Source organism: Petaurus breviceps, unplaced genomic scaffold (genome assembly GCF_028583685.1).
Source record: "Petaurus breviceps papuanus isolate PSGF00001 unplaced genomic scaffold, PetGlider_PUasm1.0 90165, whole genome shotgun sequence".
Taxonomy (NCBI): domain Eukaryota; kingdom Metazoa; phylum Chordata; class Mammalia; order Diprotodontia; family Petauridae; genus Petaurus; species Petaurus breviceps.
In genome coordinates, this window is record NW_027187189.1 from 331,473 (window position 1) to 457,430 (window position 125,958).

Here is a 125,958-nt window from a genome sequence, read left to right on the forward strand (position 1 = left end):
AATGATGCAAGAAAATCATGAAAAGCAACTCAACAGCCTGCTAAAGGAGACACAAAAATACACTGAAGAAAATGACACCATAAAAAATAAACTAACTCAAATGGCAAAAGAGGCTCAAAAAGCTGGTGGGAGAAGAATGCCTTAAAAAGTCAAATTTGCCAGATGGAAAAGGAATTTCAAAAACTCACTGAAGAGAATCCTTCAAAATAAGATTGGAGCAATTGGAAGCTAATGACTTTGTGAGAAATCAAGATACTATAAAACAGATCTAAACAAATGAAAAAAAAATAGAAGACAATGTGAAATATCTCATTGGAAAAACCACTGACCTGGAAAATAGATCCAGGAGAGATAATTAAAAAATTATTGGACTACCTGAAAGCCATGGTCAAAAAAAGAGTCTAGATGCCATCTTTCAAGAAATTATCAAGCAAAATTGTGCTGATATTCTAGAACCAGAGGGCAAAATAGAAATTGAAAGAATTCACCAATTGCCTCTCTAAAGAGATCCCAAAAAGAAAACTAGGAATATTATAGCTAAATTCCGGAGTTCCCAGGTCAAGGAGAAAATACTGCAGTCAGGAAGAAACAATTTGAGTATTGTGGAAACACAATCAGGATAACACAAGACCTAGCAGCTTTTACATTAAGGAATTGAAGGGCTTGGAATGTGATATTCTAGAGGTCAAAGGAGCTAGGACTAAAACCAAGAATCACCTACCCAGCAAAACTGAGTATAATGGTACAGGGAAAAATACGGTCATTTAATGAAATAGAGGATTTTCAAGCATTTTTTTTTCTTTTTGGAGGGGGAAGGCAGGGCAGTTGGGGTTAAGTGACTTGCCCAAGGTCACACAGCTAGTTTGTGTGTGTGTGTGTGTATGTGTGTGTGTGTCTGAGGCCAAATTTGAACTCAGGTCCTCCTGACTCCAGGGCTGGTGCTCTATTCACTGTACCACCTAGCCTCCCCTTTTAAATTATTTTTTTAACCCCGTTTTATTTTAGTTTTTGCTTTTTGGAGGGCAGTTGTGGTCAAGTGACTTGCCCAAGGTCACACGGCTAGTTTTTGTGTGTGTGTGTTAAGTGTCTGAGGCCAAATTTGAACTCAGGTCCTCCTGACTCCAGGGCCAGTGCTCTATTCACTGCGCCACCTAGCAGCCCTGGATTTCAAGCATTCTTGATGAAAAAAACCAGAGCTGAACAGAAAATTTGACTTTCAAATTCAAGAAGCAAGAGAAGCATGAGAAGGTAAAATGGAAAAAGAAATCAAAAGAACTTATTAAGGTTGAACTATTTACATTCCTACATGGAAAAATCATAATTGTAACTCATAAGATTGTTCTCAGTATGAGGATAGTTGAAGGGATTATATGTGTATATATGTATACATACATATATATGTATTTATAGGAGGGTGTATGTGTATGTAAATATATATGTGAGTGTGGGCATATATATGTTCATGTATACATAGACAGAGGGCACAGGATGAGTTTAATATGAAGGGATGGTATCTAAAAAATAAAATTAAGAGGTGAGAGAGGAATTTATTGGGAGAAGGAGAAAGGAGGAGATAGATTAGGGTAAATTATCTCATATAAAAGAAGCAAGAGAAAATTGTTACAATTAAGGGAAAGAACAGGAAGGTGAAAGGAAATGGAACAATTCTCATTTAATTTGGCTTAAGGAGGGAATAACATACACATTTAATTGGGTATCTTATCCTACAGGAAAATAGGGGGGTAGGGGATAGGAGGTGAGATGATAAGAAGGGAGGGCAGATTGGGGAAGAGGGTAGTTGGAAGCAAACATTTTTGAAAAGGGATAGGGTCAAAGGAGAAAATGGAATATGTCGGGGGTGGGATAAGATCGAGGGAAATATAGTTGGTCTTTCACAATATGACAACTATGGAAATGATTTGGGTAACTGCACATGTACAAACTATATTGAATTACTTGTCTTCCCAGTGGGGGCTGGTGAGGAGGGAGGAAGGGAAAAATCTGGAACTCAAAGTTTTAAAAAACAAATATTTAAAAAAAAAAAAAAGAAGATAAGGCAGGGTAGGGAGGTAGGGGAGCTGGGGAGAGAGAAGGTCCCTCCTAGGAGAGAGATTTCTTTGAAGATGTCAGGTAAATGCTTGTCATCAGACTTGTCCTCAGCTAGAGGCTTAGTCATTTTGCTCCAACAGAACCCTAGTATTCTAAATGCTTCGCGTGTTCTTTTATGGTGAGCCATAAATCTTTTAATTTGTAACAATTGAAGGTGCCACATTGAGACCAAAACCTTTCATCCGCAGAATTTCTAGCTGTTTTATACCAAATATCACATAACCTAATTGCTTGTTTTTTTTGTCATTTCAGGTTCAACTGGGAGCTCCCCTTTATCCCAGGCTTCAAGGAGTTTTTCTAAAGGAGTTCCTTTTGGCACAGTATTTTTTTTAATACTGTTTTTAGTTCCCATTATTCTAGAAAAGTTTTCTTAGATTTGGTTGAAGAAAAATTTATATAAAATACACACACAGAAACACAGATAAACAGACACAGGACTGACTGACTGATGGACTATCCCATGAGTCCCAACTGAAACAGTGATTAATAAAATGTAAATGACAAGTCAGACACCCAGACATTAAACATCAGTGATGAAGCTTCAAAAAGAAATTAATTGTGCCCATGCAGGACAATTTAGGACTTTTATATCTTTAGACTGATTCTGCTTCTATGTACTTTTGGTCATCCCCTTTTTTTGCCTGGGGAGCGTCTCTGCTCCCTCAACCTTAAAAGGTTAAATGTTTAAATACTTATGTACTCCTCCCAGCTTATGCCAAGAGTCCCCCTTGAAAAAACAATTTTTTTTTCTTTTCTCTTTTTTTTTGGAGGGAAATTGGGGTTAAGTGACTTGCCCAAGGTCACAGGGTTAGTTTTTGTGTTAAGTGTCTGAGGCCATATTTGAACTTAGGTCCTCCTGACTCCATGTTGGTGCTCTATTCACTGCGCTGCCCAGCCTCCCCTCTTTTTTTTTTTCTTGAAGAGGAAGTAGGAGAGGTGCTTTTTTTTTTGAGCGGGGAAGACAAGGCAATTGGGGTTGTTAAGTGACTTGCCCATGATCACACAGCTAGTAAATGTGTCAAATATCTGAGGTCACATTTGAACTCAGGTCCTCCTGACTCCAGGGCTGGTTCTCTGTTCACTGCGCCACCTAGCTGACTTAAAGAAATTCTTTAGAAAGAGAATTCCTGACACTCTCTCTTCGTCCCAGCTAGTTTCCCTCATCTTTTTGTGTTGTTGCCTTTTTCTTCTTTCTTTCCTCAGTCTCTACCTTTTTCAATCTTGCTCTTCTCTTTAAGGAACCTGCCTATTATCCTAAATCCCCACCTGCCCCCACCACGTTTTGGGAGTTTTACAAAAAGTGTTTTTTTCTCTTCGGCAGCCTAGGCTGCCTCTGGTATTTCTGCTATAGGTAACCACATCCGTATTCTAAAATTACACCTAAAAAGAGGAGACATTTTGCCTGACTCTTTCGGCTGTTTTCTCATGGTGAAATTTCTGACCAGGCATGCAACTCTCCAGAGATCCTTGGAGAAGTGCTTTATAGAGAGCAGTTTGTCTTCAACACTGAGCCACCTTGGGAAGCTAGCTAATGATGGATTCCATCTCCCAACTTGTCGATGGAAGTCTCCATCTACTTCAGAAATACAAGACCCATGTTCGTCCAGCTTGGTGTCAAGTGGGCCGTTGCTGCCAGAATTATTTTGTGATTATTTGAGAGATGTATCAGTTTCTTTTGAAGTACAATAAAGCCTTTGTAGCAGTTTGTTGTGTATTCTAAGGACCCAAATGTAAGGCTTAATGGCTCATTTCCTTGTTTTTCCTGGTTTATGACTTTCAGCTTTGTGGAATATGGCTGAGATTTACTGAAGATGCAAACCACTCTGTTGGCTTGTTCGATGAAGGAACACATCTTGGAAATGTTATTGGTAACTATGTCTATGAACATATCCTAACAGGAAAAAAATGTATTTATTGTTGGAGATGTTGGAAAAAATTGTGAAGAAACATAGTCAGTGGCAGAATGTTGTGGCTCAAATAAAGTCATTCTACACAGTAAAATGCAATTTGGCTCCAGCTGTTCTAGAGATTTTAGCAACTCTTGGAGCTTGGATTTGGAACTTGGAACTTGGATTTGCATGTTCCAGCAAAAATGAAATGGCATTGGTGTAAGAGTTGGGTGTTTCTCCTGAAAACATCATTGATACAAGCCTATGTAAGCAATTTTTCACAGATAAAGTGTGCAGCAAAAACTGGAGTTAACATCACATCATGTGACAATGAAATAGAAGAAAATTGTACATAATCATCCAAATGCTAAGCTTTTACTACACATCACAACAGAAGATATTGGTGGAAATGAAGAGTAACATAAAGTTTGGCCCCACATTGAAGAATTGTAGGCATCTCTTGTAATGTGTAGGAATCTCTTGGAAATTTGAACTTAACATCCAAATAGATGGTTTTAAGTTTCACGTTTCCAGCTTTTGCAAAGAACCTCAAGTGTATATTGCATGCTTTATCTAACGCCCTATGTGTGTTTGCCATGGCTGGAGAATTTGGCTTTAAGATGACCATACTGGATATTGGCAGAGGGTTCATAGGTTAGTAAATTTCAGTTACAAGAGGTTAATCATGCTATCAACCCATTGTTGGCCCTTTACTTTCTTGAACATTTGGTATTACGGTAATTTCAGAACCTGGAAGCAACTATGTATCTTATTTGTTCACTTTAGCAAGTTAATATCATTGAAAAGAAAGTTGTTGAAAATGATGTTTCCTCTAGAATAGGAAAAACCCAGGGCAACTCACCAGCCTTTGTGTATTACATGAATGATGGTATTTGTTTATGGTTCTTTTGCAAGTAAATTGTCTGATAACTTGAATACCATTCCAGAGGTTCACAGGAAATACAAGAAAGATGCGCCTCCATTTACAAGCAGCCTTTGGGATCCATCCTGTGATGAACTTGATCAAATTGTGGAAAACTGGCTTCTTCCTAAGCTAAATGTGGAAGATTGGCTGATCTTTAATAATATGGAAGCAGACACTCTCCATGAGCCATCTGCTTTTAATGATTTTCAGAGGCCAACTAATTATTACATGATGTCATTCAGTGATTGGTATGAGATGCAAAATGTTGGAATTACTTCAGACACAATGATGAACTTCTTTGTGCCCTCTTGCATTCAGCTGAGCCAAGACGACAACAGTTTTTCCACTGAAGCTTAAAACAGGCATTAATGCTTCCTTTTAGACCTGAAGCTGCAAGTTAAACTTCTCTGGTTCACATTCCAATGTGGAAGAAAAATTGAACAATATTAACTATTCACTCTCCAAAACTTGAAAGAAATTAGTAATAATAGCTAATTGGGACCAGGCAAAGCCAACTTACAACTAAAATTCTTTGGGGGTGAGGTGGGGGAATTAGATAATATGTACAAATTTAAACTTGCCAGTTTTCCAACTCCTAAGCATTTAAAACAAAATATTCAACAAATGACTTAGGGGGGTGGAAACTCATCATCTGGGTTCTCCATTATAAACTGTTTATACATAAGTACACAGCTTTTATATTAAGGATTCCTGTTAGAAAGTCTTATAAAATTACTGTATTTTCCCCCAGATATGTCAGATGTCAATGGAAAACCAGTGTGACTTCATTGAGATATGTTTGATGTATTTAGAGTATGTAAATTTGTGTTTTGAACTGTAGTTTAATAAATATAAAATTGCATCATAGTATTTGTTGTATTTGACCTGATGTAACTGGTGTATAATTGCAATAAAATTTTGCGTAGATTTTGCTGTTTTTATCAGGCTAAAACTTTGGGAAAGGGGCTAGTAAAAGCAAAAATAGCTTAGAAAATGTATGTGTAGATGACTGTTTTGAAAGTTATTTTTCTTTAGTCCATTATTTATTAGTTTGGCAGTACTTTAACTTTAACTTTTTTCAGTTATTTAAGTTTTCAATAATTTACATAAAATAAGTTTGAGAAATCATTGTGAATTTCAGATTCTTTATTGGAAAGGTGACGTAGTTTGGAATGTTTATTAAACATAGTGTGTTTCCTTAACAATTCTAACACCAAAAATGTTAAAACTGCAAGCCCAATAGCAATAAATAGACATCTATATAGAGACATAATGCATGTAGCACCTTAGACATACAATTACAAATTTATTGTCTGAAATGGCAATTTATGCTAAATAACAGAGTGTGTGGGGGGGAATAAATTGTAAATAGTTATGCATATCAGTAAAAATAAGGGCTCCATCCATCTTCAAAAACCTTGATGCTCTTTTGTAATGGATATTTAATTTTTTTTAATTCAAGAAAGCACACTATTAAGTTTTTCGACTGCAGTAATAATTAGGAAAAAAAATTTAAGCTGTCCCCTTAATTCTTTGTTACTTTGAGTTGTTAGCATTATTCTTTTAATTCTTGTACTAATTTGGTTGGGGTTTTTGTTTGTTTATCTTAGTCTGACAGTACTAAACCAGGATTTGCAATGTTCACTGCTAATGCTATTAATAATTGTAGTTTTCAGAATTGAAATAGTAATGAAACAAGGATCTTTGTTCCTAACTTAGCTTTTGTGCAGGTGTGGAATTTCTGCTTCCCAAGTGGAAATATAACTTCACATTGGTGCCAACTGACAGAAAATCCTAACCTGTATTTATGAGTTAGGAATAAAATACAAAACTGTTTTTTACACATGTGCTTCAAAGCAGAAAGGAATTGATCATGATTCTCTCAAAAAATTCCACCTTTGAAACCAATAGGGTGCAATCTTTGCTTGATACTTTGTGATTTAATGAATGCCTGTTTGAATTTAATATTGGGGCTGCTAAAATTTAGGATCCTAGCATGGTGGTGCGTCACCTTAATTGTATTTGTGGGGGTGGCCAAGGCTAAATGTAGGGTTTTATGCAAAATTCAAAATTCTAAACTTATACAACAGTTTCCTTGGAACTCAGAAAGTTGGAGGAATTGCTTACCTGCCTCCTTTACATGTCATGCTTATTTGTAGCCCAGGAATGCCAAAAATTGGCAACTTAAAGCTTATTGATCATTTAGGATAGCTTCCAGATTTCACAGCATATCAATTTTGCTGCAAAGTCTGTAGAAGATTTGTTTTATCTGAAAATGAAAATAGCTCAGAGCTATAAGTAGCACCTTTATAAATGATATGGTAGTAACTTCAGATGTCTGTATTGTATTTGAAAACTGTTTGCCATAAAAATTAAAGTTCCGAATCAATGTATTTCAATTTGATATGCTAAAAAGTACTGAATTATTGTTACTACTATCCTTTCTGGTTACAATATTGTAATATCAATCCAGAATTTAACTAAATATAAAGTCTATGAATTTTATAGAGTAAATTGAATTGTAAAGGTAAAAAATGGTCCTTCAAAAATTCCTTTTAAAATCCCCTAGGGGAATCTCTTGGGTTATTATATTGAGAATTATTGTCAAACTGTCACACTGAACACAAATAGCACCCCCAAGACAGACAAAAGCAGCAACTTTCCCCAGTAGAGTGGTTATCTTCAGTTTGGAAGAAGAATGAACCCCCAAACTGTAGAACTAAGGGAAAAGTCTATGTTGCAGTTCTCCATGGAGAAGCCCCTGCTCTTTCCTCAGGTGATAAGATTTCACCTAGAACACTCAAGAGGGAAATTGGGGTTCCCTAAAGAGATTGTTTTCAGGAATCAGCCTCTTTCTCCTGATCCCAGATAAGCCCCCAAAACTGTGGTGCAAGAAATTAATAAAGATAGAGTAGACTGAGGTTTCAAAATTTCTGAGCTTTATCTATTTGTCCTGAAATCTATTAACAAAAGGAGGGAGAGGAAAAGGGAGAGGGAGAAGGAGAGATAGAGAGAATATATTATGCTTCAGCTGAAATAAAAAAGGCAGGGGTAGCAATCTGGATCTCAAAGCAAAAGCAAAAATAGATCTAATTAAAAGAGATAAGGAAGGAAACCATACCTTACTAAAAGGTATCATAAATAAAACTGTGTATACCCTTTGACCCACCAATGCCAATTCTAGGTCTATATCCCAAAGAGATCATAAAAATGGGAAAAGAACCCACATGTGCAAAAATGTTTATAGTAACTATTTCTGTGGTGGCAAAGAACTAGAAATTGAGGGGATGTCCATCAATTGGGGAATGGCTGAACAAATTGTGGTATATGAATGTAATGAAATACTATTGTGCTCTAAAAAATGATGGGCAGGTAGACTTCAGAAAAACCTGGAAAGACCTATATGAACTGATGCTCAGTGAAATGAGCAGAACCAGGAGAACATTGTATACAGTAACAGTCACATTGTGCAATGACTAACCTTGATAGACTTAGGTCTTCTCAGCAATGCAAGGATCTAAGACAACTCCAAAAGACTCAGGATGGAAAATGCTATCCACGTCCAGAGAAAGAACTTGGAAGTCTGAATGCAGATGAAAGCATACTACTTGCTGTACTTTTCTTTTGTTGTTTTGTTTTGTTTCTTCTTTCTCATGGTTCCTCCCATTAGTTCTAATTCTTCTTTACATCATGATTAATGTGAAGATATGCTTAATATAAATGTATAAGTAGAGCCTTTATCAGATTGCACACCATCTTGGGAAGGGGGAGGAGAAAATTTGAAACTCAAAATCTTATGGAAGTGAATGTTGAAAACAAACAAAAATAAATAATATTATACATGCACATATACATGTGTATGTATATGTGTGTATATACATATACACATATATATGTATACACACACACAGACACCCTTCCTCATCACCTTACCCCCACCCAGGTCTTCCTGACTCCAGGCCCAGCACTCTATCTACTAAGCCACCTAGATGCCCACTTTTGGGAAGTAGCCTGGTGTGATTTAGATAACACGTTTCAGATGCCTTAGAGGAACATGGAAGACAGAAAGATGCATGAAAAGAAACTAAATAGTAGCCAGTGTTTATATAGCACCTTAGGGCTTTGTAAGTATTACTTCATTTTATCCTTACAACAATCTTGGGAGGTAGGTGATCTTATTATCCCATTTTACAGATGAGGGAACTGAGGTTGAAAGGGGTTAAATGACTTGCCCAGAGTCACACAGCTAGTAAGTGCCTGAGGCCAGATTTGAACTTAAGTTTTCTTGATTCCAGGTCCAGTGCTGCCTCTGAAAAGAGAAACATAAGAGAATAGAAGCATTCTTCTGAATTATAATAATCAGTTGGGACACTGATGTGAGCCAAAGAGACACTACTCAAGGCTGAGAGAAGGAAATAAGAAAGCCATTGTGTAGAGGGTAGGATTTGGTGTGATAAAGGACTAAGTTTAAAAAGGTACTCTTGCCTGGAGGAGTGAGAGAACTGGAATACTTTGATCTTTTCTCAATGCATGTTGGAGTTGAGTCATTTCAGTTGTGTCTGACTGTCCATGATCCCATTTGGAGTTTTCTTGACAAAAATGCTGGAGTGGTTTGCTATTGTCCTTTCCCAGTTCATTTTACAGATGAGGAAACTGAGGCAAACAGGGTTAAGTGATTTTGTCTAGGTGTCCAAGGACAGATTTGAACTCAGGACCTCCTGACTCCAGGGCTGGTGGCTCTATCCATTTTGACACCTAGTTGCCCTTTCTCAATGTATGGTCCAGTTGTCTGAAAGCAAATTTTGGGAAGAATAAATGTCAAAGCCAGTGTCAGTGGAAGGAAGAGTAGGTGGTGGGCATGGTTAAGGTGGAATGAAGACTGGAAAGATAAGAAGGAGTACAGAAAGGACTTGTGTTGGGATCTATAGAGAATCAAGCCCTGTGCCCATCCCTTGGCTGATTGTCTTATTTTAACTTTACCTTCAAAAGTTCCTTTTATTTTCCTTAGAATGTTTGGCAAGGCTCATGCTGACTGGACTTTAGCCTTGATGATACTAATCTGATAGGTTTGTGATCAACGATTTTGTGTTCATCCTTGGTTGCTCAAGCAGTGAATATAACTGGAAAGAGATACTGCATAATCATTAAAGCCTAGCTATGCCACTTACAACTTGTTCCACGGTTACACAGCTGCGTTCTCTTGGCCTCAGTTTCCTCTTAAGACTGAATGTTGAATGGTATAGTCTTTAAAGTCCCTTCAGGCTCTTTCTATGAGCCCTTCCTTCCTTTTTTTCTATATCTTTTAAAGTCTAAAACTTTTGGAGAATTCTTCAAGCAACTATAATCAGAAATGACTTAACAACAAAAATCAGCCTCCATTTTTACCTATTTACATTTTTTTTCTTCCAAAAGATCATTTGTGTTTTTATTATCAGAATAGCTTTCTTTTTTCTTCCTTTCTCCTCCTTCTCCAATATCCCATCTTTCAGTTGTCTTCCCTTTTAAAATTTCAGGCAGTGGGATCCTATCTATTCTATCTCTGAACTTTCTGAAACCAGCTTTCCTAAGGTCTTGGAAACAAAACTGGCTTTGTACCAAGCTTGCCGGCTTAGTCCTCTTAAATGCTAAGGTGAAAAAAATCACTTTCTCCCCATATAAACATGTATAGTCAAGCAAAACAAATTTCCACATTGGTCATAACAAAAATGTATCCTAATCTGTACTTTGTACCTGTTATTCCTTTGAATCCTTTGAAACCTGCTCTCCCCAAACCCAGAGAAGCTGTTAGACTTTGTTTCTTCATCTCTATCACAAACCACCTATTTTGGTCCGTTTCCTTTACTAGCCGATATAACCACCAGAGGGCACTCTCATCTCGATAATCTCAGCCTTCCTGCCATGAAGAGTAGAATGTCTTTTGGAAGAGAATACGGGATACTTAAAATGTGTTAGTCATCCTCAGGTTAGAGAAAATAGCAGGAGGAAGGAAGGTCAAGTAGCCCCATGAAGTCCTGCAGGCCTCTGGCACCCCAAGTCCCAGCCCTACACCAGTCCCTGGCTCAGGACTGATGGGGAGGATGAAGGAGGCTGACTGCAAAAGAATGTATCCTGCGTTGTCCCTGGCCCTGTTTCCTAGACTCTAGTTATAGCTACTAGCTCTTGCCCTGACCCAGCCCTTATATCTCATCTTCTCCTGTCTTCTCAGAGTCTTTCCATAGATTATTTTCCATAAATTCTTCCTTTATATTCCCAGAGTTTAGCACAGTGCCTAGAATATAGTAAACCATAAATACTAGATGACTTGACAACTTTGTGTTGGATCCATTCTTTTTTTCATATTTTTCTGCTCCAAGAAACCTCCCTAAACTGCCGCTTCCTGTTCTGCTTTCCCATTCTCCCTATCCAGTTACTCTGTGGAGCTGGATCCTCTGTCCTTGTCTCAATCTCTGTGTGTGTATCTGCCCCTTAAGAAGCACTGAAGCTGGAAGGGGACAAAGAGTCCAGTTTGTTCAGTCAACTCCTACCTAGACAGGAATCCCTTAGAAAAACATTTCCGGGGGTGGCTAGGTGGCAAAGTGAATAGAGCACTGGCCCTGGAGTCAGGAGGATCTGAGTTCAAATCGGGCTTCAGACATTTAACACAAAATTAGCCGCCTGACGTTGGGCAAGTCACTTAACCCCAATTGCTCTACCTTCCCCCCTCCAACAAGCAAAAAAGAAAAGAAAAGAAAAGAAAAACATTTCTGACGTTAATGTTTGTCATCTAGCCTCTGCTGGGAGATCTGTGAGGATGGAGAACTCAGCAACCTTAAGTGGAAACCGGTTCCACTTTTGGATAGGAAGTTTTTTCTGACATCGAGAGCAAATTCGCCTTTTTGTGATTTCCACTCACGGAAGTCTTGCTTCTGCCCTCTGGAACCAAGTAGAATATGCCCTCTTCCACAAACAAAACTCCCATGACTTGAAGACAACTACCAAGTCCTTCCTAAATCCTTTTCCCCAATCAAGCTGGTGGTTCCCCAGACCAGGGACTATAACATCTAATATCCCCACCCGGTACAGTACTGCCTAAAAGAGACGCCCGATGCAAATGTTGGACACAGCTTTTGGTTGTCCAAGGGTTAAGGCCTTGCTGTCTCCGCCCCCTTTTTCCAGCCGGCGGGAGTATGAATAGCGGGACTCGCTCTCCTCTCCTCTCCAAGTCTCTCCGGAAGCTCCCCTGGTCTCTCCCTAGCCCTCTCACACTGGTTCATCTCCCGGCTCTCCGAGGTGCTTGGGGACCCGCCCCTTTCTCCTCTCACTCAGTGCCCTTCTCCCTCCGGGGTGTCATTAAGGATGATGGAGGGCTGCCTGGGAGAGGAATCTGTTCAGATGTGGGAGCTCAATCGGAGGTTGGAGGCCTATTTGTCCCGGGTCAAGTCTCTGGAGGAACAGAACGAGAGGCTTCGGCTGGAGATTGGGAGCCTCCGGGAGTTACCTGGCGAACCATCCTGGAGAAGCCAGGCTGAGGAGGAGCTGAGTGCTCTGCGGGCCCTGCTGGACCAGCGCTGGAGCGAGAAGCATGCTGCCGAAGTGGCCCGGGACAATCTTCTGGAGGAGGTAGAAGGGGTGGCAAGCCGATGCCAGCAGCAGCGTTTAGCCCGGGAGCGCGCTAAGGAGCAGGTGGCCGAGAGCCGCCGGGTGCTGGAGGCCGAGAAGTGGGCGGGGGTATGTCTGGGGAACCAGGCATCCGAGCTGGAGAAGGAGCTCGAGGCCCTGGTGGCGGCACATGAGCAGGAGAGGGCGGGAATGAGCGCCCAGGCAGCCCGCTCCGCCCTGTGCCTGGAGACCTTTCGCAGGGCTCCCGATAATGCCCCTGCCCCCGACGTGCAGGACCTAGCCCGCACGTTCGGGGAGGCGTGGAGGGGGGCAGTGGAAGGCTACCAGGCCCGCGTTGCCTGCATGGAGGCATCTCTGGGACAGGCCCGGGAGAGGCTGGGACAGGCAATGCAAGGGACCCGAGAGGGACAAAGAGAGGTACAGCGGCTGGACGTAGAGAGAGCAGCTCTCCAGGGCCGTCGAGAGATGCTGGAGCAGAGGCTGGAAGGACAGTGGCAGAAGCAACAGGAGTCAGGGGAGAAGTTCCAGGTGAGAGCGAGTCCCCTGCCCCTCTGCTCCTCTCTTCTAACCCCTGGTTCCTCTTTCCCAGCTCCTGCCCATTGATCGCTCCCGGTGTTCCCTTGTCCTTGCCTCTCTTGCTCAGTGTCTCCCAGCCTTGGCATCTCTTCCCTTAGATAGTGTTGTTGAAGAAGTTCTGTTGGAATCTGCTTTGGTTGTAAGAGATGGATCTTTCTAGGCTCTCCAAAGTGGAGAGTATGAAAGGAAAGGGGAGTTGGACCTGCCCAAAGGAGGGGAACCATAGCAAAGTACATGTTCCTCTGTCATTGGAGACATCCCCAATGCCAGAGAGGGATCACATTCTATATATAGGACACCTAGAACCCCCAACTCCAACACTCCAAGATGTATGTTCTTTGGGGTATCCCAAAGTTTTCCTCAAGGATTTCCTGGCACAGGATGAAGAGAATTAGTTGGCGATTTTGAGAGAGAGACAGAGACAGAGACAGGCACACAGAGACAGAGAGAGATGGAAACAGAGACAGAGGGAGAGACAGAGAGACAGAGTGAGAGAGAGAGACAGACACAGAGAGGCACACAGAGAGAGAGACAGAAACAGAAAAACAGAGGCAGAGACAGAAACGGACACAGAGAGACAGTCAGAGAGACAGAGACAGACGGGGGTGGGGTGGGAGAGAGAGAGAGAGAGAGAGAGAGGAGAGTGTGCATGTGTCAGAGTTCTTATATTTCCAAACTGTTTTATAGGAGTATCAACACTTTATTCCCCAACCTCCACATACCTATATCCCCTGGGACCTTCTGTCCTTGGTCCACAGCAACTTTCAACTGTTCCCTACTCAATCAGCTTTGAGACAACAAAAAATTCCCAATGAGTTTAACAGGGCCCAGAGAAGGGGTCAGGGGACCCAGACATCCAAATTTCCAGCTCCTTTCTGCCTCATTCTGATGCTCCCAGGGGAAAGCTCTACATTCCAGAGGAGCAGGGACAGCTGTCTCTGCTCTTGCACACAGCTGTGACTGACAGCTGTGAAAACAACCTCCCAGTTTGGACCTGAATGGGGAGTGGAGGGCCAGGGTCTTAGAGGAGAAGGACTGGCTGCTCCCTCTCCCCTCCCCCCTTCTCATCTGAGGAAGGAGGATTTCAGGAAACATATGGAGAGGGGCAGAGAGGGGAGAGGGCCCTTAAGCTTGGAATGAAAGGGAAGGACACAAAATTGGGTGTGGAGAGGGTGAAAAATAGAAGGGTAGGGAATTGCTCAAGTTCTCAGGTAGTGGTTTCCCCCTTTCTCTTTTGTTTCTCCTTTTCTATTTCTGTTTTAATTTTCTCCTCTCTTCTCCTTATCTATTATATGCTTTGGAGTTAAATGTTGGAGGGCTGAGCATCTTCACAGAGCTGAGCCATGTGATACAAACCCTTTGAGAACATTGTTGAAGAATCCTTCCCCAACCCCCACCCCCAAAAGAGAGAGGATGTGGTTCTTGCCTCTGGGACTCCAAAGGGAAATTTTCCTGGGGAAAGGCATATGTAAGGGTCATCTCCCCAGAGCACTGAATAAGAGGGAATACACTGCTGTTGGGACAGGAGGGATGGGAAGGTCTTCCTATCGTTTAAGAAGAATGGAAGGGCGATGCTGATTTTTTCTGTTCTTTGTTTTGCAGCTGGCTGTGGAGGCCCTGGAGCAGGAGAAACAGGATCTCCACAACCAGATTGCTCAGGTCCTAGAAGATCGACAACAGCTGATGCACCTGAAAATGTCCCTTAGCCTAGAAGTGGCCACATACAGGTGAGGACCTCTTCCCAGAACCCTTCTTCCCCAGGACACCATGGTTCAGAAAACAGGAATCCTTGTATTAGGAGTCAGAACACCTGGGTTCAACTCCCAGACCTTCCATTAACATACCATGTGATCTTAGATAAGTCCCTTCCCTTCCTCTGAGTCTCAGTATGGTTGTATGCAGGACAAAGGTTTTGAACTACAAATCTAAGGTGCCTTCTTTCTTTTACAGCCCCTTTTCAGCTCCAGGGATTGAAATACTACATCAGTTCTCCCCATAAGTTCTACATCTCTCTTCCCACACATCCCTTCACACCCTTATTCCATCAGGCCTAGGTTCCAGATGAGTTCCATACAGAGAGGCACAGAACTGAGGTCTAGGATGTTTGTCTTCTAGTGCCCACTGCCTAGTTTTCATTAAGCCTGTCTCCTTATTTCTATGCAGCAAGGTGGGAGGAGGCTATTGCCCTTGGTTTAACAATCTCATCTTTCTTCTGATCTGTCCTAAGCCCCCAGGAAAGTTTTGAATCCTGGGCTAGGTCTGGAAGGCACAAGGACACAATGTTAGATGGGGAGAGACAGAAGAGGGGCAGGGAGAGGAGAGAAGGAACATGAGAGGGATCAGAAGGTATGGAGGTGGGGGTGGTCAGGATCTAGAAGAAAGAAGGTTGGGGAGGAGTGGAACATTGTCGGAAAGATGGAGGTTAGACAGAAGGAAGGACTTCTTCATGGTCAGGGGGTGGGGAAGAGAAATGTCAATGGCTTCTGCCTCCTTGGAGACAGGGAGAAAAGGCATATAACAATGTTTATTTAATTGACTTGCATTGTCTTCCCTTTTTCCATTGGTGTTTGGGGGAGGGAGGTAGGAAGCATGCTCCACCCAGAGATGGGGGATGGACATGATTCCTATTCTTTAAAGGGACCTGAGATCCAGAGTGCTTGGAGATCCCAAGACAAGGGCCTTGACCCCCAGTCAAACTGCTGAGAGGAAAGAGGAGAGGAGGCCCTGAGGAATTATAACTTGGGTTCTTTGTAGGGGTGTGGGGCAAAAGGGTTTAGAATTCTGAATTCATTTACTATTGTCTGAGCACAGCTCCCCTTCATTCTACATGGCGAGATGGGGGAGCTCATCCCATGGGAACGGCTTGAGAATTCCTGCTTCCCCAAGGAAGCCCCCCTTCCCAGACCCTCCAGATGGCTGTCAGGACAATGGCAGCTTATTAGCATGAGAATAGTGCCCCCCAGCCCCCACAGGGAGAGGATGAGGTCATGGGCATGAGGGAATAGATTCCAGAGTGGGAGAGACACACAGTCTCCAAAGCAACGTGTGTATGCATGTGTGATTGTGCTGTGTAACTTTGTGTCTATGTGGCTGTGTGACTTTGCATGATGGTATAACTGTGTGGAAGTACCCTAGTGAGTGATTGCCACATTTGTGTATCTGTGGGACTATAACTTTTGTCCATGGATATGTTTGTGTCTGGATCTTTCATTTTGTGAATGAACCTATCATGTTGCGGCAGGGGGAAGGACACAAACAGTCATTTTTCCACGCTGGATTGGTTTAATTAATCAGGCAATCAGAGTGACCCAGGACCTCTTCCTTTGTTTCTAGGACCCTCCTGGAGGCTGAGAGTTCCCGGCTGCATACATCAAATATAGACTCAAAAGCCACTGTCATCTTCCCTGGTAAGAGGATAGTGTCTCTGGCTGTCACTCAATCTATCCCCTTGCCTTGCCCCTCCACCCATTTAGGGAAGGCTCCTTCACTCCCCTGACACCCTTCCCTAACCCTTATTCCTCTTGCTGGCACATGGTGAGCTTTGTTTTGCCCATCTTAGACTTCTTATCCTAATAGACACCCAAACTTGAGAATAAATTCCACTCCAAAGGGATCCCCCTCAATCAAGGGAAGATATCTGAGTCCAGATCTTGATGATGGAAAGGGATTCAGGAATGTGGTGGTGGGGAAATATAGGGGGAGAAGTTCAGCAGGAATGTTGTAGATAAGGGGATGTTCCCCCCAAGTTCGTATATTGACTCTACTCCTGTCCCCTCTTTTTAGACCCCAAGGTGGAATTGTGTACTGCTGTGACACCTGAGGTTCGACGTCCAGGACTCCGGCCTCCTGTCCTGAGCCCTACACCCCTTCCCATGGTGGATACACCTAGGACCCCAATGCCTACGTTTCTGAAGAGTCAAGGATTCATCCCAACCCAGACACCTACCTTGGCCAGCACCCCCATCCCACACATTTCCCAAGCTCACCACTCAGGTACTAGGAGGGAAGTCCAAGCCCAGGTGGCACCCTCCTACCTTCTCCAGGGGCCATCTTTTGATGGACCCAAACCAAAGGATAGTGAGCACCTGGTTGCTCCAAAGATCCCATGGTCCAAAGCCAAGGTAGGCATTGGAGTGTGCAGTAGCCTGGGGTCTGAAGAACCAGGGGTTGAAAAACAACAGGTCCCCAGCTTTCCCTGTCCAGATGAGCTAATGGAACAAGTTGAGGATGGAAAAATTGTCTTAGCAACTTACTCTGGTGTTGACCCCATGAAGGCAAAAGATGGGGAAGAAGAGAAAGAGGAGCTCAGTGGCTTCAGTAGTCCCCAGCCCCCAGCTCCAGAACCTAGTAAATACCAAAAGAAGGAGGAAAAAGAAATCCAGGGGTTGGCAGAGAAGGTAGAAGAAGCTAAAGAGACAATCACAGAGAATTTGGAAGGAGAGGCATGGCAAAAAGGAGGGGCCCTAGACAGGGAGGAGATCCAGGAGACCCTGATCCTGCCAGGTGAGATCCAGAAAATACCCAAGATTTCAGAGGAGAAGTTTCAGGAGACACTTGGGATTATGGGTGGAGAGATCAAGGAGATTGTGAATCTACCAGGTCAGGAGACCCAGGAGAGCCAGAAGCTGCCAAGTGAGGAATTACAGGAGACCCAGATTCATCAAGGTGAGGTGATCCAGGAGACCCAGAAGCTTCTAAGTGAGGAATTCCAGGAGGCCCATATTCTTCCAGGTGAGCTAATCCAGGAGACCCAGAAGCTGCCAAGTGAGGAATTCCAGGAGGCCCATATTCTTCCAGGTGAGGTGATCCAGGAGACCAAGAAGCTGCCAAGTGAGGAATTCCAGGAGGCCCAGATTCTTCCAGGTGAGGTGATCCAGGGGACCCAGAAGCTGCCAAGTGAGGAATTCCATGAGGCCCATATTCTTCCAGGTGAGGTGATCCAGGAGACCAAGAAGCTGCCAAGTGAGGAATTCCAGGAGGCCCAGATTCTTCCAGATGAAGAAATCCAGGAGGATCTGCCATGTGATGAGAACCAAAAGATACTGAGTTTTCCAGGAGAGGAGAACCAAGAGATACTGAAGTCTCCAGAAAAAGAGACACTGAGGTCTCTAGGAGAGGAGAATGAAAAGATATTGAGCTCTCCAAAAGAAGGAAACATGGAGAGAGAAGAGAACCAGGACTCACTGGGTTCTCCAGAAGAGAACAAACAGGAGACAGTGACTTCTCTGGAAGAAGGAGTACTGGAGAGGAAGGAGAATCAGGAGATTCCAGAAGACATCCAGGAGATAGTGAGCTCTCCAGAAGACCTGGAAAGGGAGGACAACCAGGAGGTGCTAGGAGCTTCAGAAGAAGAAAACCAGGAAATATTGAAAACTCTGGAAGAGGACATTCAGGAAATGCTGTGTTTTTCAGAAGAAGGAAACCATGAGAGAGTGGACATGAGAGAAATATTGGCTTTGCCAGAAAAGGAAATGAAGGAGACATTAAGATCTCTGGATGAGAGTAACTTGGAGATGGAGGAAAACCAGGAGATTCCAGAAGAGGGGAAAGGAGACTTGGAGAGGAAGGAGAACCAGGAAACATTGCAGTCTCTGGAAGTAGAAAGTCTAGATCTTCAAAAACCAGAGGATATGACTTGGATGAGTCAAGAGCACTCCAGTGGGGTAGGTGAAAAAGACCCATGTGAGATTGGAAAGGATTATGAGGAAACTGAAAAGCTGAAACCAGGAGAACAAAGTGGCTTTGGAGGGAACTGGGAGGTTGTAGAGGAGACAAGATTGAAGCATGATGGCTCTGCTGAGTCCTGGCTTGCTGGAGAGGAGGAGCTGGGGAACCAGGAATCTGAAGTGCAAAAATTTCCAACAAAGGAAACAATTGAGGAGGGGATGACCAAGGGCCCCCAGGTAAAGTTCAGGGAGGTAGAGTCACTGGAACTTGGAGCGATAACAGAGCATATGTCAAAGGCCGATGGAGCCTCCAGGGAGAGTGACGGAGTAGCCCCAGGGGATAATGGATCCATTGTGGGACTAGAGTCATCAGAGGGAGAAGAGGTAAGAAATCAAGAACATCTGGAAAGGGAGGAATCAGAATCTGAGAGCTGGGAAGAGGGGCCATCTGAGCCACACTACAAGGAAGTGATTTTAGAGACTTCAGTGGAGCAGTTGGAGAGACAGACTGGAAAGGATATGCAGGAAACAGATGAACTGAACCAGCAGTCCAACAAACTGCTTATGGAGAATGGAAGTCATCCCCATTCAGAGGCCCCAGAGATATTGGAAGAACCAGAGCAGGGGAAGTCTTTCGGAGTGGGGAAGGACCCCAGACCCCCTTCAGAAACTTTCTCTGCAGAAACCACAATCGACAACATTGCTGATGACAAATGTATGATCCCTGAGTCTCATCTCATGAGCCAGGGAGGACCCCAAGAAGAAACAAAACAAGAGATAGGGGCCTCAGAAGATCTCCAGAATCCCCAAGTTGAGGGAGAATCAGAGCAAATGCCAGAGCCCTCCAGCTCACTTCCCAAAGACCCTCTGGTGTCCTCTTTTAGGGCTGAGAGCAACCAAGAGTTATGGGGAAGCTGGGAAACAGAGGAGGGAACACCGACCAGTGAGGATCTGGTTGGGGAAACAGGGAAGGTTAATGTCCAAGACAGCTCAGCAGTCTTTCAAGAGGAGGTGGAGGAGAGTGAGGAGGATGACCTGAGTGAGACCCTCCCAGACTCCACACCCTTGGGCCTTTACTCTAGGGATCCAGACTCACCCAGCTGGGGGATTATTGGAAAGGGACATCCCTCTCCTCAGGAGGAGCAGAATGACACCTGGGCCCCCCCTCTCAGGCATCCTGAGGCCAGTAAGGCTCAGCCTTGTGAGGAAGAGGAGGATGAGGAGGGGGCTCCTGACTCTGAAGTGTCTGAAGAGTTTGAGGATCTTGCTGCTGATGCTTCCCTCTTTCCTGGGGGACCTGGGGGATTAGTGGACACTGTGGGGCATGAGTCAGAATTGGTGCCAGGCCCTCCTACCTGGGATCGGGATGGAGAGTCTGATGGGTTCGCTGATGAAGAAGAAAGTGCAGAGGAGGAAGAGGATGGTGACAATGATGATGATGATGATGATGATGATGATGACAGCGATGGGAAAGGTGAAGGGATTAGGCACTGGAAGCTGGGTCCATCTTTGGGAAGTCCAGTGAGCTACCATCAAGAAGAAGAACCCAAGGAAGAATGGGACAGAAATGCCAGTGCCCCCTCAGATGCTGGAGACAAAGAGGGAGCAGAGAATCCCTCTTCTCCAGTTCTGGGGGTTGAGACTGAGATGGAACCCTCTGGCAGACCAAAGTCCCTAGACAGTGACATACAATCTGATTCAGAAGAAGAGCATTCTCCAATAGCTGAAGATAGGGGGCACTCAGACCCAGAGGAGGAGCTGGAGACTCCCCTACCACAAAATCAAGACCTTTTAGGAATGAGTGACCTGACCCCCTTGGATAAGGAGCACCAAGCCTCAGATGGCGACCTGACAGAGATACCTGGCAGAGTGAACGACAGTGTCAGGAAGTCTGGGGCTAGTCTCAATGGTGGGGGTCCCAGCCTGGACCAACCAGATGACATCAGGGGAGAAATACTGAATGGGCTGGGGAAACTTGAGGAAGCAGGCAAGGGAAAGCTATGGGACCTGGAGAGGGAGGGAGGCGAAGGGAAAGTCCTTGGGGAGGAACTCTCCTCCCATACCCAGTGGAGTGGAGGTCCTCTCATCCTGGAGCAGAGACCATTCCTGAAGTTCACTCAGAGCAAGGAAGAGGACAGAGATTCTTGGTCCTCAGGGGATGAGTAGAAACGGGTCTCTTTTCTCTCTTCTAGCTCTGGAGAGGGGACAAGGGACAGAGGAAGTGGTAACCCCCCCACCCAATTCCCCTCAAACTTGGAAGTCTTAGTCTTGACATGACTCATGACCTAACTTCAGTGTTTGGACCCCTAGGGTCAGGAGGTGGGTTGGAGAAAAAGGGTTTCCTCAGAATGGATGTTCTGGAAAAAGCATTTCAGTCCCTTTCTCCCTCTCTTGGAAAAGTGGTATAGGAGTACTTTCTTCCATCTCCTCTCTGAGATTTAGACCAGATCTTGGTCACCACAGACCTCCCTGGGTCACTCACTGCGGTCATCCCCTCACTACCCCCCAAAATTCTCTTTCCCAAAGAAGGGAGATGAGGGGCATTCCCTACTTTGAGTGCAGTAGGAGTGGAAGAGTCATGGGGGCAAAGTTAGGGGACAGAGTTCTAACTTTTTTGAGCTGTTAGTGACAGTGATCGAGGCTCCGCCTCTATCCAATCTGGCAGTGGGCGGTGGGGGATGTCCCTTTGTTACTAACCCAGTACAAGAGAGGAGGGACCACCAAGCATTCTAATATGCCCAGCCTGAATCCTTAGCCTCTCTACCCCCATGGTATCTAGGTTGGTTTTGTGAATAAAGTGATCACAACCACCACCACTCCCATCATTGTGTCCTGACTTTTCTGTTCCTCCTTCCCCCCACAATTTCTACCCTGGGCTGGATTGTTGGTGTTACTTAGAGGCCGGCTGAAAGGACTGGGGACTAATTTAAAGGAGGGGGACAACCGTCCAGGGGGATAAGAAAAGCGTCCAGTTGGGCTGGGGGTGAGGCTAGTCCAGGGGGTCCCCCAGGCAGAGGAAGATTAATTTTTTGGTCAAAGGCATGTGGTTCCTGGGTCCCCAGGTTTGAGGGTCCCATAAAAGCCATTTCGTGTTAGATTGCCTTATGGAAAATGAAAGGGAATGCAGTATAGTGGACAGAGTTCTGGGTCTCAGTTTTCCCAGCTATAAAATAAAGAGGTTGGAATAGATGATCTCTAAGACCCTTTCCAGTTCCAATCCGGAACAATCCGGATCACGGACAGTGTAAGTCCTCAGTGGAAGGGGGCCCTTATGATTTTGTTTTCACCAGACCTTATCTGTTTTAAACCTACCCCCAAGCTCTCAGTTTCATGGGAAGACAGGATGGAAACACAGTTGGTTGTAGCTCTAAATACCCATAAGAAGAAGTTAAGGGAGGCAGGGGCTGTATGTATAGTCCAGGAAAACTTCCTAGAATTGGGGAGTGTGAAGCTGGGAGAAGGGGTAGAAGCTGGAGATAGGAAATGGAGAGTGGACTACATAGGCTAGGGAATGTAGGGGTGTGGGGTTTTAGCAGGAGAAAGGGCAGAGTAGATTGGAGCAGAGAATTTAATGTGGAAGGTCTGGCGAGAGTGACCTGAGGATGGTGGGTATCTCAGACCAGACAATCAGACATGAGAGGCCAGTGGGTCGAAGTGGGGCGCCAGTGACATCAGCTTCCTTGATGAGGGGCACCAAGAAGGGCACCAAAATAATCATCATCTCTTCCCACTGCTGCCCAATTATAGTGATTAGACTAAAGAGCCAAGGCAAAAGAGTTTACCCCCTTCCTATCTCCCCACAGGCTCACTCCGGCCCAGCCCAGATAATAAGCCCCCAGCTCTGAAATACAAACAGTTGTCTCAGCCAGACCTCCAACATCCTCTGTACCCAGCCAAGGTCAGGGAGGGGTGACAGAGGAAACTTTTCGTAGAGGCAGCCCTTGGATCAGGAAAGTTCCCTAGATTTAGTCAGAAGACCTAGGTCCCAGTCTCGGTTCTGCCACTTATTGGTGGCATTAAACTCCCTCACTCTCGAAGCTTCAGCTTCCTCATCTGTAAAATGAGGATGATGCATATACCACCCAGGACTGTAGGGAGGAAAGTTTAGGTAACTTTGAGCTAGTATAATTAAAGGGGGGAAGCAGTGAACCTGGATTCTTGTTCTAGTCCCTCACTAGCTGGTAAAGTGTTACTTGGTCTTTCTGGGCCTCAGTTTCTTCAACTGTTAAGTGGGGATTTGAATCTTCACTCTGCTACAACTTGTGTGAATCTGGACAAGACGCTTCCTTGTTCTGGACCTCAAGATTTCCTCCTCTGGAAACTGTGGGGGTTGGAGCTGATGATCCCCAAGTTTTAAAACATCTGTATTATGAAAGGAGGGGTCAAGCTCTGGAGAGAAAGTACCAGAGAGCAGGGTTTGAGGAGGGGAGATCTCTAGGTTTTAGGGGAAGGACAAGGTTGTAGTTATGGCAGGAGGGAGGTAAGTTTTCATAGTGTGAGGATGCCTGATACTGCAGGAGTTGGGCCAGAGGTTAGAAAGCAAGAACTTCCTAGCCAGCAATGTTGTAACCAGCCCATGGTTTTGTAGAAAGAATGCTCAGTTTGGAGTCAGAGGGATTAGGTTTGGGTCTCAGCTCCCTCACTTATAATCTGTGTGACTTGGAACACTTCATAACCTTTCTGGGCTCAGTTTCCTTGACAAGGGGGTTGGACTAGATGACCTTTTTGATTCATTTCAACTCTAAGTTTCATGATCTTGTTTGAGACTTCAGGAAGAAGCCCTTGTGCTGGGGTGGGGCCTACTAGGAGATAGACAGGAACAGAAGCTTCCGGGATAAGGAAGGGTCCAAGAGACCTTGAAATCACAGTCCCCAAATAGAAGCAGTTTCTCAGCTTTGCCCAGGGCACCCTGGGATAGGAAGACCTTGGGCATGGGGGTGGGGGTGGGGGTGGATGCCTTTAAATATCTCTCAGCTGTGGGGATGGTGTGTGGAAGGAGGGGGTGGGGAGGGTGGGTGACAGCCCCATGCTCTGCAAACACTGAATAAATCTGTTCTATTCAGAGATGTCCCTGAGAGAGACACACACACCCTTCTTAGGGAGATCTGAGGTCTGGCTAGGAGTCATAGGTTATTGTTCCTGGGGGCCTTCCCTGGTGAAATCATTCTCTTCCAATCCAGTCTCACCAAAGTCTTAGTCCCTCAGGGGAGAAGCCTTCCCTTCCTTTCCTCCCTGCTTCCCTAACTGGCTTCTGAGAACAGCAAGAACAATCTTCTCCAGGGTTTGGAAATTGGGGGGGGGGCAGAGGGAAAGGGGAAGGAGGAGAAATGGGGGAATTTGGAGATTTATCTCTGTTTCTATACACTACAGTCTCTTTTTATTCCCTGTGAAAGCATTTGTTAGGCGTGCAGGGCATCATGACAGGAGCTGGGGTATTTACATAGATAATCAAGAAGCATGTAGTCCCTGTTCTTCTGGATTTTAAAGTGTCTTTCCCTTTATACCTCTATTTTGGTATTCTGCATATATTCTGACTTTATGCTTCAACCCCTTTATTTCTTTTTTTTGAGGGGGGAAGGCAAGGCAATTGGGGTAAAGTGACTTGCCCAAGGTCACACAGATAATAAATTCATCAAATATCTGAGGTTGAATTTGAACTCAGATCCTCCTGACTCCAGGGTCAATGCTCTATTCATTGCCTGAACAATTCCTTTTTTTTTTTTGCTTTTTGGAGGGCAGTTGGGGTTAAGTAACTTGCCCAGGTCACATGGCTAGTTGTGTGTGTGTGTGTGTGTGTGTGTGTGTGTGTGTGTGTGTGTGTGTGTGTTAAGTGTCTGAGGCTGGATCTGAACTCAGGTCCTTCTGACTCCGGGGCCGGCACTCTACTTACTGTGCCACCTAGCTGCCCCCCCTTTATTTCTTATCATTTTGTTTCCCACTTGATCTTAGTCTTTATCTCTTTCTCTCTCTCTCTCACCCTCTTGAAGTCTCTTTCTGTCTATCTCAATCTCTTCTTCTCTGCTCTCTTCATGATCTCATCCTCTACCAAGGGTTCAATTATCATCTCTATAGACATCATCCAAAAATCTTTGTATCTAGCCCTAATCCCCACCACTGACCTTCAGCTCAGAATCTCCAGCTCTCCTTAGACATCATTTGTATGTCCCACCAGCAATTTAGACTCCACAGATTCAAAACTGGAGTCATCATTGCACCACCTAAACCTATTCCCCCTTCCCCCAGCTTCCCAATTTCTATCTTTTATTTATTGTTGAGTAGTTTTTCAGTAACGTCTGATTCTCCGTGACCCCATTTGGGATTTTCTTTGCAAAGATACTGAGGTGGTTTGCCATTTACTTCTCCAGATCATTTTACAGATGAGGAAATTGAGGCAAACAAGGTTAAGTGACCTGCCTAGGGTCCCATAGCTAGTAAGAGTCTGAGGCTAGATTTGAACTCAAAAAGATAAGGCTTCCTGACTCCAGGACAGGTACTTTATGCACTATGCTACTTAGCTGCTTTGAAATTCTCCTTCTAAGTTCACCCAGGCTAAAACTTTGGTTGTCTTGGACTTTTCATTTTCCCATATATTCCCACATCTAATTGATTGTCTAGACTCTAGGATTTTTTGGTTTTACCTACACCATATACTATATTCACCCCCTTCTCTCCACCCAAGTTCAGGTCTTCATCGCCTCTCACCTGGGCTATTGTGATAGCTTCCTAATTGGTCTCCCTGCCTCCATTCTTTGCTGCCTTTCAGCCCTTTTTTTGAACAGCTGCCAAAAATAAGTCCATCTGTCCCCCCCACAAGTCTTCATTTTTATCCTATTGCTTAGAGGATAAAACATTAATTCCTTCATCTGACTTTTAATGCCTTCCACAATCTGACTCCAACCTAATCTTTCCAGCCTTGTTCCACATTACTCTACATTCCAGCCAGACTAAACCAGCTGTTCCCCCTTTTCATATTGGCATTTTCCACCTCCATGCATTAGGCTTTCCCCATTCCTGGAATTCATTGCTTCTACATCTCTGCCTGTTAAAATCCTTCTCTTTTTTCCAAGGCCCAGGTCAGGTATCACCTTTTTTTTTCTTCAAGTATCCCTAGATCTTCCCTCCTTCCTCTGATTTTCCTAGAACACTTGTATAGCTCTTTCCTTTGCTGCTGCCATACTCTAACTCGTGTTATGCTAATATAGTACTATCATAACCCAGTGGCTGATGGGGCCCTGACACTGACCAAAAAGACAGCATTGGGGGTGGCCAGGTGGCACAGTGAATAGAGCACTAGCCCTGGAGTCATGAGGACCTGAGTTCAAATCTGACCTCAGACACTTAACACTTACTAGCCATGTGACCTTGGGCAAGTCACTTAACCCCAATTGCCCTGCCTCCCCCCCTCAAAAAAAAAAAAGCAAAAACATAACAAACAAACAAACAAACAAAAAAACAACAAGAAGATGACATCCAGGCCTGTCAGCCACTGAGCAAGGGACCTGAGGTCAGAGACTATGATGTTCAGGACTTAATAAGCATTTGTTGAATTGAATTGTCCCTCCTTGTCTTAGGCCCTGTATCTTTCTCTCTGTCTCTACCATTTTGCTTTCTATCTCTCTATCTCTGCCTTTCTATGTCTTCTTTCTCTTGTGGGGCCCCTGGGATCCAGGGTTCTAGCCTCTCCCCTTAAACCAGCCCCAGGCTTTGGGAGTGCCCCTTCCTTTTCTACAATATAACAAGGTCCCTTCTGATCACACCCCATCTGCCAGGCCTTTGGGCATCCGGGCAGAGCTGCATCAGCTCCCTCCTCAAAGACAGAGGCACCCTGTGCGTAGTACCTCCCCCCATCTCCCCCTCTCCCCCCCCCCCGGCCTCTCCTGGTACTAGTGGGTTGGGGACAAGGGTATCGGGACAATGCAGCCCAACTGTCTTTTGCTGTGCCCATGTATCTGTATCTGAGGGAAGACAGCTGCTCATATCCCCTTCAAGAGAAACCAGGGTTTCCTGGGTTGATCCTCTCAAATCATGGGAGGGATGGTGATTAGAATAGGGAGGACTGTCTACCAATTCTTTTTGTTTGTTTGTTTGTTTTTTGAAGTGGGGAAAGCAGGTCAATTGGGGTTAAGTGACTTGCCCAAGGTCACATGGCTAGTAAGTGTTAAGTGTCTGAGGTCAGATTTGAACTCAGGTCCTCCTGACTCCAGGGCCAGTACTCTATTCCCTGTGCTACCTGTCTACCAATTCTTACTAAACTTTGAGTTCCGTGAAAATATTGTCTTTTCCCATTCATATTTCTTATTACACTGTATAGGATTGGTGCTCAGTAAATGTTTGTTGAAGAAATGAATGCATGAGAGAATAAATGAGTGAATGAATGAGACCTTCTCTGTCTATGACATAAGTTACAGCAAATGTGGTATAGGAAAAAGAGCACTGACCTTAGAGTCATAAGACTTGAGTTCGAGTGCTGACCTGATGTTTTCTAGCTATGTGACCTTTGACAAGTCACTCTTGTCTCTGGATTTCAGTATCCCCCTCTGGAAAATGAGAGACTTTCATCAGAAGCAGGGGTTTTTAACTTTTTTGTGTATGTCCTGGACTCCTTGGGCTATCTGGTGAAGCCTACAGGCCCCATTCCAGAATAAGGTTTTGAAATGCATAAAATGGAAACAAAGGATTACACAAAGGAAAGCAATTTTATTGAAATACAGTTATCAAAAAAATTTTAAAACCAAGTTCATGAACTTAAACTTATTTCAATTAAAAAAACCAGGTTCACAAATTAAGAACACCTTCAAAAATGTCTTAGCCTTCTATTAACTCTAAATACTTCTATTTATGATCAATAAATAAGTACTTATTAAACAATTACTTTGGGGGGGTCAGCAAGGTGGTGCAGTGAATAGAGCACCAGCCCTGGAGTCAGGAGGACCTGAGTTCAAATCCACCCTCAGTCACTTAACATTTACTAGCCCTGTGACCTTGGGTAAGTCACTTAACCCCAATTGCCCTGCCTTCCCCCCTCCAAAAAGCAAAAAACAAAACAACAAACCAATTACTATGAACTAGACACAGAGCTGTGTCTGAGCCTTAGTTTTCTCCTTTGCAAAATTGGGATTAAATAATACTTCTACTGCCTAACTCACAGGGCTGTTATTGAAAAGAGCTGGATCACAGAGTCACAGGACATCAGAATTAAAAGGGCCATCAGGTGGTCAGAGAACCATCCTTAATATTCAACAAGTGGTCACCTAGACTTGTCTTGAAAACCTCATTCAGAACCTCCTTCAGGCAGCCCATGACACTTTGAGATGGCTCTAATTGTAAGGAAGTTTTTTCCATAAAGCAAGTCTAAATGTACTTCTCTGATGCTTCCTGACTTAATGCTCCTATTCAGCTTGTACGAGGACCAATTCTGATTATTATTATGATGTTTAGGCATGCATTGTAGGGGAAAGAGCCACTGAAATGGGGGGAGAGGGGAGATGAGATGTTGGCAACAGGATGGATGCATGATTGGAGTTCTGAGTCTTTCTTGAGAGGTGAAAGAGAGGGGGGAGACAGAGAAACAGAGAGATAGACGGAGAGAGACAGAGAGAAAGACAGACAGAGGCAAAGAAAGAGAGAGATACACACAGAGACAGAGGCAGAGAGACAGAGAGAGAGACAGAGAGAGAGAGAGAGAAAGAGAGAGAGAGAGAGAGAGAGAGAGAGAGAGAGAGAGAGAGAGAGAGAGAGAAGGAGGGAGGGAGGGAGAGAGAGAGAGGGAAGGAGGGAGGGAGGGAGAGAGAGAGAGGGAAGGAGGGAGGGAGAGAGAGGGGGGGGAGGATTGGGGAGGCAGGGCAGAGTCTTTAAAGTGAGAAAGGATGCTGATTAGACAATAGTTAAGACTTTGTGTGATGAGACCCTGGAAAAGGGAGAGTAGAATAGTCCAAGGGCAAGTGAGTCGATATTCTCAGAGCTTCTTCCAGGACAGATTTAGCCTCTCAGGGTGGGGGGAGACCAAGGCGGGGGATTTCCTTATAAGGCTCAGCAAGCAGAGGCGCCAGAGGGTGAGGTCAGGGCCCTGAAGCTTTTGTGAGACATCTCTTCCCCCCCCCCCCAAACTAGCTCAGAGGAAACAAAAGCTTTGGTGACCTGGGTTCCAGCCAAGGAAAAGGGAATTTGGCCTCTTAAAGGGGCCACCCCAGCTGTCCAGCTTCTGCTTGGCTGGCCTCTAGCCCCTTTGTCTGGAGAGGGAGGGTCCCCTCCATAGCTGGTCCCTCCTAGGGAGGTCCTTTCTGCAGTCTAACCCTAAGCCCTCCCCCTGAAGTTTCTTGTTCTGCTTGATGTAGAAATGGAACTTAGCCCCCTCTCTTCCCACTCAGCTTCCTCCCCATGAAAAAAGACTCCCCCTTCCCCCTCCCTTTTCGGAGCCTCCCTGTTTTCTTTTCTTCTCTCTGGACCCTAACAGGCCCTTCTCCCCTGCCTTGCCCTGCTGCGGCTCTGCAGGCCACTCCCTGGGGAACCAACTGTTGCTCTCCTTGTGGCCCCCCACCCCGGCCCGGCCCGGCCCCTGCTGTCATCTTTCTTTGTCAGCCCCCAGAAGGGAAGTATGTGATTTAATTACAGCTGGAATGTATCCCCTCCCCCCCACGCACATGCTCCCCAGCCCTAAGGAGCCGCCCAAAGAAAAGGCTAGAAACCAGAGCCACCAAGTGCTGTGGACTGTGGGCCAAGACTTCTGAGTGGTCTCCGGACTCTGTTTCCCATTTGCGTTGTTCCTCTCTGAAGGGAGGATGACTCCATCCGCTCAAGGTTTCACAGCAGAGAGGGGTTGTTGTTGTCGAGTTGTGTTTGACTCTTTGACACCCCATTTGGGGTTTTCTTGGCAGAGATACTGGAATGATTTGCCATTTCCTTCTCCAGCTCATTTTACAGATGAGGAAACCAAGGTAAACAGGGTCTTGCCCAGAGTCACATAGGTAGTAAATCTAGTCTGAGGCTGGATTTGAACTCAGGTCTTCCTGACTCCAGGACCCTGTGCTCTATACACTGCAGCACTTGCTGCCCTTTAGAGGGGAGGGCTGCAATAGAAGGAGGGATCATTAGCACCCTCATTGTCCTACATCACACTTTGAGACTCAATAATATAAATCCTGTTACCCATTTAACAGATGAGGAAACTGAAACTTGGAGAGAAGGGGCTCTGAGCTCCACAACTTATTAACTGTGTGACCTTGGACAAGTCATTTCTCTCTGGATCTCAGTGTCCTTAAAGTGGATGTTTGTGGATGACTTCTAAGGGTCCTTCCAGCTCTAAATCCTTTGACTTGCTAAGGAGCATATAGCTAGTACATGAGAGTCAGGATTTCAATCCACTTTGCTCTTGACTCCAAGTCTCCAATCATTCTGTCCTCTCATTGCATCATTCTGAGGTTAGGTTGCAGGAGGCCATGACCCCACCAAGTGGGAAGGATGGAAGGATATCGTGATGCAGAATAAGCTGGGAAACTCTGGAGAAGAAAAACAGATCCCTTGGGGCTGAAATGTAGGTTAGTGAAAAGACCTAGATGCTCTCAGACTAAATTATGCATTAGCAGTAGCTAAATGTTTAACAACCAGCTCTCCAAAAAAAAAAGTATACATGATACACTTATAAGTTTAATCTGCATTAGTTACATTTCTCTATCACTTTTTAAAGTCTAGACAATCAACAAAACTATAAGCCAAGCTCTGATTTATAGCACTTGCTGATTTCTAAGGTATAAATACTCACACCAGAAATTTAACACTCAGCTTCCAAAGCCGGTCAGAGCTGTCGCCAACACATTCCTGCCAATAGCGTCTGAGTTGGAAGGGACCTTGGAAATTATTTAGCCAATAAAAAAGAAAGCTGAGGTCTACAAAGCTTAAGTGGTTTGCTCAAAGTCATTCACGTGAAAAGAAGGGTTCAGATTTAAATTTAGTTCCTCTGATTCCAAACTGGGTACTTTCCAATATGCCAAACTTTTTCTTATATGAGTCCCATGGAATGAAGGTCCCAGGGCACTGGCTACTACTAGGTTAAATGACTCTCTTTCTGGGAAGATTGGAAGATAGGTAGTGTAGTGTATACAAAAGAATAGTGGATGGGAAGTTAGAGAATGTAGATTTGATTCTGTGGTTCTGCTTTGTTATTGTTTAATCAATTAGGCAGGCTCTCCTCTTCGTGATCTCATTTGGATGGATGGGATTTTTCTTGGCAGAGATACTGGAATGGTTTGCCATTTCCTTCTCCAGCTCATTTTGCAGATGAGGGAACTGAGGCAAACAAGATTAAGTGACTTGCCCAGGGTCACACAACTAGGAAGTGTCTGGGTCCAGACTTGAACTCAGATTGTCCCAACTCCAGGTCCAGTTCCCAGTCTGCTGCTCTTTTTGCCTAGTCACAGAGACTTGATCTCTTCCCCTGGGAGGCCAAGCTCCCTCCTTCCCTCCATGCAGATGAATTCCATTTCTTCCTGCCTCCATATGATCCTCCTTCAGAACCTCTTCGTTCCAGACTCTGCCTCTTCTCACTCCAGTCTTCCCCTCAGAGGTCCCAGCCCCCTCCTCCATTCCTCAGCTGGGCCCATACTCCTCTCCTATGACTCAGCCTTGGCTCCAGAAATAAACCCAGACAAATGCCAGCCAGGCCTCTCTCGAGGAACCCCCTCCCCTCCCACCTTCCCCATCATCTCTCTCTATTTCACCATACTCCCCATTCCCCTCCCAGATGCTGGAAGCCAAGCCTTTGTGGTTATAGAGGGAGCTCCTTGGGAGGTGCCCCCGGGAGGACTTTTATAGGGAATTTTTATATAGGGATGTACACTAGACCCCAGGGCTCCTTGGACCTGTTGTCCCATTTGACCTCCTGCGGCTAGCCCTGTGTATGGCAGGGATTGGAGGGAAGGGCTTTAGGAGGCGGAGAATGGGGAAACAAAGCCTCCGATCTCAGCCTTCTCTTTCTCCTTCCTACTGCTCTTCTGCTCGCCTTCCTCCACGCCTCATTCCTCTTCCCCCTCCCCCTTCTCTTCCAGATAACTTCCATTCTCAATGAATCATGAAACGGTGGACTTTTCAAGAGCTAGAATAGACATCTCTTCCATACTCCTTTGTACTTTTCTCTGTCTCTGTCTCCTGTTTTCTTCTCTCCCTCTCTCTTTCTCCTTCCTTCTGTCTTTCTCTCTCCTTTAGCCTAGATCCTCCCTGAGAGGTTGAGTGGAGAAATGGAAAGTACCAGATTTAGAATCAGAAAATCTGGGTTCCATTTTCAACTCCACCATGAACTTGCTTGCATTACCTTGGGAAAGTCATTTGCTCTCTCTGAGTTTTGGTTTCCTGATCTATCAAATGATGGATTTGAATTTTAACGACAAGGTTCCTTCTAGTTCTGAAATGCTATATGATTCTTTTCCTTTCTCAAAAAATTCAGCCCAACATTTTTTATTTATAGACAAGTTCCCATGAAACGTTTCTTCACACCTCTCCCTCTCTCCCCTCCACTTCTCTCTTTCAATACTCTCTCCCCATTTGAACTCAGTCCTTACTCTCACCTACCCCTATGGCAATGCTCTTAGGCTGCTGCTGTAGCAGACAGTATGAAGGTTAGACCCCAGAAATGACTCTCCACCCATGGAGTGAATAGTGTCTTGAATGAGAACTGAAGAGTTAGCTTGTGGCTGGTTGCTACACTGGGGAGCCCTCTCCACCCCCATTGGCTCTGAGAGGCTGAGCATTTTTGGAAGTCTTTGGGAGGGTGGTGGTGACCTATAGGGCTGTGTCACACTGCTGGGGGCTGGACAAAGGGGCCCATTCTCTTCCCTACTGGGGGCAGACCCACAGACATCTCAGCATATCAGACAAAGGCTCCAGTGAGGGGAGAGGGAAATTCACTCTTCTGCATACAAAGAGCAGGAGATAAGGGGTGGGCAGTGGGGAGAGTAACAGCCACTGGGACAAATTAGGGAGAGGATGGGTGGGAGAGCATCTCCCGAACCCTTCATCTCCCCGGACACTCCCTTCCTGCCAAATCCATCTCTTAGTTTTGGATCCCTTGCTCTCTCTGCCTTTTCATCTCTCACAGGCTTTCATCCCCCTGTCTCCTGTTTCCCTCCTCTGTTCTGCAGATCTTATGAAAACAGAAACAAAAACGCGTATTTATACACAACCTTAAAACATTTACTAAGTGCCCTTCTCACAACCATTTTGACATAGGTAGTACAAATATCACCACTTTATAGATGACAAAACTGAGGCTTAGGGAAGTATAGGACTTATTCAAGGTCACACAGCTAGGAAACAGAAGAGTAAGGATTTTGAACTCAATTCTTTGACCTCTATATCTATTTCTCTTTCCACTACATGAAGGATTCTTAAGCTGGTATCCCTGAACTTGCTTTAAAAATATTTTGGTAACTATATTTTGATATAATTGGTCTCCTTTGTAACCCAATGTATTTAAAAACATTATTCTGAGAGGGGGTTCATAGACTTCACCGCACTCCCAAAGGAGATCTGAAAGGTTGAGTGCTCCTGTCCTACAACCTAACGATTCACCAAATGGACTTGCCTTCCTGTTAGCCAACTTCGTCGAACCCTGTTCTCCGACATGAGAAGTGATCATTCGCTACTATTTATGGAACACTCACCACTGCAGGGGAAGATTGTAAAAGAGCAGACATAGGGATAGATGGAGGGCCAGACACAGGGGTGGCCTTGGGGAGACCCAGCAATGTCAGTAATTTGTCCCTCAGCTCTGCCCCTGCCCGAGGGCAGATGACAGGCAGCCCCAAATATTTGGACACCCATAATGCCTTCTCCCCATCACCACCCCAAACAGCTGATGTCCATGAATACACCGCCCAAGAATAAATGCTAGATTTAGTCCGGAGCTGGTGGGCTTGCAGTTGTAAAGATGTCTGTCACCCAGCTGCCTATGTATTTCCTACTTAAAGCTTCTCAGGGGTTTCTGATCTTGCACTGCACCAGGAGTAGTCTTCTGATCAGGCTATAAGTCTTTAACCTTTTATGGAGATTAAGTCTAATCTCCATACATTCTGGTTCAGTGTGGCCCCTCTTATAAAGTCCAGGAACAATTTTCCTCTTCTCCCTTCTTGAGATATAGCAAGGGGTAGGTTAAATGGCATTGAGTGGGGACAGCTAGGTGGCACAGTGGATAGAGCACCAGCCCAAGAGTCAGGAGGACCTGAGTTCAAATCTGGCTTCAGATACTTCACACTTACTAGCCGTGTGACCTTGGGCAAGTCACTTAACCCCAATTGCCCTGGAGGGGGAGAAGCCCCTCTAAAAATAAAAATTAAAACAAAGATAATACAAATAAAGCTTTCTTTGTGATTCTGGGCAAGTCACTTACCCCCAATTACCCCCCAAACAAACAAACAAATAAATAAAAGGCATTGAATGAAGTCAGAAACCTTGGACTTGAACCCTACTTTCTGCTCTTTAGCTGCATAACTCTGAACAAGCCCCTTGCCCTTTCTCAGCCTCAGGCTCATTTGTAAAATGAAAGGGCTGGATCTCCAACATCCCCCTCAACTCTAGATCCTATGGAGGTTTGGGGTTCTCTCTCAGGGAATAGGAGATGATGACAACCCGTCTGTATATACATATATATTATACTTGGCCCCAACTGGACCTATGATCCATCATGGCCCCCTCTATCCATAGAGATTTTAACCTTCACACCTTCTCACATAGATTCTTATTCACGTCCATTAATTCTCCATAGAATTTACAATCCATAGAGAATAAGAAATTATTCACATATTTCCAGATTTACATTATAACCACTGGGAGGTTGCTTTGTCATACCTCAATCTCAATAAATACGTACCCGTCTCCTTTTCTAAACAGATGTACTACTACTAATAATTAACAATTATATAGAGCTGTAGGTTTACAAAGCATTTTATAAATACCCTCTCATTTGATTCGTACAACAACCCTGGTCAGTAGGTGCTATTATTACCCCCATTTTACAGATGAGGAAACTGAGTAAGACAGGTTAAGTGACTTGCTCAGGGTCATGCCAGCTAGTAAGTATCTGAGTCAGGATTGGAACTCAGTCCTTCCTGACTACAGGTCTGGTGCTTTATACACCTAGCTTTCTAGGTATTTGATGACACCTTTGATGGCACTTCTGTCATGCCAGTCCTTGTTGGTAACTTGACCTCTGTCATACCTCTCCCCACTGCCCTTTGGATCACCAGCAGTTTGAAATCTTCTGAGATACTGGTGCTTCCTATCTAGCAGGAGTTGGAAATGCTTCTGGACTATTCAATATGGAAGTCTTCATAGAGTAAACTGGTATTTGGAAGTGGGGGGATTGGATTAGATGACTTCTTAAGATGTCTTCTACTTGTAAGAGTCTATAAGAGCCCCACCTGGGGCAGCTAGGTGTCACAGTGGATAAAGCACCAGCCCAGGAATCAGGAGGACCTGAGTTCAAATCTGACCTTAGATACTTTCTAGCTGTGTGACCCTGGGCAAGTCACTTAACCCAGATTGCCTAAAAAGAAAGAAAGAAAGAAAAGAACCTGAGACACCATTGCTGCTACATAGCCACCTTCTCTGGCTCCTATTTCCCAGTCCCTCTTTGTTGTATTCCAGCATCTATGCTGTGCAGCCAATAAAGGGTTAATGCCCCATCTGTCCTCTAAGATAGGAGTTTGGGGTACTTTGTAACAGAGATCAGGTTTCTATGCATGGAACTGAGTCACCATCCAGGCCAAGCTCCCTGCTTCCCTAGGAAACCCAGACAAAGCCTAGAGGAAGCTCCCGATTTCCCAATCATACCTAAGGACTGTTTCCCCATTCCGAACTCTCTGCAGGTGGCCAGTCTCCCCTCCCCAGGGCCAAACTGGAATCTTTGCCCTACAGAGACCTGATCAGCCTTTATTAAACACACACTAGGTACACTGTGCCACGCTAACCTGGGGGTGGGGCAGGAATAGGGCTACAACCAGCTTATCAAAATTCTTCCTGACCCCTGTGCTTTCTTCCTTCTCCCCCTTTTGCCTCAAGCTTATACTCTTGTACATAGACATCATTCCTTTTGCCAGGAAAGTGGTCATCCCTGGAAAGTGAGACCGAAATAGAGGTGAAGACAAAGAGGTACAGATATAGATGGAGACAGAGACATATGGAAACAGACACAGAGATAAGTGGAAATAAAGTTAATCAGGCTGAAAAATTGAGAGATCAAGACGTCTTAGGAGAATGAAGAGCTCAGAGAACTCTCAAACCCCTTCTTCCCCTTGGGAGCCCTGGATGCCTCCCCCTAACTTCACCTCAACTTTCTCTTCTCTGGACCCAGAAGTTCTTGGCATTTCCTCATAGTCATAGACTCCTTTGGCAAACTGGTGAAGTCCATGACCACCTTCTCAGAATGTTTTTAAATGCACAAAAATAAAATACATAGTATTTTTTATGTTTTTGGGTTTTTTTTGGAGAGGGGAAGGCAAGGCAATTGGAGTTGAGTGACTTGCCCAAGATCACACAGCTAAAAAGTGTATCAAGTATCTGAGGCTAGATTTGAATTCAGGTCCTCCTGACTTCAGGGTCAGTGCTCTGTTCACTGGACTAATATATAGTTATTTCATAGGAAACTAATCATTGTGAAATATAATTATCAAAATATTTTAAAAACCAAGTTCACAGACCCCAGGTTAAGAATCTCTGGGCAAAAGGCTCTCTGAGAGGTAACAGAACAGGGACCTCCTGAATCCTGTTAATGCAGGATTAACTTGGTGTCCATGGTGCTAAGATCGTCCCTCTCCTCGTGGCCTTCTTAGGAGATAGCTCCCCTACCCTTTATGAGCTCTGCAGGAGTCTCCATGGCTACCAGAGAGGGAAGAGGAGAGAGACCTCAGAGGGACCCCTGAGCTTTGGGCTGCAAATGCGGGAGGAATGTGCAGGCTGCTGAGGGAGCAGCTGAGATTCCAGGGTCAGCATCTCCAGAGATCCCAGCTGACTGAGATTTGGTTTCTCTGTGTATGTGTGTGTGTGTGTGTGTGTGTGTGTGTGTGTGTGTGTCCACACATGTATGGATCAAACCCTGGAGATTAGCGGCCCTGCTGGGTCAATCCCCCACCAACCTCTATCCCTCTTTGCAGCCAGTTTCAGAGCTCAGGGAAGAAAGCATACCCTACCCTGCCCCTGGATCACCCAGTCATTCCTGTACCCCCTCCCACCCCATCATCTGTCACTGTCTCTCAGTTTCTCAGCCTGATTAACTTTGCTTCCACCTATCTCTTTCTATGTCTCAGTTTCCATATGTCTCTGTCCCTTTCCATATCTGTGCCTCTTTGTCTTCACCTCTATTTTGGTCTCACTTTCCAGGGATGACCATTTTCCTGGCAAAAGGAATGAGGTCTATGCATGAGTGTGGATGTATGCGTGTGTTTTTCTGCATGCGTATGGTGGATATTAGGGGCAGCAGGGTGGTGCAAGGGATAGAGCATGAGGCTTGGGTTCAAATGTGACCTCACACTTACTTGCCATATGACCTTGGTCAACTCACTTAACCTTTATTTGCCTCAGTTCCTCATCTACAAAATGGGGACACCCTGGAGAAGGAATGGCAAACCACTCTAGTATCTGCCAAAAAAAAAAGATGGTGAAGAGTCAGACAGGGCTGAAACAACTAAATAGCATGTACATATGTGCGTGTGTGTGTATATATGTATGTATAATTTATTATGTGTGCTGTGGTGGATCTGTATTTATCTGCGTATCTAATGCAAGTGAGATGTAACGTGGAGTCATAAGCTCATACACAATCACTCTCACTCCGGATCTTGGGATGACCTCACCAGTTTAGCCTTCGCTGAATCACAGCCCTTTAGTCAGTTCTTGCCGGACAGGAAGTGTCAGCTCATATGGTCCCCTCCATCCCCCACATCCTCCCCTTCCCCTGGCCAAAGCCTCCTACTCCTCAGCTAAAGGGCTTGAAACTGACCCTAGAGAAAATACATCCGGGCCCACAGCACCCTCTGTTGGTCACTTTGAAGTATACAGCCCACCAATGTCCAGAACAGGTCCCTGACTCCTGGGATCAACTTCATCCTTGCCCCAGCCTCTGTACAAGACAATCTCTCCTAAAGCTCAGATGCAGCAGGGGTGGAGGTGAATATTTGTCTCTTAATCCCAACCCCATTCTTTTTTTTTTGCTTTTTTTTTTTTCTGGAGGGTGGAGGGCAGGGCAATTGGGGTTAAGTGACTTCCCCAAGGTCACAGGGTTAGTAAGTGTTAAGTGCCTAAGGCCAGATTTGAACTCATGTCCTCCTGACTCCAGGGCCAGTGCTCTATTCACTGTGCTACCTAGCCTCCCCCTAACCCCATTCTTGATTATCTGCCACCTCTGATGGCAGAAGCTCCCCTTATAGCTAACTTCCGTTCTTCCTGCTGCAGGACCAAGCTCCTTCCAGAGGCTCAGAGTTAAGAGACACAATTACTTCAAACATTTTTTTTCCATTCCTCAGGTTCCAACCTCTCTCCCCTCTCTACCACCCCGGGTTTCTCATGACTCCCTTGAGTTGGAGCCTATAGGAGGTGATTCAGGCCTTCAGGATTCTTTCATGTTCCTCCACTCAACTCCTTCTACAATATAGTAGAAAGAAGCAAAGGAGTTGGAAACAGATAAGCAAGGTTTAAATACTGACTGCCTCTACTACTTCCTGACTGTGTAGACTTTGGGCAACTTATTTCACCTTTCTAGAACTCAGCTTCCCCATCTGTAAAATGGGAACAATAACATTTGATCTACCCATCTCATAGTATTACTCTGAAGATTAAACTAGATAATGAAGATAAGGCCCTGTGTAAAAACCATAAAGCCTTATACAAGGCAGTAGTAGTAATAGTAGTAGTAGTATTAGAACTGGTACTAGTATAACAGCTAGGTGTTTCAGCAGATAGAGTGCCCAGAACTGGAGTCAGGAAGACCTGAGTTCAAATCTGGCCTCAGATACTTACTAGCTGTGTGACTCACCCTGTTTGCTTCAGTCTCCTCATCTATAAAATGAGCTGGAGAAGGAAATGGCAAATCACTCCAGTATCTCTGCCAAGAAAACCCCAAATGAAGTCATGAAGAATCACATACAACAACACTTTGCCCAATGACTTGATAAATCACTGGGAAAATGAAGTCTCTATTGACATTGCTACTATAGATTAAACCAGAAGGAGTATTTATAAGGGAGTTGTGGCTCGATGGAAGCACAGCCCGCCAATTCTTTCAAAGAGGCCAACAATGGAATTAGTGGGATTTTTCCATCCTGTACCTAAGTGAAAGTATCATTTCGTAAGACGCTCAGTCCCCTCATTTGGAAATAATCATGATAAAGAATTGCATAAGGACCACTGTGAAAATAATTGCAGTTTATATACTAACATATCTATTGCAGAGGATGCTCTAAGATCCTCCAACAGACTTAAGAGATAAGTAAGTTTGATGCTCAGCCATTTTCATGTGAAGGTAGACATAAGGGAGGGAAATAAAACATTAACATGGCAGGGTCATTTCGAGAGCAGCTTTCTGCTTGTATTATTCAGAACACCAACTAATGAGATCAAAGATAACAATCAAAAGGGTAAAGACTCTGCATGCCAACCTGTTCTTCTTTTCTGAAGAAGTTCTGAAAATGGGAGGCAGACAAAAATAGAGACATTGGGTTTATCACCATTTCTTAGCGAGATTTAATCAGTGTAAAACATTTACCTCAATGAGATTAAAACAGCTTAGAAACTACCTTAGCCAACAAATATGATCTCCTTTCTCTGCAGAGAGACATGAAGGCAACACAGATTTAGAATAAGTTGGAGCTATTTGCAAAACATATCAGAGACTGATGGCAGTAGAATTTTGAGCAATGACGACTTAGAAAACAGCACAAAAAAATCCAACAAAAAAAAACCGGTACTTGGAGAAAATGAGGCTTCAATAAACTAGTTGTGAGATTCATTTAGGCCAGAAGAGCACTTATAAATATAAAGTTGTACAACAAATAGTAGCAAAATGAAACAGATTTGCCACCATCTATTTTCATTATCAATAATAATAGAACTAGCTAACACATCTAAAATCTAATACCTTAGCAAGTGAAATACTAGATGAAAAGACAGAAATGGTTCTTAGAAAGATGAATTTGGAAACATCGTGAAAGAATGGAAAAAATAATGGATGGTATTTTTTTTAGTTCATTAGAAAGACATCAGCAACTACCAATCCATAAGCATACCTTTATTATCTCTTCAAAATCTCCGTGAGAATCATTAACATATATTATCAAGGATATTATTGATGCAAATATGAGAAAGAGATTGATAGGCTTCATACAATTGACTAAGAGGTGCAGAGACTACAAAATATGATATATATTCATTGTTGATTACAAAAAAGTATTGGACTCAATGGAGCAAAACACAGTCTTATCCATCATCCATCAGGGTTATCCTAGATTATCCTTGATAAAGACAATAACAGAGAGAACTTTGTCCAATAATCCTCTTATTCTTAATATGGACTAAGATATACAACAGGGAGATGTATGCTCACTGCAAGTTTTGGTCCCTGTCCTGGAGGATGTCTAGAACACAGGCCAAATGAAAGAGGGATTCTTTATAGATGGTGAGGTCTCTCAGATGCTTCTCATTTGAGGATGACATTCTGCTGATTGTGCCAAGCCTCGATTCACAGTTACAACAAAGAGGTCAGTCTAGCAAATCACACAGATGAAGAATGCCCAGCTCGTGGCATGAAACTGGATAGGTGACCCACTGAGTTAATCCAATGATACCTATATTTTGGCGGATAGGCACTGGTGGATGGACAATGGCCTGGGCCCAGAATTGAGGGCAAAGAGGAGAGTGGAATGGGAAATTCCATTACAGTTTAGAATAATGTGATGTGTTTGTAATGATTTCAAGCTGTTCCCTGACACAAAAACCCATTTTTCTCTGTACTTATATTCTCTCTTCTCTTGAGCTATGAATCATAGAATAGTATAATCTCTAAAGAATCAGAATGGTTGGTGATGGAAAAGACAATGGAGAGACTCATGGTGGGGAGAAACAGCTCACATCATGTTACCAATTATGATTGTAAAGGAAATTATCAAGGGTGAGGTATCCAGGGCATCGGATAGATAGCTCAGGTGTTGTTCTGGTACCCGCAGATTGCTCCAAGGCCTAGAGGAAGGCCTTTAGCACGTAGGGTACATTCTCTATGAAGAATTTATGGGACAACAGGGATAAGTATTAAATGAGGAATGATTTGTACACACTTAAGTGAGATAGAGAATCCATGAAAATATCATCATCATCATCATTAGTTAATTACTCTTATTCTACAACAGCCACCACCAGGCTTGGCCTTTGTCACTCTTTAACAATCTGGGGTCTGCTCAATCCCCAGCTATTCCTCTGCCACTTTAAAAACAAAAGTCAATTTTTCCCTAAGTGGCAATAGCTAGGTGACAGAATGGGCAGACTGTGAGACTGAGAGTCATGAAGACCTGAGTTCAAGTCTTGACTCAGATACAAGTCACTAAACCTCTTTGTACTTGAGTTTCCTCATCTGTGGAATGGGAATTAAAATGGTGCCTACTTCATAGGGTTGTTCTAAGGATCAAAGGAGGTGAAATATCTTAGGCAAACTTTAAAGTGCTATATTAAGGCTGGCTATCATTATTATTATTAGTCTATTATTAGAAATTCCCTTTCCCCTTTTGTCCTCACCCCCAAACACATGCCCTGATATCAATCTCAATGTCAAATAGTTTTATTGCCTGTTTTCCTTTTGAGGGCACTTAGACCAATACCCCTATGCCAGGAACCCATCTATCCCCATGGATCCCACTTTATACATAGATGTGTCTTGTCCTTTAAGAGTAAGGGAGGACCAGGCCTCCATAGGCACAGCATCCCCTATGGAAGTGAAGAGGAGGGTCTGGGGAGGGGAGTTGACAGAGGCACTTGGAGACTGACAGCTGTAATTAGAGAAGCTGAGCCCTAGCAGAAGCAGGGAGGTCCCAGTGGCCTTGCAGTGGGAAGGACCCAGGATTGGCACCTTTCACTAAGCAGTCCGACAGGGACAATGAGGTTACTTCTGGTCCCCCAAGGCTTCTGGTCAGTTCTTGCTGGTCCCTATTCATGATGTTACTCCCTGCACTAAGGCCATCCTGGTTACAATGTCGAATCCCCAACACCAAGCAAGGAGCTGCCTATCAGGGTAGAGGTGCTGAGTGGGATGAGGGAAAGGGAAGATCAATGAGCCCATGTTCAAGGCCCTGCCCCGACAGGAGAAAGGGAGGGAGGGAGGAGGAGAGAAGGTGGAGCCTGGGTGTCCTGGGGCCTGTTACAGGGGTCAGCAGTGTCCACCTGTTGCCCGGCAGCCTCCAGCCCTCCTAACTGCCTGTCGCTCCTTCAGGGCTGTCCTCCGGAGCTGAGCTCGAGCCTGAGGGGGAGACACACATTTTTGCTGGGATCTTTTCCCCAGCCTTCCTCCCCACCCTTGGCCCTCACAGCTTGACTCTAAAGGTCAGAGATCCCTAGATTCCTAGAGGTTGGAGGGACCTCAGAAGCTCTCTAAGTTATTGCCCCATGCGCCTGCCTGCCCAGGAATCTATTCTGCCACATGATGACAAACAGTCACACAAGGCCTCAAGTAATGAGGAATCTATGACCTTGTCTTTGCTATTATTACTGTTCTGTAGCAGCTCTTCATGTACTTGGAAATAACCATGACATCCTCCATCAGTCTCTTCTTATCCAAGCAAAATAGCCCCAATTGATCCCCTTGTGGTAAGGTGTTTCATTATCTATGACCCTCAATCTCTGACCCTTATATATAACCTTTACTTGGCTTCTCTGGCCCAGCTGGATACCCTATTCCCTCCCAAATCCCTCTAGACTCAAGTACTCACAGGTCGTTTAGGCACACAGGAAATCTGAGGGGGCTCCCACTGGCCATCCTCAAGGCACCGGATCATGGGAGAGTTACGCTGGGCCAGTCCTTCCCGGCAGTGATAGCGAAGGACATCATCCACTTCATAGCGGGACCTTGGCCGGCCAAAGACCAAGGCCAAGGGCAGCTCTGGGGGTGGTCCACAGGACACTAGGAGGAGGAGGAGATTGTGAGAGGCAGTGAGGGAGGGAGAGGCCTAGCTGGGACTAGTGGTGCCTCCCACAGCCACAACAGGGACAGCAGGAAAATCACCCAGACACATACCCTAGGCCTTTTGGCTCCAAGGGGAGTGGAGCCCAAATAACACTGATTGACAGCCAACTTTCCTTCATTTCCCTTCCTGGGTCAGGGTTGCCAGCTCAGTATAACCAGTGGCCCAACCAGTATAACCAGCATCTCTAGTCATCGTGGTGAGTATTTTACAGCTACCTACTTGGCAATCGATCATTCTACTGTCCCCAGCTCCACCCCCTCACCCCAGGATCCTCAAGCTCTTACCCATCTCCAGTCCGTCCCACCCCCCTCAGTATCTTTCAATGCTCCACTCCTCTCCCCCAGTGTCTCCCAGTTCCCTGCCCATCTTTCTTAGTGCCTCCTAGCCCCTTGACCCTCTGGCCCATGGTTTCTCTCTTCTCTCCCCATTCCACTCCCTCTGGTCTCTCCTCACCCAGCCCCATCTTGCAGGTGTAAGATAGGTGGTAGTTGCAGGGAACATCACTCCACTGTCCCTGGTCATGCCAGACCATGACCACACAGTTTTCTCCAGATAGGAAGTAGCTGTCTGGCTGCCCTGGGTTCCAGTTCTCATAAAGCTAAGGAAAGGAAAAAAGGAGGAAGACATCTGTGGGACACTGAAGAAGGCATTAGATCATGGGAGGGAAAAGCTGAGGGAAGAGGGGCAGGAGCTGGGGGACATTTAGAAATAAGGGCAAGGGTTTGGAAGTCCTGGGAGAGGGCATGAGCTGGGGGACATGAAAGTGAGAAGAGCTGGGAAAATGCTAAGAGAAAAAAACAGGGCTTGGGGCAATGGGGGAGAAGGTGGTATCGGGGAAGACATTAGGAGAGAGGGACAGGGGCTTTGGGGGTATGGAAGGAAAAAGTTAGGACGGGGGTGGGAAGGAGAAGGGGGAACAAGAGGGACTTGAAGGAGACACTAAGGAAAGAAAAGGCTGAGAAGAAACCAGTATATGTATGTGAAGCCTTGGTTCTCTCTCACCAAGGGAACTCCATCTGACCACAGGAAATCTCCCTCAATGGTTCTGTCATTCAGTCCAATCCATTGGTATTCTCTGTATCGATCTAAGAGGAGGCAGGGATAGAGATTTTAAGAATGAAGCCTACAATGTAACTATAGACCAGAAGAGGGCACTATTTCCCCGTTAGATCAGCATTTACTGCTACATAAAGTTCTTTCTGAAATCTAGTCTCAAGCCTTCCTGCTGCCCTCCTTTCATTCTTCCTTCTGTGTCAGTGGGACCAAGCCAAAGCAAAAGGGGAAATGATATTTCTTGAAGTTTGGAAACCAGGGATGCAGAATGAGGTTATAGAACTATCCAGAGCATGAAAGAAAAGGTTTAAACAAAGTCAGAAGTTCTGCAGGATGAACTGGAGTATCAGAGGAAGACAAGGAAGACTAGATGACAGGAGAGGCCAGAGGATCCACAGTCAATAAATTTGGGGGGCCGAATCTCTAACGTCCCTTTCCCAGCTCAAAATCTATTCTTATGAGCTGCTTTCCTATGGCTCAGAAGATGTAGTATCTCTTTCCTTTCTTATAATCTTCTAAGCTACAGGAAAACTGGACATATAATCATAGGTTTAGAGGATAGAAGGCATTAGAGAGTCAACCCCTTCATTTTGCAGATTGGGAAAATAAAGCACTAAGAGGTTGTAATCTGGTCAGCCATACTGGTAGTAGATGGCAGAATTGGGGTTTGAACTAGGTCCTCTAAAAATTCAGTTTTCTTTCCACTGTATACAACACCATATCTTAACCCAAAACACCCATTTTTTCATCCTGGTAGCCTGTTCCCCAAGAGGAAAGAGAAGGAAATATATTTATATAGTGAGGGATGAAGAACACGGTAATAGCATAGGTATCCTGGATCTGGGCTTTTTCTCTTCTTCTAGAATGTAGCATTAGAGAGAACAAGGCTTAGAGAAGAGGAAGCAAACTCTGACAAACAAACGGGGGAGGGGGTGAGGAGGGAGGGGAAGAAGTACAAATATGTATGAACAATAGAAAACTGAGAGTTCCTGATTCACCTGGAGAAAGAGAATGGGAGGGGAATTGGAAGACCATCAGGGAGTGATCTGATGAGGTAACCAGAAAAACATGGTCAATTATTCAAACTATGGATCAGAACAATCAGGTTCTAAGTTGCAGGGCTAAAAATGAAACCAGGTCCTGTGATTAAATTCTGAGCACTTTCTACCATACCAACGTGCTATTACTTCTATATGCTAATATTGGTATATTTTCATGACCACGATGTGAGACAGGAGAACATTAGTTAAGAATCACAACTCATATACTTACTGGTTGTGTGAACACAGGCAACCCACTGAAAGCTCTATATAAATGTCAGGGTTTTTTTGCCACCAAAATTTTGACCACCAGGAGTAGGTGTATTTTGGTTTGTTTCAACATGATAAATATCTCTAAGGCTGACCCCCGGAACTATGACACAATATTGTGGCCAGGCTCAGTGTATATAAGGGCGCAGCAATCTTGGTCCAGCCCGGCCGATGGGGCTTCAGGAAGGACCATATGTCCGTTTTCAGCACCTTGGAAAGCAAAGGGGACTTACACAACCACAGACACACAAGTGCTTGTTTAATGCATTAATATCACCAGTGGCTCCCCAAAGCCCAACCAGGGCCGCCTCATCCCTGCCCACAGGGGCCCAACTTACTGTTGATGAAATTCTGCTCCTCAGGTGTGCTGATGCTGGTTAAATGGGCTCCATGAAGCCGGCACTGAGTTTCAGCTTCTTCCCAGCTCCTCCTAGTTGAAAAATGTTTGTAGCAAGAGCCCTGGAAAGCATCCCAGCCAGAGCTGCAGGATCGGAGTCCTGAGGCAGAAAGGGGAGTGAGGTCAGATGGACGGAAAGGGGGTGGAGGGGCACCTCTTGTCTCTACTGGGGGCTATTGCTGCTGGCCAGGAGGCTCAGTTTAACTACCATCTCCTCCACAAAAGCTTTCCTTATTTTCTTGGGAGGTATAAAAGCATTCTCAGAACTCAAGCTCCTTCCCTTTCTCAGGAGGAAAGGGGAGAGAGATAGAGAAGTAGGTGAGGTTATCTAAGGCATGGTAGTAGGAGTGGGAAAAGTAGTTGGCACTGATCCTACCCCAGCCCCATCCCCCCCAAACTGACAACAATTGAAATTCCACCAGCACCCCCCCCACACACACACACAGTGGCTGCTTCTGCCCCCTGGATTTCTTTTTTTTTTTTTAATCCAATTAGATTGTAAGCTCCTTGAGACCAGGGACTTTTTTTTTGCTTGTTTTTGTATATCTAGTGCTTAGCAACATGCTGGGCTCATAGAACTTGCTTCATAAGTGTTTATTGATTGATATCCATCACACTGTACCTTGTATTATACTTATGGGCATATATTAATGTACCATAAGCTCCCTAACAGCAGGGAGCATTTTGTTCTTCACTTTGGTATCCTCAGTGCCCAGCTGTCAGGGCTATAGGGCACCTAGCCAATCGACCAATTTAATATAATTCAAAACAACATTTATTAAATGCTTACTTAAGCACTGTGCTAGGGGCTAGGACTGGGGTGGGGAACCACCAAATGTGGCCCTCTAGGTCCTCATATGCAGCCCTTTGACTGAATCCAAACTTCACAGAACAAATCCCCTTAATAAGATCTGTTCTGTAAACTTTGGACTTAGTCAAAAGGCCACACCCAAGGACCTTGAGGTGGCCTCGAGGTCGAAGTTTCCCCACCCTTGGGTTAGGAATCCAAATGTTTGTTGAGGTGATGTGAATTGAAGCAGTGACAGAGTTACAGAGTCCAAGGACTAGGAAGGCAGGAGTCAGGGGTACCAGAGAGGGAAGGGGAAACAAGGATATGCTTTGAAATTCTCAGATCCTTTCTCTTTCCAGTCTTGTTCCTTGACTTATCTTCCCCTAACCTCCAAGATGGTACAAGACTCTCTGCCCTTATATTGTGGAAATTTGAGGTCTGGATCAGTCAGAATAAAAACTCTGGACCCTGGGGCTCTCAGGATTTATCCTCCTATCCCTTCTCCTTCTAGAAAGTTAGAATGCAGGCTGGGGGGGGAGTGGATCTGGTCTTGCATAGACCCCCAATAGTTGAGTTGCCTGAGCCCCTACTTTTCTTGTCCCTTTCCATCTCCACTCACCAATCTCGCACAAGTTCCCCCCATAGCCGGGTAGACATAGGCAGTGGACAGCATCACCCTCCTCGTAGCATGTCCCCCCATTGTGACAGGGGCTGGGGACACAATCACCTGCAAGGGGGCAGAGGCATGAGACATGGCAATTGTGGCCCTAGAAGTTCAGGCAGATCTCAAAACACATGTGAGATCCATCCCAGAGCAGGACCTTGTACATGGACAAACCTCCTTATCCAGAGCTCTCATCGTTCTCTCCCTCCCATCACCTTCTAGATCCCTAGCCCCAACCCCTCAGCTGATACCAGGTTTGGATAGGGTTCATTCCCATCCAGACCCCGAGTTTATTCTCCCATTCCCACTGAGACCAGGACCAGGCAATGGACAGAAGCCACAGGAAGGGGCATGCACTCCCCCTAGCACTCGAACTTTCTCACACTCTAGAAAGCCCTCCAGATTTCCCTGGTCATTCCTGTATGGTTCCCATGTATTACAGTTCAAAAGTCACACTAAACCTGGGATTCCACATGGTAAGTACCAGGTGAAAGAAGGCAGGAAGAAAGGCAGTAGTCAGAGCTTCAGAAGAGAAATCTGACTTCCCCTTTGTCTGCTTACAGTATCGGCCTGTTCTGGAGGCCACTGGAAGCAGGAATTCAAATCTAGGAATTCTCAGACATCATTTCCATTCCATCTCTTCCCTGCTCAATATTGCTGGACCCTTGACCTTTCATTTTCCAGGACTCCTCATACTCTTCACTCCTACTAGATGAACTTGCCCTTGACCTCGTTCCACATCACAGTTTTCTCTGAGTCTTCTGTTACATAAGATTCTCTATTTCGTCCTTTTCCTTTAGTTTCCCTCCTTCCCAACACCATTCCATATTCCCTTACCCTGAGAAGCCTTCCCAGTCATCACTGTCATCCCCATCCAGCTCTATCTCTCCCCCAAGGTGACATCTAGAATGCTTACTGACATGACCATCTGTTCTAATCTTTGTACCTCGTGTAAAGTGGCAGAGGATTCCGTCTCCCCATCAAAGTAGGAACTTCCTGAGGGCAGAGATTCTGTCTTTTCCCAGAGATTGGGAACTTTCTGAGGGTTGACACTGTTTTTCTCATCAAACTGTTGACTTCTTAAGGGCAAAAGCCAGTCCTCTTCCTTCTTCTGGATCCTTCCCACCCTTTACCTCCCCTCTCCCCTCCCCCACCCAGATCTTGGGCCAATTATCTACTAATAAAGGATTCTCAGGATATAAATATGAGGTGAGGAGGACTGAATGACCAAAACACAAGTGAACAGAGCTAATTTTCTTGGAAGGTCTCAAAGCACCTTCTTTCAGAAAAAGATGTGCAGGAAACATGGGAATAATCAAAGATCTTAATAGGATAACCAAGGCAAGGTTGTTTCGGAGTAAGTAGGGCAAATGGTTCCTGATCACAGAGATAGGTAAAAGGTGATCCCTACTGTCTAGTGGTTCAGGGATCTGTGCTCAGGTACATTTGGCTGGCTGCCTGCCTACAGGGAAACTCAGTAAAAGTGATATTGATAACATTAGGAATAATCTGGGTCACATTTTTCTAGAATGAATAGAGTTTTACAAAGTGCTTCTCAATGACCCTGTGAGGAAGGTATTATAATTATCCTTAAAACCATTTTGCAAATGGGAGAACTCAGGTCCTAAACTTAAAGACAAGATTCAAGTTCCAGCTTTACCACATTCTAGTTGTGTGATCTTGGGCAAGTTGCAGATCATCTCTGAGCCAGTTTCCTCATTTATAAAATGGTGAAAATCCTTCTCTATATCATATAGCTATTATGAAGAAAGTGTTTTGTAAATTCTGAAGTGTTATAGAAATGTGAGATATCAAGCAATATCCCCAATGGCACACTGCTAGTGGATCTGAGCTGGGGTTAGAACCCAATCTCCTGAACAGAACCAGAGCTCTTTCCATTGCATTGCATCATCTCTCTAGACCACTGAAGAATGTGTGACCTTGGGTGAATGTCTCCTCTCTTTGGGCCTCAGTTTCCTCAACTGTAAAATAAAGCCTAGATAATCTCTTTTATCCATGCCAGTTCTAAATTTATGATCTTTTTAACATCGCCCATCTCACCTGCTGCAGTCTCTGTCACTTATTAAAGTTCCAGGTCTACATTGCAAAGTGGAACTATAACATCCTCTATAAGGGAATTGAAGCTGATAGAGTTAACGACCAGCAGTATCACACCATCTCCATGGTGAAAGTGTGTATAGAGGATATGTCCCTTAATGCATTAATAATTAGTTCTAAGCAGGAAGACAAAGAGGCTGGGGAAGAAGAGAGGGCAGAATTGGTTCAAATAACTTTCCTGGAATGACAAAGGTAGTTCTGGAAGAAAGATTCAGCTAATTCAGTACTATATCTCTCTATTCTCCCTCTACTATTCCAACCATATTGGTTTCTCCCAATATGGTCTGTGCTGCCCCCTGGAGGGGGTGGTCTTTTCTTACATTAACTCCTTAAACATCAGGTCAGGCAGAGGGTACGAAAGGTTGACCCTTGCTTACTATAGCAATACTCCGGCACAGCACCTTTTCCTACCAAGAACCTTCAGATGATTCAGTCTGTCCTCCACCCCCATTTCTAGGAGGATTTTCATCATCTCCCAAGTGATCTGGGTCTCACATCATCTTCTTCCTCCCCTTTCAATCTGTTCTTTGTCCAGCAGAGAGATGAAAGACATCTGTCTTTTCCATCTTTCCTACTCCCCTAATCTCCCATTCCTGTTAATCCAAATTCCTGAGAGTAGATAAATGCTTCTTGCAATTACCATATTTCTTGCTGCAGTAGTAGCCTAGCAGCTCTTTCCCAGACACAATATGGACAGGAAGCATAGGAAAAGTTCAAGAGGACATTTCTATGCCCTCTTCCCCCTAAAAAAAAGTGGGGATCATCATGAAGAGAAAGGGTGAGAATGTCTAGAATTTGAATGAATTCCAGGGTCTAAAATAGGAAAGGCATGCCAATCCATTCCCACCCCAATTCCACCCCTGTACTTTTCAAGAGACCAAGAAGCAGGGTAATTGACATAATGACCTTTCACCCTGAATTTCTGCCATCCCATACATTTGGGTGGTAGGATTGTTCTCTCTTTCCTTTCTTTTCAATTCCCCAAATCTCTCCTCCTTTCCCAGCTTCAGTTCTCTCTCCCTCAAGGGCTCCCCCCACATATCTTGTACCTACATAAGCCAAATGAGTGCTTTGAGTTCGTTATGAGCTAGGAAGAGGGCATAACCCCACCAAATTGTGAGAGGAATGTTATCAGTAATGAGGACTGCAGTAGTACAGATGGGAAATCCAGGAGAGGAATGAAATGCTGATTATGGGTACCAATATATATTGTTAAGATACCACACTGATACTAGGGAAGAAATGGAAGACCCTGTTATGGTTTAGCATGCTAATGTTGATTCTCCCCAGAGGCCCAGGAAAAGGTCTCTCCTATGAAATTGTCCTTTCAAAGGGTAAGGATTCTCTAATTCGTGTTTATATCTACATTGGAATGACTTAAGTCATTGGGAAATAGAAATTTCCTCCCCCATCCCCACCACATCTGCCAAGCTTTATTGATTTCTCCCAACTGGGAGTGAGGGAGCATGTTCCTTTGCAACTTTCTCCTCACCACACACATTCCCAGACTGGTAATAAATACTCTTCAGTAATGGAAAATGTCACAGTTGGGACTTCAGAGGGCCAAGTGAGAGACAGTTAGTGTAGACATGTCCTGGGGTGGGGTAGGAATGGAATATCGGTGAAGAAAATGAGAGCACAGCATGGGAGTGTTAGAGCATGGACTGGGGGCAAAAGCAAAGAGGCTGATGAGATAAAAAGAGTAACATAGAGAAAATAGGGAATCAAAGTCAGTCACTGAGAGAAATGGAGACAGAGCCAGAGGCAGAAAAGAAGACAGAAAAATAGAAATACTTTATAGAGCAGAGGAGACAAAAAAGCAGAGATGGAGAGAGGCAGAGGTAGATTGACAGACAGAAAAAGGCAGAGAAGAAAGGAAAAGACAGAGAGAAGCAGACAAAGGATAGAAAGGGAGAGACAAAAGCTAAGAGTGGGACAGAGTCAGAGTGAAAGACAGAAAGAGAGGCAAAAAGACAGACAGAGACAAGATAGAAATAATTCTTCAAAGAAAGAGGAGAGGCAGATTGGGGGAAATGGAGACAGAGGGACCCGGAGTTTGGTTATAAATTGGTTTTAATTGAGATTTATTTCCGAGGCTTGTTTTCCATGAAACAGTCATAAAAAATACTTCACAGAAGTAGTGTCAATTAAGGCTCCTGGGGAAGGGGTTTGTTCCCTGGGACTGAGAGAAGGGGCTCCAATCCAAAGGCTTCCCTGATATCATTCAGAATGGGACATGTGGTTGAGAGAAAGGGAGTGGGAGTACATGGAGAGGGAGAAATGGAAGACAAGGGTAAAAGCAAAAAAATACTGGGAGACTGGAGGAATAAGGATACTAAATTTAGGGGAGGGCTGGGGCGGGGGAAAGTCACAGACTAGGAAGGTGGCAGTTACAGAGTGAGGAGGTCTTGGGCAACAGGAGGATTGCAGAGGGAAGAACTGAGGAAGTCAAAGGGGATATCTATTGGGTACCTGGAGAAATGACAAGAAGTTCTCAGAGGGAGACAGGAGGGGAGCCACAAAGGGAGTAGAAGGAAGTGCACCAAGCCTGGAGTGGAGAAGAGGAGAATTACAGAGTGGGGAGGAGGGGGGACCATGGAAAAGAGGCATGGTGCTTTTCAGGTAAGATAAGGGTGTCAGAGTGGAAGGGTGAGGAGGATGAAAGAGGAGTCATAGGGCCAGGGGCAGGTGAAAGGGGAATCACAGGAAACTATGGCAATGGTAATGGAAGGATTACAGAAGGAGACTGGAGAATGGCGGGGGGGCGGGGGGGGGGGAGAGGAAATAGTCACAGAAGAGCTTAGTACTGTCTGGGAGACTAGAGATGGGATGGGACAAGGGGCAGGTTAGAAGACAGCAGTCCAGATCAGGAGAAGGAGGAGGGAGGCAGAGTAGTGGGTTGGATTACCTGGTGAAGGGGCTGCAGACCCCGCAGCTCCCAGGCCTGCGCTCTCAGTGGGTAGCGCTGGCTGGGCCCTGACGGAGGTTTCCACAGGTGCTGTCCTTCCCAGAGTCTCTTCAGGGGGGGTCACCCTGTCCCCTGCCCCCTCCTTCCCCTCCAATCCTGGAAGTGTCCCAGTTGCTGGAGACAGACCAGGTGCCTCTTCAGAGCTCCCCACTTCATCGCTTTCTCCATGAGGGACCCAGGGAGGAGTGCCCCCAGACAACTCTGGTGCCCCGACCTCTTCCTCATCTTCTTCCTCAGTACCGACAGGTGTAGTGGGTGGAGGGGATGTTTGGCTCCCTTCCCCGTGAGCCATAGCCCCAAGGGTTGGTAGGGTCTCAATGGACTGCCCCCTGACTCTTGGATGCTTGGGCCCCTCTGGCTGCTCCCCAGGAGAGGGCATGGTGACATCATGCACAGACACCTGGGCCACCAGAGGAGCCTCAGACAGCCTTTCCTCATGGGGAGGTTCAGTGGAGAGGGAGTCAGTCTCTATGGCTACTTCCCGGATCTCACTTAATGCCGGAGAAGGAGATTCATCTTCCACTTCCTCCTCCTTTTCTCCCTCCTCTTGCGCCTCTTCATCCTCTTCCTCTATTACCTTCTCATCTTCCTCCTGCTCCTCCTCCTCAGAAGACCTCATGGGCGGGGTAACTGATTGTTCGCCATCCTCTGAACAAATGAAAGTGATATCAGGACCATGGACAGTACTCTAGGGCGGATTGACCCAGGGAATTCTCAGGGACCCAGGGAGAGGAATGTGGACTAGGGACAAGAGAATTGTGGGTCACAAGGGGAGAGGGGCTTTGGAGACACTGGGTGGGGGAGCACCTGAGAAGAGTCAAGAAACTGAGGGGTCTCTGGGGAGAGGGGAAGGATGGGAAGGGTGGGGTGGACACTGGAATAGAGTGGAGGGAACTGTTGGGCCTTTGAGGAGAGGGGAGGGGCTGGGAGACTGAAGAAGATGAAAGAGGGTTGAGGGACCTTGAACTTGAGGTGAGGTGATGAGGAGGCAACTGGTACATGAGTAAATATGACTTTCTCTTCCTTTCTCCAATTCAGCACTTTCTATGGTGGAGGGGAAAAGGAAGAGGTGCCAAAGAAGGGAAGCCTCTCTCCCAACCAATATCTTCTTAGGTTAAGAATCCTCAGGCCCTTCAAACTGGATTAATATAAGTTCTTTGTCTCTGCCCAAGAACACCATTTTAACACAGGAGGGATAGAGGCTGATGAGGGCAGGTAGAGATACTGGAAAGGAAAATTTCCTCTAATTTCTGAGTTAGGAGACAGAAGAGATGTCATCCAGTCTTGGACTTGGCCAAAGGAGGGGCTGTGTGCCACAGATGGAGTGGTAGGAATGGGTGCACCTCAAGAGCACTCGATTGATGAAGGTTCTAATCCCTACACCACCTTTACCCTTTCATCCCACTGCAACTTGCAGGGCATAAAGAATGATTTACCTAGGAATGTCTTGGGGGCCTCTTCAGGGTCTTCTGGGGTGGAGCTAATTCCCCTGCTGTCCTCTGAAATGGGGACAGAGTAGATAGCTCCTCGAGACTCACTCTGTGTGGCCTCCTGAAGTAGCTGAAGTTCCTGAAGGGTCTCTGTCACTGTGACAATGGTCTCCAGCCCATCTGAGGCTGGATAGGGATTCCTCGGGGAGACAGAGGATTGAGCAGGGTCTGTAGTTGAAAGGAGAGTGAGGAAGACCATCATATGGCACATCTGAATTTGAATGGGTGAGACTGGATAGAGGTTTCCTCCATCCTTAGCTACCCTGGGCCCCTGATACAGAGGTATCCCCAGGGCACAATTAGTGCCTTGCACACATGTGGCACTTGATAAATATCGAATTGAGTTGAACCAAGGAAGTGCTCAAAGGTTATTTTGTACCATGTAATCCCACTGTACTGTATGTGAAGTGAACATATGGGTAAGTAAACAAGACAGTTTTGATGAAATAGAGAGGGTCCTCAATTGGGAATTAGAGAACTTAGGTTCAAATCATGACTGTGCCATCCTGGACAAGTCATTTCCCCTCTCTCAAATGAAGAAAGAACCCTACTAATCTGTATCTACAGAAAGAATTTGTTGAGAGAAAATAGGCTATCATTACAACAAGAAAGATGGTAGTAAGATCATAGAAAGGACTGTCCAAAAGTCAGACCTATATGCAATCTCAGAGTTGGGGAAGAAAGGTAGAGACAGACTCCCTTAAGGATCTGGAAAGGCATAATCCTTCCTCCCCCATGGAATAGGCTGAGGATAAGGGAGTGAGTACAGTTGGGTGTAGAGGAAGTGGAAGCAACATAATGATCCCAAGGAGGTGACTGATAACATACCTGCCCCTACTGCTCTTTAGGACTCTCCTCATTGGAAGAACCAGAGGGGCTGGGAATGAGTCATTTCAAACTCAGAAGGAAACAGAGAGAAGGAGAAAACCAATGAAGTGAGATTGGGAAAAAAAAGCTAAGAAAAGAAAGACTTCATCATCTCTGCTCTGCCCTCACCTTGACTCTTAGACCATCTCTCTGCCCAGCCAGGCGAGACAGGAACAGCACGTCTCCTCACCACCTGCTTATAGCTCCACTCCAAACTTGTAATCTCCCTTCCTTGCCAGCCCATCTAGGTCTTGTCCTTTCCTCTCCCTGCACTTCACCTTCACATAGTTGTTCCTTCAACCTTGAGGCAACTTTCTCCCCTCCTCCTTGCCCAATCCATCCATCTTTCCCCTCCTCAATTCTGCTCCTGCTTATCTTCCTCAAGGGAGACTTCTTTGACTGGCCCCTCTCAATCGGGACTCCACTCCTGAAAATTCTCCCCCATCCTTACAGGACAGGATAATCTGCCCTCATTTCTGTCTCTGTGTTTGTGTCTGTGTCTTAAGGGCACAAGCTGGGGTAGCAGGCTGAAGGTCCACCAAAAGCAGGGACTATGTCTCTCCACTTAAACCCAGTGCCCCTTGAAGATAGAAACTTTCCATTATTACAACTGGGGATTCCATAAGGGCAGATGCATTCTCCTTCATCAGATGGGGCATGGGGAAGATGACCTGTATGGTTTCCTCTAATTCTCCTTTGCCCAGGTCTAAACTATAGAAAGAACGATTAAGGAATGGAGAATGAGGGGCTGGAAGAAAACTAAGAGATATCTTCATTACTACTTCTCCACAGCAGAACACTGCCTGGGATTATGTGTACACTTCTCTTTGACTTTGGTCATACTGCATCTATTCTCTGTTTGGAGTCCTTCCAACCTCTACCCAGAGGTCATAGAGACTTGTCTCCTACCTGCACACTAAACTCCTCAAGTCCAGTTTGACAGGGGTCCCTAACTCTTTCACCTCTGTCATTTTCTCAGTTTTTCATAATTCCTGTTGCTTTCCAGTTCCAGGCACCATATTTTAGGAAAGACACTGACAACCTGGAGCAAGTCCAGAGGAGGCTGACTAAGCTAGTGTGATCGGCAACCATATAAGAGATTGGTAAAGGAAATAGCAATTTTTATCTGGGGGAAGTAAAGCTTTAAGGAAACCATTATTTCAGTCTTTAAATATTTTAAGAACTCTCAGGAAGAAGGATTACACTGATTTTGTATAATCTCCGGATTGTCGAACTAGAATCAATGGGTGGAAATTTCAGAGTGGCAGATTTTGCTTTAACACAAAGAACTTTCTAGCAATCAAGGCTATCCAACGATGGAAAGAACTACCCAAAGTGGGAATGAACCAACTTCCTATTCTTTGAAAGTGCTCAGATGGAGGCTGGATGATTACTTGTAAAGGATGTTATAAAAAAAGATTCATTCATTGGAGAACCTCTAGCCTCTACCCTTATAGTATTTCAACTTAAAAATGATATGACTTGGGGTGGCTAGGTGGCATAGTGAGTAGAGTGCCGGCCCCGGAGTCAGAAGGACCTGAGTTCGAATCTGGCCTCAGACATTTAACACACACACACACACACACACACACACACACACACAAGCCGTGTGACCTTGGGCAAGTTACTTAACCCCAATTGCCCTCCAAAAAGCAAAAACAAAACAAACAACAACAACAATAAAATGATATGACTCTTTGTAAAAAAAAAAAATCTGGATCCTGAAAGACATCTGAATTATCCTGGGGACACAAGTTATAAGTGACAAAAGAGAATGAAGAAGTGGGCAGAATTGGAAATCTGGACTATCAAAAACAGTATCCCCCTGTTGGACTCAGAGTATATTAGTCATTTTTGCTCTTACAAATGATCTAAGATCCAAAGGCTCCTCTTCTCAGGCAGGAAACATTTGGGATAGTACAAAACGGGGCAGGCACTGCATGAGAGTCTGCATATACCCTTAGAGGGGTCCAAAGTCATACAGGGAAAAACTAGGTTTGTCACAGAGGCCATTATGAAGACTTGGCCCAATGGGAGACTAGAATAATAACTGATGAAGACAAGTTTCATCGAGGGTGGATGGATCCAGCTTATCAAGCAACTTGTGAGGATGTTTCAGGGAAACCTAACAGGTCAGAGGGAAGGTATCTGGTGTAGTAGAAAGGACAATGTACTAGATATCCAGAGATGGGTTCTAATCTTACCTCTGCTACTTACTATTTATGTGACTTTGAGCAAGTCATTTAAATTCTCTGTGCCTTAGTTTCCTCCTCCATAAAATTAGAGATCTAAATGGTCTAGATGATCTTGAACTTAGTTTCTTGAGGGCATATATTGTTTCCTTTTTGTTCTTAGCACCTAGCAAGAGTATCCTTAGCACCAGAGTGTATTCTTTTTTGTTATTGTGTTTTTTTCCCCTCAATCTCTCCCTGTGTCTTTCACTAAATGTTTTTTCTTTATAAGTCTTTCTGTTCTCCTGTGACTCAGTTTCTTAGTATGAATACCTAAGCTGATACTAAATGATTGTTAAATTATATCAAATACTAGGGTAAAATCAAATAAAAAAATCAAATACTAAGTTCACAATGAAAACAGTTAAAAAGAAACAATTCTAAGGACTCTTCTACTTCTAATAAACTATTAATTTAGGAAATGGGTCAGAAAGAAAGTAGGACTTCCAGAAGTGAGAGCCATGAAGACTGCTAGGAGAGACAAAGGTAGCTTTAAGGTTTGGTGTAGGGCAGATAAATCCCACCCTGGTTAAGGGATCTTTGGGGTCAGTTGAAGAAGGGCCTTCTTCACCTGGAGGCCAGGCACCAGGGAAGACCCAAAGGGTTCAATACATCTGCGTAGCAGGTGTTAAGTGCAGTCCTGCTCAGAACCTGATGGAGTGAAGTGGGGGCAGGTTCTGGGAGGTAGTAAGGATTCCATGCAACCAGCCCTAGAAACAGTGCCAGCCTAAAGCTGCCTGTAGACTGTGGGTCTGGATAACTCTGTTTAGCAACAGTATGCCATCTAGCTCAGATGGCTGAAAAGAGAGAAGAGAGCTGAGGAATAGGACAGCCAAGACAGAGTAGGATAGAAACAGCACTGCATTCAGCAAACACATTCTTTTCCAAGCTTGTATAGTTTGTTTCTCTTGAATTTCCTAGTGAAAATTCCTTTGGAAAGATTCCAACCTTGTCTCAGCAAAAGTGAAAGAGAAAGGATTTTTTTCCATTGTTCTGGAAGAACAAGCAAGGGAATCAGTGTGCAAAGATGGAAATGGAACCAGAGTAGCTCCAAGAGAGGCAGGTGGAATTGGGGCAGTTGGGATCTGGGAGAGGAAGAGTGGGGAACAGCTATGATACTCTCCTGCCTGGAGCCATGCCCTTGGTCTTCCATCTCAAGCTGTCTGGAAGTCTGCTCTTCTAGTTTTGCTTTTTTTTTTTGAGGGGGGAAGGTAGGGCAATTGGGGTTAAGTGAGTTGCCCAAGGTCACACAGCTAGTAAGTGTTAAGTGTCTGAGGCCAGATTTGAACTCAGTTCCTCCTGACTCCAAAGCTGGTGCTCTATTCACTGCGCCACCTAGACACCCTAAGTCTGCTCTTCTATCTAAGCTGTGTTCTTCTTATTACATGACTAGTATGTTTCACACACACACACACACACACACACACGCAAGCACACACACCTCTTTCCTTTTCCCTTCCTGGTACCACAGTGAGTTCCTCTCTAATTGTTTCTGACTCTTAATCTGTGCCATTTTTGTCTCAGTCTCCCTGTTCCTCTTCCTCTATGTAGCTTTCTCTATTTCCATCTCTACCTTCCTCTATGTTCCTCTGGGTTTCCACTTCTGTTTCTATCTCTGTTTCCAGCCCTTATATTCTGCTTCTCTGTCACTATATCTCTGTGTGTCTGTTTTCCTCTAGTTCTCTTTGCTTTTATATCTCTGTGTGTTAGTGGAGTGTGTCAGTCTGACTGTCTTTAGTCCTTCTATTTGATTGTTTTTATCTTCACCTCTTTGCATCATTCTGTCTCTGTTCTTCTGTATTTCTATGTGTCTCTATTTCTTTTATTTTTGGGGTTCTTTTCCCTTAGTCTCTCCCTGTATCTCTTTGTACATACATACATATATATATATATGTATATATATATATATATATATATATATATATATTCTTTCTAAGTCTTTTTCTCTTGTGCCTCTCTTTCTTTGGACGTGAGCTTCCCTAGATCTCTTGGGCCCTTTGCCTCTGTGTCTCTAGCCCTTTCTCTCATTCCCCCAGAAGGTGTAAGATTCTTAGGTAAGGCTCACCTCTGAAGCAATAGACGTTGAAACGGCTGTGTGCATTAGGAAATCCAGTCTGATTAGGGAAGAGGAAGAGTGTTTTGACGCCAGGCAGGCCTCCCCCACAGCGCTGTCTGGGTGTGACAATGGGATAGCGCACGCTGCCATCAGCTAGCCATCCAGGGCTACACCGGTCCAGGCCTTCATCCCAAGCTGCATAAAGTTGTCCTGTTGTGGCAATCTCTGCTCCCCGTTCCCAGCAATACACCCGTGCCTCTTCCAAAGTCAGCTTGTCTGGGGGAGAGCCCAGAAACAGCTCCCCTATGAAGCACAAGGAAAGAAGATAAGGTTACTAAGAGGTAGTAAAGCAGCCTGGACAGAGAAGTCAGGATTTAAAGCTAGAAGGGGTTTTGAAAATCATTCAGCCTTGCTCCACTAATTTCACAGATGAGGAAATTGAGGCCAAAGAAGGTATAGTGACTCCTCTGAGATGATATAGACAGTTAGTTGGGATTTGAATCCACTGACTCTAATTCCAGGTAGAAATCTAGCTTTTGGACTCTACCCATTATATATTTAACTCAATGGGAAACCCTCAGCAAATCATTCAACTTACTTGGGTCTCGGTTTTTCCATCAATGACATGGGATCAGTGAATTTAGCAGCTAGAAAGGACTTGAGGACTATCTCCCTGCCTCCTAGGGTTGGCAAATAGACATAATCACAGGCAGAAGGGGTCTTACAGATCATTTGTTCTAACCCCTTTATTTTATGGATGAGGAGACTGAAGTCCAGACAGGGATGGGATAGGTCCCAAAAGCCTTACTCAGTGCTGGCATGGGAATTTTCCATTGGGCATGGGTTATCCTATTCCCTGGCAATTCTAAAAGGGGACCTTCCCCTTACCCACAAACCCCAATCACCATTTAGGTCTTCAGCATAGCAGTAAACATCATAGAGGTCCTCTGGATCCACCGTGCCATAATTACGAACTCCAGGGAAACCATCCATGTCTCCATAACAGGCCTCTCGAGGAGTCTGGATGGGATACCTTGGGAGAAAGGAAGATCCAGGGTCAGTGTGTGTGTGTGTGTGTGTGTGTGTGTGTGTGTGTAAGGGGGACAATCCCAGGCAACACACCTGTTCAGGACAGGAACTCTTATCATTTCCCCCAGTTTCCCTAAAGTCCCTCCCACCTCCAATGTCTTCCAACTCCACTTAGGGTTCCCTTATCCCAAGTCTTGTCAGCCTCATATCCTCTTACCTTACAGTCTGGTCTGATAGCCATCCTGCATCACACTGCTCATAGCCCCCCAGGTAAGCAGCATAGAGCTGCTCAGGGCTAGCAATTCGGGCCCCAATACGGGCACAAGCCTCTTTCGCACGGGAGAATGAGAAAGCATATCGGGCAGATCCTTCTCGGTACAAAAAGACAACCCCTAAAGGACAGAGAGACACCCCCCCATCCAAGTGTTCAGTCCACCCCTCTCCATCACCTGCTTACCTACCCCACCTTACTTATGAATCAAAAGATATTATGGATATAAAACTTTAACACAGTGCTTGGCATATAGTAGGTACTTAATAAAGGCTTGTTGCCACCCTCTTCTTCCCATTACTCATTACTCCTGGAAGACAAAAACTAAAGATCAAACTCAGGTTATCCTATAGCAAGAAGGATTTAGGGTGAACTTCACACAGAAATTTCTCTCCACTAAGAAAAGATCTAGAGACAAAAATCTAACTACCCTTGTTTCTCTGCCACTGGTCCTTTGCCCCATCTCTTCTTCCACAAGACTTGGAGCTTCCCGAGGGCAGTGACTATGTCTTTTTTTTTATTAAGCAATTGGGGTTAAGTAACTTGCTCAAGGTTACATGGCCAGTTTTTTTGTGTGGATTTTAAGTATCTGAGGCCGGAACCGATCCTGGGTCCTCCCGACTCTGGGGCCAGCGCTCTTACTGCACCACCTAGCCGCCCCAACTATGTCTTTTTCTTACACTGCCCCCATTCCACCCCTCAGCCTACAGGTGCCTATTCACATAGCATTCAGGATAGTGGGGGTGGAGGAGGTTTGACTCCTCACCTTTAACCTTGACCTCAACAGCATCACTGCCATCATCAATCCCATGCTGAACTTCACAACGATACAAGCCAGAGTCATTGGATCTCAGTTCACTCAGCACCAATGAGACATCAGTGGTTGAGGCTGGATATCCAGGTAGAGCCACTCGGTACCTGTAGCCTTCACTGACCTTGACCTTGAGTCCACGGGCCACCAACACCTCAGCCTCCCGACCCCCAGACAGGAAAGTCCATTTGACTCTAGGAGAGCCCAGGACAGCCCTTCGTCCTGGGGGAGGGGTTGGGGGTGGTGGCCTAAGGTAGGAGATGTGGCAGGGGATAGTAATGGAGCCCCCAAGGACCCCTCGAAGGGGGGAGTCACCCACAATGGACACCTTGAATGCTTGATCCTCTGTAGGGGAAGGGAAGAAAAGTGAAGAAGATGGATTCCTTTCATATTATCACTTGTCTCCACCCATCCACCACCCATCCCAGCCCCGAAGTGTTCCCCAGGTTCCTCCTCTCCCCACCAGTAAAACTCAGTCTCCTTCGTTCTTCTCTAGCATCCCCCCATTCTCAACCCCTTACCCCCAAGTCTCCTTAACATTTCCCAATTGTTACCTGAGCTGTCACCTGTGAAGGCCACAGATGAGGAAGTTAGGGCTTGGACCAAGGCAGTCAGGAGCAGCAGGAGCGTCTGTGCCATGCCCAGGGCTGCTATTGGGAGGCAGGAGAAGCAGGTGGGATGCTGGTCTAACCTGAAGTCTAACTTGAGGGTCATCATTTTCCCTGATGGAGATACCCTGGAGATCACTTTTCCCCTATCTCACATGTCCTCTTAAGAATACCTCCACTCCATCATCAGAGTATCATAGGGGAAACAGCACAAGATTTTGAGACAGATCTTGATTTAGATCCCAGTTCTACTACTTACCCCGGTGACCTTGGGTAAGTCACATCACATCTAAAGGCCTTAGCTTTATCTATAAAATTAGAAAGTTGAACTAGACAAACTGTCCCTTCCAGAATGAAATCATATGATTCTATGATCCTATGATCACTCCCTTGTGGCTTCTTGTTCCTATCTTCCCCTCTGACTTTGCTCTCTTCAGGCTGCACTCTCAGGGCTCTGAGCTCTCTTTCCATCTACTTTCCTCCCCCAGTCCTTTCTTACCCTTTCATTCCTAATATCGGTAACCAAGGCTGCCGACTCCAAGAAGGGCTCTGGGATTGAGTCAAAGCCAACTTCCCTAAATACCCTCTTAACATTCTCTCCCTGCCCCCTTACATGATGAATTCTCCTCTTTCTCCTCAGACCTTGCGCCAGGAGACTCCACGACTCATCCTCTTTCCTCTTTTCACCCCATCCCTGACCCCCTCCCCTTCCCTGAACAACCTCTCCTTTTCCCCTGGCACTGACTTTCTCACCAGATCTCCACAGCTCAGGAACCAGCCTGGGACAAAGCCCCTCTCTATGGTTTCCTGGCCCCCTTCCAGCACTTCCCCCCCCTTCCAGGCTGCACCTTTTGTAAAGGGCTATTCTCCCTCCCCAGGAAGGGGGCTGGGCAGCTAAAGAGATATTAAGAAATAAAAAAGAGACCACAGGGCATTCTATTGCCCAGATTAGTGGCACAATAGATAGGCCAGCACTGTCTTCTATCCATCTCAAAGCAAGTGTAAGACTGGATACTTCACTCTAACCAGCTCTCCTCATGGGTCAGAATGGAAACTCAAAATTGAGATTAGTGTCCAGAGAGGGTAAGAAGCTAGAGAGACACTAAGGGTAGAAGGAAAGGAGGGGAAGAGGATGCAGGTATTCAAGAACCCCTTGCCCTTGATTTTCATAGTGGTCTTCATGTCATCAAGCCCTGGAGCTGAGACTCTTCAAAAATTTAGTAGCTCTCATCTTCCAGAGAGACAAAGCTGGACACCATCTAGCTCCCATTGTTGCCTCCAGGTACTGGTTTCAAATTTAGGGAAGAGTGTGGGGGAGCCTATCATAGAAACAGGATAGTGCACCATCTGGAAAGATGGATGTACAGGAAGGCTGATGCAGGAACAGAGAACTAATAGAAGTGACATCACTCTCCCCCCCCCCCCCCCCCGCCATTGATTCCCCATCTCCACCCCCACCTCTACCACTACCCCCAAGTTGAATCAAAGCCAATTTTCCTAGAAACCACTAGGGTTAGAGGAGGGAACATGGCCAGGGAAACTGGAAGCCTGGGGCTTCTTGCTCACCTTGGAGGACAGGAGTCTCTCAGTCAGTGAGGGCTCAAGGATATTTGAATATCCTGAGACCTCTTACTTTCAAGAAACATAAGAATTTCACACAATCTTTCAGGTTTGGGGGGATTGATAAAAATCTATACTTGGTGCCCACTGAGTGCTCTGGAGAGTTATCCTCCTTCCCCTTGGAGTTATGCCAGGGAAGTGTGCCAGGCCTGGGCACCCCCCCTCCCCTTAGCTGTGGACTAAGTCTCACCCCAGTTTCATTTTCCTGATTCCCCCTTCTTCTCTCTGGGACTGGCATAGCTCCCCATATCTGGTTTTCTCTGCCAGGGATCACAGGAACCCCCATTCCTGGCATTGCTTTCCCTCCTCTGTCCCACAGACTGCTGGGAGCCAGTCGGGCTCATATCCTGTAGCAAAGGGTCAGGCAGTAGAAGGAAAAAGTAAGAGAAAAGAACTCAGACATCTGTGCCTTCCTTTCCCCTAGTTTTAACAATCCTGGCTTTTCAGGTCTGGAAATTTCAAAGCACTTAGCTGATCTGACCTCACCCTCACATTCTCTTTGCCATCTCTCCATGCCTTAGTCTTTCATCCACTGTTACAGTGTCAGACACTCCCAAGCCTCATTTCTGCTTATAGATTTCTCCTCTGCTCCCAACTTCTGGAAGGAATCGTCTCAACTCATCCAATCTTGGGGTTGAATCCAAAAAGCCTTCTCTATTACTGCTGCTCCAGCCTTTTTCCTGTTTCAAAATGTTTTGCAGACCAGTCTTCTATTGTGTTATTGGATGAGGAACATCAGGAGAGTCTAAAGGCCTTGGATGTTGGTCTGAGGTAGTTCAGGACACCAAAGTCAATCCAATTCCTCTTATACTTAGTGTATTCCTGCTCTTCGAACAACACTTTCATAATGAGACATTATTGCAATCCTCAGCTGCAAGTGCATCCACAATTCTCATGTCACAAACCAGTGACTGGGGTGAGGGGAACACAGGAGTCTCTATATGTCTGAGAACCTAAGAATGGGTATAATGTGTGTCTGTTTCTGTGTTTGTATGTATGTTTATATGTCTGTCACTTGATTTAGAGTCAAACATAAGTTCAAATCCTGGACCTGAAACTTAGTATGTATACATCAAAAAAAAACACATTTCAATTCTCTGAGCCTCCATTGCCTTATTTATAAAATGGGTTAACAATATTTGTACTATATGTATAACCACTTGTGAGGAAAGTGCATTACAAACTTTCAAGCACTATAGAATGTGTTTATTATTTATCTATTTATTATTAATTCATATGTTAACATATGCTTATTTGTTTTTCTGTATCTGTGTATGTTTCTGAATATGCTCATACACATGTGGATCTCTTGGTGTATGTATATCTGGGCTCTCCCTGATTCTATTCCAATTATTCCTTCTTCACTTTCCTGGAGGGTGAATGGGAAATGGTTCTGAAGCTGAAGGGAAATGGAGGTGAGTGTATATGTATAGAAGAAGATCTAGGTGGGAAAACATTTTCCCTTCCCCACTCCTAAGGAGATAGCCTCAAATTTCCCATCTCACGACCAGAAACCCTGACAGACAGATTGAGGAGTACCTCTTCCTTCCCAGATCTGGACCTGGGTGAGGCTTTCCACTCAGGCTGCATCTTTTCCCTAACCCTTTGCCTCCTGAGTCCAAAATATCCCTAATTTCTTAGGGAGCTCCTCCAAATGAAAGTCCCCATTTGATGATCCGCTCCCCAAGCTCAGAATGGGGCCTCAACACTGCTCTTCCCAATTCAAAACTGGATCATTCAGAAGCCCCAACTGCCTCTACCCTCTTTGTCTAAGCAAACCAGGCTCAGAATTGAGTTAACCAAGTGATGAGCCTTCTCTCTGACCTCTCCTTACATAACCACCAGGACTATACCAGACTGCTCAGCCCTTCCATTAGATATCTCAGAAGTGAAAAAAAATATTACCTTTACAACTAACCCCAAGGACCCCTGAAGTCTTCCTATACCTCTCTCTTGCTCTTCCTCTTCTTCTCCTCCCCTCCTCCCCCCTCTCCTTACCCTTCCTACCCACCCCCATGCATGTCCTTGTCTGGGACACTCCCAGCAATTCAAGAATCTTCATTACTGTAACATCATTCACATAGCTTGTTAAACATTCTGCCCATAGTCATCAATATCACTCTTAAGACCTCACTGAAGCAGTTCTTTCTATCCAGAGGACCATGGTTCTCCTCTAAACTGCAGCATGAACATCCAACCCTCTTACATTTCAGCTGATAAATCCAGAGTTAATTATGTCCCTGTCAGTCCTGCCTGTAATGCCAGCCATTCTAGGAGCAATAATATTGGTAATATGGTTCATAATACCATTCATGATCATATTAGAATGAATATGATCATTTATAATGATGCCAAAAAGATTAGTAATAATAGTGAACATACTCTGATCCAATACAAGTAATCTTTTTGAAGGTGTTGGGACCTGTAATTTCATCTTTATAAAGAATTCCCAATGTAGAAACTCTTTACTAAAACAACTCATCTGTAACTTAGTCTTAGAGAGTTGTTTGGGGGCCTTGAGAGGTTGAATATGGTCATGGTCATAGTAAAAAATGGCTGAATGACTAGCTTATATCCTAGGCAGAACTTTAACCCAGGTCTTTCTGACTCAAAAGTAGGCAGGTCTTCTGTCTGCTATGCCACAGTCCTAGCAATACTATTAATAGGATAAGTACTAGACTTGAGGTTTCACTGGTATAGGGAACACCTTAATGATTAAACTCCTTCTACTAATGCAAGTCAACACTTTCTTGGCAACTTAGAATCTTTAAGAGAGTTGCCTAGAGTACTGAGAAACTAAGTGATGTAACCAGTAAGTGTCAGAAATGGACCCTGAACCCAGGTCATCCTGTCTCCAAGATTGGCTCTTTATCCACTACTACACAATACTTTTCCTTTTAATATTAGCAGCATAATTAATTGTACTAATTAAAATCTCAGTAAGATGAGCCATGCTGTTGGCAATATTGTAACAAACAAAATTGTAACAATATTGTAACAATATCAACAGTATTAACCATGGTGCTCTTCATTCAACTGGTCATACTGGTAATATTGTAAATAATCACATTCATGATATTATTATTGGCAGTGTTGTGAGCAATGGTGTTAATGACATTTTTGTGATAATGTTAGCTTACCAAGGCTGGTATTAATACATCAGATAAGAATATTATTAGTAATAGTAATGGCACTATTTGTAGTACTATTACTAACATCATTAGTAGAAATAAGACCAACTTTATAATGATAACAGCATTTATGTAGCACTTTTAGGTTTTCAAAGTGCTTTGTAGATATGATCTCATTTGGTCCTTACAACACCCTGAGAGGTAGGTTCCATTATTGTCTTCATTTTACAGATGAGGGACCTGAGGAAGAGGTTAAATCACTTGCCCAAGGTCACACAACCAATAAATGTCTGAGGCTGGATTTGAACGCAAATTCTTCTTGACTCTAGGTCCAAAGCTGAGCCACTAGTACTATTAGCGATCATATTAATACCAACTAAAATTAAGTACTATTATTAAGTGCAATGACTAGTATTTCATTAGCAATGCTAATAAAAGTACTATTAATGGTATTAGTAGCAGTAATGTATTGGTAACACAACCCTATCATAAGCAATTGGCATTGGACTGGTACTGAACTAGTACCAGTCTTCATGCAATTATTGTCAATACGATTGGCAATGCTAGTATCAGCACTACAAGGAACATTGGTAGCACACTTGATCACCCTGTTAGCAACTGTTAACAGAACCTGCAGCAATGCTGTGAATTATACTCCTAATAACCACGTCAGTCATAGCAATGCTAGGAGAGCTCCCCGTGGTACTCATGCCAAGACTGTAACTTCGGCAGTAATACTGTCAGTAACGTTAGTTAGTCATACTATAAGCAGGGCTTCGTCCCCTCACCCCCGCAATTGATGCTCTCACAGACCAGGGGAGCCCGGCAAGCAGTGACACCGGTGTGAACAGGCAGTAGCTGGCAGGAAACTCCCGGTGAATCAAGGATACTGTGTCCTGGGACACAGGGACCCCCCTGGGAATCCTTCTTCCCCTCCCTTTTCCCCTTTACCATTACCGTCTCTCCTGCAGGGGCTGCTGGGGCACGGCTGTGGGCTTCTTTTGCAAGGCATCTCCCCTCAACTGGGGTGTGGGAGGGAGATGAAGGGTAGCCATTGCTCAGCTCTAGCGGATTGGGGATTGCGGGATGGGGAGGGTGAGCTAAACCGAACCCGGACCACGCAGGGAGCATAGCATAAACTGCGTGCGTGGGGTGGAGGTGGAAGGCACGGCCTTCCAGGGGATCTCTCACTCACCTCTCAGGAGAAGGACGAGGGGAGTCAGGGAGGCGCTGAGGCTTGGGGCTCGGAGCCCGCAAACTTTGGCGCCCCCGGGGGGTTGGTCCTGCAGCAGGAAGGAGATTGCAGAGGGGACTGCAGAGCGAGAGGAAGAGTGAGAGCTAGAGGGAGGGCGAGCGCAGGGAGAGGACGCTATAAAGAGGGCGCGGAGCCGGGCCCCAGAGCACCGCACAAAACCCCCTTTCTTCCCCCGGGGCGCCCCGGCTTCCCTCCCCTCCCCTCCTCCCTCTCTTCTCCTCTCGCCCCCCGCCCCTCTGACAAGGCCGGCTCCGGCCAAGAACAGCCTCTGTCGCCCCAGCTAGGGGGCTTGGAGATCACGGGTTATGGCTCTTTCTCAGAGTCTGGCCCCAGTAGCACCAGAGAAGCGAGACAGAAAGGACAAGCGAAGTAGGACATTATTCTGGGGACAAGGAACAGAAGACAGGCCGGGTGGGAGGCGGAGGGAAGGGGGCGGGGCGGGCTCCTTAGGGTAAGGCAAAGTAAGACGCTGCTACTACAAGCAGAACCGATGAAGGTTAGATTGCAGAAAGGACTTCCCGTTGATTCAGGAAAGGATGAATAAGGGGAGCAAAGGAAGAGCAGTATATCCCTAGAAAGCAGACCTTTCCGTTTTTCTCTCCACTCCCCACCCAACGCGCCCGGTTGGGGGGGGGAGGAGGGGGAGAAGGGGAGAAAAGTACAGTGGATAGCTCGCTGGCCCTCTAGTCAGGAGGACCTGAGTTCAAATCCAGCCCTGGACACTTACTAGCTGTGTGATTCTGGGTAAGTCGCTTAACCCTGTTTGCCTCAGTTTCCTCATTTGTAAAATGAGTTGGAGAAGAAATTGGCAAAACACTCCAGTATCTTTGCCAAGAAGACCCCAAATGAGGTTATGAAGAGCAAACACAACTGAAAATGACTGAACATCATCATACACGGAGATGAAATGAATACCTCTGCTCCACCTACTTTCTGTATGAATTATTCTGTTTTCCTGAAGTGTCTCACCCCGAAGGGTAGAAAGATAGGGTGGGGCTGACATTGCAGTAGCAGGGCTGAGAGTTAGACTGCAGGTGGATTTGGCAAGCAAAGAAAGTAACGAAACCTTTAGAGTTATCCGATGTGGAAGAGGGGCAGTACCTAAGGGAGCACTGTTTGGGCAGAAAAGGGGGCTAGGAAGGGGCTGGTGGACATTGAGGGTATGATTTGAGGGGGATCAGGGGATCATCTAGCTCGTATAGATGATGAGCAAAGCTATATGCAGTTACTGAGTGTGGAGGAAGCCTCCTGGGCCAAGCTGCTCCCATAAAGGAATGTGGCAGGCACCTTGGTGCCAGGGGGTGGATCAGAAACACTGGCCGGAACAGAATGCTGCGCTGCCCAGAATACTAACCATTTCCCCCCTACCATCCCCCAGGACCCAGGATCTTTGCTTCCCTTCTCCTTCAGGACCTCGGCCTGGGTCTTTCCCAGACTTTCTTTACAGCACCAGGGAGACCAGACATGATCACTGGCAGGGACAGAAGACTGGACAGATGGACGCCTAGATTCTTCCAGGGCTGCTCAGCTACTCTCTGCCCACCCCTTTTGTTTCTTCCCTTTGTGATATGGGAGGTTTTGCTCAAAAGTAGTTTGAAATCTTCAGCAAAGAATTACCCTACATTATCTCCGTGTCAATGAAGAGGGGAAGAGGAGGGACATGCCAAGTTAATCTGAATCCATCCCAGGGGAGAGCAGAGAAAGACTGATGGTGGAAGAAATTAGGATTAGATAGTAGGAGGGACTCCCAATAGTGACATGAAAGGAACAGAGAATTGCCACCTCCCAGGATGATAGGAAAGGAAAAAAAAAAGTATTGGGACCTGGATGTTGGAGTGGATGCAGGAGGAATGGCACAATGACCTCTAGAAATTAAAAAAAAATTCTGGGTTGGAGCAGGACTGGAGGAAGGAGAGGGTGGCATTCCCTTCTGTGCCGGGTTAACATCCAGTCTCTGGCCCAGTTTAGACCCTGCCAAACAGCAGCCAAGGGAGTGAAATTCAATTGCTCAATCGGCTTATATTTAACCACTGGCCCGTTTCTCTTGGGAGTTGAGCAGGGGGAGCCCTGCTGTTTTTTGGTCAGGGGCTCAAAGTCATCTACACTGCCATGGTGCAGAGGCTAAGGCACATCTAACAGCCCTGAATAATAGGGCTGTCAGAGTAATTTCCCCACCCCCATCCCCGCCCGGGTCCATTCTGACTTCACTCTAATAGCATCAGTCGGTCAATGGTAGTGCAGGTAGTGCAAGGTAACTAACTTTTCTGAGCTGAAATCTACTGTGATATGACTGGCATCATTATTATTTTAGCCGAATTAGCATCACTCGGAGGCTTCCCCTCTAACTATACCCACCACGCTCCCACCACATCGGGAAATTTCCGACCCCTAGAAACTGAATATTTTAGGACAGAGAGGTCAACATATCCTTACAGCTCCACCATCAGGATACAGCACACATTCCACCCCACCCTGAGCCAGTATTACCAAGAGAGAGGATGGGGGCAAAATGAATCCCCTAGATATTTGAATTTTCCAGGGAAGGGGATTAGGTTCTTCGCCAAGTCAGTTGCACAACTTCCAAAAGCTGCAGTCTATACTGAAGCCCTTCCTGCACCCTCTCGGTTATTTATTTTTAAATTATTTATTTATTGCCATTGACTTTTCAGCAAACTTCCGTAGACTAAAGCCTCTTGCTTTCAGGGATTTGAAGAATGCCAATCACTTTAAGTTCCACCGATCTTCATCTCTCTCCGAGGAGGGCTGAGAAGCCGGACTTTCTAGAGACTTTCTCTCCTTAGGTTTTTTAGAAACCCACAGTCCTCCTTAGTGACTGGTTGGTGAAATTGTACCGGGAAGGATGAATGTTAGACTTGAGACAGAATTGCCTAGTTACAGTAGAGGGGTGTGTGCTCCTTTTCAGTTCAATTTAAATGACTTCATATGTATAATGGGTATCATATTTCTTGCCTTTTCAATGGGTGACCGAGGAGCTGGAGGGAGGGAAAGAATTTGGAATTGGAAATAAAAATTTAAATAAAAAGTATTAAAAGGGCATTGGATAGGATGGTAATCTGGTCCCCGCCCCTCGTATGGATCAACACCCAATCTGTCTACTACCTCCCCTCACCTCAAAGGTCGGAAGAGAAACCGAGGCCACCGAACACCAACACCACCACCCCCACTCCCCGGGCCAGCTCTGCACGTGGTACGGACACCTGGGGCCTTTGCCAACTCTGTGCCAGCCGCCACCTCTGGGGGAGCGGAGCAGGAAGGGGGCTAGTGGCCGAAGGGGTGCGGAGCGGAAGTCGCCGGCACGCAATTACCCAGCAGCTGCGCGGGGGAGAATTGAGGCTTTGAGAGAAACTGAATAGCGGGGTGAAATGCCTCGGTCCTTGGCTCCCGCGAAGGAGGGGGAGAGGAATGAGTCTGGGGGAAGGAAGCCTGGACTCAGACCTAGAGAAATGTGGGGGGGGAAGCTCTGGGAGGGGGCGACGCAGGTGTTTTGGGCCCTACATCTTCCCTGGTAAAGGAAGGAGATGGTTTTCCTGCTCTTTCCTGACTTTTCCAACACCCTGCAGTGGTCCATCTCTTTTCTATCTTTCCTTCTCTTTTGGTCTCTGCACCTCCCGGTTTTTTCTAACTCCAATCGTCTCTCCTCAAAATCTCCCCCCTCAACTCGACCCCAGTTTCAGAAGTAAGACCTTCTTCATCCTTCCCTCCCCCTGCCCTAGCTCTCAAGTTGTGTGTCAGGACACCTTTTCTACTTTTCTACTTTCTTGTTTCCTGGGGCTCGTCCCACATGATTGACAACAGGAAGTGTACCTACCTTAGGCCTTATATAATTAATCCACACACATCCCCATTCGCAGATTGCTCCCCTTTCACTGCAGCCTCCCTTGTCACTACATGCTTCGGGATGGTCCTTGCTTATCCCTGACTGAGGGTGATGGAGGAACGGTAACCGACGTAGTTAAATGTTTTTAACATCTCTGGAAAGCGAAGGACTTCACGGTTATTTTATTAATCTACAAAGATCAGTTAATATTTCGACACCGGACTTTGTTCAGTTCTGGCATGCCGAACATGCTCTCTCCAAGGGGAAGCACCATTTAAATACTATTAGCCCTCAGGGCGGGTACACTCAGTCAGCCCAAAGGCATCCTCTAGCCAAATCACATCCAGGAAGGGCAGTGGCCAGGAAGCATCTACAATCGCCTCCAGCCCGGGCCCGCCTGGACTTTGGCACAGCTATCTGCAGTGCGGGAAATGGAGAGTGTCAGTTAAGTCCTCCGTATCTCCCCAGTCGGTCTAGCAAGAAGAAGTTCAGAAAGGAGGGAGGCAGTGCAGACACACCCCGTCCCCAACTTGACTCAGTCTCTTTCCCAGTTGGACTTTTATCCAACAATGGGAAGGAGGGTTGCTATCTGGACTGGGGCTTTAGAAGGGATGTCGCCCTAGGTCTCGGCAAAGCAGTAGGTCCCATAAGCCGGCTGCTCTGGGCTTGGGAAACCGAAGCTGCGGACTCCGGGATCCGGGAGGCCCCCGCAGCGAGGTCGCGGCGTGGTGATGGGGAAGCGCACACTGCCGTCTGCCAGCCAGCCCCCGTCGCAGCGGTCCAGGCCCGAGAACTTCCAGGCCGCATAGAGGTGGCCAACCTTGGCCAGCACAGCTCCGCGCCTCGCGCAGGCTCCGCTAGCCTCTGCCAGCGTCAGACGGCCAGGCACGAAGAACACGTGGCCTGGGAGGAGTAAAGGGGAGAGGCTAAGATGAGGCCTCGCCCAGAAGGCGGAGAATAAGGGTGTGAGGCTGACTCCAGCTGTATGAAAATTCCATGGACTGGCCTTTTAAAATTGCCCTTTTCGCCCACCCCCAACCCCCACCTTGTTCCCTAGTCTCGCACCCTTTCCCCAGCCCGCCTCTTTTTCCGCCACTCTCTTAACCAAGCCTCTTGCCCTATTGCCCGTTTCCACCTTTCTCTAGACCATTCCACATTTCTCAGGCCCCGCTCCTGTTTCCTACCTCTGCTAATTTTGCCTGCCCTCTCTCTAGTCCTGCTAGGCCCCACTTCTTTTCCCCTAAATTCTGGCCCCGCCCCTACCTAGCCCCATACCATTTATCTTTTATCTCTCCTTTTTGTAGCTTGGCACCCTCCCTCTCTTTTCTAGTTTTAGCCTCAGATCAGGCCCTGTGTCTTCCTCTAATCCCGCCCTTATTCTCCTAACCCCATCTCATTTAGCCGCCATTCTCATCTTCTCCAGCCCTCAACCCATCCTAGGGCCCCTCCTTTTTTCTAGTTCCAGACCTCACGTCATTCTGTAATCCCGCCCCATTTCGACGGTCCTTTCTCTTCTCTACCTCCAACCCTGCTTCTTTCTTTTTTCGTTTTTGGAGGGGGGGAAGGCAGGGCAATTGGGGTTAAGTGACTGGCCCAAGGTCACACAGCTAGTAAATATTAAGTGTCTGAGACCGGATTTGAACTCAGGTACTCCTGACTCCAAGTCTAGTGCTCTATTCACTGCGCCACTTCTTTCTAAAGTAGGTCCAGACCTGCCCTAGCCCCTTCTCATTTGTCTGCCCCACCTTCCCTATCCCAGGCTCCGCCTCTTCTAATCCTACCCTTCTTCCCTAGCCCTACTTCACAGAAGTGCCCCCTTATCTTTTAGTCCCCTCCCCATCCCAGGCCCCACCTTTTTTCTGGTTTTTAGGCCCCACTCTATTTTCTAATCCAGCTCCATTCAGATGGCCCCGCCTCTGGTATAGCCCCGCCCCCTTTTGTTGGCTCCTCCCCTCACTCTCTTTCTCCTCCCTCTCCCCCACCTCTTCTTCGCTGCCCAGTTCCAAGTCCTTGCTCTTTCTCTAGGCCCAGGCCCCACCTCCTTCTCTAACCGCCCTAGTTCTTTTGGTGCCGCCCTACTCTCCTGGTCCCTCCTCTTCTCCTGCTCCACCCACCCTCAACCCAAATCTCGACTATTTTCTCCCACCTCCCCAGGTCTCAACCCCTCTTTTGCTCCGGCAGCCTCAGTTCTATTCCTCGTCTTTGTGTCCTCCACTCCGCTCCCCAGCTCGCACTCCCCGTACCCTGCAGAGCGGAGGTGAAACAGAAGGCGTCGTAGCGATCACGATGCTTGTCTCTGGGCCCATAGCTGCGGATCCCTGGCCGGCCCCGACCTCCACAGGGTGCTCGAGCTGTTAGCACAGGGTAACGCACGGAGCCCTCCAGGAGCCAACCCGCGTTACACCAGTCCAGGCCCTCAGTCCACGCTGTGGGCAGAACCGGGAAAGGAGGGGCTGCCACTCCCCTCCCAGCATCGTCGCATTCCCATTTCTCTCATTCCCCCCTTTGCCAAACTATCTCCTTCACCACACCCACATCTCCTATTCTCGCGGCTCCCAGGGTAACTCGAGGCCCGGGAGAGAAGAATGGTGCCAGGAGTCAGGGAGAGAACCCCCCGCCCGGGACTGTAACTCGAAGTCTGCTCACCCTGGTAGAGCTGAGGGTACGTGGCCAGCCGCCCGTCCTGCTCTGCACACGCCTTCTTAGCTTCATAGTAATTAAACTGGTATCGGCCCTGACTGGGCTGGTACGGGAAAACTACTCCTGGGGGTGAAGAGATAGAGGCTTACGGGATCCTGGAGGTGGGGTATTGAAGAGTCGCTGGGGGAGAGAGACACCTGACTTCCTTACCTTCCAGCCTAAGGGTCAATGCCAAACTCTCGTCTTCTAGTCCATTGATGAGCTCGCAGCGGTATCTCCCCTCATCCTCCAGAGCCACAGCCGTGATCACCAAGGAGGCATCCAGACTGTGCCCCCTCCTCATCTTGGCACGGTCTCCCAGGGGCCCGTAGCCCCGGGCATGGTGCCCATTGGTAATCAGGATCAGTGTTTCCCGTAGTTCCCCAGGCTCCACTTTGCTCCAGCGCACCTTGTAGCTGGGGGGTGGGGTGCCCAGAACGCAGGGTAGGGTGACCGTGGCACCGCGGCGAGAGTGAATGACCTCGTGGATGGGGGGCAGGAGGTAGTGGGGACCAGGGTGGGGCGCTGGCAAAGGGGGCCAGATTGACAGGGATACCCTGGCCCCAAGCTGTCTTCTATGACCCTTTCCAGCCCCTGCCCATCTCCCTACCAGTGTCCCCTTTCCCACCCCAATTCCTGTTTCCTCCCTCTAGGTGTCCCTCAAGTCTTTGACCCTTCCTCTTAGTAGCTCATCCGTCCTCCCCTCCATCCTTCCAATATCTCTCACCCATTCCTGGGTCTTCCCAGCCAGCCACTCTTGTTCCTTAGGCTGGGGCCATCTTACCTGGGTTCCCTGTGCCTTTGTGATAGATGGCAACACCTAGACGAAAGAGGAGACTCCAGAGGACAGGGAGAATTAGTTGATTAGGCATGACAGGAACTCAGCTAGAAGGTGATCTGTAATGACAGTCATAACAGGGCAATCATCATTTTAGGAAATGAAAAAGAAACATAGGGGGTGAGTCTAGAGAATAGAAGGTATGGGGAGCATGTCATAGTGGGGTTTGAGCAGGCATTCTCAGGAGAGGGTGCCCACCTGGGTTCCATCTTCAATGGGACAAAGCCACAGGGACTGAATTTGGTAGCAGGAAGAATCACAGGCAAGATTGCTGTGGGGAGACAGTGCAAGGGAGTTAAAGAGATAAGGAAAAGACCTGACTGTTTTCTGTCTCCCCAGAAAGAAAGAACAAGAGGCAAACATGCTATAGCAGTAAAACTAGAAGTTAGACAACAGAAAGAAAATTTCCTGTTGGAAAGAAGGGGAAGAAATCAGAACTGGGGAGAGAGGAAAGTGACTTTACCCCCTCCCCCAAGAGATGTTGGGGGAAGGAGAGAGACTGCTATCTGGCAGAACTCAGAATGTGGAGGTGAAAAGAAACACTGAAACTGGCTCAGGAATAATGGAAAAATTAGGTAATATTTGTATGGTGCTTTATATTTTTCAAAGCATGCTCACATACATTATCTTGGTTGAATATGTCTAACACAAAGAAGGGCAGGAACAGGGGTCTGCTTCCTTACCAAGAAGAAGCTACCTCCACAGTAACAGAGTAAGGCAATAATTAGTAACCTCTTGTCCTGTTTGAGAAAAAGAGAATCCTGTTGAAAGTTACTCCCATTTCCAGGATCTCCAAGTATTTTATAGCACAAAGATCTCTTAGCATTTTACAGATCTAATCTCTACTGTCTTCCCCCCAACCTCCCCAAAAAGATACTTTTTCTTTTCCAAGACTTGAAGAGAGAGACTGAGATTCCAAGACTCATCCTAGGTTATTCCATGTCTAGGCCAGGCATGGGACTCAGATGTCCAGCTTCCCAGTCTGGGACTCCATCTGCTAAAGCTTATTGCCATAGGAACAAGGGGAAGATGCCAGTCCTGGATGGGAGGGTTGGAGGAATGGGGACCCTGAGAGATTTGTAGGCCTATAATATGTACTTAGTAAGCATTTGTTTGGCTGACTGCAAGTCAGTTGGAGGACAAAATTGATACAGGATATCCTGACAGTTGGTATTGAGGAGTGGGCAAGTTGGGGGCTGGCTGTCTTTCGCTGAAGGTCTCTAGAATGCCCTTTGGGCTGTGCTGGAGGAAGGTATGAGCTAGCTTCCCTCACTATGGGGTTTACATTAGTGAGAGAGAAGGGAAGGTTGTCTATAATCTACAAACTACCTATCATGTTCCTGCTATCTCTGTACTCCTTTACAGACCTCCCAGCCAGAAGCTTTCTCACCTTTGCACACTGTGTCCTGGTCCTGGCCCGGATCTGAGCATCACTTGGAAAAAGAGATTCTTGGGGTGAGACCCAGACATCCAACAGCTTCAAAACCCTTGCCTCTTCTGCCCAACCCCCTGTCTGTCTGTTTGTACTTTACTTCCCTGTCCCCACCCCATCGGAAGCACAATTTCCCATTGTCTTTGCGTTTCTCCCTATTGTTGTATAACAGATACCCTTTCTTTATCTGATGGGGAATGTCAACGAAATGTCAACAGCTGGGGATGTGGGATGCAGGGCTGGCTGGCACAGGCTACCGGAAAAAATGGCCAGGGATTCGGAGAGGGGGGATAGACATCCTCAAGGACAAAGAAGGAATGAGGGTCCAGAGAAGAGAAGGTTGAGTGGAACAATATCCCAGGCTCTGAATTTTCTTTTAGGAGTGGGGACGAGGGGATAATGGACAGCTAGGTGGCACAGTGGATAGAGTGCCAGGCTGTGAGTCAGGAAGACTCTTCCTGAATCCAAATCTGGCCTCAGATACTTACTAACTGACCGTGGGCAAGTCACTTAACCTTGTTTACCTCAGTTTACCTCATCTGTAAAATGAGTTGAAGAAGGAAATAGCAAACCACTCTAATATCTTTGCCAAGAAAATCCCAAATGGGCTCATGAAGAGTTGAGCACAATTGAAATAACTGAACAACAAAATAATGGGCACTGGGCCCACCTCCACAGAGATTGAATGAAGCTACTACTACAACAGAAGAGACTGAAGTTAAACAACAAAGATGCATGTCTAGGAGACACTGAACTAGGGAGCTGAGGCTTTGAGAAACTCTCTGAAGGAGTCATTTGTTCATTCATTTCTCTATTCCATTTTCTCTAGCCCTAAATGATAATTACATCTTCTGAACTGAAATTTCTGTAGAGAAGGAATGTCCCTGTGTGATAAATCACTCATTTTCCCATTGGGAAGCCCATGCTGGTCTGATCTCACTATTTACTAATTTCAATATCATACTATTTTTAGAATAAAATTTTTATTGATTTTTTCATTTTTATAACCACTAAGTTTCTCCCAGTATTCATCCTCCCTCCCCCAGAGGACCATTCCAAATAATAAATGATATTTTTAAGGAGAAAAATGCGCAAAACCGGTCAATATATGTAAAAAATCCGAAAGCATATACAATGTTCCCACACCTGAGGACACTCTACCTCTGCAAAGGCATGGGGTGGGGTGAATGTTGTCTTCTCATATCTCTTCTTTGAGAACAGGCTTGTTCTTTGTAGTTCTACAACATAACATTTTCAGTTGGGGTTGTAGTAATATATTCCATCTTCTTGGCTCTGCTTACTTCATTCTTCCCTCAGTTCATGTAAGTGAGCTACCACAAAAGTACTGCTATAACTAAGTACTTCCTGCTCTTATTTGAACCCATTTCCTTTATTCTGTCCTCAGTGTAAAGGCAAGAACAGTGGAGACCCATCCTCTGTTGCATAAGGAATAGATTTAAATGATCCCTCAGTCTTTTCTTATCAGGCTTAAACAATCCCATGTCTTTTAGCTTCACATGATGTTTTGTTGCTTTCTCCCTGGATCTCTCTTTAGCCTTTTCTCTTCATTCTCTGTAACCTTTAGATTCTGGGAAGCCTTTAGATTCTCACCAGGACATGATCCACAGAATCCATTCTGTTCTACAAAAATCAAAGTCACAGAATTTTAGCATTAGAAAGCATCTCCACATCTATCTAGTCCAATCCAAAAGGAATCCCCACTGTAATATATCTGACAAGTGTCATTCAGTTTTTATTTGAAGATCTCCTGTGAAAAGGAACCCTAGCTCCTGAGGCAGCCCATTCTAATTTTGAAGAGCTCTAATTGTTAGGAAACTTTTCCTGATGTTAAATATAAATTTGCCTTTTGTCTATTCCAATTTCTAACTTCTGGGGCAAAACAGAACAAATCTGATCCCTTATTCATATGACAGCATTTCAAATACTTGAATATGGCTATCAAGTTACTCCCCACTCCCCCAACTCTTCCCTTCCCCAGTCAAGTCAAGAAATATTTATTAAATATTAACTATGGGCCAGGCACTGTGCTAAGCAATGGGGATTCAATTATAGGCAAAAAGGCTCTCCCAGGGAGCCATGCCAAATATCCCAGTCTCTTGAATCATTCCTTACATGACATTGACTCAAGGCCCTTTCACTGTGCTGGTGCCCTCCTCTGAAAGCTCTCCAGCTAGAGTTCAGAATTAAATACAATATGCCAGATATGGTCTGATAAGGGCAGAGCAATGAGAGATTATCTGCTCCTTATTTCTGGAAGTTATTCCCCTCTTAATGAAGCCCACATTTGTTTTTTAAAGCTCACATTAGAAAAGAAAATTAATTTTAAAAGCAAAGCTCACATTAGAAAAGAAAGTTAATTTAAAAAATAAATCTCACATTAGCTTTGTGGCCTGCCACATCCCAATGCTGGCTCATATTAAACCTTCAGTCCACTAAAGCTTTTAGTTCTTTTTCAGACAAACTGATGCCTAAGTGTAGTTTCCTCATCTTGCACTGAAGACATTGACTTTTGACTCCAAGTATAACATTTGTCCCTATTGAATTCTATCTCATTAGATTCGACCAAATGCTATCAAGATATTTTTGGATCCTCTCATCCTCTAGTATTTTGACTATTCAGCTCTGTGTCATCTGCAAATTTGATGAACATGATATCTATGCCTTTATCCAAATCACTGATACAAATATTATATGGTTTCTATCTTTCCTTCCACTGATCTTCACCCAAAAGCTCTCCATCATGCCTCTCCAACTCTACTTCCTAGATTTCCTTACATTAGTGTGTCTTCTTAATATATAATACTATGCTCCCAGACATCACCCCAATCCCCCTTTTATCTTTTTTTTGTTTGTTTTGAATAAGGTATCTATGCCCTCCAGAGCTATGGTCTAGTCATAGGTTTCATTCCACCATAAAATTTTCCTGCCTAAATTAAGATATCTTGCTTGTTGAATAAAATTTGAGTATTTGTATACAGACATTTGAAGTTATGGGTTTTACTACAGACTCCTTTTGGGGAATGTAGCAGCAAGCACCCCAAGCGTCCTCAGGGTTTGCTGCCACCACAGGTTCTTGGATCTGCTTTGTTAAAGGAAAGCAACTCAAAATGGGTTAACAAGCTCACTTTAATCAGTCAGACATATATCGTTTACCTTGTTCAGGGGAAAAGGTCAGCACCCCGAACTTCAAAGTACACAGACAGAATTATCAAGACAGAAACAGATCTAGTAGAGAGATTTCAAACTGTCCAACCACTACATCCATACCCAGTCAACATCTGGGTTTCAACATCTGGGTTTTTTCAAAGCCGGGGGGGCTCAGGACAAAGGCTTCCCAGAATCCATATCAAATCACAGAACACTTCTCAAAGTGAGCCCCCCAAAACAAAGACTCACATCAGGGCTTATATAGCCTTCTCCTGGCTCAGAGAAAAAAGTATCTACTGAAAAACAAGCCTCCCACCCCAGGCTCCAGGTGCACTTTAGCCTAGGGGCAGGGAAGATCTTTAAATTTACATTCCCATTACAGGGAGATTTTGCCACTTGTGAACTGATGCAAATCTAAGAAGTTATTCTTTTCTTCAGCTGCTTTCTGTGACATCTGGTTTAAGGAATACACCTAGGCATTCTCTTCTTCCCCCATCTTTTCTATTATAAAGCTCTTTTTATTAGATTTGCAAAATGCTAAGTCAATATATCCTAAATACCCTTTGTTAAGGTACACTCCCTCACTAGCAAGTGGTCTCTGATCCCTGTATTATAAGTCATGGCCCAGAAATCCAAATCCTATTTTTGGATACCATCTTCTTGGCCAACTGTTCATTTCCCCCAAATAACTTTCTGTTTTGTATCCTTTTCCATCAATATACAGCAGAGGGGGAAATACAGCCTGCACTCTTATGGTCTTCAGGTTTTGTTTCTGTTTTTCCACAATTTTGTAATCATTGACGATACTTTTTAGGTTCCTTCTGGCAGTATCACTTGTACTTTGTGAATCATCACAAGTGGTTAGTAGGCATCCATTTGGACAAGTCTTAAGAGATTCTCTTTTATGTCTTGAATATTTACTCTAGGAAGACAACAGACCTCTTTATTATTATTGGTTTGACAAATAACTGTCTCCACCCACCTGCTCAGGGAGCCACGACATATCAACTTTTTTCCCCCTATATTTCCTCTGCCATTTACTGGATCAACTCTTACCTGGTATCTTTTGGGGCTCCACTATTTTATTCCTTGGAGTACAAGCAACTGCTTCTTCCTCAGAACCTACAGATACCTTTCTGAAATCCAGATATAAGTGCCATCATCAAAGAGACGCATCCTTCCCTTAGAGCTTGGAGTATGAGTAGGCAAGGTAAAGTATAAACAGGAGCAGAAGAGGGACTTAAGATTAATTTTTATAAATGCATTGATTTTTAATGCCAGGAGAAAAATGTAACTGTGCTCATTATGGTATGTAAATATTAACTCTGTGGTAAGTCAAGTAGCATGTATTATAATGAAGGCTCAGAGTGATCAGTAATCCACAGGCTGTACAATTTTCAACTCCTCCCTTTGGCTTGAAAATGCTTTGTCCCAGCTCTGCCTTCCCTTTCCTCTCAATTCCTTTTGTCCCTGGTCTTTTCCCTCCTCCCCCTGGACCAATGGCTCTCTAGAAAGAGGACAAACAACCTCCTGTCTCCTCAAACAGGACACCCTGAACCAGATCATCTGCTTGGCCCTAGGCCAATCCAACCCAAATAAACAGCCTTCCTTTAGGAGGATGAGCATGCCAGAGGCTCTATATGCCTTCCTCTTGTCTCCTTTTAGGCTCTTGGGTAATAATACTATTTTAAACAATTGAATGGTTTTTGGTAAGTGCTTTGAGATCTTCTTGGGACAGAAGACAATAGTGAAAATAAATGGAATGTAATTGACAAGGGAAAGGAGGACCATTTCACAGAATCTTAGAGTTGAAGGAAACTTCATGATAATAATGATAATAGCTAATATTTATATAGCCTATATGCTTTACCTATGTTATCTTACTTGATCCTCACAACAACTCTGTAAGGTAGGAGTATCTGAAGCAGGATTTGTACTCTGGTCTTCCTGATCCCAAGTCCAACACTCTATCCACTGCACCACCAAGTCACACAAAGATCATTTAATAGCCCAACCTATTACCTATGACCAGGCTTCTGAAGAATTCTCTTTTTAAAAAATCCAAACCAATGCCAGGCCTTGTTTGTGCTTGCCAGAGGTAGAGAGTCCCAAGACAAGCCCCACTCTCTGCTGCTTGGACTCTGAGACTCCATGGAACATACCTCTACCTGCTTGTGCTTACCATGATCCAGACCTCCTGAGACTTCAGAGAACATGGCTAACCCACCCATCTGCAGGTCACTGAGGGATGACTTTCAATTTTTAATTACCTTCCTTCCTGAGTAGACCTCTCCTCAACCACTGATATTCATCTTCCAATGTTCACCATACTTCCATGCCCTTTTATTCTCAACATCCCATTCTGAACTCCCTGCTATGGAAGGACAAACCATCTCTATAACCTAAGCTGAACATTCCTTCATTTTCATTTACCTCAACCTTATCCCACCAATGTCCCATTCTAGATCTGCTTACATCATTCCATTGTGCCCTCTAGAATGCTTGCTCCATAATTAACAAAAATTGTTTTCATCTTAAATCTCTTCTTCTCTCACTCCTTCAATCTTCTGGCACTCAGTAAGACCTAGCTCCGTTATGATGACCTTGCATTCTTTACCACCCTTTATAGCTCTAATTGCATTTTCTCTTATACCACAATTAACTGATTGTGATGGGGAAGTCAAAATACTCCTTGCTCCCCAGTGCTACTTCTAAACTGTCCTTCTGTCACAATAATTCATATTATGTCTTCTCCTTTGAAGTTTAGAATAACTTAATAGATCACCCAATCCACAATCTGGTGGCCATTTAGGGTTAGAAGGAAATATCATAGGTTCGGGATCATGAGCAAAATTACTAGAAACACCCACCATTCAGGATTAGTTGAGATCCCTAAGAAGTAATAACCAGCCATCTTCTGGGGATCATGACCTGCCAGTGCAAGTGGGAGTTGGAACAATTTTCCAGAATAGGTGTAACAACACAAATTTCTTGAAAGAAGTAACCCCAGAGAGAATTTTGTTCAACAGCCCTTTGACTATACCAAAGTGTTCACCATTGAAGACGTTGTACTGATTACAACAAGCCACAGAACATTACAAAGTCTTCTAAACAATATACATACTCACTCAAGAATTCAGGCCTATTCTACATGAAAGACCAATTAGATGAAGAATGTTTATCGTTTGAATATGATAGGAAGTCGAATGGGCACTCCATGGAGCTGGTCCAGTAAAATAAATCTTGAACAGATATTAAAGATAGACAGTGTACTGGCTGAGAAAAGAATGGGAAGAGGAAAGCAGTGTGGCTTGCCTCTGGAAAATAGTATGGTCTCAAGCATTTCCCTGAATCAAAGGCGCTGGTACTATATGGCTACAAAGCAAGTAATGCCACTGTCTCTGAAGAAGCCTGGAAATCGCTCAGAAAGTAATGGGGAGATTTACAGTATGAGAAAGAAGGTTACAGCACACTGTTTTTGTTCAGTTGTTTCAGTCGTGTCTGACTCTTCATGACCCCATTTGGGGTTTTCTTGGTAAAGACACTGGAATGGTTTGCCATGTCCTTCTCCAGCTCATTTAACAGATGAGAAACTGAGACAAACAGGGTTGTGATTTGCCCAGGATCACACAGTCAGGAAGTGTCTAAGGCCAGATTTGAACTCAAGAAGATGAATCTTCCTGACTCCAGGCCTGGTACTCTATCCACTAAGCCACCTAGATGACCCAGGTTATAGCATACTATCAATAAATAATTACACAGAATTTGTAAAAACATACCATCAAAGAAGTATGGTGGAAGCTAGTTTGCTGGCCTTGGAGTCAGGAGGTAAGTTCAAATCTAGCCTCAAACACTTACTACAAGACTCTGGGCAAATCACCTCCAAAAAGAAAAGAAGTACATGACTAGAGGAGGTGGGTTGGCTCTATAGTGAAATTTAAGCATTATCAGTGGGCAGTCAGCATGTGCTCCAGTGGTATCAACTCAATAGTGACTTGAGGTCAACTGTTTAACTATGTTCAGTTTCTCCATTTATCTGTCCTACCCAATGAATTCATAACAAGATAAAAGAAAAAGCATCAAATTGTATAAATGTTAAACATTATTACTATTACAGAAGTATAAAAGTCCTGAAGGGCGACTTAGTTGACTCAACTCAGCAGAGAACTGATCTTGCAGCAGAAACACCATATCCTGGAATCAAGGGAGTGCCCCAACCCAGCAGGGAGCCAGTACGACTAAGCAAGAGACTAACTTGTCCTTCAGCTCTGCCACACCAGAGAGTAAACTTGGGGGACCATGAGAAGTCAGAAAGAGCTTCAGAGTACCAGGAAGTACTATCTGAGGGGGTTTAGGCAGGAATGTTTGTAGCAATCACTTTCAAGTTTGAGTCTTCTCCCCTAGGGATTGGTAATGGCTAAGGGCAAGGAGGCCCCTAAGAAACAGAGGGCTTCTCGCTGACCCCAGACATCGATAGAGGCAACCACATTGGCATCCCCAGGATGGCTGTTAGCACAGGTTCTTAGATCTGCTTTACTAGGAAAGATAGCTGTTTAAAGGGGTCAACAATCTTTTTTTTAAATCACATTCACTAGTTCAGGGGAAAAGTCAGCACCCTGAACTTCAGAGAAAATGATGGGAAACTGGCCAACAAGAATACAGTCCTTAAAGCATGTGAAAAAATTCCCTGCCTAGTTTCAGTCTAACTTGTGAAGCTCAAGAGCAGGAGGAGTTCTTCCTCAGCCCGGAGTGACTGAGAGGTGAGAGCTGTGTGGTGAGTTTTGAGTTTCAGAGTCAGAAGAATTGAGGATAGAGCTGGAATTAAGTTTTTCTCTACCCCATGATTCTGAGTGAGAAAGAATCGCTGTGGGCTTCCAGAGAGAGAAGTAACTGCTATGGCTGCCTTACCTCCCCACCTAGTGGCTATGTGTTCTTGAATATATGTTGATCACTTTTTTGCGTTTATTTTTTCCTGTTTTTAGGTGAGTGAGAATTGGGAGAAGGAATGGACTATATTATGACCTTGTGAGCTTCCAAAGGTCTAAATGGCCATCAGACATCCCTTCAGCAATCAGTCACTAGCAGAGACCACGTGAGCTGCTATTGGCAGTAGCTATGTCCAGTGAGGAGCTCACCGTAAGGGGCATACTGGTTGACATAGCCCAGCAGTAGATTGACGTGAGAGCCAAAGACCCTACCTTCTACAAAAAGCTAGTTCAGTTGGGCAAGGAAGAAATTGTATCCATCAGTAACAGCACAACCAGAAGTGAACATAAACAAAGATTCTCCTTGGCCCAGAGTCTTGTGCCCCACGTGTTCCCTGAAATGTGGCCCTCAGAACCTTGAGCTTCAAGTTAAACAAGCCCAAGTGTGTGTGAAGGGAAGAGTGTAGCCTCTAGAGGCTTGTCTAGAGGGATGTTTTTATAGCTCTTTTCCTTTCTATACCTTCTTAGTAAATATCCCTTTGTAAAAGCTATTTGACATAAATTGGTTAATTGATATTGGGGGAACAAACAGAGTCTTATGAACAAAATATTAGAAGCTTGGTTACTCCTACGACTCTTGGGAGGCAATAGTTAACTGTCTCCCAGGGACCTAGCACACCACTGCAGGTAGGAATTGGGAAAATGATTCCAGAGGGGGTGCTACAAATTTATGAACATTCTAATAATCATTGTTATACTTGGAGCTTTTACCTCCCAAGACCAACATGAAGACCTCCCTGAAATTCAGCAATCCCTATTTGATGTCTTACTCTCCCAGGCCTCAAAGCTTTTCTTCACTTTCAGACCGGTTCCTCTGCTAATGTTCAGTTGCTCTGCCATGCTATAATCAGACAAACTTTAATTTATTTTTGGTCTATTGACTCTCTAATCCCACATCTAATGTTCTCACCAACTTCATGGGAGGAAAGGAGGAAGAGAAGTAAACTAGGAAAAAAAAAGTGGTTAGTGAGGTGGTAGAATGGATAGAGATCTCAGACACTTACCAGCTGGATTGAGTGACTTACCCAGGGTTATACTTTAAAGTGTTAAATAAATAAATATAAATTGTTATAGTCGCTAAGCTACAAAGGCCTTGACTAGGTCTTGTTCACTGTTGCTGGACATGCTTGTTGTTGTTCAGTTGTTTCAGTCGTGTCTGACTCTCGGTGATCCCATTTGGGGTTTTCTTGGCAAAGATACTGCAGTGGTTTGCTATTTTCCTTCTCTAGTTCATTTTACAAGATGAGGAAACTGAAGCAAAACAGCATTAAGTGACTTGCCCAGAGTGACACAGCAAGTAAATATCTGAGGCCAGATTTGAACTCAGGAAGATGAGTCTTCCTGACTTCAAGGCCAGGACTCTAGCTGCCCCCTGGAGATGTTTATCATCAGAGAAATAGATGACAGTTAAGTGACCTTTTGTTCACAGCAACTCATGAAGATGATCTACTAAAACAGGAAGGAATTCCAATCCTGGAAGCCTCAGTCTCTTCTTCTCCTCCTCTTCCTCTTCCTCCTTCCTCCTTTTCCTTCCTTCTTCCTCCTCCTTTTTCTTCTCCTCCTCTTCCTCTCCCTTCTATTTTATTTTCCCCAATTACATGCAAAGAACATTTACAATATTTGTTTTTCAGGAACAACTTCCTAACCATTAAAGCTGTCCAAAAGTAGAATTGCTACCTTGAAAGGTGGTAGGTTCCCCTTCCTTGGAAGTCCTCAAGTTCAGGCTTGGTAATTCCTTGCCAGATATGTTGTAATAGGGATTTCTTTCCTTTATGGAATAGATTAACTGACTCCTTCCCAACCCTCACATTCATTAATTCTGTGAGATGCCATATTCTCCTCTCTCTCATGCTGGAACTTGGGAGATAGGTGAACTTTTGCTTGATTTTGCCCCAAATCAGTTCTGCACTGTCCCTTCTCAGCTATTTCCAAACCAGGGTACTGCATATTGCCTCCCTCATCACTTCTAGCTCCCCTTTATATGTTGTCTCCCATTAGAATTCAGGCTACTTGAAAGAAGGCACTATGTCAAGTACTTAAATTTGTATCCCCAAGGCTTAGCACAGCTGGCACATAGTAGGTGCTTAATAAATGATTTTTTCATTGAGTCCACCTCTCTAAACTTTAGCTTCCCAAAGTGTAATAATAGCCAGAATTATATAGTGCTTTACATATTTCCCCTTAGATTATCTTTGAGTAACTACCCTGTGAGGTAGATACAGTTATTATCCCCATTTTACAGATGTGGAAACTGAGGCGTTTAAGAGCTTAAGTGACTTGCTCAGGGCCATATAGCTAAGTATGAGTTGAAGCAGAATTAGAACTCAGGTCTTTCTGACACCACTATGCCTTATAGAATGGGGACAAGTGATACTGACAATACTTGGATGACTTTGCCGTGCGGAAAGTACTTCATATTATGGAGGGAGCTGTTATTATTACTACTCAAAACAGGCTGGGGGGAAGACGCTGAGAGCTTAGACGAAGCTCGCCCTTTATAAGTCCCCCCACACACTCAATCAGCTTCAAAACGGGGCCTGAAAGAGTCTGTGTTTCCATAGCAACCTAAGCATCGGTCCGCTTCCGGGAGAGGTTCAGGACTTCCTCCCCTCGGAGGACCGAAACTCTATGGTCTCCCCCCGTGTTCCATTCTATGGTCCTTGCAGTGTAGAAGGGCCCGAAGGTGGCACTTCCTGGAACATGGCGGAGTGCAGGTGGTGGATTCCTCGTGTTTCTGCTAAGAGGACCCTGACGAGACTGTGAGCGCCTCCCTTCAGCAGAGAGAAGCTGGCTATACACCGAAAGAGAGGAAGAGGTGCTAAGAGGCGCAGATAAACGTAGGGGCTGGAGACTGTCCTTCGGGACCTGCAGCCAGAGGGATGGGAATTAGAACGCCGAAGGGTTGAGCGACCCCGGAGGGGGGGGCGGGGAGGAGGGAAGCCAGATGGAGGGGGCTCTCCGGGACACGTGCAGGTGTCAGTCAGTGGGCATTCATGCCTGGCACTTCGCTGATCGCTGGGCATACAGAGAAAGGCAGAAGCAGGCTCCGCTCCCGAGGAATCAATCAGTAAACGCTTATTATGTGCCAGGCACTGTACTAAGCGCTGGGGATACAAAAAAATCCCTAAGACAGCCTTTGCCTTTCAGGAGCTCACGGTCTGATGTGGCTGACTGCTTGTAAATATCCAGGTACTTAAAAGATCCATATTTAGGAGGTACTCGGAAAGGGGAAGAAGACACTAGCTTAGGAGACCAGGAAAAGCCTCTTGCAGAAGGGTGGATTTGAACTGACTGGAAGGAAGAGGCAGAAGAAGGGAGAGTGTAGACTGTCCCAAGTTTTGGGCACAGTTAGAGCAAACATACAGAGACTAGAGATGGAGTGCACTCTTTGAAGTGGAGGCAGATCCTCTCCAGAGGAGACAAGATGTCTTTTTAAGAAGGCCAAACAGGACGCAGCTGCAGGGCTGCCATGTCACTTGGGGGGGGGGGGGGCCGCTAAGGCAATGTTTACTTGTTAAAGCACCTCAGAACTGATAGGTCCAAAGGAAGGGTATTCCTTTGACACTTGTCCCTTTTGGAGGCTTTATGCTTAGTCCAACAAGGCTTGTCATATAAAACATTTCTCAAACTGTCCCCAGCCCATAAAGAACTGGAACCACATCTCCTACTGCGTCCAGATTAGTCAAGAAACCAGGCCAGTGTTCTGCTCCTAGTAGAACCAGACTGGGAATGGTAGGTTTGCATGCTTTTTTTTTTATCTTTCAGAGGGATGATAGTAACCATTTTTGAACTGGTGAGACATTGAGAACAGAGACTAATCCTTTTCTCATCATGAGTGTCACATCAGGGACCAAGAGTCGAGGGATGAAGTTTGCTGAGGAGCAGCTGCAGAAGCATGGATGGACTCAAGGTAATACCTACTGATCCTACTCCATTCCTCCCTAGGAAGACTCCCAGACCCCCAGCCCTGTCTTCTAGTACCCCAGGGCTATGAAAGAAACTCTCACCTGTACAACCACCTTAGTTCTTAGGCAGAATTGGAAGAGGAAGAACTATTCTGAATGGGAAATGAAGGTAGTGTAAGAGACTGAGGGGATGGGAAAAGGACAGAGAAAAGAGCCATCAGAAAGGAAGCTTAATAGCTAGCATGTATACAGTGCTTTTAAGTTTGATCCTTAACCACCTTACAACCTTGATCCTTACAACCACCCTGTGAGATAGGTGCCTATGATATCATACCCATTTTACAACTGAGGAAACTGAGACAGAGAGGTTAAGTGATTTGTCCAGGGTTACCTGAGTGTCAGAGACAGGATTTGAACTCAGCTCTTCCTGAATCAAGTCCAGTGCTTTATAGACTGTACCACTGTAATGTTAAGGGAATTTGAAGATCTTTCCTGCCTCTTAATAGGCTTATGTGATCACATGGATCCCATAGGAAGAGCTTGCTAAACTGGTGAAACAGGAAGGGTGGAACAGAAAGTGAGAGGGAGACAGCTGGGAGTGAGAGAGGATTTTTGCCAGGGGTAACTTGTTTTGTGCAGTGGCCAAACAAAGAGAAGGCTTAGGAATGTTTGTGTTCCCTGCATTGGTGATGTGCATGGATTTTTGTCTTAAAAAGAATGCTTGGGGGGTTGGTGCTCCCTGCATTGGCGATGTTTATAGACTTATTTCATATTGTGATGGATTTGGCTTAGTGGTGTTTGAATAAATATCTTGATTTTTATCTTCGAAGAAGAGTCTGTTATATCTTATGATTCAAACCTGGGAATACGCCTGCATATTCATAGCAGCTGCTATGGGTATAGCTTTGGTGAAATAATCACTTAGCTGCTTCAGGTATTTCTTGTGGGCAAAGCTTTATTCTGCTAGTAGAAGACAATGTGGAGGAAGGAGAAAAGATCCCTTCACAAGAAACTATACACCAATCATCTTACAGACTTCAAGTGTTTAGAGTCTAAAATTACACTAAGACTTTTGGGACACCCTATATAATAGGAGTAAGAATCCCATTAAGCTAATAACAAAAGATCACATTTCTATAATACTTTCCTGTCTGCAAAATGCTTTGATCACAACTCAGGTAGAGTAGGTAACATAAAGTAGTTATCACTTCAAAGTCATAGGTAAGGCAAAAAGAGGCCCTCAGAGGCTAAGTGAATTGTCCATGGTGACAAAGGATCATAGGTGACAAAGCTAGAAATTGAATCCAGGTCTTCTGACTCATAAGTTAGGCACTCTTTCAGTTATGGTACAGTGGATAGAGCTTTGGACCTGGAGTCAGGAAGACCCTGAGTTCAAATCCTGCTTCAGACACTTACTAGCTGTGTGAGCCTGGGGCAAGTCATTTAACTTCTGTTTACCTTAGTTTCCTCATCTGTAAAATGGAGATCAAGAGCACCTATCTCCCAGGTAGTTGAGAGGATCAAATGAGACCATAATTGTAAAGCATGTAGTAAACACTACTTAAATATTAGTGATGATGATGAGGAGGAGGATGCCTCCATTCTTCCTACAGGGATAGTTGGAGAGGTACCATCCTAGTCCCTTGTGTAGTTAGTTGTAAGCTTCAGACAGATTAGGACAGATGATTTGAATGGGTTCTAGACATCAGTGCAGGAAATTTGCCTAGAGTGGAGTCAGGAGCCTCTGAAGTTTTCCAGGAGAGACTGTGGAACTGAACTGGGGAAGAGGGAGGGACAGAGTTGATTGGTGTCTAATGGGAGCGTTATGGTCAGGGGTCAGGATTTTGCTGTGAAGGTTCAATGCAGACAGATAGACTGCATGAGCCTGGTCTCTACTCCCTCCAGGCAAGGGCCTGGGCAAGAAGGAAGATGGTATAGCCCAGGCCATCAAGGTGAAGCTGAAGCAGGACAATGCTGGGGTAAGGAACTCCATACAGGTCTGGGACCCAGGAACTGAGAGGGAAAATCAGGATGGAAGGTGGCATTTGCAGGATCGTGTCTCTTTCCCTCGGGCAGGTAGGACATGACCCTTCTAAGGAGTTCACTGATCACTGGTGGAGCCAACTCTTCAACAAGACAGCTGCCAGCTTGGTGGTGGAGACTGGGAAGGTACTGGGCAGGAGGATGGGGTGAGGGGAGGGGAGGGATGACCGTAAAACATAAGCATTTGGTCTGTGTGGGAGTATGAGAACCCAGGCATGGGGTAGCAGGCTTAGTTCAACCTCCACCTCCCCAATAGGATGGAGTAAAGATGAAGACCCAGGCCAAGGACACCAGCAAGCAGAAACGATCTAGGGGCTCAAAGTCCAGCCTGCTGTATGGACACTTCATAAAGGTACTAAAAGCTAGGGATGAAAAAGAACTTTCTCCCCTCTGCTAGTCCAAGTGGGGCTTCTTACTCTCTATGGCCTTCACTATTAGGAGACTCTAGCCACACTTCCATTTGCAAGAAGAGGAAGTAGACTGTATTCTAAGATAAGTCATCATTAGCTGTCTTACAGCCCTCTGGATGAATTAGGCAGTGAGATAGAACTAAACCTATATCTGAACCATGAGACCTGGAGAGTAAGAGATTGGAGATGTGCTGTGAGGTCATATAATGAACACACAACTGTAAATTGAGTCAGACCTGGGTTTATGGCTTCTTAAATCCATTACCTCTCTAAGGTATTTGCTATCTCCTCTCAATTTCTTCATCTGCAAAATAAGGAGGTTGGGCTAGCTAATATCCAAGGTCCCTTTGAGCTGATATTCTAGAGTTCTTTGCCAACTTCCTTGTTTTTTTAGCAAGTATCCAGAATTCTGGGAATTCTAGTGGGGAAGAAAAAGGGCAGGCATTATAAGAAAAGACCATGGAAAGGATGTAGAAAATGAACTTTTAATAATAACTCACATTTATATGGTACTTTGCAATTTGCAAAGGTTTTTGTTACAATTAGCCTGGAAGCTTGGTAGTAAAAATATTATTCTTATTTTACAGATGAGGAAAAGGCTTCAAGAAGTTAATTAATAATAACAATAAATAATAGCAGTTAACAACTACATACCACTTTGCTAAGAGATTTACAGTTATTATCTCATTTGATTCTCACAATCCTGGGAGGTGTTATTATTATCCTCATTTTAAAGTTGGGGAAACCAAGGCAGACACATTAAATGACTTGCCCCAGGTCACCCAACTAGTAAGTGTCTAAGGCCACATTTGAACTCAGTCTTAACTTGGTACTCTTGTCTACTTTGCCACCTAGCTGCCCAAGTTAAGTTATTTAATCATGATGGTTCCATTTTTGTTGTTTAAAGAAAGATTCGGCCTTAGGTCTCCCAACTCTTAAGTCCATGTCTCTATCCATGGGTGCCATACTGTCTCTCAGGTAATTCAACAGTCTGTTAAGTTCTCCCCCTTTTAGCTGAGGTTCCCCATGGGCAGTGTAATCAAAATGATAATAGTAATAGAAATGTTGTCATCTTGATTCTGGGGAGCAGTAATTTTTCCATCTGTTTTCTTCCCACATTCTGATCATAGAATCGGAGATCTAAATCTGGGAGGTCTGGCCAAAGGCCCTCATTTTACAGATGAAGCAAGTAGCCCAAGGTCCCAGCAGTGAGGGGTAAACCTTCTGGTTCTAGATCATCTGCTGTTCTTTCCACTGTCTGTGTGAGATGGGGGGGTGAGGGGTGGGGCAAGGTTTGTTAATGCAGCACCTGTTTCATTTATCGACCTGAAATACGGAACTCCATGTGAAATGGGCATGTGGTAATTGACTAGTTAGGACTCAGGACTGTGAAGCTGGAACAAATTTAATGGAGAGGGATGGTGATGGTGATTGTTGATTGGTCTTGTCTCTCCTCTTCTCAAAAACCTTCAGTGGCTCCCTGTTACTTACCTAGTAAAGGTCTTTCTTCCTTAGTCTGGCATTCAAAGGTTCCCCTGATCTAGTGTTACTGGACACTTCCACACTTAACTCACAGCTCCTCCCCTCCAAGAATCCTGTGCTTTAGCCAAACAGCTTAACTCTTGTACAAGACCATCCTTTGGTCATGTTCCTTAAACCTAAAATGGCCTTCCTCATTTTTAAAACTGTTGAAATTCTACCTGTCCTTTAAAGCCTAGCTAATGCCCTCCTAGAAACTGGCCCCAATTCCACCATTAGTTGTGAGCTTCACTCCCAGCCTCAGGGGAACTTGATACCTCAAGGGCTTTATTGGTGGCTTGGGCCTGTGCCTGTGATTTAATTAACTGGCAAGGAAACTGAGAAGCTAGGTGGCAAAGTAGATCGAGCACCTGCCCTGGAGTCAGGAGGACATGAGTTCAAATTTGGCTTCAGACATTTAGTGGCTCTGTGACCCTGGGACAATCCATTAACCCTGTTTGCCTCAGTTTCTTCATCTGTAAAATGAGCTGGAGAAAGAAATGGCAAATCACTGAGTGTCTCTGCCAAGAAGACCCCAAATGGGGTTACAAAGTGACTAATCAACTAAACAACAAAATATCAGTATTACTGTCATTTGGGGCAGCTAGGTGGCAAAGTGGATAGAGTGCTGGGCCCAGTCAGGAAGACTTCTCTTCTTGAGTTCGAATCTGGCTTCAAATGCTTATTAATGGTGTGACCCTGGGCAAATTTGCCTGTTTGCATGTTTCCTCATCTGTAAAATGAGCTGGAGAAGGAAATGGCAAACTCCAGGATCTGTGCCAACAAACTTCCAGGTGGGGCCATGAAGAGTCAGCCACCACTGAACAGCAAAAGAAATTCCTTCTGACAATGCACACCAGTAACTGAGCCGCAGCTTCCCACCTTAGATTTGCCCATACTATTTTATATTCGTTATTTGTGTAGTTCTATCTCCTTATCAGAACGTAAGGCCCATGGGGACAGGAGCCATTCTCTTGTCTAAACTTTGCATTTCCTTTGGTGCTTTGCACACAGTAGGTGTTTCATAAATACTTGCTGACCTTGTAAATGTTCACTTTCCTACCAGAGTGCCACTCTCACTTCAGGAGGAGAGAAAGCAGAGAAGCAAAGTGAACAAAGCAGTGAAGATGAAGCATCTCCACCAGCAAAGATGTGAGAATTCCCTTTGAACTGGAGGGTGCCATGAAGGCCTCGCTCCAGTATGCCATGTCCTACATGAGTGGGGGCAGATTTTCTTGAAGAGGGTTGGACTCTGTACCTAGGGAGGGGAGACTTGGGTTTCTTCTCTAGGCTGTGCCTCCCTAATGCACTCTTCCCTCCCTTGATACCCAGCCTGACAGATGAAGAGTTGATTCGAGCCTGTGAGGGACGCACTGCACACAAGTAAGGCAGCCTGCAAGCTTGATCTCCTTTTTCCTGCCCTTCTCCAGCCTCCCCTTCTCTGGGCTTCCTCTCCCAGCTGGAGCTTCTGCCCTATCTGTAGCCCCTTTTACCTCTGCTGCCCAGAGACAAAGAGCAAGTGCTTCTTGCTCCACACAAGCAAGAGCACGGGGGAGGGAATACTTTTTCTGGTTTTCTTGCTGTTCCTGATTGGATACCTGTCCTCCCCAGGGGTGCCCGCCATGGGCTTACCATGAAGGCCAAGCTGGCCAGGCTAGAAGAGCAGGAGCGGGCCTTCCTGGCACAGTACAAAGGCCAGAATGCAGGTGTACCTGACTCCCCAGCTGAGGACATACCCCAGAAGATGAAGAAGAAGAAAAAGAAAAATCAGGAAGAAGCATCAGTAACAGACAGGAGTGAGTATGTGCAGATCATAGAACAGCCTGATGAGAACAGTAGGAAGAAGAAAAAGAAAAAGAGACAACGGGAAGGAAAAATAGAAGATGGGGTAGGCATTCAAGTAGAGAGGGAAGAGGAAGAAGGCAAACCCCACAAAACCAAAAAGAAGAAAAGAAAGAAGGAACCACTAGAGGCCTAGCAAGGACTGTCCCAATGACACACTGCATTACTTTGTTGAAGACCAGGACTCCAGAGGATGGGGCCTCTGGGCCCTTTGCCCATTGCTGGGGGTGGGGTGGGGGGCAGAGAGGATAACAGATCATTCTCCTACAGGTGCCGAGGCCACTGGACATCAGAGTATTGTGGCCCCCTCTCATTCTTCAGTTCTACACAGAGGGATCAATAAACACCTCCCAGGGCCCTGCCTTTCAGTCCTGCTCAGGCTCTTCACTCATCTCCCCTCAGGGCTTCTTTCCCATGGCCTGGAGCTGGGAAGGAGGCACCAGAGCCATCATTCTCTATTTCACAGGAGATCACCTTCTGACTCCTTCCACACTTTTGCAGAAGCATCAACCACTAAAGGAGGGCTGAAACTTTGAAGGTGTCTCATCTGCTTCCCTGCCTACAGGCAAAAGTTTGCCCCAGTCCAGAGGGATAGGAATTACTTGTATTCAAAGAGATTACACAAGGTCTCATGGATGCCCATTTTAACACTTAGCAGTCCTTACTAGCAGGACATCCTTCTTCCCATTTACCCTACTGCAGTATCAGCCCATCTTGAGCATGTTTATAGAATTTCAAACTGGAAAGGACCATAGAGGATTTCCTCTACTTTCACAGATGATAAAACTAAGGCCTGGAGACATTTTTGATTTGTGCAAGGTCACACAGCTCTGGGATTCAGACTTGGGTCCTCTGATTCCAAGGGCAGAGTTCTTTCCACTATACCGTGCTGTGCCCCCTCTGGTCCGCAAAGATGGTTCCAGCCCACCCAGAAGATCTCAAAGCACTTTACAGATCCAAACCAAAAATAATTCAGTCTTTATTGGGGGCACACCAGCCTTTCTTCATTGCAGTTGCAGGACACACTCAGTTGCTGGATAAGGGGGTAGGTTCAGCTGGTATTTCTTCTCTAAGGCAGATGGCACAAAGCGGCCCCCCAAATAGTGGTGTCGACCCTTGAACAGAGTAGCTGCCTTTTTGGGGGCAGTCAGTGAGATGAGTAAGTCAGGCCGGATGCCATCTTGGTTCCCCTTCTCCACATCCCACCCTGTGGGTGCAAGGAGCATGTGGTTACAGGAATCAGTCTTCTCATCTTACCTTCCCCTACAGCACTTCTGAAGTTGGTTTCAGCTCACTGCTTGGGGGAAAGAAGAGAGGACAGCAGGAACGCTAGGCCCTGTCCTAGGCTCTCTAGGCACCTCTGTGCTAATATGGAAGAAGTGAAAGCACTGACACCAGCCAGAGGAGATGCCGAGCTGAGAGATGGCATCTTCGGGTTCTTGCTTCCAAGAACCTTCCAGCTCCAACATTCTAAGCCTCAGGTAGCCTTCACTTCCTGCCCAGATTTGGCACAAGGGCCTCCCTGAACATTCAGAGAGCATTCATCTATCATATCACCCCATATCCATACCATTCCTCCCCACCCCCCTCCCATCACATCCTGTCCCCCAGGGTACCTGAGGGAATGTCAATGCTGGCAATAGGCACCGTGAGCCCACTCAGTACACTCAGGATGGCTCCAAATGGCTCCCGCACAGTACCCTTAAAGCTAAAGCCAAAGATGGCGTCTACCACCAATTCATACAGTTCATCAATCAGCATCGGCTAGGAAGGAGGGAGAGTAAGAGAGTGGGTTGGTGACTCATTTCCCAATACTCCTGTTCTAAGCAAGGGAAAAGGCTAAAATAATGGCTGTAAAAAAAAATGAAGATTATATAGATATAGGCAATGGTGGTTAATGCACCTGTGGGTGCAGCATCACAAACACTCATGCTTTGTGCTGAGGGCCAGCTACTTGTTTTCACAGGAAGTTCAGGCACCAGGGACAGAAGGATCATAGGTGAAAGAGGAAAGGACCTTAAAAATAAAACTCGTCCTCTCAGAGGCCCAGAGAGGTTGATTTACCAAGTTCACAGAGGTAGTAAATCACATCTAGATTAAAACCCTGGCTCCCAGTGATTAAAAGATAGGGACATTGTACATGGTAGGGCTGCAGAGGAGTCCAGAGGAAAGCATCTGGCTTACACTGGGGCAGAATGGCTAAAAGAAAATGTTCATACCAAGGAAAAGGAAGAGCAAGGAAGCCAGTGGATATGTGTTAGGGAAAGAGTTCCGAGTGGATTAAGGGGAGTCTAATGCCTCCTACCTCAGGTGGCATCTCGGGCAGAAAAGGGATGTCCATCTTCTGACACTGTGTCACCAGAGCATCAAAGAGTGGCTTGCTTGGCTTCTTGGGGTAATGGATCTTTGGCTCATAGCCCTGGGACGGAGGGGGTGATGTGATTCAGATGACTGAATCAAAAAAGCCCCTTCCCATCCTGTCAGCCTCTCCTTTGGTGGCACCCCCATACTCACAAAGAGTTTGAGATGCCTGGCACAGACAAGTCCATCACCTCCATTGTTTCCTGGGCCACAGATGACCAGGACTGCTGGGGGGCTGCTGCCAAAAGAACTGGGTGGGTATGCCTGAAGGGAGGAGATGCACTTGGATTAAGAGGATGTTAGAAGAAGGCCCTGGTTCCCATGGGTAGCTATAACAAGTTCCTTGTGGCCCATTTCCCATCCCCTCCTACTGGCTTTTGTCATTCTGCTATTGCTCTTTAGGGGTCAGGTAGTGCTGGGTCCTCCCCCACCGGCACTGACCTTGGCAATGGCAGTGGCACAGCTGAGCCCAGCCAGCTCCATGAGTTGATCCACGCTAAACTTGTACTCGTTGAACAGCTCCTCATCTACGGCCTGGGCCTCCTCCTGGCTGGGAGAAAACCCAGTCCCTCCAGAGACTCAGTTCCTGCCCCTGACCTTTCCCCTCCTAGGCTCCGGTGGGAGCCCCTTGCTTCAATTCAGTGAATTCCTTGTACACTGGCAACCCCTGGTCCTGACCCGACTCCATCCGGGTCACTGTACCCTCTGCCCCCCAGATTTGGGGGGAGTCTCCTGGTCCAGATCAGTGCAGCCCCTATCCCAGGTTTGGGGGGCCGCCTCCTGCATCCAGATCAGTGCACCCCCTACCCTCTAGGCTCAGGCAGGTGTCCCTTGAACCAGATCAGTGCACTCTCCACCCTCCAGGCTTGCGGGGCGCACCTCTGCCCCCGGCAGGCGTCCCTCCAACCAGATCACTGCAGCCCCTACCCTAGGTTTGGGGGACGCCCCCTGGTCCAGGTCACTGCACGCTTAAGAACCCGGAAGTCGGACGCCCTCGGGGCCTCGTCTCACCTTAAGTACTTGAGTGTTTTGCCTGCCATGGTGGAGTCCCCTGAGTGCATCTGTCTTGCCCCCCACCAGGTGGGGCCCGGGCAGTGGGGCCCACCTCGAGTCAAGACGCACGGGAGGCGCGAGCCAGCGACCAGCAGCCCCAGCCCCAAGAGCGTCCGCAGGCCGGACATTCAGGCCCCCACGAGCCGCCTCTCTCCCTCTTTCCCTACCCCGCTGCCTGCCAGCCTCGGAGCATGCGCCGGCACCGCCTCCCCTTCTTCAGCCTCAGGTAAATGGAGAGGTCGGGGACGAGAATCCTAGCGCGCGTGCGCCTCTTCTGAGCCCGCCTGGGGCACGAACTGAGTCTGCGTTCAGAGGCGGTGGCGGCGGCGGCGTGCAATTACGGCGCCCCCTGCTGTTCGGTCCCTAGCCCATTCCCGCAGTACGCCATGGGGATCCCGGGAAGAGAGGCTGTACGGCTCACCCCTCCCATCCCCAGTGAAACTGACAAAAGCAAGAGAAACAAGATTCACCACCACGTTTATTTTCTCTTCCAGTAGCACCAAAAATGGAGCAGGAGATGGTGCAGGAGATCTCAAAGTCCTTATCTGACCCTAACACTGAGCACAGCCTGGACTGCGGTCATGCTATGCTCCAGATCGTCTCCATCCAAAGAGTGGACAAGTAGAAAAGGCCAGGGCTCCAGGTACTCTCCCAGAGTGGGAGACTTAGGGGACGAGGGTCACATGACCATGCAGAAGCTGGACTTGGCTGGCCTTCTGCAGGCATTCCTGCTGAGAGTGGTCAGAGGTCCTTCAGGTGATCTAGAAGAAATAGGAAGAGGAGAGAGAGGGAGAAAATGCTGGGTACCGAGGAACGAAGAGAGGGGCAAGGGGCAACTGGGGGCTAGCTGTTTCCTGGGGCTCTCACTATCCCTCCTCCTTACCTCCCCATTGCTTGATGCTGCCTCGGGTGGGTGGTTTTGAAGTTCTGGTTTCCAGATTCTACAGAGTCTTTTTTCCCTTTCTCCCCTGGGGGCCGGTGATGGATCGGACAAACCAATTCATGGCGCACCATAGCTGGCCGTGGGTTATTACAGTTGCTGAAGGATAAAAAGCAAAGATGACCCTTTATCCCTTTATCAGTGGCCCAGGTCATCTTACCACTCCTTTGTTCCTTTTAGCACACAATCCTCAGCCTTACCCACCCCCACTCCCTTCTTAAAAGTTGCAGCTTTCCATAATACTTCAAGACCCACTTTCCTCATAACATAAACCCTGAAGGTGGGTTTGGAGGGGAGGGAAAGTTGGTACCTCTCAGCCTTGCACATAGAAGTCTCTTAATGTTTAAATTGAAATGCTAAGAAAGATCCATAATTTCATTACTGAGGGCATTGTCTTCACTAGTATAGATTGCACCCCTCTCTATGTTAGCAGATAGTCTTCGTGAGTTGCAATTGTGTTTCAAAAAACATCATGTTGCCTATCCCAAGCTCCCATAGTCTGATGCTAAGCTTTTAGGAACTTAGCAAAGGCTGCTTCTCAGATGCCAGAGTTCATCACAAAGACGATTCAAAGCCTTCCTGATTTGGTTGGTCCTGCCAGAATTTGCACACAGATGGTAAAGTCACTGAGAACTCAGGGGTCTCCTTGGTACAAGGTGGGACTCTGAGCCATTCCAAAGTACACCAGTTTCCAACTCCTCTTTCCAGTCTTAGTCCAAGCCATATATCTCTTCCCAAGTAGGAAGCCTACCTGTTGGCTTGGGGACCATCAGAGGCCAGGATGCTGGATTTCCCATCTTTGAGGACACCTGATTGATAGAAAGAGAGAGGCCTCAGACCTAGTGAATAAGCCTCTCTTCATCCAGACCCATAGTTTGGAAAAGATAGGGGAGTGATGGACAGGCAGGTGAGCAGACAACATATCATGAAATAGTAGCTAGGTGGTGCAGTGGATGAAATGGCTGGGCGTGGAGTCAGGAACATCTGGATTTAAATCCAGCTTCAGATACTTTCTAGCTGTGTGACTGACAAGTCACTTAACTTCTGCCTGCCTTGGTTTCTTCATAAAATGGAGATTATAATAGCACCTACCTCCCACAGTTGCTGTGAGGTTAAAATGAAGTGATATTTGTAAAACTCAGCACATAAAGGTGCCTTGTTTTGTTGTTCAGTCGTTTTATCATTGTGTACCCCACTTGAGGTTTTGTTGGCAAAGATACTGGAGTAGTTTGCCATTTCCTTCTCCAGCTCATTTTTTATTTTAATAGAAGAGAAATTGAGGAAAACAGGGATACATGCCTTTCCCAGGGTCACATAGCTAGAAAATATCTGAGGTGCTTAATATATACTCATTTCCTTAATAAGTTCCAACTTTTTAAAATTACTGTAATGTTTACAAAGCACTTTCCTCACAACAGCAATGTGGGGTAGAAAATATAAGTGGTGCTACCTTTTAGCAAAGTGCCTGGAATATCTATTGATTAACTGATTAGAGGTTAGATAGAAGAAAGCTTTCCAGATTATCAGGGGCAGGAACACTAAAATGGGGGCATGGAAAAAGGCATCCCACCTCAGACGGGATTAGGTGGAACAGTCAGGAGAAAGGATAAAATGACCTCCGGTGAACTTTGCTTATGTGGAGAAATGATCATTGGGATAGAGTGGGGGTGGGGTGGGGAGCCACATGACTACTCAGACTCACGATCCAGTCTCCATTTGGGTGATGTCATGGGAAGATTGACTGTCACCTCCTCCTCTTCCTCCCACGAAGCAGCTGATCTGCCAGGGCAAAGGAGGAGGGAGATAGACTGGGAGGGGAGTCCCTTCCCTTCACCCATTGCAAGCTGAAAACATTTCCAATAACTCTTCTGTTCAGCAGCCATGCCTACCCAAAACGACACTTGTAGTCTCTTTAGGGAAGCTTGGCACAAAGGAATGAGAAATTAATTTAGTCTAAGAAAACCTAGGTTCAAATCTTGGCTCTGCCCCCTCCTGCTCTTAGGCCCTAGGTAAATCATCTACCTCTTTGGGCTTCAATTCCTTCACCTCTTAAATGAGGGGTTCCTTCTAGCTCTAAATCTGTAGTCCTATGAACCAAAACTATTGTTGCCACATATTCCCCTAGGAGTTCTCCAGACAAAAACCTGCTCATCTCTGAAGCTCCACATCCCTCTGACCTGTCCACTCCACCTCACCTGTAATGAGTTGGGCCCTCTGCCTGACCCACCATGATGTGGTAGGAGGGCTTGGAGGAAGAGGCTCTACTCATAGCCTGTGGTCTCACTCGGGTCAGTGACTAGAGGGGAAAAAGGGAGAATGGGTGGTTTTAGGAACTATGGCCATGGTCAGAATCATATTCCCTCCAGCTATTCATCTGTATGAAAAGAGGCATTGACCTTTCTCTTCCTGGATGACAAATCAATGGAGGGACAGAGGGAGGGAGGGAGAGAAGCAGAGACAGAGAGAGACACAGAGAGAGGGGGAGAGAAAGACAGAGAGGGGGAGAGAAAAGACAGATAAAAAGAGAAAACAGAGAGACCTATAGCTACTAGCTGCCTCTGAACTGAAGGAAGATTTGGCATCTGGAAACAACTGAAAGATTTGATTCATTCCAAAACCACTGATGGGAAAACCTTTGTTCCGTTGAGGTCCATGGACCCACAGATGAGTGAAGTAATCAAAGGTCACAGAAGTCATAACAGGGCTAGAGAGGAATTTTGTACTAACGGCAACTCTAGAAACAGATGGCCCAGTAGCACAATTCTAAAATTAAGTTGTCCTAGAAGCAGCTGGATGGCACAGTAGATTGCGTTTTGGGCCTGGAGTCAGGAAGAACTGAGTTCAAATTCACTCAGATCCTCACTAGCTGTGTGACTCTGGACAAGTCACTTCACCTGTGTTTGCCTCAGTTATCTCAACTGTAAATGGGGATAATAATAGCACCTCTCAGGGCTGTTGTGAGGATTGAAAGAGATCATATTCAAAAAGCATTTAGCACCGTGACTGGCAAACAGTAGATGCTATATAAATTATTATATAAGATTATTATTATAATCTTTCCCCTAACCATTTGGCAAACCTGTCCTTCCAGGTAATGCCTCTATCTCTGTTAATGACACCACCATCCTTCCTATTACCTCATTCTTATCCCACACACCTTGTCCATTACCAAATTCTGGCTGTTTCTAGCTCCTCTCTGCTCCCACTAAAATAATCCTAACTCAGGTTCTCATTTCTTTCCCTCTAGAATATTGCCACAGCCTCCTAACTAGTTGTCCTGCCTTTAGACTGTAATTATGGTAGAGCAGATTTGGAGTCAGAGGACCTGGGTTCTAATTCTGACTGTCACTACCTATCATCTTGAGCAAGTAAACTCGTTGGGCCATAGTTTTCTTGCTGGAAAAATGACAGGTTGGACTAGATGACCTCTAAGGTCCCATCTGTCTATAAATCTATGCATTTATGACCACATCTCAGGATTGTGCTGGAAACCATTCTAATAGGCTGATTGTTAAAATTTTCATTTCACCTTTGAAATCATCAAACAATTCATATGAAAGCTTGATTTCTTGTTTTGTTGATTGTCTAGACTTAAGAAAGTGATGGAGAAAATGTGAACACTACAGATTAAACTTAAAAGTGTGTCAAGTGGACATTTTTCCTGGAGAGATAGTTGTTTTGGGTTTTTTTTTTTTTTGCAAGGCAATTGGAGTTAAGTGACTTGCTCAAGGTCACACAGCTAGTATGTCAAGTGTCTGAGGTCAGATTTGAACTCAGGTCCTCCTGACTCCGGAGCTGGTGCTCTATTCACTGCACCACCTAGCTGCCTCCACAGAGTCAGTTGATAAACATTTCTCTGGCCCTAATCCAGCATCTCCACTCTACACTGTTTTTTGGGGAAGGAGGGAAAGAAAACAAATGCCTGTTAGTTGGAAAAAAAAATAAAATGAAAGCATTCAGTGGTTCCTCATTGGCTACTGAATCCAGCTTCAGCTATCCACCACCCCACCCAGCTGTCCCAAGCTGGGCAAAGGAGGCAGGACGCAGCCAAGCTGGGCATCCTCCCATTTGCTTTTGCTTAGTTAGAATGAGCTCTGTTCCCAAGCTGTTGCCATGCCAATGGACAAGATCATCGATCTGCTGAGATTCTGAAATATTGCTTTTGTTCTGGGGTTCAGCCAGTTTAGGTGGACAAGTGGGAAGGGGGAGAAAGAGAAATAAAGAGAGGAGACAGAGACACAAAGAGTGAATGAGAAAAAGGCACATAGAGAAGGCAAGAGATTTCCCCCCTCTCCAACCCAAACTTTGAATTCTTTGAATAGCATCGCCATCTTGTGGCCTTTTTTGAAATTGTCCTCGAGACCACTGAAGCTATGATGGGTACCCACATGAATGAGGCTTGCCACTCTGGATACTTGCTCTGCCTAAACCAAGGGCCCAATCTATCTCAGATTGGAAGGTTCCCCGTCTGGGCCTCAGGGCAAGGGAAGAGCAGAGAACAATATTACTTATTGCAAACAAGAATGCAAATGAATCAAATCAGACAGTCAAGGTCAGGAGTTCCAGGGAACATCAATTCTCCTTTACCACAAATGGTCCTTCCACCTCCCACTCTGGGGCTTCCTAACTTAGGATTCTTCTCACCAGGGAGGGATCAGGATCCAATCCTCTCAGGATCAAGTGATTCCTCATAGAATCTGCCAGCTTGGTCACCAGCCTCTCTCGAACTGAGGGGGGCTCTTTCTGGTGGGGATGATGGAGACAATTACTTGGCCTCTCTCCTGCCTTAGGAGAGGGTTAGTAGAGGACAGGAGGGTGGTAGGAAAAAGATAGATGAAATGGTAAGGAGGGTCTAGGGTTCAGTCTTTTTAATTTCTCCTCCCATAGTGGACAAATTTCCATTCCTAGTTATAGGAGGAGGAAAATGAAAAAGGAAGAGGAGATATAATTCCAGTCCTGGAAGAGACTTGAGGCTGATGGGAGAGACAGGATGCCTTCCTCTAAACCTCAAGCTCCAAGCACACACATATACCAGGAGAGGGAGGAGGGAGGGAAAGAAGGAGGGAGAATGAGAGAGAGAGAGAGAGAGAGAGAGAGAGAGAGAGAGAGAGAGAGAGATCTGGACATTAGGGTTGGGGAATTGAAGTTAGGTGTGGTTTCAAAGCTTCCTAGAAGAGGATAATGTGAAGCAGGACAGGAAAGGCCAGGATCTAGAGGTGGGTGTTCTTACCTGGCACTGGACCAGTAAAGCCAGTGCTTCCTTATAGCGTTTCACAGCCTGGTCAGAATGCCCCAGACAGGCAGCTGCAGCCCCCAGCCCCTCCAGAGCTTGCCATTGTCCCTTGACATCCCCTGGGAAAGGAGAACTTAAGGAGATTCCCACCCCTCTACACACATACTTCCTCAACATGTTTCCCACCTTGTGGGAATGAGATTAGGGGATGAAGCTTCAGAGAGGAGAGACTCTACCTTTCACACCTAGCTCCATGGACCCTTCCCCATTCTTCACCTACCCTGACTCCACCATTTGGGAGAAAGGGTAAACTGACCTAATTAAAATACCTGGCCTCTGGTACTGTCATCAGCCTCCCTGTAAGCCAAGTAATTCTACCCTGCCTCAACCAGGAGGCTTCCCAAACCTTCAGGACCCCCAACCCCCATCAGTAAAACTTTAAAGTCTGCCCCTTTGGCAAAAGGAAGGCTACCCCAAACACCACCACAAGGGAAACCCCCTTACCGGCATCCTGTGCAGCCTGGAGGGCATGAAGGTAGTTGTCTCTGGCAGCCTCATGTTCACCCAACTGACTCAGGGCAAATGCCAGGCCCCCAAAGCACTCACCCTGCTCCTGCCGCTGCCCAGCAGAGCCTGCCAACAGATTGCCAGTCACAGGGTAGAGTGCTGGCTAGCAGGAATGCCTGGATCCCTCTCCTCCCTCCCTTGCAGCCCAGGGAGAAGACTCCACAGTCTTGGAGTACAGCCTCCTCCCCCATCCCCTCCCGCCCTCCCGCTCCCTCGATGTGGCATCACAATCCTGCCCCCAGCTCTGAGTCTACAGAAGAAGCATAGTTATACGGAGCAAAGGAAGAAGAGCCCTGGAGTCAGGAGAGCTGGGCTCTAGTTCTGACTCTATCACTAGCTGCCTGACCTTGAGCTCTACTGTGAATCACTCCCCTTTTCTATTCCTCAGTTTGCTTAACTATAAAATGGGAAGATCGATATATGTGATTTCCAATGTCCTTGAAAGCTCTAACATTCCATGAATCCCCATAGGATTTAGAGTTAAAAGGCACCTATGAGGTCAATCCCCTCATCTGGGGGCAGCTAGGTGGTGTAGTGGATAGGGCACTAGGTCTAGAGCCAGGATAGACCAGAGTTCAAATCCAGCCTCAGACACTTCCTGGCTGTGTGACCTTGGACAGGTCACTTAAAACTCTGCTTCAGTTTCCTCAGTCGTAGAATAGAGATCATAATAGCACCTATCTCTCAGGGTTACTTTGAGGTTCTAAAGAAATAATACTTGTAAAGTGCTTGGCACATAGTAGGCACTTATGTAAATGTTTGTTTTATTTAGTAATTATTAATTTAATTAATTTATTTTAATTATCTTATAGATAAGAAAACAGAGGCCCAGAGAAGGGAGATCACCTTGTTGAAGGTCAAATAAATAGCAGAGCTGGGATTCAAGCCCCAGTCCCTCAAATTCTGTGACTTTAGCCTGTGGGCGCCAATGCTTAAAATTCTGTTTCCTCAGATTCACCTCTGGGCCTATAATGCCCTGTTATATCCTATCTCCTCCCCTGCCCCTAACCCAACCCAATCCCATCCCTATGCCCCCCCTTCCCCTACCCACTAGCCCCCATGCAACCAACCTGGCTTTAGGTCACCAGGTACCCACCATACAGGGCAGCGGCTTTCTGGTGGAGCCTCTGTGCCTCCCGGAAGTTTCCCAGGGCATTGTGGGCAGCACCAAGATTCTGTAGCACGATGGCCTTGGCTCCTGGCTCTGGACACAGAGGTAAAGCCTGAAGGAAGCTTTCAGCCGCCAACGGGAACAGATAAAGTTGGGAATAACTCAGGCCAAGATCATTGTAGAGCTTCCCTAGGGGGCCAGGGACAGCCATGGTCACTGAGAGCCAGGTTGGGACACAATCACTTTATCAGATGATTAACAGCTATGTCACAGAAGCAGCATGCATAGTGCATGGCTTCAGCCTCTGCTCTCTCCCCCGTTCTCCCACATAATTTTTTCCTATAGCCTTACTAAGTGTGAAGCAAGTTTCATAGATTTATAGTATCACAGAATCTAAGCTGGAAGGGATCACTTAGTGAAACACCTTCATTCTACAGATAAGGAAACTGAGGTCCATAGAAGTTATGTGACTTGCCCAAGGTCACACAGTAGTGTTCAACCAGGTCCTGAATTCATCTCCTTTGACTCTTGTACCATAGGTATGAGGTACTTGCCTTAGGCATACAGAACTGAGAGGTATAGAATGATACAAAAAATATACATCTGTTATCCCACACACAGCAAACCAGGAGAATGATGGGCACAATTCTATATTTTTGCCTCAGTTGCACCACTGATGAGAGTACTGCCTTTTGCCCTCAGATCTCACCCAGAAGTCCTCGACTCATACTCTTCTCTGCCAGCCTCCGGCTCTCCTCTAGCACCTGGACCACTTCTCCCACCTTGTGATGCCTGCTCTTTACCATGCATTCACCGGCAGCTCCCAGTGCCAGGGCTGCAGCCCAGGGTCTCCCTGCCTGGGCATAAGCTTGGCCCGCTTCCCGAAGGCAGTGGGCTGCTTGCCCTGGATGCCCCAGGGCCTGGTAGCAGGCTGCCATCTTCTCCTGGGTTCCCCCTTGGTCTCCCCGGGGCTGATAATGGCCCAAGGCCTTGTGGTACCAAACCAAAGCTTGAGGCAAATCACCCAAGGCATGGTAAGCCAAGGCCACATTGAAGCACTGGTCACCATGGCAAGTGCCCTTGGCCTTTTCCTCTGGCTTAGCCCAGAGAAACAGTTGGAGACCACGTGCAGGGTCCCCAGTCTCCACATAGGCTGCTCCAAGGTTGAAGGCACAGGCCCGGAGGACCCTAGTGCCCCTGCCTCCCTGGGCTTCCAAGGCCAGAAGAAAGGCTCGATGAAAACTATCCAAGGCCTCATCATTCCGGCCATCCCTCAGAGCCCCATGCCCAACTTGGGTGAGGGTCTGGATACTGGCTTCCAGATGTTTCTTCTTTTTCTTCTTCCTTTTGGCTGGCCACAACTCAGTCCCTGGTCCCAGGGAACTATCCTCAGAGGCAGGAGAAGACATAGAACTGACAAAATGGCAAAAAGAGTTGTTTAACCAACCACAATTACTTTCAAAGAAAGATCCCTTGAGTTCGGTTCTGTCCCTGGCCAGTTATGACCCTCCCATGGTCTAAATTGTCCTCCCCAGCTTCAGTAGCGACTTGTCCCTCATTGTTTATCTGGTAGGGGAGCCCAGAGAATAGTGGTATAAAGGTGGAAAGAATAGTGGTCTTGCCATCAGAAGTCCTAGGTTCAAATCCCGGTTTCAAAACTAATTAACTCAGTGCCAGGGTGAGGAATTAACTTAAGCTCTTAAAGTCTTATATTTTTTCCCTACCTGTAAAATGGTTTGTTTTGTTTTTGTCAACTTCAAAACATCATGGAATTTTGAACTTTTGTTATTGTTAGATGATTGAATCTAAAACTAGAAGAAACTTTAGGCAACTAGGTGGCTCAGTGGATGGAACACTGGGCCTGGAGTCAGGAAGAACCAAGTTCAAATTTGGCCTTAGACACTCACTAGCTGTGTGACCTTAAGCAAGTCACTTGACTGCTATTTGTCTCAGTTTCCCCAACTGTAATCAGGATGATAATAGTACCCACCTCCTACTTCCTAGGGGGGATGATAACAGTACCCACTTCCTACTTCCTAGGGTTGTTGTGAGAATTAAATGAGATAATATTTGTGAAGTGTTTAACACAGCTCTTGGCACATTTTAAGTGCTATATAAATGCTTGTTCTCTTTTCTTCCTCCTGCCCCCAGTTAACTAGGCTAGTGTCTCTGATGGACCCTCTCCTCCATAATTAACTTAAGTTGTTTAATTCCTCCCCATCCACATACTGTCAGATGGCTAATCATCTCTCCCTTGGCAGCATGAGCTAAAAGAAGGAGACCAATGATGCTGAAGACCCCCTTTTCTTTAAGAAAAATCTCCCTTCAGAGCCCAAATGCTAGTCCTACTTCTCCTTTCCCTTTGTCTTTTCAACACTCCTCAGTCTCTGTCCTTAGCTCTGTTCTGGCCTGTAATAGACACAAAATGGTAGCACTGGATGGAATCTTACAGATAAACTCATTCAATTAACAGATGAGAAAAATGAGACACAGGGAAGTTAAGTAAATTTCCCGATTACCCAGGAACAAAGACCTGAACTTGCCTCACCATCCCAGGTCCCTAGAACCTTATCCAATAACCTTAGAACCACAAGGTACTTGAAGGGGAGGGTCACAATGACCATGCCTCCACTTCTATAAAGGATTCCCCCCACCCCAACACTGTTGGGATTCAAACCCAAGTCCTCTAATCCTTTCCAATCTATTTTATCTCACTGCCTCCTACTCACACTACTTTCAGCTTCCCTTATATCCTGGAACCCAAGTATTGTTCAGTCATTTCTCATTTTGTGTCGGACTCTTTGTGACCCCTTTTGGCATTTTATTGGCAGAGATACTGGCATGGTTTGCCATTTCCTTCTCCAGCTCATTTTACAGATGAGGAAACTGAGGCAACCAGGATTAAGTGACTCTGCCAGGGTCACACAGCTAGTAAATTTCTGAAGCCAGATTTGAACTCACAAAGATGAGTCTTCTTGATTACAGACCCCCACTGTGCCACCTAGCTGCCCAAGTATAACCAAGTATAGAACATACATAATCATATATTTCCTTAGCACCTCTCTGAGGATCTTAAAGTCACTTATTTCACCCTGCCTGCATCCAAAAGATGAAAAATGAGGTAGAGAGAATTCAGTCATACAATTGTGACTCCCAGCCCCTTCCCATTTCCCCTTCCTCATGAGAAAGATCTGAAGAGGGGACCAGGGCATTCTATTCACACACACATATATACATACATACACACACACACACACACACACAATTTCTTAACTCTGTGATTGATGGGCTTGGGAACATGGTCATCCTGCCTCCTGCCCCAAATGACTGCACTGCACCCATACCTGGATCATCCCTTAGCCCCTCACACAGCAGGTACCTTCCTACCTCTTGCTGCATCTGCCTTGGTGCAGCTGCCTCTCTGGGATGGCTCGGAAGACTTGGGTTACCTCTGCTCAGAGCCTCAGGGGTCACTGTGACAACCCAGTAATACTCTCCCCTCCTAAGGTATTGCTTGATTGACAGCTCGGGTGTCCTATCTGAGTTCTGATCCTTTGAAGTGGAGCTTTTCTCAAAGTCATGGGATACCTGGTTCCTCATTAAAATTGTAGTTCCTCCCTACTCACCTCCCCAGTCCTACGTTGATTCTATTGTCTTTTCTCCTAGTCTTGCTTTCTTTCTAATGGACAAAGAAGTTTAGAGTTTCCAGGTGGAGCCATTAGGTCTAAAGTGCTTAGTGAGTTGTAAAAGAGCCCTATGTCAATGGGTATTAATGGTCACAGTTCAATATTTCTGGAACTTGTAACTTTGTGGGTGTGGGTGATCCCTCCAACTAAAGCCCACCGACCCAACTCATCTTTGACTTAGGAGATGGTCTTAAAGAATTTCTGTGGCTGAAAAAAAATATTTTACAAATTTTATGAATGCCCTTTTGCTTTTGCCTTTGTCATTCCCCTAATCTCTCCCACCCCCAAAATAAACAGTTTAGTAAAAGTCAGGAATCCAGGACAGAGTGGAACTACTGAATCCTACACCCATCATTATTATGCTATTGGAAAAGACTCGACCAACTACTGCCCTGAGACTCTACTCACAATACTCCATCTTCCTAGAATAGAAATTTTCTTCCCAGGACTCCACTCCCAGAAGCTGATGGTAGAATGTAAACTACACAGTGGCTGGCACTTGGGATAAGGGTAGGCTCTGGATTTGGGCTTTTACTGGCAAAGGGAGCTCCTTTACAAATGAAATTTTGCACTTTCTTTGTAATTAATAGCTCTTAGCAAGTTGCCTTACCTAAAAAGTTTCAGTCACAGTTGGAAATAGATGTCAGTGGTGGTGTTGAGGTTTAAGGGGAGCTTGGGACCCCAAAATACCAACACTGCAGGTCCTGCCTGAATGAATTAGACCCAAGTCTTCTTTCAGACAAAGAAAAATAATATCTGCCATATTGGCCAGACTCTTAAGAAATCTCATCATTGGTTAGACTCTTAAGGAATCTGAGCATTTGTGACCTTTGTGCACCTTCATGGAGGCAAGATGGATCTTATATACAGAAAGACTGTGGGAGGGATCTAGGGATGGCCAAGTAGTCTGGGGTATACCGTAGTAGTCAGGGGTTTAGGGAAGGTCTTGAGGAAGAGTCTAAGGATGATCTTGATGGGACTGGGGTAACTCCTGGAACCTAGAGAATGGGATTTTGATGGGATCAAGGGTGGGAGCCAATAGAGAGGTAACATAATGGAGGGCTAGGCTAGGTTAAGGATAACAGATTTGGGCACGAAAAGCCAGATTGAGTGGGAAAAGTGGGGGGTTTCCCAGGGCCTATGAACAAATGATACTCAAATTCTTTTGGGGTAAAGGGAAAAAGGTCTCGGCTTGGACCTGTACCCCGGCAGTAGTGAAGAGGTTATCCATAAAGAGGGTTAGGGTTGCTCTGGAGACCCCAAAATACCAACAGGCTGGGTCCTGCTGAATGAATAAGATTCAATTCTTCTCTCAGTCAAAGAAAAGTAAAGTTTATTAAATGTTCGCTTGTATTAGACTTGCTAGGTCATTCTATGGCGGTTTCACATACATGGAGGGAAGATGGGGTCTTATATACAGAAAGGTTGTGGGAGGAATCTAGGGGTGGTCTAGAGGAGGAGTTTGGGGAGGGTCTTCAGGAGGAATTAATGAGGTAAATGAGTGATTAAGGGTGGGAAGTTGCTGGAGGCTACCTGGAGACTACTAGGCTAGTTCAAGGGTCAAGAGTTGATTGAAACTTTGATAGGCTCAAAGGTTGGAAGTAGATGGACAATGGAGGGCTAGGCTAGTAACAGAGGTCTGGGCCCAGCCACAATGTAAGGCTTATGGCCTCATGCAAATGCCTCATCAAATAGGACAATTTAATCAGAGTTCAAGGGGGGTTCCCAGAGCCTATACCTCAGAGATTCAAGGAGAGCTCAAGGGGGCTCCCAGAGCCCATACCTCATCAGTGGGACTTGAACTCTGGTCTTCATGGTTGGAGGAGGGCTCTCTGAACCTACATCATACTGCTTCTTGATTTATTTATTGTTGATTGATGGTCCCCTAAATTCCCAATGAAAAGAGGCTTCCTTTACCACTGGGGTCAAGACTGAGCATTCTAATGACCTAATTTTATTATTATTTCTGGTTTACATTATTGTAGTTATTGTGTATATGGTCTTCCAGGTTCTGATTTTATCCCATCATATCAGACATAGATTTCAGATGGAAAGGACCTTTGTAGTTATCTAGTCCATACTCGTCATTTAACAGAAGAGGAAACCGAGGCCTGAGGTCTGAAGGGTACAGCCAGTCTGGTGACCACCTTCTCTGAAATCAGCTAGCTCCTAACATAGCAGATGCTTGGGGATGGGGGTTGAGGTGGGATTCAGAATGTTGCAGTGAAGAGTGGGGCTGGGGTGATGCAGAAGGGAAGCAGGGAGCTGGGGGTACTGTGTGAGGACTGGGGTTACATTAAGGGGAGAAGGCCTAGGGAGGCAAAAGCAAGGAGGTGCTGAGACTAGGGGTCTATAGTGAGGAGGGGAATGGCAAGGGGTACAGTGAGGAAGAGGAGAAGCAGGACCCGGGGGTATAGTGAGGAGGGTGCCGGAGTCAATGAGAGGAGAGGAATGACAAGGGGTACAAAGAGGATTGGGAGGGAAAGTGGCTGGAAAGAGAACCTGCGTGCCTCCTCTCCCAATGTGATTGGGAACTACAAATCCCAGCAGGCCCCGCGGCGCAGGCCGGAAGTGTCCTGGCCGGACTGTTGCGGCTGCGAGGGGCGGTGGCGGCGCGAGATTCAAACCTGGGAACAGGAGCAGAAGTAGGAGCAGGAGCTGAAGGAAGAGGATGGAGGGGAGCAGAGCAAGGCCCGGAGGGGCGGCCTGTGAGTGACGGACCGAGGGTTAGAGTCGAGAAGGGACGGGACTGGGGCCGAACACGAGGAGAGGGGCTTGGGGCTGGGGTCTCGAGCCGGGTGGGGTTGGCAGCACGGGAAAAGCAACAAGCATTTATTAAACGCCTACTATATGCCAGACGCTGCGCTGAGCGCTGTTGTGCAATGCTAAGAGCGCCCGGAGACCTGGGATCGAGCCCTATGGGCTAGATACGGTGATTTGGAGTCCCCGACTCTGCTGGGTGGCTTTGGGCAGGTCACTAACCCACGAGGCCTTAGCTTCCTCATCTGGAAAATAGGGCTGGAAGAAAACGGCTGGGCTTAGTCTGCAGAGACGTTGGAGCCTCTGGGTATTTATCCACTTCCCAGCTGGGCCTGGCTGTTAAGGACTTGGGCGTCCTTTAGGGTGGAGCGGGGTCTGAGGTCCTCAAATCAAGTCAATCAATTTAAATTAGACAAAAACTTAAGTGGTTATGTAGAGAATTGTGCTAAATGCTAGAGGAAAAAATAACATTTAGTGCTTTGTAAGGTTTATAAAATGCTATCTGAACCACAAGGCTGTGAGACAGGCATTTTACAGATGAGGAAACTGAGGTTTGGAGATGTTAATTGCGGGAGTTACAGTTGTGGCAGACCTGAGACTGTACTGAACCTAGGTTTCTGGACTCTTAACTTAGAGATCTTTACAGTTCACTGTCTCCTGAGAATTCTGGGGTTCAAGTCCCCCCTCCTAGATGGAAAGAAGACCCCTCCTCTTGCTTTCCCCTCTTTCAAACCAATGTGAGTTTATTTGGGGGGCTCCAAAAAGTGAAGTCCATGAATCTGTAGAAGGAAGGGAAGTTTAAAACTTGTGAGGGTAGCTTTAGGCCTTAGGAAGTCTGGAAGAAAGAATGCTGTTTGTACACACTCCCACCCACACACCCACACTGAGTCCTGCCCAGTTTTCAATTCATACCTCTGGGGTGAAGTCATTTACCAGCTTACTTTCCAGGCTTAACTGCCAACCCTTTTCCTTTTTGCTCCTCCCTTAGAGTAACTGATGGATTTCTTGCCATTGGCCTGTCATTTGGAATTTGGTCCTGAGAGTGTATTTTTAAAAACCTCACTTGACTGCCAATTCAAATTAAATTCCTCGAAGAGAAATTTGTCAGTCAGCTAAAAATAATTAACCATAGAAATTAAGTGCTGGGTCAAAAATAAATCGACTGAACTCAGTTTCTACTTGTAGTTCATTCTTCTGAGATCATTTTTCTTTGGAATCTTTTGGGTGGGGGCTTGGGGGTAGGGTAGTGTCTTAACTGTGTCTCCTAAAGTAGGTGCTTCTTCAAAATAGTGGGGTGGGAGACTAGAGGAATGGTGGGTTGGGATCCAAAGGGGCCTTGAGAAATATGGTTTTTGTCAGTGAAGATTTGGTGAGTGGTTTTCTGTTTTGACTATTTGGGGGAATTTTTTTGAAGATTTCTTGGATCTTGAGTTTGTGAAACCATAAAATCTTAGAGTTCAAATATAATACACTCCCTGTGCCAAATAAAATGCACTCCTACCTCATCCCTATCAAAATCTTTTTCTTCTGTCTGTGTTCAGCTTGGGTGCTTGCCTCCTCCATGAAGCCTTCCTTGAACCCCTCCAGCTGAGAGGGTTGTCTCAATTTTTCTCCACCAGGTCTGACCTTGTTCCTCCCCTCCTCAATCAACTCCAGTGTCTCCCTATTCCCTCTAAGATACAAATACAAAATTCTGTGTTTGGCATTTGAAGGGACACATTCTCACAGCCTGGCTCCATACATCATTCCCCTTCACACACTTCAGTCCAGCTAAACTGGCCATACATGTTCCTCCATCTTTTTTCTTTGTGCCCTTTTACAGGCTGTCTTCAATGGATCCAATGCTCTTAGGATCCCTTGTTTCTTTCAAAATCTCAGCCAAATACCACCTTCTATATGAAGCCTTTCCTGATTTCCCCAGAAAAGTTATTGTATTATAATACAATACCTTGTATTTATTTGGATATATTTTAGTGTATATATGTGAATAAGCTGTCTCCCTCCTATAGGATATAAACTCCTTGAAGGCAGAAACTTTGATTTTTAGTCTTTCTGTCCCTAGCACAATGTCTGGCAGGTAGAAGATGCCTAATAAATGTGGGTTGTTTTTTTTTAAAATCTCTGTATCTCCAGTGCCACCAATCATTGCATTCTGAAAATATAAGGCATTTAATTATTTTTTTAAATTAAATTGAGATGTAACCTTAGAGGGCATTTAATCTAATTCCAGCAGATGTATACCCAACAGATAGTTATCTAGCTTTAGCAAAAGCAAATATCATTTACCTCCTTGATCTAACCTTTGAAAAAAGAGCCAGAAGTAGACTCTTGGGGAACTCTTAGTTAAATGGAGCTAAGGATTCAGGTGACCAAAACTCTAGACATCCTCCTGGAAGTGGAGGAGAGATGGGAAGAGGGTGACAGGTAGGGAGGTAAGCAGGAAGAGAGTGGCAGGTTATAAGGAAGAGTCTGAGGTTTCCTAAAGGAGGAAACTGGAAAAAGCAGAGAAGGAAACAATAATAATGGGAAGAGTGAGAAAAAGACAAAGGGGAATGGTGTCTGAAGTCTAAGGGGGCAGAGAACATTGGGCCTGGACAAAGCATTTTTTTCCCATCTGAACAGGGAATACAAGCTAACCTGGGAGGACTTTCGTCTAGGGAACTGGAGCTGGGGGGATGAGTGTCAAATGGTAACTATTGGAGGTTTTCAGGCAGGGGAGGGATTGCATTTGAGGAAGATGGTGAAGGATAGGAATCAGGCATCCTCGCCCCCTTTTGATCTGCTGCTAAACTTGTCATACCTCCCCCTTTCCAGATGAACGTCTTACTGCAGAGGAGATGGATGAACAGAGGCGGCAGAATGTTGCCTATCAATATCTCTGCCGCCTGGAGGAGGCCAAACGGTGAGTAGAGGTAGGCAGGAGGAGGCTAAGGAATAAAGGGAAATGGGCAGGAGGAGACTGTGGAAGGAGGGGAGGTGAACAAGGAGAGGCTAAGGGATGAGGGGAGGTGGGCAGGGGGAGGCCAAGGGATGAGGGGAGGTGGGCAGGGTGATGTTAAGTGGGAATGGAAAAGCCCAATCGTGAGTGGGCATTGGGCAAGGGATGGCCATGGGGTCAGTGGAATTTTCAAGGTGTCAGATCACAAGTATACCTGTCCTTCATCCTACTCCCTTTAGGCTAATCCCAGCTAAATTATTTCAGTTGATACCACAGCAACATCTGTTTCTTTCCCCCAGGAGATGAAAAGGGAGAAAAAAGGAGTAGGCTAGAGACATAGTGACGTTGGGGTGATATGCAGTGATCGTGATCTTGGCTCAGTTCTTGGTCCATTTCAGAGACTTCCCTGGCAGCCCTCAGTGGATAGGACAGAAGATAAGGCTTAGGGAACCTGAAGGCTATCTTCTGGCTTCTAAAGATCTGCTGTGTGAAAGGAAATTAATCTTAACTCTGCTCTGCCCCAAATAGCAGAACTGAGAGCAATTCTTGGAAGTTGGGTAAAGGCAGATTTTGGTTTGATGTAAGGTCCAATTACAAATACAAAACTTGAATAGGCTTCCTCTGAAAGTAATGGTAATAGTAAGAATAGTGTTTATATAATAGTTTGCAATTATTGTCTCATTTGATTCTCACAACACCCCTGGGAGGTTTTTACAGTTGAGGAAACTGAGGAAGAGGTTAAGTGACTTGTCCAGGATCACATAACTAGGAAATATTTGAGATTGGATTTTAACTTGGGTCCCTGGGTGCCTCACATGACAAGTCTTCAAGCAAAGACTGACGGAATGACTGCTTGTTGGAGGTATTGAAAAGGGAATTCTTGTTTAAGGATGGGTTGAACCACTTGCCCTCTGAAGTCCCTTCTAACTTCAAGATCCTGTGATTTCATGAAAACCCCTTTCTCTTAATATTTTATTTTAAATAAGGTTAAGGATGAGTACTAGACATATGATGATGTCATCGATACAGGGAATTACCATATGAGGAAACTTCTACCAATGCACGTCAAGACTTTCTCTGTCCTAAGAAAGTTGCCTAAATCACTGAGAGGTCAATCAGGTAGCCAGTATGGCTCAGGGAAGGGACTGGAACTCAGGTGTTCCTAGCTCTCCATCTAACCTGCCACACTTAGCCTTTCAGTTTAAATAACAACCGTAATCATATCTCAGAGATGAAAAGAGCAGCATGATGGACAGGGAGCCAGGACCTGAGTTCCAGTACCTTCTCTGACTTGTACTGGCTGTGTAACCCTGGACAAGTCACTTAACCACTCCGTGCCTCTACACAAGTTTCTCCAGTCTAGAAATTAAAAGACATTTGCAGATCTGTGGAAAGTGGCCTCATAAAGAGTCAGTAAAATCCACAGGTCCAAAAATAAAAATTTATGTCTGTCTATTCATAGAGAATTTTAGGTCTTATAAAAATACTTCCCCCTTTGTTGTTTGGTTGATCTTCACAGTAACTGTGAGGCAGGGAGGACTTGTTCCTTCCCTTTCTCTTCATAGCTATGAGGGGCTTGATTGGGTCATTTTTCCCACTCTTTGAGATCAGGTTTCCCTCAGATACAAAGGGATACTTACATCAAAGGTGTCGTTACCAGTTTTTAACCTCAGGGACTAAGGCTCAGGGGATGATTTTCTCAATCTCTCACTACTCTTTAGTAAGAGGAGTGGGGCTGGATTGCCCAAGTCATCTGAGTCATGTCTTCCTACCTTCCCTATTCTATGCTCTGAAGATTACCTGTCACTCCCATCACCATCAAAATATGGATAAGGGCTCTGGATGGTAGAGATCATGTAGGCAGACACAGCCTCTACCCTCTGGGAGTGCTGTCCAAGGCAGACGTGCTGATGAGGATGGGCACAGACAGTAAGAGAGTCATGGGGAGAGGGGTGAACAATTTCTCTGCATAACAAAACAGGAACGGTCTTAGTTAAGGCCTATTTGAGTGATGTTCAAAATAGGGAAGAACTGGTGCATTTCCTTTTTTTCTTAGATGGATTTGGAAAGATTTTCTGGAGGGAAGTATAATTAAGGTGGGAGAAAGGGAGGTTGGAGTGGGGAAAGAAGGCTCAGGAGAAGGGGGTCTTCTACATGACTTGAAGAAGACATTGCAGTTATAGTAAGCACATGGTATATAGAGCCAGTTAGGTGGCACAGTAGATAGAGGACTGGGCCTAGGGTCAAGAGAGACCTGAGTTCAAATCTGGCTTCAGACACTTAATAGCTGTGTGACTCTGGACAAATCACTTAATCTCTGTCTGCCTTGGTTTCCTCATCTACAAAATGGAAACAATAATAGTATCTACTTCCTTGGATTATTGTAAGGATCAAATGAGATAATATAAAGTTCTTTGAAACCCCCAAGAAGCTATATAAATATATATATATACTAGCTAGTGTAGCAGCAGCAGTTCGTTGGTGTAGTGGAAAGAACATGGCCCTGAAGTCAGGAGGACCTGAGTAAAAATCCAGTCTCAGACACTTAACACTAGCCATGTGACCTTGAGCAAGTCACTTAACCCCAATTGCCTCAAAAAAAAAATAAAAAAAGGTAGTAGAAGCAGCAAAAGCATTGGATTTAAAATCAGGATCCGTGTGTGACTCCTGGTTCTGCTGTTTCTTGCCTGTGTGATCCTGGGCTTATTTCACACCTTTGGATGACAGTTTGCTGTCATTCTATAAAATGAGAGGTTAGGGGGCGGCTAGGTGGCTCAGTGAATAGAGCACCAGTCCTGGAATCAGGAGGACCTGAGTTCAAATCCAGCCTTAGATACTTAACACTAGCCTTATGACCTTGAGCAAGTCACTTAACCCCAATTTTCCTGCCCTCCCCCCTCCAAAAAGCAAAAAAAATTTTTTTCATTTTAAAAATTAAAAATGTAAAAAAATAAAATGAGAGGTTAGACTAGCTTATCTCTTTAAAAAAAAACCACAAACACTGCACTGATTTCTTTCATCATTACATTGCTATCATTTCCCCCACCCTCCCCTAAACTGAACCTCCCTTATGACAAAACAAAAAAATCTGATACAGAAACCTCGTCTGACAGTGTATTTGATATTCTGACCTTGTAGTCATGCCATGGCCTCTTCCCCCCTCCACCCCCTTCTGCAACCCTCCCCTCCCCCATTTGAGGGATAGTGGATAGGCCTCAGAACCAACCAACTGAACTACTTTCTATTAGAGGAATATTTCATTCTCTTCTCTCTTTTTTAACATAAGTTTTTGAGTTCCAAATTCTATCCCTCCCTCCCTGAAATGGTAAGCAATTAGATTTAGGTTATACGTATGCAACCACGTAAAACATTTCCATATTAGTCATTTTGTACAAGAGGACTTGAATAAAAGAAAAAAAATTGAACGAAAGTGAAAAACAGCATGCTTGACTCTATTCAAACAACATCAGTTCTTTCTCAGGAGGTGGATAGTATGCTTCATCATTAGTCCTTTGGGATTGTCTTGGATCATTGTGTTGTTGAGAATTGCCAAGTCATTCACAATTCTTCATCAAACGATGCTGGTGTTATTGTACCATGTTTGTCTCCTGGTTCTGTTCACTTCGCTATGTATCAGTTCATGTAAGTCCAGGTTTTTCTGAAATTATCCTTCTCCTCATTTCTTATAGCACAATAGTATTCCGTTACAATCATATACCATACCTTGTTTAACCATTCCCCAATTGATGGGCATCTCTGATTCCCAATTCTTAGCCACCACAAAAAGAGCTACCATAAATATTTTTGTACAAATAGGTCTTTTCCCCTTTTTTTGGATGTCTTTGGGAGATAGACTTAGCAGTGATATTGCTGGATCAAAGGTTGTGCACAGTTTTATAGCCCTTTAGGCATAGTTCCAAATTGCTTTCCAGAATGGTTGGATTAGTTCACAACTCCACTAGCAGTGTATTAGTGTTCCAGGTTCCCACATCCCCTCCAACATCCAACATTTTCCTTTTTTGTCATATTAGCCAATCTGATGGGTATGAGGTGGTACCTCAGAGTTGTTTTAATTCACAAACTAATCAATAGTGATTTAGAGCATTTTTTCCTGTGATTATAGATAACTTTGATTTCTTTGTCTAAAAAGTACCTGTTCACCTCCTTTGACCATTTATCAATTAGGGGAATAACTTGTCTTTTTATAAATATGACTCAGTTCTCTGTATGTTTAAGAAATGAGGCCTTTATCAGATAACTTGTTACAAAATTTTTTACTAAATTTTCTGCTTTCCTTATAATTTTCATTGCATGGATTTTACTTGTGTAAAAACTTTTAAATTTTATATAATTGAAATTATCAATTTTAAACTTTGTAATGCTCTCTATATCTACTTTGGTCCTAAATTCTTCCCTTATCCATAAATCTGACATAAATTATTCCATATTCTTTTTTTGTTTTGTTTTGCTTTTTGGAGGGCGATTGGGGTTACGTGACTTGCCCAAGATCACACGGCTAGTTTTTGTGTTAAGTGTCTGAGGCTGGACTTGAACTCAGGTCGTCCTTACTCCAGGGCCGGTGCTCTATTCACTGTGCCACCTAGCTGCCCAGTATTCCATATTCTTTCAATTTGCTTATGGTATCATCTTTTATGTGTAAATCATATACCCATTTTGACCTTATCTTGGTATGTAGTGTGAGATGTTGGTCTATACCTAATTTCTGCCAAACTATTTTCCAGTTTTCCCAGCAGTTTTTGTCAAATAATGAATTTTTGTTCCAAAAGTTTGGATCTTTGGGTTTATCATATACCAGATTACTCTAGTTATTTACTATAATGTAATTTGTACCTAATCTATTCCACTGATCCACCATTCTTATTTCTTAGCCAGTACTAGATTGTTTTGATAATTACTGCTTTATAATATAGCTTGAGATCTGGTAGAGCTAGACCACCTTTTGCATTTCTTTTTTCATTGATTCCCTTGATATCCTTTTGTTCTTCCAGATGAATTTTGTTATTATTTTTTCTAGCTCTATAAAATTTTTTGGTAGTTTGATTGTTATGGCACTCAATAAATAGATTAATTTAGGTAGAATTGTCATTTTTATTATATTGCCTCAGCATACCCATGAGCAATTACTATTTTTTCCAATTGTTTAGATCCAACTTTATTTGTGTGAAAAGCGTTTTATAGTTGTGTTCATATAGGTCCTGGATTTGTCTTGGCAGGTAGACTCCCAAATATTTTATATTCTCTACAGTTATTTTAAATGGAATTTCTCTTTTTATCTCTTGTTGCTGGCCTTTGTTGATAGTATATAGAAATGCTAATGATTTACATGGGTCTCTTTTGTATCCTGTAACTTTGCTAACATTGTTATAATTTAAAATAGTTTATTAGTTGATTCTCTAGGATTTTCTAAATATACTATCATATGATCTGCAAAGAGTGATAGTTTTGTTTCCTCATTGCCTGTTGTAATTCCTTTAATATTTTTTCTTTTCTTATTGCTATAGCTAACATTCCTAATACAGTATTAAATAACAGAGATGTTAATGAGCATCCTTGTTTCACCCCTGATTGAACTGGAAAGGCTTCTAGCTTATCCCCATTACAGATGTTTGCTGGTGGTTTTAGATAAATATTACTTATAATTTTAAGTAAACTCAATTTATTCCTATGCTTTCTAATGTTTTTAATAGGAATGGGTGCTGTATTTTGAATGTGTATTTTTGAACCAGTTCTGATGAGAGTAAGGTTCAACATTGCCTGCCACCCCTCCAGTTTCCCCTCCACTATAAAAACTCTTACTTGTGTATCTCCTTTATTGAGAATATTTTCCTCATTCTACCTCTCCCTTCTTCCAGTGTATCCCTCTTTCTCATCCCTTCATTTTGGGGGGAGGGAGATCATCCCAACATAATTAGCTCCTATTCATGCCTTCTGTCTATGTAGTCTCTTTCTAACTGTCTTACTAATGATAGAGTTCTTAGGAGTTATATGTATCATCTTCCCATAGATGTAAAGAGTTTAATTTTATTGGGTCTCTTTTTTGGAGGGGGGAAGACAGAGCAGTTGGGGTTAAGTGACTTGCCCAAGGTCACATGGCTATTAAGTGTTAAGTGTCTGAGGCCAGATTTGAATTTAGGTCCTCCTGACCCCAGGGCCAGTGCTCTATTCACTGGACCAACTAGCTACCCCACTTTATTAAGTCTCTTTAGAATTACCCTTTCATATTAACCTTTTTATACTTCTCTGAAGTCTTCTGTTTCAACGTCTAATTTTCTATTCAGCCCTGGCATTTTCATAAGGAATGCTTGGAAGTTCTCTATTTCATTAAATATCCATTTTTCCCCCCTGAAGGATTATACTCAATTTTGTTAGGTACATTACTCTTGGTTATAATGCTAGCTCCTTTACCCTATGGAATATTGTACTCCAAATCCTCTATTCCTTTAATGTGGAAGCCGTTAAATTTTGTGTGATCTTGACTGTGACTCCTCAAAATTTTAATTGTTTCTTTCTCGCTGCTTGCAATATTTTGTTCTTGACCTGGGAGTGTTGGAATTTGTCTACAATATTTCTGGTAGTTTTAATTTGGGGATCTCTTTTAGGAGGTGATTAGTGAAATCTTTCAATTTCTATTTTACCCTCTGGATCTAAGATATCAAGGCAGTTTTTATCATGGCTTTTAGGTAGTCCAATAATTCTTAAATTATCTCTCTTCAATCTCTTCTCCAGGTCAATTATTTTTCCAGTGAGACATTTCATTTCCTTCTATTTTTTTTTTCATTCTTTTGATTTTGTGTAATTTTTTTTTTTAGCTTCCACTTGCCCAATTCTTATTTTTAAGGAATTAGTTTCTTTGGAGAACTTGTGTGCTTCTTTTTTCATTTGACAAATTCTCTTTTTTAAGGTGATATTTTCTTCAGTATTTTTTGTGCCTTTTTTAAACCAAGCTTAATTAATTCTCTATAATTTTCTTGCATCACTCTTGTTTCCTTTTCCCAAATTTTCCTCTACCACTCATATCTTTCTTTACTTCCAGGCATTCTTGTTGGGCTTGGATCCAATTACCATTTTTCTTTGAGGCTTTGCTTGTAACTTTTCACATCGTTGTCTTCTGAGTTTTTTTATCTTGGTTTTCCCTGCCATCATAATGACTTTTATAGTCAGATTCTTGATTGTTGTTGTTGTTGGCTCATTTTCCCAGCCTATTTCTTCACTTTGAACTTTATATTAAAGTTAGGCTCTGCTCACCTCATGGTGGGAAGGTACTATGTCCGGCTTCAGACTTTTTCTTGTTGCTGTTTTCAGAGCGAGTTCTGAGGGTCTGCAGGTTTTCATTGCTTCCATCATGGCGTGATCCAGGGAGAGATGTGGTCACTGCTCTTTGGTCTGTGCTGTGGTCTTTCTAGGAAGGGCCCCTGCTCCTTTTCACCCAAGTGTGACTAGGTTCCCTGCTTTCCTGCAGCCACAAGCGCTGGTCCTTCTTTTGGTCCCATTGTGACCAAGGCCTCTGCTCCCTTGCGACCTGATCAGAAGCGTTCCTCTCCCTTATGGAACTGTGTCCCAGACCTGTGTATGGGTAATAGAATTGCCAAATGGCACCAAATACTGCACCCAGGGCCAGCAGATGGTCCCAAGTAATTTTTCTGACAACTTTGTCTCTAGGCTGTGGTAGCCTCCAAGGCCTACTGCTGGTGCTCCTGCAGCTCACACTCTAGCCAAGCTCCCACCATGGTGTCGGGGATGTTTCACTCTACTACTGTGTTTCCCCGATAATAAGACACTGTCTTATAAATTTTTTGGGACAGAAAAACACCAGAGGGCTTATTTTCAGGGGAGGGCTTATTTTAATGAACATTGACAGCAATTTTAATAAACAGGTAAATGTGAACAAAAAAATGTACCTTTATTCAATAAGCAAATCACTGGGGAAGAATAGGATGACGCGGAATTAGTAGCAATCACAATAGGGCTTATTTCCTGGGGAGGGCTTATTTTAGAGGAATCTTACACAGTAAGGAGAGGGCTTATTTTCGGGATAGGTCTTATTATCTGGGAAACACGGTAGCTGATTTCTCCCAATTCTGCATCTCTAATTTTACATTTCTAGGTGTGTGGGGGCAATTTGAGAAAAGGTAGGCTGAGGACAGAGGGCAGAGAGAAAGTAGGAAGGAGAGATTGCTAAGCCAGGGGAGGAGGAGTTCAGTTCTGATCTAGAGACCAGAGGACATAAGATTCAAGGAGCAAGATTCAAATGTCCTGACTTGAATTCAGTGTGACTGCAGCCTGCCTGCGTTCCTGGGAGCCCAGCCAGAGGGGCTACAACCTACCTACTCCTTTGACTTTGCCCACAGTTGGATGGAGACCTGCCTGAAGGAAGAGCTGCCTTCTCCAGTGGAGCTGGAGGAGAGCCTTCGAAACGGGGTTATTTTGGCCAAATTAGGACATTATTTTGCCCCTGATGTGGTTCCCTTGAAAAAGATCTATGACACGGAGCAAATGAGGTATAAGGTGAGGGGCATCTGAAGGCCCAGCTTTCTTTTCTTGTTCCCTCCCTTTCACCTGTGAAAGGGCTCGTTATGGGGTCATCTTCCTCCTCTGACCATGGATGGGCTTCCTGAAGAGTGAATTGTGCTTCTTTTAGCTATAAGGGACACTTACAGAGGAGGCTGTAAGGAATTAAGTGGGGGCAGCTAGGTGGCGCAGTGAGTAAAGCACCGGTGCCAGAGTCAGGACCCGAGTTCGGTTCCGGCCTCAGACACTTAACACCCACACAAAAAAAAACTAGCCATGTAACCTTGGGCACGTTACTTAACCCCAGTTGCCTTCCAAAGAGAAAAAAGCCAAAAAGAGTTTTTTTGAACATCTCCTGGCAACAATAAACAATTTATTAAAAAAATAAAAAAAGAAATTAAGTGGTCCCTGACCCCTAAATCATTGCATAAACTATTATACAAGATAACTCTGGCACTATGTACCACCTGCCCCTGGTCTCCCTTCTTTCCCATCTTAGCTATAGACATCCCTTCCTTTTGGAAACTTCTTGGACCAGCCCTTCCCTCTCTCAGTTTTTCTTCCAGAAGTGGTATCTAGATCTTTATCCTGCTGCATCCTCTTCCCTTGTCAGGCTCAGGGTCTCTCTGTGGCCTGGGGCAGTGTTCTGTCTCCCCAGCAGAGAAGATCCTCCCTCTGCATCTCCCCATCAGTGCCCAGCACAGGCTCTGTCTGTAAGGGGTTCTCAGAACTATGTGGGAACTGACTTTCTTTTCTCCCACTTTAGGCAAACGGCCTACATTTCCGGCATACTGATAACATCAACTTCTGGCTGACTGCAGCGTCTCACATTGGCCTACCTAAGGTAACCTTGGACCTGTATTTATTGGACATTAGAATTGGGACCTGTCACTCACTCCTTCCCGCTCCTCTGTGCCACACCTTTGTCTCCACTAGCACCTTTGCCCCATGCTTCCCATGTTCCTTATTGACTAGCTAAAGCTGATGAAAAACAGCCTTGAGATCAATAAGATTTCAGACAAGCTGTGCTCCCTTTCTGTGACTGTACAAGGAAGAGAATTCCCCTCTATACATCCTTTCTGAGTCCCTGGGAGTTGCAAGGTTCTGTATAGTCAAGAGAGATTTTCTTTGTATATAGTATGTAAAACATTTTGCAAACCTTAAAGCCTTTGTACAAATGTGGCTCTGTGCCTAGCACGTAGGAAACACTCGATAAGTGCATTATCTATCTAAATATGACATGTATATTTTCAGGAAAAAGACAGTATAAAGTATTCTGGCACTGATAATATATAGAAGAACTCCTTTCAAAAACTGGCAAAAGCAATAGTAAAATATCAGGCTATTAACTGCCAAAACAATGTGCATTTCCCTTTATTTTTCTCCTGTTTTGGGAATATGTGGGAACTAAAAAATTAGAGCATAAAAACTTATTGTGTAAATTTGCCACTGTTTCATATGTTTGTCCCTTAATATTACATGAATTTATATCAATGTTGACTTTTTACTTTTCTCTCCACCTAGTAGGGAACAGGAATGGAGGCAATTGGGCCATAGATAAACTGGGTCATTAAGATCAGCTGTACCCACTGTGATGTCATTCCTATAAAAGACTCACAAATGAGAAAATTCCCTTTACCCATGCAGATTGTCTACATTCTCTAGCCTATAGCTTATTTTGGGTTTTTTGGTTTGTTTGTTTTTTTTAAGCAGTAGGGGTTAAGTGACTTGCCCAGGGTCACACAGCTAGTAAATGTCTAATGCCAGTTTTGAATTTAGGTCCTCCTGACTCCAGGCCTCTATCCACTGTGTCACCTAGCGGCCCCTGCAACCTATAAACTTGAAGGTTCCCTAGAGCAATGAGAGGTTAAGTGATTTACCTAGGATTGTACAACCAGGATGTGTCAGAGACAGGAATTGAACCCAGGTCTTGGCTCTGAAGCCAGCTCTCTATCCACTATGGCAGGGGTGGGGAATCTGTAACCTTAAGGCCACATGTGGCCTTCTAAATAGTTAAGTGCAGGTTCTCTACCCCTGCACTATGCCATACTGCCTCTCTAAATGCTACCCACACCTACTAGGCTACTATATACACTAATAGGTTGACTCTTCCTGCAGACTTTTCTTCCTGAGACTACAGACATCTATGACAAGAAGAACATGCCACGGGTGGTCTACTGTATCCATGCCCTGAGGTGAGCAAAATTCCTATCACCCAGGCTCCTAGGTAAAATAGAATATCCCCTATGACTGGTGTTATACTGGGGTGGGGGGATGGGTAGAGAAAGGACCCGAAGGAAGACCTCCAGAGATGTGAGATCTTAGATCTATATACCGTGTTTCCCCGATAATAAGACCTATCCCGAAAATAAGCCCTCCCCTTACTGTGTAAGATTCCTCTAAAATAAGCCCTCCCCCGAAAATAAGCCCTATTGAGATTGCTACTGTAGTGAAGGTGATCCCCTGCGCTACACGCTACATTACAG

General features: G+C 45.2%; 7 protein-coding genes and 1 pseudogene across 20 annotated transcripts in view; 4 read left to right on the plus strand and 4 right to left on the minus strand.

The window, feature by feature from the left end:
* Window positions 1-2,372: 2,372 nt before the first annotated feature.
* LOC138176750 (antizyme inhibitor 1 pseudogene) lies at window positions 2,373-5,845 on the plus strand (annotated as a pseudogene).
* A 6,245-nt stretch (window positions 5,846-12,090) lies between these two features.
* Window positions 12,091-21,586, plus strand: NES (nestin). Of its 4 annotated transcripts, XM_069107578.1 has the most exons (5): window positions 12,091-13,050; window positions 14,701-14,825; window positions 16,432-16,505; window positions 16,882-17,966; window positions 18,066-21,586. In XM_069107578.1, exons 1-5 carry the CDS (start codon window positions 12,259-12,261, stop codon window positions 20,928-20,930), a joined length of 4,941 nt encoding a protein of 1,646 aa, XP_068963679.1. In that variant the 5' UTR covers window positions 12,091-12,258; the 3' UTR covers window positions 20,931-21,586. The 4 variants fall into 4 exon arrangements, with proteins under 4 accessions (XP_068963679.1, XP_068963678.1, XP_068963680.1 ...); XM_069107577.1 differs by having other exon boundaries at window positions 16,882-21,586; XM_069107579.1 differs by lacking the exon at window positions 12,091-13,050 and adding an exon at window positions 14,082-14,309 and having other exon boundaries at window positions 16,882-21,586.
* Window positions 21,587-40,008: 18,422 nt separating this feature from the next.
* BCAN (brevican) lies at window positions 40,009-67,748 on the minus strand. Of its 2 annotated transcripts, XM_069107581.1 has the most exons (15): window positions 67,577-67,748; window positions 61,577-61,672; window positions 60,978-61,367; window positions 60,158-60,332; window positions 59,817-59,944; window positions 58,921-59,214; window positions 53,704-53,925; window positions 53,228-53,311; window positions 52,208-52,915; window positions 47,137-47,244; window positions 45,669-45,827; window positions 43,970-44,052; window positions 43,421-43,565; window positions 42,713-42,903; window positions 40,009-42,243 (listed from the first exon to the last, which is right to left on the minus strand). In XM_069107581.1, exons 2-15 carry the CDS (start codon window positions 61,659-61,661, stop codon window positions 42,154-42,156), a joined length of 2,862 nt encoding a protein of 953 aa, XP_068963682.1. In that variant the 5' UTR covers window positions 61,662-61,672; window positions 67,577-67,748; the 3' UTR covers window positions 40,009-42,153. The 2 variants fall into 2 exon arrangements, with proteins under 2 accessions (XP_068963682.1, XP_068963683.1); XM_069107582.1 differs by lacking the exon at window positions 53,228-53,311.
* Window positions 67,749-71,641: 3,893 nt separating this feature from the next.
* HAPLN2 (hyaluronan and proteoglycan link protein 2) lies at window positions 71,642-75,714 on the minus strand. The gene is made up of 6 exons (XM_069107555.1): window positions 75,675-75,714; window positions 74,938-75,050; window positions 74,325-74,678; window positions 74,121-74,237; window positions 73,718-73,900; window positions 71,642-72,377 (listed from the first exon to the last, which is right to left on the minus strand). Exons 2-6 carry the CDS (start codon window positions 75,023-75,025, stop codon window positions 72,094-72,096), a joined length of 1,026 nt encoding a protein of 341 aa, XP_068963656.1. The 5' UTR covers window positions 75,026-75,050; window positions 75,675-75,714; the 3' UTR covers window positions 71,642-72,093.
* An 11,511-nt stretch (window positions 75,715-87,225) lies between these two features.
* Window positions 87,226-94,662, plus strand: LOC138176755 (G patch domain-containing protein 4). 5 transcript variants are annotated; one of them, XM_069107590.1, is made up of 9 exons: window positions 87,226-87,413; window positions 87,724-87,765; window positions 88,342-88,486; window positions 90,387-90,460; window positions 90,558-90,650; window positions 90,781-90,876; window positions 93,519-93,604; window positions 93,785-93,835; window positions 94,064-94,662. In XM_069107590.1, exons 3-9 carry the CDS (start codon window positions 88,408-88,410, stop codon window positions 94,428-94,430), a joined length of 846 nt encoding a protein of 281 aa, XP_068963691.1. In that variant the 5' UTR covers window positions 87,226-87,413; window positions 87,724-87,765; window positions 88,342-88,407; the 3' UTR covers window positions 94,431-94,662. The 5 variants fall into 5 exon arrangements, with proteins under 5 accessions (XP_068963691.1, XP_068963689.1, XP_068963692.1 ...); XM_069107588.1 differs by having other exon boundaries at window positions 87,226-87,391; XM_069107591.1 differs by lacking the exon at window positions 87,724-87,765.
* Window positions 94,663-95,241: 579 nt separating this feature from the next.
* NAXE (NAD(P)HX epimerase) lies at window positions 95,242-97,958 on the minus strand. Of its 3 annotated transcripts, none has more exons than XM_069107585.1 (6): window positions 97,667-97,956; window positions 97,097-97,205; window positions 96,809-96,919; window positions 96,600-96,713; window positions 95,911-96,058; window positions 95,242-95,501 (listed from the first exon to the last, which is right to left on the minus strand). In XM_069107585.1, exons 1-6 carry the CDS (start codon window positions 97,834-97,836, stop codon window positions 95,299-95,301), a joined length of 855 nt encoding a protein of 284 aa, XP_068963686.1. In that variant the 5' UTR covers window positions 97,837-97,956; the 3' UTR covers window positions 95,242-95,298. The 3 variants fall into 3 exon arrangements, with proteins under 3 accessions (XP_068963686.1, XP_068963687.1, XP_068963688.1); XM_069107586.1 differs by having other exon boundaries at window positions 97,876-97,916; XM_069107587.1 differs by having other exon boundaries at window positions 95,356-95,588; window positions 97,667-97,958.
* A 212-nt stretch (window positions 97,959-98,170) lies between these two features.
* Window positions 98,171-106,968, minus strand: TTC24 (tetratricopeptide repeat domain 24). 2 transcript variants are annotated; one of them, XM_069107584.1, is made up of 9 exons: window positions 106,269-106,968; window positions 105,545-105,748; window positions 104,386-104,514; window positions 103,879-104,000; window positions 103,293-103,391; window positions 100,844-100,944; window positions 100,351-100,427; window positions 99,400-99,487; window positions 98,171-98,469 (listed from the first exon to the last, which is right to left on the minus strand). In XM_069107584.1, exons 1-9 carry the CDS (start codon window positions 106,966-106,968, stop codon window positions 98,388-98,390), a joined length of 1,602 nt encoding a protein of 533 aa, XP_068963685.1. In that variant the 3' UTR covers window positions 98,171-98,387. The 2 variants fall into 2 exon arrangements, 1 of the variants encoding a protein (XP_068963685.1); XR_011172382.1 differs by lacking the exons at window positions 100,351-100,427; window positions 100,844-100,944; window positions 103,293-103,391; ... (2 more) ...; window positions 105,545-105,748; window positions 106,269-106,968 and adding an exon at window positions 98,592-98,747 and having other exon boundaries at window positions 99,400-99,569.
* Window positions 106,969-111,806: 4,838 nt separating this feature from the next.
* The window catches only part of IQGAP3 (IQ motif containing GTPase activating protein 3), a 71,335-nt gene continuing 57,183 nt past the window's right edge, over window positions 111,807-125,958 (plus strand). The window contains exons 1-5 of one of the 3 annotated variants that reach the window (XM_069107594.1): window positions 111,807-111,953; window positions 114,820-114,907; window positions 123,313-123,469; window positions 124,239-124,316; window positions 125,591-125,667. In XM_069107594.1, coding sequence (XP_068963695.1) covers window positions 111,917-111,953; window positions 114,820-114,907; window positions 123,313-123,469; window positions 124,239-124,316; window positions 125,591-125,667 — 437 coding nt within the window. In that variant the 5' untranslated portion in view covers window positions 111,807-111,916. Of the gene's footprint in view, window positions 111,972-114,819; window positions 114,908-123,312; window positions 123,470-124,238; window positions 124,317-125,590; window positions 125,668-125,958 lie in introns of all 3 variants that reach the window. The other 2 variants (XM_069107595.1, XM_069107596.1) reach the window with 2 other exon arrangements.

What these genes read in the sequence shown, in the direction of transcription:
- LOC138176755 (XM_069107590.1), top strand. Translation starts at nt 88,408, where the DNA reads ATGAGTGTCACATCAGGGACCAAGAGTCGAGGGATGAAGTTTGCTGAG. An exon ending in TGTATGGACACTTCATAAAG is followed by an intron (nt 90,877 to 93,518) that starts GTACTAAAAGCT and finishes CTTTCCTACCAG; the next exon opens with AGTGCCACTCTCACTTCAGG. An exon ending in GAGGGACGCACTGCACACAA is followed by an intron (nt 93,836 to 94,063) that starts GTAAGGCAGCCT and finishes TGTCCTCCCCAG; the next exon opens with GGGTGCCCGCCATGGGCTTA.
- TTC24 (XM_069107584.1), bottom strand. Translation starts at nt 106,968, where the DNA reads ATGTCTTCTCCTGCCTCTGAGGATAGTTCCCTGGGACCAGGGACTGAG. An exon ending in TATGAGTCGAGGACTTCTGG is followed by an intron (nt 105,749 to 106,268) that starts GTGAGATCTGAG and finishes CTGGCCCCCTAG; the next exon opens with GGAAGCTCTACAATGATCTT. An exon ending in TGGATCCTGATCCCTCCCTG is followed by an intron (nt 100,945 to 103,292) that starts GTGAGAAGAATC and finishes TTTCCCCTCTAG; the next exon opens with TCACTGACCCGAGTGAGACC.
- BCAN (XM_069107581.1), bottom strand. Translation starts at nt 61,661, where the DNA reads ATGGCACAGACGCTCCTGCTGCTCCTGACTGCCTTGGTCCAAGCCCTA. An exon ending in GGCCCCCAAGACATTCCTAG is followed by an intron (nt 53,312 to 53,703) that starts GTAAATCATTCT and finishes CCTCCACCATAG; the next exon opens with AAAGTGCTGAATTGGAGAAA. An exon ending in GTCTGCAGCCCCTTCACCAG is followed by an intron (nt 47,245 to 52,207) that starts GTAATCCAACCC and finishes GCCCCCTTGCAG; the next exon opens with GTGATTGTGTCCCCAGCCCC.
- HAPLN2 (XM_069107555.1), bottom strand. Translation starts at nt 75,025, where the DNA reads ATGCCTAATCAACTAATTCTCCCTGTCCTCTGGAGTCTCCTCTTTCGT. An exon ending in CAAAGGCACAGGGAACCCAG is followed by an intron (nt 74,679 to 74,937) that starts GTAAGATGGCCC and finishes CCCCTTTGCCAG; the next exon opens with CGCCCCACCCTGGTCCCCAC. An exon ending in GTACCCTCAGCTCTACCAGG is followed by an intron (nt 73,901 to 74,120) that starts GTGAGCAGACTT and finishes TTCTGCCCACAG; the next exon opens with CGTGGACTGAGGGCCTGGAC.
- NES (XM_069107577.1), top strand. Translation starts at nt 12,259, where the DNA reads ATGATGGAGGGCTGCCTGGGAGAGGAATCTGTTCAGATGTGGGAGCTC. An exon ending in AGTCAGGGGAGAAGTTCCAG is followed by an intron (nt 13,051 to 14,700) that starts GTGAGAGCGAGT and finishes TTTGTTTTGCAG; the next exon opens with CTGGCTGTGGAGGCCCTGGA. An exon ending in AGCCACTGTCATCTTCCCTG is followed by an intron (nt 16,506 to 16,881) that starts GTAAGAGGATAG and finishes CCCTCTTTTTAG; the next exon opens with ACCCCAAGGTGGAATTGTGT.
- NAXE (XM_069107585.1), bottom strand. Translation starts at nt 97,836, where the DNA reads ATGTCCGGCCTGCGGACGCTCTTGGGGCTGGGGCTGCTGGTCGCTGGC. An exon ending in CCAGGCATCTCAAACTCTTT is followed by an intron (nt 96,714 to 96,808) that starts GTGAGTATGGGG and finishes CCTCCGTCCCAG; the next exon opens with GGCTATGAGCCAAAGATCCA. An exon ending in TGCCCGAGATGCCACCTGAG is followed by an intron (nt 96,059 to 96,599) that starts GTAGGAGGCATT and finishes CCTCCTTCCTAG; the next exon opens with CCGATGCTGATTGATGAACT.